The sequence below is a fragment of the Phoca vitulina genome, unplaced genomic scaffold (assembly GCF_004348235.1).
Source record: "Phoca vitulina isolate PV1807 unplaced genomic scaffold, GSC_HSeal_1.0 scaffold3, whole genome shotgun sequence".
NCBI lineage: Eukaryota > Metazoa > Chordata > Mammalia > Carnivora > Phocidae > Phoca > Phoca vitulina.
The window spans coordinates 67171504-67315682 of NW_022589706.1; the positions used below are offsets into that span (position 1 = coordinate 67171504).

At 40.1% G+C, this 144179-nt stretch overlaps 1 protein-coding gene and 1 pseudogene across 2 annotated transcripts; one reads left to right on the forward strand and one right to left on the reverse strand.

Annotated features, from left to right (window-relative positions):
• Window positions 1–4698: 4698 nt before the first annotated feature.
• On the reverse strand, window positions 4699–73394 carry GPRIN3 (GPRIN family member 3). 2 transcript variants are annotated; one of them, XM_032400815.1, is made up of 3 exons: window positions 73188–73394; window positions 25389–25740; window positions 4699–15908 (listed from the first exon to the last, which is right to left on the reverse strand). In XM_032400815.1, exon 3 carries the CDS (start codon window positions 15792–15794, stop codon window positions 13443–13445), a length of 2352 nt encoding a protein of 783 aa, XP_032256706.1. In that variant the 5' UTR covers window positions 15795–15908; window positions 25389–25740; window positions 73188–73394; the 3' UTR covers window positions 4699–13442. The 2 variants fall into 2 exon arrangements, with proteins under 2 accessions (XP_032256706.1, XP_032256705.1); XM_032400814.1 differs by lacking the exon at window positions 25389–25740.
• On the forward strand, window positions 32284–33261 carry LOC116630145 (annotated as a pseudogene).
• Window positions 73395–144179: the final 70785 nt, after the last annotated feature.

Below are 144179 nucleotides of genomic sequence, written 5' to 3' on the forward strand. Positions count from 1 at the left end.
ACACCAGACAGGTTGGGGTTACGTATATCACTCTTAGGCCTGAGGAGTCCAGGAAAGGCGGAGTAGCCAGAATTCAGCCTACCGAAAAGGTCTGTCTGGTAGGGGTTCTGACTTTGTTGAACGCGATGCAGACAACACAAAGTACCCGAAGAGGGGTATCCGGGAAATAAATGTCCCAACCTTACTCCTCCCTGCCACCCATCTCCAGCCTGCACCTCTGACAGGCTGAAAGCAATGGGTATAGCAGCATGGCAAGGGGGCCTGTGGGACCCGTCTATACCAGTCAGCCTGAAGTGCACAGCAAGATGCGAAGGGTTAGGCGGGTGGACAAGAGCGAACGGAAGATCTCCAGCACATCTACCTACGTACATTTATGTTTGTTTCAACATTAAAGTGACTTACGTACTTACCCATTAAAACTCCCATCTAACATTTCAGGAAAACTGTTTCCTCAGGATAAAAGGGTTCGTGTATCCTAGTTTGGGTAGCATAGAAAGAAACAAATTCTTGACTGCGAAGTTGATCTTTGGCAATTTGGAATCCCTAATTGAGTGCTGCGTTCGTTTTCTCTTGCTGTGTAACAAATGACCGGAAAATCAGCAAATCCGAGCGGTACATATTTGTTATCTCACAGTTTCTGTGCTCAGATGTATGGGTGTAGCATTTCTGGATTCTCCGGGATCCACCCGTGGGGCTTGCCTGACAGGAATCAAGGTGTTGGTGGCGGGCTATGGTTTTCACCTGAGCGGGAGCTTCTCTATCCAAGCTCACGGGCTGTAGGCACAATGTATTTCCTTGTTGCTGTAGAGCCAAGTAGCCGTCTCTCTTCTGGCTACCAGCTGGAGACTTCTCTCAGCTCCTCGAGGGTGTCCACAGTTCCTTGCCATGTCGCCTCCATTTGTAGTTTGCAACACGGAATGCTTGTTTTCTTACAGGCCTGCTGGAGTGTGTCTCTCCGATTCCCGGGACCAGCTGGAGAAAACTCTCCTTTTAAAGGGCTCACTTGATTCCGTTACATGCAGATAATCTATTTTAAGGTGAACTGATTTGGGACCTGAACTACATTTATAAAATCATTTCACAGCAGTGATTGATTGAATCACTGGGGGGGAAGGTGCGTGTACATCAGGGGCCAAGAATTTTGAGGACCATCATGGAATGTTGCCTACCACCGTGGGCCTGAATAAATCAAAGTGCAATCACCTGGGACCTTCCTGCCACAAGCTCTGCAAGGTCTAAAATGTATGGGATTTTGGGGTCTCCAAACTAGCAAGAGCTGCAAATGCAGATGCTTTCAGGGGCCAGAAAGGTAGCACGGCTCTGTCACATGAATTTCCAGTATTTTCTGTTCACACAGAGCTTCCTGTCAGGTGGCAAGGTCATTATTATTGACATTGTTTATTTCAGTTTTGGGGACTCCACCTAGATTCAGCAGATACAGGTCATTCAAATTGTAAATGCAGTCTCAACTGAAATTTAAAATGCCCAGTCTCATGTAAGCATCCTTATTTTGTTTATAATTTAAAGTTCTCTTTTTTTTTTTATCAGCCCTACAGATCCACATGAAGAAGGGGGCTGTGACTGGGATTCTTGTTTCTTTCCACCCCTTAGAGATTCTAATCTGCCAAATAATCTGGTTGAAGACCAGGGAGAGAGAGAGAGAAACAGAGTGGATCTGGAAAGGTCATAATTTCCTCAGTGTTGCACACCCTGGCGGGTGTTTACATCTAACCTCTCTCATGAGCTGTCTGAAGATTCTTTAGAGAAACCTCCCCCTCCAGTCTCTCCTTTTCCTTTAAATGTTTGTGTGCAGGCTCAGGCGCACACACACTCCTTCCCTCCCTCCCTCACCTGCGCACATCACTGGAGATCTGCAACTTGCAGATCTCTTAGTGCAGGTGAAGTACTATCTTCCAGCTCTGGGACAGAAAGCTCCTAACTCAGCCCCCAGGCATTTGGAAGGTTTCCTCCAACAGCATTCAGCTGTGGGGAATAGAGATTTGTTAGTGCAGTTGAGCATACTTTCATACATTTATGATGCTTGCTTATAGAGTTTGACAAATCTCTCTGTTGTATTGTTCATTTTTCTGTAACTGATTTGGAGATTTTTCTAGATTCTAGTATTTTTCTAGATTCTAGTATTTTGTTAGGTACATGACTTCTCTTAATTTGCTTATGGAATCTTAGTTATCTAAGTGTTAAATTTTAGTGTAAATTTACCAGTTGTTTCCTTTTTCCCTCCTTTTTTTTTGAATTGGTAATATTTTTTTATTAGCATTAACTTTATATTTTAAAAATCATATCTGGTATGACAAAGTTAAACAATCAGAAATCTTTTCCTAATTCTTAAAGATCTGACAACTCTAAATGCTTGAATGTATTATCCTCATGCTTTAAACAAAAAGGGAAATGCGTTAAAGTCACAATGTAGGTATTTCATAGTAGTACTTAGAAGCATTCTTGGTATTTATCTAGATTTGTAAAAAAAAGTTTACTAACTAGAAGAAAATGGCAAAAATGCCAGCCTTTTTACAGTTGGGTGATACAGTTCAAGCAATGAAGAAAGCAAAACTGGCAGGAGTGGGGGAAGGAACTCACATTTGTTTTGCCTATGTTATTCGATCCACGCAATTTTGCAAAGTATGTACTGCTATCCTCAATTTACAGATGAATGCCCTGAGCCTCAAAAAGACTAAATGACTTGGCCAAGGAATTTAGCTTTAAAGCTGAAATTTGAAACCAGATTTCCTTGGTTCTAAGCCTGGGTATTTACCACTATATCCCTTTGAACATCCCATTTACATGTCTCAAGTATCTAATCTGAAAAAAAAAATTGCCTGGAAAACAGTGTGCATTTATATACAATGCTTCCCAAGAGTGAAGACATATGTGAAAGTGCCCAGCAGAATGTTCGGCACATAGCTATTATTCTCTGTATTGACTTCGGGCAAAAAGAACATAAATAACAGGCAAATACTTTCCAGCCCTTCAAGAAATCTTACCTTGCTTCTAAACACCTGTAATATCTTTGACAATGACATTCTGCTTAGTTTTTCTTTTCTTTTTTTTTAATGGCAGGCCAAGTTTCCTGTGTGGTTTGATTGAGAGGTGTCAAGTGGGACTACAAAAAAGATGTAGGGAAATAATCATCCCTGAGAGGCTAATACTCCCACCAGAAATCTTCCGAGCACTTTCAGCTTCCATCCTGACAATCTGAATTTCCACTACGTTAGTCCTCTATGATATATTTAGAAAAACTGGCTGTGGAACATTAAGATCATTCTAAGGGTCTAAAGATGTTTAGGACTCTGTACATTAGCTGACTGATAGTTGAGGAAAATTAAACAATGTTGGTATTCATGAGTTCATGAGGAATGTGGTAGACCGAATGTGATCCTATGTGGTTCACAAAGGCAGATTCTTTACAGGAAACTAGAGGAAACAGTCCAGTGAAGCCAGATTATGCTAAGAAGGCTGCTCTTGTGTTCACTGCTCAGCATTAAAGATGTGGACGGTGAGAACAGTTGGCTGGAAATGGCACCTAATGAGACAAACACCCGGTTGGTGGGACAGAAACAGCTCCAGGCAGAAGACAAACCCTCTTGGCCCCCCTGAGGACCTTTGTGTGATCTAACTTTTCCACAAGCAGTATTTATATCTTTGGAGATGCATGAGGTTTAATTTTGCCAAGAATGAATATGTACATACACCAGAGTTAGACCATGGCAGCCCTATTTTAGGCCAAAATGGTGTGTATTTATACCCACAGAGTAGTTGGAAGTTTTGAAACAATCATTGTTTGAAGTTCATAGAAATTCTCCTAAATCATTTTTTGAGAGTTGAGGTTCATAAATCTTCTACCTCTCCCACTCTACAGTTCCTTGATGAAGACAGATTCAAGGAGGCACAAAGGGATCTAAGTACAGTGTTAGTTTTATAACGGTTAAGCTAGATTGGAGGACATGGCTGAGCTTTCTATGTTCTTCTAGGAACTTAGACCGCAGGAACCCAACTTATTTACCCAGGAGTACGCAGAAAGGCTGGAACTACCCAGCACATACCTGGATGGCTCTGGGCAAGAGGCAGCTAAGCCTCCATGTGCGACAATATCAGCTTGGATACAGGGACTCCATACTGCCACAGGAGCAGATGCGTCCTGTACCCCCACGCCCTCTCGTATTTCCACGAAGGTCGAGCTCTCATCACTTTCACCAAGCAAGAGCAAAAGTAGCTGCACACGCACGCCCGCACTCACGCACGCCTGCGCGCTAAGTCAAGAGCGGGAAAAATCACTGCTTCTGATGACCCGCAGGTGTTGGTTCTATGGGGCTTCCATTTTAATTAAAGGGGGGAAAAAAGCCTTTCACTGTAAATACTTTCAGCCCCAGTGCAGCTTTCTAGCGGCCGTGTGTCACGTTGAAAATCCATTGATTCTAGGGGATCCTGGGTGGCTCAGTCGGTTAAGCCTCTGCCTTTGGCTGTGGTCGTGATCCCGCGATCCTGGGATCGAGCCGCACCCTCGGCTTCCCGCTCAGCGGGGAGTCTGCTTCTCCCTCTCCCTCTGCTGTTCCCCCTGCTTGTTCTCTCTCTCACGTGAATAAATAAAATCTTTTTTTTTTTAAAGAAGAAAATCCACATCTAGAGCTAAAAGAACATTTTTGACAGCAGCGGCAAGAGCAACAACAAAAAACAAAGGCAGAAATTTTAATCTATATTATGTTTATTAGGGAAAATGAAATGCAAAAAATCATACTTAAATTTTTTTGAGGGTAAAACGAAGTCATCCGTTGAATTTCCTTCCCTCCTTCATTCAAAAATCAAATTGAAAATGAGAGCGGAAGTGTATATAATTAAAAAATTTTGATATATATCCTTATATAAATCTTAACATTCCATATTTTTTCTAGGAAATGAAATTTTATTCGTAGGTCGATTTCTGGAGGATGGGGGCTTTCTTGAATAAACCATTTTATGACTTTCATATACAGACATCATGAAAAGACATACATTTAGATTCTAATATTGATACATTCATAAATGGAATTCATTTTGAATATTACTGTTTCTTCAGCGATTTAACATTACACTATACTTTGTCTTTCTCAGCTGAACATTTACACACAAATGATTTTCACATTGACAGCTATAGTTTTTCTGGGTGGCATTTAAATTAATACACACCTTCCAAAATACTCACATGAATCTATCTTGTAAGCAATAGTAAATATTGACAAACATCAAGATTTCAGGTATCCTGCTCTTATAAACAAGTATGTTTTTAGCAGTTAAAAAACAGTCAGCTATGGTTATAATTGTAGTATTATTATTGGTTAACCTTTTATTTTTATCTAAGATATAAAGATGGCACATTCATTCTCTAAAACATAAATTTGTATTAAATATTATTAATTTTCTACTGAGAAGTGGTTATATTTGCACTTTGCCACACACAATTCTCTATTAACGGGAACTCTCGTATTTCCATTTCTATCTTCAACCTAATACTCAGCCAACATAATTTTTAGTGTCAGGGAATCAGGGTCAAATTTTATTAGATTTTAGGAACCAGATCAGACTTTTTGATCTCTAATAGAGTATTTCCTTTTGGAAAAAATGAAACTCAAACAACACCAGTTCGCCAATTGGAATTGTGATAAATGGACAAATGTTGTCCAGCGTCGACGTGTGCTGGCTAATGTCTCTCACCTCGTTATCTAGTCCACACAGTATTACCTGTTATCAATAATAGGAACTTATTTGAGTCCACTTAAGGAACTGATTGTTCACATTCTATTATCCTACCAACATCATCTGTAGTTTTTTTAAAAAAAATTTATTCTGACTTCTCTTTAGTGTTGCTAATCATTGTTTTGCCGATCTCAAGAGAATGCCTACAATCATTTTCCACTTCTAGTGATTATACACTGTTTTGAAATCTAGGGGTATTTCCCTAAAAAAAAAAGATAGGGCTTTCCTCAGCCTGTGCAAATAAATACACTAATAAATGTACAAATGGAGCCTACAAAACATAATTGACATTCCCCAGGGTTTGTCATTACCAGATATAAAATTAGCTGCTTAAACAATAGAATTAAACCTTTGAAGCTGCTCAGGTGCCAGTCTGTGCCTGAGTAAGACACCGACAAGATTTTCATAGTGAGGCTGGCCTTTCCCAAGTACCAAATCTGCTACCGGGGAGTATTTGATTCAATATTAATATATGTAAAACAGAACAGTCATGGAAAGATGCAGTTTTCAATTGTTTTAATTTGTGATTTATTTAAATATTAACAGTATGAATAAAATGCATTTGTGTGTGTGTGTATATATATATGTGTGTGTGTGGAAGGGGTAAGCTATTTACAGTTATGCCATGTATACATTTTTATGTGTAGAAAATGAAAATACTCATTGATTAGCCCTTTTGAGGCTTTTGAACAACTGTTTCTTTTTCCTGCTTTCCTACGACTCTTTGAGGATTTAGATAATTCATACAAGGTATGTACACAATCACACCCATAGTATGTACATCCTAGTCACACACTTAACACGGAGAGGATGTGTGAGGAATGTAAATCATCCTGGTGGTCAAAGAACTGACCTTACCTATGACGAATGGCATGATTAATTAACCTGGCATATTTAGTAACATGCCAGTGTACTGCCAACGTATTCAGCCTTTTAGATAATTATGTTATCGACTCTCAGAGATGATTAAAAAACAAAAAAAAAACCAGCCCTTTCTGACCTTCAAAAATGAAAGGACAAATTCTGTTACTGAATACATATGCACACTTCCGTTGGCTTTATTCATTTTTATACATGTGCCTACCTGATGGCGGAACTGGGTTTTGAAATGGGACACAGCATGTGATTTTTTTCTACACATAAAAAGAGAAAACCAACCACTCACAGACTGTACACACTTACAAAATGTATTGACACACCACAACCAGCTACAGTATTATGCACAACATATTGTTCACACGTTAGTACAGCAGAGATAAATACATTTAGAAATTTAGTAATTATTAGTATATTTCTTTCTTGAGTTTTCAGGTCCTGTTGACCTTTCTCAGCCTCAGGAAAAGCTATCTCCAGATGTCCTTAAAACAAAAATTAGTCTCTCCTCTCCTCTAGGGATGGAGGAGCATAACTATAATACTGCAATCTTCTGATTTACCAACGTCGTTTTAAGATGTGATTGAAAAACATTATGAAAAATAATTCACTCAAAGATGTGTCCTAAAATAAATGCTAAGGAATCTCAACTAAAATCATGAAGAGATCCCGATAAACATGGGTGTGTCCCTTCTACCCACTCAACATAGTTTGCTCTATACATAGTCTTTACATGATATTAAAGCAATGATATGAATCAGAAAAAAATTGTTTTCTGCTTAAAAGTTTTGTTAAAGAATAGACACTTTAATTTTTTAAATTAACAGAGAGTAATGCTAGCTGCAATGTTAAAAAACAAGCTATAATTTTCACCCCGCAAATAAATGGATAACATCTCCACATCGTAAGAGATCAATAAGGAAGTTAGCATTTCTCTCCCATTTATTTCTCCTTAACACACTTAAATCACTAGGGCATTTCTCGTCATAATTATCACCATGCTGGTTGGTCATCAGAATCTTTTTCTGAAGTGTAAAATATGTGACTTATTCCTATTGTTTTGCAGCCAATTGATTCTGAGCTTGAACTGAAAAAAAAGACTCGAAGGATTAGTACTTAGAAATGCCCATCTGGAACATCATTTTCTGTAAGGCATTATTTGAGGCCCCTTTTGAAACGTGTACTCATGTTTTAGTTATTTTACATTTGGAACCCATTTTTTCATAGCTAAGGCTGGTAATCCTCTGGGCAGAGTTAACTGAATTGCTTTTCTACACGCAAGTGCCCAGGAAGAGTAATTACTCTATGTCTAACCCCTCCATTTCAAAAAAGTTTCGGGTTGGAGCTGTCTTGAATTCTAAGCTTGCAAGACTTTTTGACTCCTTTTTTTGTCTTGGTTAGAATTAAGACAGAGATGTCAACCATACCCCTGCTAATGCTCACCGGTGCTGTACCTCTTTATGGAGCTCCTAAATAAGCTTTCCTAGCAAGAAAGCAGAAATTATGCCTTTGCTTATTTGTGGGTTACAGTCAGTCTTCATGGAGCAAACCATATTATAGAATGGTGTGCCCATATAGATGCACTTGCTGGTATAACTGCCTCTTTTTGGCACATTATTGCTTGGCTTTAATTTCATTTTCAACAGTCTTTATTCTCATGATGAGTATCTGAGATTATCTGGGTCTTAAAAAAAATACCGAACTTGTGAATAACATCTTGTTGCACCATTCTGGCCTCCAAGGTCATTTCACCAAGGCCCATGGTGATTTAAATGTTCTTTAGAATTATCATCACCTTGATTTAACTGATAGTCGACAGTAATTTCTCAGGATTTTTTGTTGTTTCTATCTACAGGTATATACAGATGTATTGGATTTACTTTGAGAGAGGTTATTTGGTTGTGGCAAGTGAGTAGTTTAGCTGGTGAATGTTCACAGTTAAGAGTAGCTGTAATGACCTCTGGCAGATGTCACTGATTACTTGTGAGAGAATTTTTCCACCTCAATCCATCTTCATTTATGTCCTTGGTCATCACAAATCAAGTTCATCTGATTTCTGTAGCCAAGGAGAATTTTTTTTTTTTCCCCAAGAGTAGAATAAAGTTCATGGAAATGTTTCAGTATTTACAAGACTATTTTTTCCCCTTTTGCAAAAATGTCTAAAATTTTGTAGACATCCTTAAGCCCATGTGTCTGCACAGATGACAGTTATAATTACTCAGCCAGTTGCAGAATTTCATGAAGAAGGATATAGTTATAAGAATGGACAGGAGCTTCAGCATATCACCTGTTACTTGCCAGGTGGCAGCAGCTGACCCACATTTGGAGAGATTCAACCAAAAGGGCCACACATGGCATCAAAGAACATTGCTAACAGAAAACACAATGCTCAGATATCAATATAAAATAGCAAACACTGAAGCAGACATGGACAAGACTTCTGGTTCACCGTGTAGACAAAACAGGGGTGGGGACAAGACGGTCAGCTCATTTATCCAAGATACTGCTGAGTTCACCGTGTTATTATCACAAAGGGAAATTCACAGGCCTCATTTCTCAAATACCATTTAGGACAAAGCAAGAGAGAGTAAACAGCATCATCTCCATGGCGATTGTAGACGATGAGTAAATCAGACAGGTCGAGGCCTTCACACGGCTGCAAGGGCCCAATTTTCAGTAAAAACACATATACATATACGCAAACCTTATCCTAAGATATTGTTTTCCTTTATATTGATTCTTAAAAAGTAGACAAGGGATGTGGTGAATTACATGGTACTAGAAATTGACAAATTTTTTAACACTTGCACAATATGTAGGAGGAATAGAAGACAATTTCTCACATTTTGGCAGCAAAACAGTAACAGAGTGGATACAGCAAAGGCCAAACAATTTACATTAACAGCATACTCATATATATCCTCTGTAAACACATCTTAAAGTCACATTATATCATATTCTTCATGTGGTATATACAGGTACTCCCAGAATGATGGGAACTCCTAGAAATGAGAGGAATAACATTGGAATAAGCTAGGAACAATAAAACCTTAATACTCTCAGATGCAACCAAAAGTCATTTTCTTCTTCTGTTTTCTACTTTAAAATGGCAAGCTCCTATCAAGGATTTGGTTCCAAAATTCAAACTCTAGTGTATAGTTACACATGCATATTCACTACAGTTTATTTAAGTTTTGATACGTAAGCAATAACGTGAAGGATACTGGTATCCAAAATAACAATTATCAGACAATTCTAAAGATTAAGAAATCATCAAAAATCGAATTATATTCAATATAGCTGAACTTGTCAAGGTAGGAAAACATACCAATATTTATATTTTATAAATACTTCATTTTTGGATGCAAACAAAAAGGTTTCTTTGACCTAACAAAATGTTCATCTTATGCCATTGGTCCAAAACGCAAACATAAATGAGGGTTTTACTCTATGTAAAGCAGCTGGTCTGTGGCATAAAGCCAATAATCCAGAAAGAGCACTGAAGATAAACATATGACAGCTGAAGCAATGACATTTTTCTTGTGGTCATTAAAATAGGAAAAAAAAAAATCAGTATTTAAATTCTAGTATTCACTGGGTACGCCGTAAAGCGTCTTGACATTTTAAATGTCTCATTATCTTCCAGACACTGTGTTCTAATCCATCTCTCTTATACTACTGGCTTAAGAAATATTTTATATTTATTTATCCAATAAGATATTTCCTCCATATATTCCAATGGCTAAAAAGCATTTAGGAGGAGGAAAACATCTAAAAGAAATTAAGGACAAAACCAACTTTCAAACCGGTGTGTGTCATCCAGGTAAGTGAAGGTAGAGCCAAACGAGCTCAAAGAATCTGCCACGAAAACTGTTTTGCACTTTCATTTGTTGAATGAACCTAAGGAGTCACGACCGATGTACTGAATGTCAATGCTGTGTCACAGACTGAAGGGAAGGAAAATCTTCAAATGAAGGTTTTATGCGGTGAGTACTTAGGGTATCATAAAGCAAAAGCATGGCTTGTCTTCAATAGGCTCCTTATTTAGCCGTTTGATGGTCTAGTTCACTACCGTTTTGAAAAGCTGTTCCTTCCTGAAGAGTCAATAAACAACCAAACAAGACAGGTTTTGTACTATTTTGTGACAATCTCTGGAGTGTGGGAGAAGTAAAGGTGAAGAGTTAAACAGTGAAAGCTTAAGAAGGAAAAGCTAGTTCCAGTACCAAAGCAAACGAGTAAAAAGTTCTCCATCAAACAGGAAGACTTAACTTTGAGAGACACAACCGCAACACTAAATTTAGTTTTAAGTAATTCAATGCAATTTTCTTAATTTGTTTCATGTGCGACAAATGCCGACCGCTCTCTTAGGCCTCTGCCTCATTTTTAACTTGAACTATTTATAATTTGTAAATTTTATAATTTATAAATCTGGAATTACAAATTTATAATTTAACTTTAGCTATTTATAATTCACGTGGTTACGCCAAACTCATGAAAATAAATATTACCAGATGCTAAAGTCTTCTTTTTCTCCTAATTTAATGCAGGAACAGCCTGTTCTAGCCACTTCCCAGCACAGGATTACCTGGGGCCCACCCATCTGGAGCGGGTACTGTTGAGAGCTGCTACCGTGTACACAGCGTGTTCTCTGTGGGTACATGGCACGCATGCAACGTGGGAGGGAGGGAGGGAGGCAGGCAGGAAGGGGTTAGGGGTGAGATCACAGCCTGGCGGAGGCGTCTCCAACAAAAGCCACGTGAACTCACCTACAGATGGGTATTCAAGGCCAAAAGAGAGAGTTTTAGACTAAATCTCTCACCATTCATAGTAATTTGATTGCTCATTTGATGGCAATTTCAACTTCAGGTAGTGCTCTTAAAAGAGGCCAATTGGTAAGAAACGGATAAAGTCACCTCATTAAAAAATTTCATTAAAAGTTCCAAGCGTAACAACCGTAATTTTACCATCCTTAGGCCCTGGGAGCGCTGTGACTGGAGGCTATTTAGGCAGTCTTCACACACACTCCAATTGCTTTGAAAGAAACCAATGGCTATATACTAATTTGGGTTGTGCCCAGTTTAGCATATGGTGTTAAAGTTCAGGTATGATTTTTCCCTATATGTGCAGAATCTGCAAAAGAGAATTAAAAAAAAAGGCCAAAACAGAGATTGTGAGCTTCCTGCACAAATGGCATTTGTGAGTCTCCAGAGAGAGAGAACGCATGGCCAGACACTCTTTTCTGGCTCATCAAGGGGAATAAGCTCAGACAAGGTAACCAGCGAGCACCTCTCCCACGTTGAACAGTCTGATTTTCTAAATGCAAGGTGGAGACCAGTGATCTCCTTACAATGAATCTAGGAGGGGAAACCTTTCCAGGGCCCTATCTCATTTCCCTCTTCCACACTCCCCTAGCTCTCAAGCCACTGCTGGTCATCCCAGCCCAGTGCCCTGCAAGACACTCGCGGGTATGAAGGACACGCTCCTCCTCTGGAGACAGGTGCGTGCTGGGCTCAAACAGGTGTCTATGTTCTCAAAAACTATAGCCCACCCGAAGCTCAAACCACGTTTTAGTAAAGGCCTATTTTATCGGATTTGAAGGATGAGATACGATGGTATTTCTCTTAAAATCAGTAAGTTCGCACAGGTTGCCTTTTTACTACAGATGAGAAACTTAGCAATTAGATGATATTCATCTACATAACAAAAACCGTGAGGACGCTTCTGTTCTATTTGGTGTTGACTATATTTTCTATTAGAAGCTACTGAACAAGTAACTACTGAACAAGCAAGTCAAAAGAAAAATAGAAACTGCATCCTGTCTACAGGAGTGGAAATTAAATATATTGCTTTTCCTTACTTCTTTTTTTCAACACAGAAAAGAGAGTGTTTGGTAAATTGGCTATTTATAATTCCTTACCGAAACCTTAACACTCTCAGTGGAGTGTTTTTGGAGAACACCTGCACAACACACAACACAGCATTATTAATAATTCGATGACTCCTTCCAAGAATTCAGTTGATGTACTTCCTCTAAAGAAATATGAATTTAATCTAGTCAGAATCATAGAGATGCCCCTTGCCTTCAGTGCAGGGAAATCTGTATATATAAATTCATGTTTTATATGGGCAGTATTCATACTCAAAAGCTTGGTTAATTTTCCTAACATAACTTTCTTACATTTATTAACAGTATAACAAGGTTTACAAAAACAGCTATCTGCAGGCTTTTTTCAAATATTAATTCATGTTTGGTATTTAATGCATTTACATGCTTTTACTTAATGTCATCTGGCCTAAGAGTGAGTCAAAATTTTCTTCACATTTTTTACATTTTGGTTCTTATCATCTATTTAAATTTTGTGTGGTCGTGGCATTCTTACTGCAATACGACTAGAAAGTCTAACAGTGTTTTTGCTAGTAGTGTTTTTGCTATTTTTAATATTAAGCAGGGATTTTAATGGAAATACCACAGTGTGATAAACTGAGGCAGTAATACAAAACGACACATGTTTAATGGATAATGCTAGTTCCAGAAGCAACATCACAATACAAAAAACCCAGTGAATATTATTTCCTCTTAATCAAGGTCATGAACCTTCAGGGAAGCTTTCTTCTCTTCTCTTGTCCTTTCTTTCGAATTGAAATATTTTTATTTAGGGAGCCCCAATCAAAGGACCCAACAACGCTTCATGGCAACTTCCTATAGTTAATACTTGCTTTCTCTTCCTGGTCTCTCGGAAAAAACACTAAGAAAGCTCTGACATACACAGACACTCGGGAATACCGTGACTGCACACGAGGGCCCCCAAACACATTCCCTTTCAGTCTAACACAGAAGAAGGGGCAGGACGAACACAGCAGTTGGGGCGTCGAAAGTTCTGCAGCATCGACTGCAAGACCCTGTGCTGCCTTCCTTTGAGCTTTTTATTTGAAGAAGTATCTGAGGAAATGGATCTCCGGGTCTGGCTGCTTTGAGCTTTGATTAATTTCTCGTGTTCCCTGATTTGTCTTTGTAGATGGTTCTGGATTGCGATGCCCAGGGACTCCGGGTCCAGGGAGGCACCGTACACCTCCCAGGTCATGCCCTGCTCATCCCACACGACGTCCCTGACGCGCTTGGACTGTTTCAGCTGCAGCTTGGAGTCGGCGCCGAGCTGCTTTTTCTTCTCTCCCGGGGTGAGTCCCACCTGCGCGGCCGCCGCTGTCACATTCAGCTTCTGCTCCTTGAGGAACTCGCTGACGCGGCTGGCCCGGCGCGGGCTGGCTTTGACCAAGCGAGAAGGGGTCCTCTTGCCGGAACCTGGACTGGAGTCGCCCATGGCGTCAGACGGCAGGCTCAGGCTGGTGGCCGTCTTGGTCTGTCTGTTTTCTTCCCAGGTACCCTCCTGGTTCTTCCTGACTGGGGATGGCGTAGGACTGGCAGCTGATCCAGCGCCTGCACTTTCTTGAGATTTAGGATTGAGCAGCAGGGACTTGGCCTCTACCCTTGCCCTGGGATCGAGGCTATCGGTGCCCCGACATTCTTGCTGTTGTACTATGTGCGGAGATGCAGGCTCTCTTGCATCTCCTTTATCAGTGGGATCCGAGCTCCCAGACTGGCTGGCTTTGCTGGCAGGGCCACAAGAGTCAGAGAGTTTGCAATCTGGGTTTGTTCGGGGACCATCTGTGGTTTTCACTGCAGACTCAGATGGCTTGGTTTCAGATTCCCCCAATTCATGATCTGTTTCAGTTTGACTTCCTGCGCCGCTAGCAATCTGGTCAGCAGGGCTAGCTTTCCTGGAGCTAGAATTCACACCCGAAAGCTGTTTGGAGGTGGGCTCCGCCCTTGTCGGGGTCATGCCTGCTGACCCCCCATCTTCCTTACACATATCCTGAGCCTTACCGGATGCCACCGTGACAGAGGAGATTTGAAGGACCTCACCCGGTAGGCTCACCAATTTACGCTCCCCTCGGCAAGCGGGGGACACAGCCGCAGCTGCCTGGATGTGCACCTCTGGCATGATGCCAGGGCACCGGCCCGACTCCTGCGGGGCTAGGAGGTCGTCAGACAGCTCCAGTGTGTGGCTCCCACGGCCACTGCCATGGCAAATGACACGCAGCTGCTCCTGTGGTTCCACACGCTCAGGAACGGGGACTTCCTTTAAGAAAGCAGTGAGGATGCTGGGGCTGGTGGAGACGGACCTGCTCTCCACACGTGCCACGGCCTGCACCTCAGCATCTTGCCGAGCCCTGCTGGGGACTGCCCGGACCTCACCTGCAGCTTGGCTGGTCATCGTACTTGCTTCTTTGAACCTTGACACCTGGTGCTGTGAGGGCAGCAGCACCTTTCCCAGATCTGGAGGAAATGTGGACCCTTGGCTAGTGAGGTGGGATGCTTGGGGTGTCACCCAAGTCACGGCCTGGCCGCCCGAGGTCGTGGCCGAGGGCTGTTTGTGCCCAGAACATCCGTCTTCTCTCGCTGGAGATTCGCAGGCCCTTGTCTGGGAGTCATGAACGGCTCCTGGCCTTTCCCCTTCAGGTCTGCCTGTAGGAGGGGAGGTGTGGCTGAACACGTTGGCTGCTGTACTTCCAGCTTGCACCAGTCCCTGGGCTGTTTCTTGAGAAGGAAAATCACAGGGCACTTGAGCTTTGCTGTTGCCCCGGGTGCTGCCCACAGGACAACTTGACTTTTCAGGTTGCTCCCCATCTGAGGTTCTCTGTGTTTTCAGCAGCGTATCCTCAGGTCCTGCTGAGGGGCTGGCATTGAGCTGGTCACCCGGGATGGCCTGGTGGCTGTGTTGACTGGCTGGCATTGTAAATGCTTCGTCTAGAACATCCTTTCCTACTGCAGAACACGGAGCTGGTGCTGTGGGCTTGCTGCTTCCTGGCGGCTGGGTATTGCCAGGAGAGTTGCATGGAGGAGACGCTTTTCCCACCTCGTTGACGACACCAGGAGAAGACATGTCCGGCTGGGTGGTCTCATGCTCGAAGGCCTGCGTCAAGGCCTCAGCAGCTGCCCTGGGGCTGAGGACTGGCGCTTCAGGAGGGCCAGAAAGGCCATTGGTGTTCTTACAGAGGAGCGCTGGTCGAGGCCGAGGTGAGGCAGGCTGCACTTCTCCTAGATCCTCTTCTTTTCCAGAAGCTGTGATCAAGGAAGTTTTAGCCGATCTCAAAGGGTCAGGTACAGTCCCCATGGAATTTTTCTTCAGGAAAACCTCAGAGCTCTCTCCGGAGCAGTGCTCCTCTGGGAACCAGTCTTAGCTCAGAGTGAAGACTCAGTCAGGGAATGATTCCTCTGACGGATCAATCTGCGAATGAGGGAAACGGTATCATTAATACGATACAGCATTTAAGGACTGAAATACACCAACCGGTCATTTGTACAAGATCTTACAAGCACACTAAACCTTTTTCTCCTATATCTGTGGATATAAAAATAGATCTTCGGAAGAAAGATTTTGAAAAAATATTTTAATTGTACAAGTATTATTTTGGTGCATTAGTATCTGCTTGCATCCCATTACTGTCTAGCAAATAGGTTTTTAATGCATTTACCTAAGCACATGATAACTATCCAAAAGTCATTTGTGTAGTTTGATTTACCCGCTACCAGAAAATCCTATAAAGCTACTGTAATCAAATCAGTAAGTATTGAAATAGGCCTGAACAGATATGTGAAATAGAGTATCTAGAAATAGATCCACATATAAATGAAGATTTAATATATGACAAGAGAGGCATTTCAATTTAGTGGCAAAATGATGGATTATTTAATATAAGGAGCTGGCAAACTGTTAATGCATCTGGAAGAAAAGAAAACTAGATCTTTATCTTATACCAACTCCAAAAATAAATCCGAGATGGATTTAGATGGATAAAAGGTTAAAATGTAAAATAAACAATTAAATAAATAAAAACCCTGTAAGAAAATCTTGGAAACATAATCTAGGGGCAGAGAGAGTAGGCTTCTTTTGGCAAGGGAGAAAATACAGAAACTATAAGAAAAACCATAAACATAAGTGATTGAATAAAACCCAAGAGTTCTGGGGGCACCTGGGTGGCTCAGTGGGTTAAGCGTCTGCCTTCGGCTCAGGTCATGATCCCAGGGTCCTGGGATCGAGCCCCGCATCGGGTTCCCTGCTCAGCCAGGAGCCTGCTTCTCCCTCCCCCACTCCCCCTGCTTGTGATCCCTCTCTCACTGTGTCTCTCTCTGTCAAATAAATAAAATCTTTAAAAATATATATATATATAATATAGCAGAAGCTCTTAAAAATTTACAGGAGACGGGGCGCCTGGGTGGCTCAGTAGGTTAAGCGTCTGACTCTTGATTTTGGCTCAGGTCATGATCTCAGGGTCATGAGATTGAGCCTCGTGTGGGGCTCCACACTGGGCATGGAGTCTGCTTAAGATTCTCTCTCTCCCTCACCCTCTGCCCCTCACCTCCCAAGCCCCCCACCCCTACTCGCACACTGGCTTGCGTGTGTGCTCTCTCTCTCTTAAAAAAAAATTTACAGGGGCACCTGGGTGGCTCAGTCGTTAAGCGTCTGCCTTCGGCTCAGGTCATGATCCCAGGGTCCTGGGATCGAGCCCTGCATCGGGCTCCCTGCTCGGTGGGAAGCCTGCTTCTCCCTCTCCCACTCCCCCTGCTTGTGTTCCCTCTCTTGCTGTGTCTCTCTCTGTCAAATAAATAAAATCTTTAAAAAAAAAAAAAATTTACAGGGAGACAAAATAGTTCATTGGAAAAATGGACACAGAATATAAAAATGCAGCTTGCAAGATAGGAAACCCACTCAGCAAGCTCATGGAAAGATGATCAAATTCATTTGTAGTCAAAGGAATGCAAATAAAGTAACAATGAGATTTTACTTTACATCAATAGCACTTGCAAAAACTTTTTATAAAAAAAAGAGTTATAACATTATGGCCTGGGGAGACCTAGTGAAAAGCAGTAGTTTTATTAAGTGTAGGTGCAAACTGTGTACTGTTACAGCTTTCTTAGGGAAGCAGTTTAGTTTTTAAAACGAAAAATACACATGTCCTTGACTCAGTGATCCCAAATCTATCCACAGAAATCAAATACCAGCATATCTAGACAGAGATACAAGTATGCTTATTGAAGTACTATTTGTAGGGGCAAAAAACTGGAAACAAGTGCTCTCCATGAATGGGGGGAATACTGGAACTGATCACGACATAACTCTACTGTAGAGTGTTATGGGACCATTAAAAGAAAGCAGCTATTTAGGCTGTGAGTTTTCACTTGGGAGGGGTCTGCCCCAGGTATGGCTGAGCAAGAAGGGCAAGGTAAGGGAAAGAGTACGTATGCTTTCATTTTTGTAAAACAATGACCTAAAATACTACACTAAAACACACACTGACCTAAACACACAATGACCTAAAACACACACTGTGTGTGTGTGTGTGTTTGTGCGCACAGACATTTTTGTATATGAATATATAAATTCTAAAAATATTTAGAATGAGACATAGTAGGTCTTAATGGAGGGAGTGTGATGAGTTGAACACACAAAAAGAGAGATGGAGGTACTGAAAGACTGAATTTTTTAAAGTATATCTGAATTTTAAAATGTATATCCAACTTATTTTCTCCTCCAAGTCAGCTCTTCCTTGTAACTTCATTATGCAATTAACCGGTTGAATATTTTCCCATCCTTGGTCTTGACTGCTTTCTGCTCACTCAAACCCTTTCCTCAGGTTTATATTCCATTTCTTCCTTATTGGAGTTTTCTGTTGCAATCACTTGCTGGGCCCCAAACCCATCTTCTCCTCTCCTCCTTTCTCATCTGCCTTTAGTATGCCTTTCCTCCCACTCTCTGCCCTCCTCATCCTCAAAAAGCCTACCACCCATTCTCCAAGACTCCACTTAAATCTCATTTTCTTTCTAAAGGCCTCTAAAGCTTTCAAGTCATAAAGGCTCTTTCTCTTTTTAAGATCATACAGCTATGGTTATCTGGTTATCTGGGTCCTTCTTATGCACTGTTTTTGTACCTGTGTTACTTGTATGAATGTCGTTATTTCTCCAAAAGGACTTCAAGTTCCAGGAGGGAAGAGGACAGGCTTATTGATTCTTTTCTGTTCACTCCACAGGAGACAGTGCAAAGTCTTGTGCATAAAAAGGTGTTAATTGATCCCATTTCCCTCCAAAATGGCCATTATTATCGCCCTGCCAAACTTCCAAATAATAGGAAATTTTAACCCATGACATGGAATATTAACCAAAACACAATTTAAGAGTGCTGTTTTTGAAAGAAAATGGTTGTATCTTATTTATGAAACTTTATCTGTAATTCGGTGTTAGACAATTAAAAGCAAGGACAGTGGACACCTGCTACCAAAGCAGGAAGGTTTCACGAAGCCAGGAGTACGGAACATCTCCCGTGTTCTATCGCAGGGGGGCCAAGAAACCTGGTTTGCCAAAGACGACTGTGAAACATAAACAGCTCAAAGTTCAGCAACAGAAGTTGGAAACTGAGAAAAAGATGATGGATTTCAGAAAACTCTCAGAATTCACTGCACTGACTTCCATTTTCCACAGATAGTAGCTGCTTATACTAGTTTAACTTTAAAAGGGTGTTTTCTTTTGTTTATTTGTTAATAGAGGTATAATTATCCATTAACTCAAGAATCAAAAAGAAAAACCAGATTCCTTGGCTAATACCTGTAATTCGAAATCTCTTGATTTATGGGTAGGTAAGAAATCAACACTTCTCTCAAACAAATCTGCTAAAGTAATTGTCACAGCATCTTCATGCACCCAGAAGAAGCCCCACCTCCCCTCTTTTCACCTCCTCTCTCCAAACAAAAGCAGAAATCTGTAGTCTCCAATAGGTCAGACAAATAGGACATTTAAAAGTGTAATTACTTGGTGGTTTAGAGTAAGGAGTATATATCTTTTAACATCAAGCTGAGCCCACTAAGGTAAGATTTAATAACCTGTAAAAATGAAATTACAAACAGGTAGCCCACAGGCTGAATGAATCCCTGCTGCAGGTGTGTGTGTGTGTGTGTGTGAGAGAGAGAGAGAGAGAGAGAGAGACAGAGGAGAGAGTGAGCAAATGCACATGTGCTAGAGGGTGGGAGGCAGGGTGTGTGTACTGCGTGGTTTCCCCCTTCTCTTCCCTCCCTTTCTCCCCGCCCCCCAGTCTCTTTCCCCTTCCCCTTTCTTTTTCAAGTTGAAGAGATCCTTCATAAAAAGCCAGATTTCTCTTTTTGTTAATCTTTACAAACTCAGAAGGTATGCAGTACTAGACAGCAACCACTAGGTGGTGATGATGAGGGCTGGCCACCTTGATGAGCATGGACTTTCCAGGTGATGCGTTCCCCACCTACCTTGCTTTCCTAGTTAGTATTACTTACCTGGGCTTGTGAGGGCAGCTACATTTGAGAACTTTGCTCTAAGTGCACTGACAGAGTAGACTTCCCAACCTAATTTTTAGTCCTCTGAGGGCAGGTTGGCATTGTGTTTAAGAACATGGACCATGGAACCAGAATTCCTGGATTAGAGTATCAGTTCTACTAGCTAGCTCTAGCTCTGTGTGTTTGGGCAAGTAACTTAACCTCTCAGGGAATCCCTTTAATCTGTAAATTGAGGGTAATAATAATAGTACTGCCTCACTGGGATGTTGTGAGGAATAGATTTATTTATTTTTAAAAGATTTTATTTATTTATTTGAGAGAGAGAGAAGAGAGCATAAGCTGGGGGGAGGGGCAGAGGGAGAAGCAGACTCCCCACTGAGCAAGGAGCCTGACGCAGGACTCGATCCCAGGACCCTGGGATCGTGACCTGAGCCAAAGGCAGGCGCTTAACGGACTGAGCCACCCAGGCACCCCACAGAATAGACTTAGCATTTAGAACAAACAGCATCTTGGCACATATTAAACACCTTATGAGCATTAGCTTCTTTTGAAAACCTTGATATTTAGGCTTTGATCTGTGTTAACAAAAAAATTATTCTGACATTTGTGAAAATGGTAAGGAAGATTTTATTCAGGATTACTGGGATAGGTGTCAAGACTATTGCATAAGGAGAGAAAGATCAAGTTCAACTCCAAATACAATTGCAAGAATAAGTGGGAATTTATAACTAAGGAGCATGTCAGTGGATGCAAAATTACTAAGAGGAGACATCAAAGGCAGGGGGATTCTTGCTGAATGCAGGCCAGATGATCAGCAGTCAACTAGGGGATAGTGGGAAGGTGAGAAATTTGATCTGTTATTGAGGATATCAGATATTAAGGGTAGGAAGATTCTCTCTAAACTGGCTTAGCAGGATTCTTGCTAAAACTGGACTTTGCAAGAACAGGCATGGAAGCCCAAGACCTAGGCCTCGTCAAGAAGAAGACTCAGAGAGGCACCTGGGTGTCTCAGTCGGTTAAGCGTCTGCCTTTGGCTCAGGTCATGATCTCGGGGTCCTGGGATCCAGCATCACATCGTCAGGTTCCCTGCTCAGTTTCTCCTTCTCCCTCTGCCCCCCACTCATGCTTGCTCACTCTCTCTCTAGTGCGCGCTCTCTCTCAAATAAATAAATAAAATCTTAAAAAAAAAAAAAGAAGAGGGCTCAGAGGAGACTGATTAAAGTCAGTCCAAGGGGGAGTCCTTGTCATCTTTGTCATTTGCAATGATGAATATGAATTTTCTTATGAGCCTCTCTGTAGCAAAATGAATTCTTTCTGAATTGGCCATCAACTGCACAGGGGCTAACGGCACCTCTGAATCTGCCTTGAAGTTTGATGGGTACTAGACTCTTAACAGCATGTCCCTTTGGTCCTTCTGCCCTTAAAATCATGAGCAAGGATTTAAGGCCTTTTTGCAGCATGCAGCAAGCCTGCAAGGTGCACATTCCACCTTTTACAGGGAAGGAAACTGAGGCCCGAAGTTAAGTAACCTACTCAAGGCTGAAGACCTATAATTTCTTTTTTTTTTAAAGATTTTATTTATTCATTTGAGAGAGAGAGAGAGCACGAGCAGGGGGGAGAGGCAGAGGGAGAGGGAGAAGCAGGCTCCCCGCCGAGCAGGGAGCCCGATGCGGGGCTCGATCTCAGAACCCTGAGATCATGACCTGAGCCGAAGGCAGACGCCCAACCATCTGATCCACCCAGGTGCCCCAAGACCTAGAATTTCTATTGAACTGAATTTTAATGCATGCAAATGCCTGGGCTCCTTCTGTGCCGCTTCCTTATCATCTGTAACTCTGGAAAGAAAATGGAAAGAAAGCGGGGGGGAAATATATATATATATATATAATATCCAGAGGAGAGAGAGACTTTTTTGCAAGAGGTTTACAACTCAGGGGCAGCCTGGATGGCATTAACACAGACTACAATGACATTCATAACTGGCCACTTTATGAACAGCCCACCTTGTTGAAGGCTGCCACGGCCACCATTCATCCTGAAAATAGTGGGTGCCACTACTGTGCCACGCTGCCTATTTTCATAACAGACACCCACGCTTAATAAGACAAGCAGCAGGGAATCTCAGCCCTTTGTGCTCTGCTCCAAAACTGTTCTGGTGGAAAGAGCATTAGACAGAGAGAATGGAGAGAGCCTGGCAGTCTTGGACCAGCAGGATGCTGATAGGCTGCAGGTCCCCGCGATAATCCCGTGGGCAGCAATTACCCTTGCCTACTTCAGAACCGCCGCATTGCTAGAACAAGGACTTCAGGATGTCATCGCATCTCTTTAGTGACATTTTAGGCAAGTGTTACAGGGACCTTGGTGCCACCTCTGTCTCCAGACAGCTTTCAGCCTTCAGGTGAATATGCAAAGACCCCTGAAGAACAGGGAGGCAAGAGGTAAGAGACTATTAAACCTTAAGAAAAGGATAAAGAAAAAAAAAATGTCATCTGGCATCCTATTCAACCTGATTATTTTTCTCCCTTTTATCGAGAATCTTCGCCTAGATATTTGCATTCTGAGCCTAGCAGATCCTGCCAGTGCACAATTTTAAGGAGAGGTGATTCAATCCCAAGAAACACCCACAAGCTAGGAAAAGCAGCTCATTCTTTCTTTAAAAATTCCTACCTTCACACTAACAGCTGCCTCAAATGCACTTCAAAGATACTCGCTGAAACACTGGTTCCTCCCTCCGACCTGCGTCTAAAGCAAATCAGAATGGCTGAAGAGAGAAGGCGGCTTTGCTAGTGCTCACGGCGCCAGGTAGACGTTCAACCCTAATGGTCCCTGTAATCCAGGCGCAGAAAAACAAACTGCATCCCTGTCCCTATTCGCTTCTTTTGTTCAACGCCATTCTAGAAAAACAAACGCACAGCTTATTATTATCTTATTGAATTCCATTGTAAGCAGGGCCGAATGAAACCCAAGAAGGAAAAGAGGGCTTTAGGAAGCATGAAGACCCCAAATCTATCCCCCGCCTTTTTCAAACACAAAACCAGAATGGGCGGCTTTTAAATTCACAACAGACAGAATCACAGGGCTCAGCAGGCGCTTACTGATTTCCTTTCTGTATTCCAGACACTGTTCTGTGGGTGAACGTGTTTGATCCTCAGAATAACTCTCTGAGGATGGACCTACTAGGAGTTCCACTTTGCAGGTCTGGAAACTGAGCCAAGACCAACATGCGCTAAGTGTGAGAAACCAGATTTAAATCCAGACCCTCTGACTCCAGAGTCCACACTAGGGGGGAAATCGGGCACTTTTCATGGAGGCAAGCGCCATGAGCCCGGGGGAAAGCATCATCAGACAAGGGAAAACAATAGAAAAACTCAAGAAACGTAGCCTTGAAACTGATGAAGAAGCGGAAGGCAAGCTGAGGGCAAAGCACTAGCTGATACCCTGCAACCCGACCCCAGGTGGGATCTTTGTGACATTCCTCAGGCCCTCCGGGCTGCCCTAAAGCTAAGGTTAGGAAAAACAAATGGTTAACTTCTAGAGATTACAGTCCTGCAAAACAGGAGTCTCCCTCAGTTTACAAATGTCTTAGTGATTCACAAGAAAAAAGCATTCTTATCAATGACCTACCTTCCAGAAGGAAATGTAGATAAAGTTAAATGTCCTTATAATCTGCAGCCCATTGACATATACTTGAGACAGGCAGAAGCTCCCAGTGGTCTTAAGGTTAATACGCTTTGCTAGAGGGAAAAACAACCTTAACTTGACAATGGCAAGGCCTCCAGGATCTTGTAGGTCCTCTTTAGCATATGAAAGTTCTTTTGAAAACCTCCTCAACTGCCAAGTATATAATTGGCCACCTCTCCCAACCCCCGTGCAGCAGCTCTTTCTGCCCACAGGTCCTGTTCCCGTGCTTTCATAAAACCACCTTTTTGCACCAAAGACGTCTCAAGAATTCTTTCTTGGTCGTCGGCTCCAGAACTCACCCCATCAAACTTCACCTACAGTCAAAACTACATCACTTTCACCCCTGAGAGCTTTTTCTGTATCCTTGCTTAATAAAACTCTATTGCTTTACTCACTCTCCTTTGTCCGTGAGATTCATTCGTGGACTACATGAGACATGAACCTCAATCTCCCGCTTCAAAACCCTCTTACTAATTCAAATGAACATAAGTAATTTGGACATTTTAAGGGCCACAGACTTTTCTGAGAAGCTGATGAAAATTAGGGACCCCTTCTCTAGAAACACAGACGTGAGCGCACAGACACACAAGTTTGCAGATAATTTTAGGGGGTTCATTCATGCCTGGAAACCTCCCCCAGACTGTCCATTAATAGCCTTTTTTCTAAGGAAAAGATTTCACAAAACTCAATTTACCTGCCTCGCATTACTGTTATAGCATTTAAAGGAAATAAGTTAAATAGCATAGTTTTGGGAAGATAACAGATACATAATCATGAATTATTAGTATTTTAAAAAATTATTATTTTGGCATCATTTACCTAAGAAGGCAGGAACTGTGCAATATATTTTATAAAGAGTCTGTTTTAAATGGTCCAGCCGAAATGTTTACTTTTTATATTCTCCCAAACCCCTGTCTAAAGACTATCATTGGAAGAGGAAACCTTTAGCTAATTCAAAAATTAACCCAATAATGAGGTTTTTCTTTTTAGATCATGTGTAAGACATGAAGTTTTGGGTTCTTAAGCAAAAGCAAGACTCGGGTCTTAGTAACCTTGAAAAATTAACCCCTTAATAGCTCCATTTTCCTACATGTGGAGATAACTCATAGCTAAATATCAAAGTTGCTGTTTAAAAATGCCTAAAATAATATTTTTTTAAAAAAAATTGAACTCTTCTGGGGGAAAATGATTAAAATACTCGTTTTGTTATTGTCTCCCTTCTTTAATCAAGCTGGCTCTTCTCATTTCCTTGGTTTGCCTGATAGATATCCAACTCTGAATGTTTTCCTCTTCTTTTGCAACTCAGCTTTGAAGGACTTCAATTGCGAGCTTATTTTAATTGCAAAGAATGCAACAGGATCTCGAGGCTAACTGATGGTTAAGCAACACGCTATTAGCAATAAACTAAGCAGCTCTGCATTTGCATTTTAAAATCCTGTGTGAGATATGATCAAAGCTGCCCTGCATCCCAATTTTCTCAGGATATATTTAGCGCCACTCAGCCTTACAAACAAGTATTCTTGTCCTTGCTTCGTTCCTCCCTGACCTTGCCTTTTTCCTTGGCTGCGGCACTCCCCCCCTTTGCCCCCCCAACACACACACCATGGCGATCTCATTAAAACCAGGCCTCCACTCCACCTGCTTTCCCTCTGGCAAAGGCAGCTCCGGTGTGTGCCCAGTGGGAACCTAGGCGGAGACCCTTGTTACCCAGCTGCGGGCTGAAGACTTACTAGTGATTTCTGCTTTTAGCTCCCGTCAGACAGGGGCCAGGAGTCTCTCCTCCCACACTTGGGTCTTTAATCATGTTGAAGGATGAGAACGTGCCTGGTGGAGGTACTTGCGGTGAAGGAACTAGAAATGGAAAAAGCTGTGCACGGAGCTGGTCAGTCGGGGCTCTCGTGTTCCTCAAGAACAAGGAAACCAGGGAGAAGGCAAAATGTGAAGTAGACAAGATTCCTCGGGGCCTCGCGTCTGGACCTTCTGCAGAGCTGCTTTTTTGGTGTTTGTAAGGAGGACCCGAGTGCTGGGCTCTTGAGAATAAACAGTTTCTTTGCTGAGGTCAGAATCTTCTTTGCGTTTGGTCTGTGAGTTGTGATTAAAAAAAAGAATCAACAACCTGTCACTCTCCTGCTTTATAGTCTGTAAAACACTGTGTTAGGCATCATGAGGTACTTCCAAGTTTTGATTTTTGCCCTTAAGGGAGATTTCAATCCATTTGACGAGACAAGACAAATTCAGTCAGAAGTTATAAATGAGCAAGATAGTATATAATTAAGTGACTAATGCTGGGGTAATAAACTCTACAGTAGTTCAAATCAGGGGAAAGGCCAACACTTTTTCTTCAATTGACATTTCCTGGTACAATGTTTTCGTAGGCTAGAAAAAACTGCCTTTCCTAGTCTAACGAAAAATGGACATTTGAAATTAAGAGAAAGGTGAAGCAAGTAATAGTAAAAAAGAATGGTCTTTGATTAAAAAGAACACAATCCCTGGGCACCTGGGTGGCTCAGTTGGTTAAGCGACTGCCTTCCGCTCGGGTCATGATCTCGGACTCCGGGATCGAGTCCCGCATCAGGCTCCCTGCTCAGCGAGGAGCCTGCTTCTCCCTCTGACCCTCCCCCCTCTCATGTACTCTCACTCTCTCTCTCTCTCTCTCTCTCTCATTCTCGCTCTCTCAAATAAATAAATAAATCTTAAAAAAAAACAAACCATAATCCCTTAAGTCACACTGAAACAATTAGGAAGTACTGCTAAATCCAGTCATTCTTTTAATAAGCCGAGTGCCTTCTTTGTGTCAGATATTCAGGATACAAATGTAAATAAGATATATTCATGTTTTTGAGGAGCCCAAGGTTCCTGCAAACCATTAACTTCAATACAATATAAATGTTGTAACAGAAACAAACAAAACACAAATGTACTATGGAAGCACATCATTTTATTTGGCAGAGACCTTAGGTTAGAGAGAGTGAAGAATTCCTAAGGTTGAAAAGATGTATTTAACGTGATGGAGAGGAAGTCGATGTTTATCTAGGTCAGAGTTGCTTACCCCTGCACCACTGACATTTTGGACCAGAACTTTGTGCAGAGGGAAAAGGGGGGGGGGGGGCTGTCCTGTGCACTGTGTTTCGCTGTGTCTCTGGCCTCTACGCACAAGGTGCCAGCACCACTGCCCTCCCATTTGTGACAATCAAACATGTCTCCGGACATTGCCAAAGGGCTCCTGGGAGGCAAAACTCACCAGGTGAGAACCACGGATTGAGCATGTGAGCATATTCACCGTTGATAATAAAGAACATCCTTAGAATGAAGACCTGTGAGTTGAAGTAAGAAATTGTGAACTTCAGCTACGTAGGAATTAATGATGTACTCTTCTGCTCTCCTGTCAGAGACAGTGTTCTTTATAGTCTACTTGTGAGAATGCAAATTAGTACAACTTCTATAGAGAACAATTTGCTAATACTTGTCAAAAATACAAGGTCACATACACATTGACTCAGCAACTCCACATTAGGTGCTAACCTTATGGGTAAAATAAATAAATATACTTATTGATATATGTACAGGGTTATTCACTGCATGAAATAAAAGATTAGAAGCAATCTAAAAGTCCACTAATAGGGAGAGGGTCAGTTATAAAAATTATGGTACTTTCATATAATGGTATACTAAGCACCCATATTTAAGAAGGGAAAACTCTTTATGTATTGATATAGAACGATCTCCAAAATATATTAAGTTAAACAACAAACACGCAGTGATAATTTAAAAAATCTTAAGATACAAAGCAGTATGTTTAATATGCATTTGTATTAAGAGGGGGCAAAGAATATCTTTTGCTTGTGTGTACATCAAATATCTCTGCAAGGGTAAGTAAGAAATTGCTATCAGAGGAGGGGAACTGGGTGCCTGAATTTTAAACTATATAAATGTATTGCCTACTCAAAAATAATAAAAAAAAATTAAAAGCTGGTGCTTCTCAACTAGGCAAAACTGAACATTCACCCGTGCTGAAGCTTTTCTATCAGGGATGATGGATTTATGCTGGTCTACCCTTCCACACTCTTTCCATCTGCTCTTTGCTATGCAAGCAGGTTAGTCTGGCCATGAAACTAGTTAAAGGAAACCATAATTCCCTTATCTATCCTGGCTATCTACAAGCTCCACACTAGGCAATGTAATTATTTTTCAAAGTCAACAGCTGACAAATGCTTTTTAAAGTGATGCCTGTTGGGCCACCAAAAAAAAAAAAAAAAGTTTACTTAAGTTTCTTTTCCCAGACTCTCTGACTCCTGTTTATCAGTTGATTTCTTTTTCACCCTCTTTCCTATTGCTGGTAGCTCTAGCAGCTGGTTCTCAAATTATATACATCCCTCAAACAATAAATTCAAGAATGACCGAAAGCCAAATTCTATGAAATTGGGTCAAAACATTGATGAAAATGATTATTTTGTCTATATGATGAGAATTGACTAAATGTAAAGATATAAAGTTTAGAATACATATTTTAATTGCCAGTTATCAAGTCCACCTCTTCAAACGCTACCAGGCTTCCCTGAATGGATCGCATCTCACATGAGGCCACCTTACTTGCTCTTGATCATCAGTTCCAAAAACCTGCCCTCCACTTGCTGCTAATGTTATCTTTCTAAAACAAACATACAGATATGACACTTCTCGGTGCAAAACAATTTAAGGGTTCTCCATTAACTGTAAAATAAGATACACTCTCCTTAGCCCAGTTTAAAAAACTGTCCTTCATTCTCTGATTCATTTCCCTTTCATGACTGGTGTCCTCTCTCATTATCACTTGGCAGACCTCGTATGTTACTTTTCTTCCAACAGGTTTCAAAGAAGACTTATCTTCATTTTTACAGAGGAGAAAACTGAGGCTCCAAAAAATTCAGCTCACCCAAGTTGTGTGTTTAATAAGTGGAAGAGTTGGAATCCGAGACCAAGTGAGTCCGATTCCCAAATTCTACTGCCTCCAAGAGCATGGGAATGGGAGGTAAAAATGAACTCACCATATATGCGGATAAAAGAGAAGACAGCAAGTGAGTAAATTTGAAAAGCACTTTTGAAAGATAACTTCCCCGAAGACCTTCTCTGATAACATCAACCAAAAGCAACTATCCAGTCTCTCATCTCCTATAGCAGCTTGTTTATTGTTTTAGTGACCTCAGCGCACTGAGGACATTTTGCCTCATTCTCAGTTCTCCAGGCAGGAGGCACAGCCCGCACAAAGGCAAAAGCTTGTGGGGCAGAGTGAAGAGTTCAGCCTGACAACTGGAGCTGTGTAGGAGGGGAGGTTAGAGAAGGAAGGTGCAGGGATCACACAGGGCTTCTTGAGGTCTTTGTGCATGCGTCTGTCACTCTCTCAGGCAGGTCCTTCTAGACTAGGCTACTGCTAAATTGCAAGTCTTCTGACTTCCCACTCTGTCACTTCGAAAGTTCTACTATGATTACTGGTTTTGTTTTGTTTTTTTCCATAGCACTAATCACTTTTTAAAATGCTGAAACATTTACCCTACTTATTGTGAGTATCATATATTGACTGTTTTCTGGACATGCAGGCTGGAATGCAGGCTCTAAGAGGGCAGCATTTTTATCTACTTTTGCTCATTTTTATAGCCCAAATGCCTAGTGAAGTGAACGACCCATAATAAGCTCTCACAAACACGTGTTGAATGAATGGATGTTGCCTTTTGCATTTCAGCCTACCTTTATCATATGCCATAGTTTCTATGATTTTCATTTAGTTTCTACTGGCATTTGAAGATAGATTTTTCCTTGAGGACATACATATACAGCCAAGGTAACCGTATATTCCAGAAGTTTTGGGGGGAGGAGTGTAGTTAAAAATACTGAGTTATATTACCACCGTAAGTATTCTTGTACATGCCTCAATTTTCATTTAAGAAGATGTGGTCTTAACAAAAAAGGACACACACGGTATGTATATATCTTTTGTTCTTTTTTCCTGTTGGCTAATTTAGACAACAAATTCTATTCCTCCAAAGATATCTACTGTGTATGGAGATGGGCATCTTCTTATTCCAACTCTAGATGGGGTATGCCTTATTTGGGTGCTTGTATGTAACTGATTACAATGTCTCTTTTTGCTTAAAATACTGAGGAGAACATGTAATATATAAATGAATTTATAGAAAAATACCAAGCATTAAACACAATTGTTTCAGATGTCTTTCCAACCTAGAAAATACTTACATTTGCTCTTCAGATTTTTAAAAACATTTCTTAAAACTTTGTGATGAATTCACTAAGGTAATAGGTTAGGAACATATCCTAACACTAAAATCCCAGATTACTATGATTTGGTACAAGTTTAAATGTTAAAATGTTGTTTGATTTCCAATAACATTTCAGCTGATGCTTATTTACTATACTATCATTGGACCAACCTTCCTTCCTTCCCTTTTTCCCTCTTCTTCTCCCCCCCACTTTTTTTTTTTAGTTGGTATAAATCTAATATAATTTATTTGCCAATATTTTATAATAAATCATAAAGCAAGAAAATAAATTAATATGCTGCTTTTCATCACTTACATTGTAACCATCTTACATACTTTGTAGCCAAAATTATAAGACATGAAAATTTTTAAGAAGCTTCCTTGGTGAAGCTGACAAGTCTACAGTGTTAAGAACCACCATATTATATCATAACCTCGTCAGGTAAATTAACACAAAACACCATATTTGCCTATTTAATTGGCAAAGATTAAGAATATTGTTCAATGTTTGCAAGGGTGGGGTGAGAATGGCATTCTCAGTCATGTTATAGGTGCACAAATTGATGAAGAACACTGCAAATATCTATACTCTTTGAACCAATAATTCTACCAAGAAGTGAGCCTAAAAAAGCAAACAAAATAACTGGAAAGGGTTTATGACCAATGGGTTTCATTGTAGGGTTATAAGTAGAAGCTCTCTACATAACCTCCACCTAGTTGATGAGCTTTCTACTTCCAGGATAAGATTTACTGATGGAGCTCATGACTCATGGAACCTTGGCAGCTGGTGAGCCTGCCTGGTTCTGCTCCTGTTAACTCATGCTGTATGAAAACTGAGAGTCAGTGCCTCTTCTTGAACTTGTTCATACCATTTGTCTTTATTCTGGTCACCACATAATTTGACTATATTCCATTAAAAAAGGGTGAAACTAGAGTGCAAAAGTGTTTTTGTTTCTTTGAAACTAAGTTGAATGGTTTGATAAAAACCTGACAAAGGTGGGTCGCTAAAAAAATGTAGCTATTGAGTTAGGAGTAAGACAGCTGTAAAAGAGGAAAGTAATTATGAACACTTAACATTCTTATTCTTAATTAGGGATATTTTGCTTCACTGTAAAAACTGAAGTAGAAAAATACTGAGGGTCCATTATGAATTTATGTAAGAAAGAGGATACAAAACTCCAACCAGTGGTTCCATCCTCAAAGAAAATATCTGCCCTGTGTCCAAAGGCTAGGGAATGATGCAAATTCAAATGTTTTAAGTTGGAAGAAAAATCTTAAGAATATATGTATTGTTTTTATAATTCCTCATTTTTCTCTGATTGTTGATCAATTGTATCAACAAATTATGATGCTATAGGTATAGGCTGCAAGAAATATATATCTAATATGCAGAAAATATTTATGTAGAATAAATATTAGAAGGAAATATACTAAAATATATGGGTCTGATTTATGGTGAGATTATGGGTGATTTTTAAAACTTTATTCTTTTGTAATTTTAAAACCTTGTAAATGTGGTCTTATTCAACGGTGTAAAATGTAGCAAAAAATGTAAAGAAAAGTAAGAACGGAGAAACAAGATTCCTACCAAATCGGACCCCAAAGCCCCAAGGTTTCACATTTTATAATCTGTGTTAAATCTCTGAGTTTCCCCTTGCTAAGAATATTCACAGTGCAAAAAGTGGGAAGGCTGAAGCTGCACTTCTAGATCTTGTTTTATCTCAATGTTCTCTCTCAGTTTTCAGATATTACACCTGCTCTTTGCCTAACCCAGTTCTGCATGAGTTCCAAATACATAATTAGACTCCACAAGGTATGTGGGAAGAGATCTGGGGTTGTTAATAAGCTTGCTCTGCTGAGGCAGTCCTGTATGTTCCTGCTTTAGAGTGAGTACTTAACCAGCTTTAGAAGGTCAACAATCACCCTGACCTACAGGCACGTGATGGCTCTGCTTCAAGAACATTAACATGCCTTTTCTGGGAGTTGCTTATCACTGCTTCTCATTGGTCCTTGACATTCTTTCCTATCTGGGCCCCAGTCAGTCTCTGTTATCTGGTTTAAGCCTTTTAGATGCCACGGTTATTTCTTTTCTACTTCTGGCTTTGAGAAGTATTATCTTCTCTGTTTTTTAATGTCTGTAAGTGCTCCATGCTTTGACCTTGAATGACTGGGAATCTCTGAGCTGTACAGGGGGAAGGAATTCAGAGAAACAAAGAGAAATGTACAGATGTGGGGAGAATATACCATTCATTCAGGGAGGGTGGGGGCTGTCCTGGAAGTGTAAACACTGAGTACCCCGAGCAGGGGTATCACTGAAAATAGTTATCAGCTAGTACACACCTGGATGTGCCTGACTTGTCAGTTTGGATGCTCTTCGTGAAACAACTGATACTGGTATGGAGTCACATACAAGTGGCTGTGGGGAGCCAAGAGCTGAGATGTTAGGTTGGCTGAGACCGGAAAGTCTTAACGGCATTGTTAACAGATTTGGGCTTTTTGGTAGGCAGTAGGAAGTTACTACATGATTTCCAACAGGCCACTGAAGCAATTAGGAAGTTTATAAAGGAAGCCGATTTTAATTTGTACCAACCAGCAGGGAAGAGTCCACAGGTAGGGAGGTCAATTATGAGGCTACTGCTACTAAGAGGTAAGGAGGAATCTATCGATGTTGTTAGAATAAATATAAAGAAAAAAGAGGGCGTCTTCTTCCTGCCTTGTCTTCGGCGTTTTTGTTCTCAGAACTGCCGACAGCAAGATGTCTTCAGGAAATGCCAAAATTGGGCATCCTGCCCCCAACTTCAAAGCCACGGCTGTTATGCCAGATGGCCAGTTCAAAGACCTCAGCCTATCTGACTACAAGGGAAAATACATTGTGTTCTTCTTTTACCCTCTTGACTTCACCTTTGTGTACCCCATGGAGATCACTGCTTTCAGTGACAGGGCAGAAGAATTTAAGAAACTCAACTGTCAAGTGATTGGTGCTTCTGTGGATTCTTATTTCTGTCACCTGGCATGGATTAACACACCCAAGAACCAAGGAGGATTGGGACCCATGAACATTCCCTTGGTATCAGACCCCAAGTGTACCATTGCTCAGGACTATGGAGTCTTAAAGGCTGATGAAGGCATCTCGTTCAGGGGCCTCTTTATCATTGATGATAAAGGTATCCTTAGGCAGATCACGATGATGTATCCTGTCGGCCGTTCTGTGGATGAGACTCTGACTGGTTCAGGCCTTCCAGTTTACTGACAAGCATGGGGAAGTGTGCCCAGCTGGCTGGAAGCCTGGCAGTGATACCATCAAGCCTGATGTCCAGAAGAGCAAATAATATTTCTCTAAGCAGAAGTGAGCGCTGGGTCATTTTAGGGCTGGGTGGCAGTGGGTGGCCATGAAAACAAAATCTCTTTTGTACTACTGTCATGCTTAGAACATAAGACTTTAGACTCTCTGCAGATGTGGTATGGGGACAGGACAGGCCTTTCCTGCAGGGGTTGGGGAGGCCAGCCTTTCTTCCTCTGGAGAGACTGGCCTGAGCTGTTACGGGGCAGGCCAACTGTTATGTACAGTAGTAGGGCATCACTTTTTGTCTTTTGTTGTTTCTATTAAACTTGAACTGAGAAGAAAAAAGAAAAAGAAAAAAGGGATATGAAAACTATGGCTGAGGTGGCATTGGAGTGTCTAGTGATGGGTGGCATATAGGAAGCCAGGCTAGGAAAAAAAATCAAGGATGATCCCAAGATTTCAAATCAGTGATTAGGAGAATGTTGGGGGAGGCCACCAAGATGACTCAAAACAGGAAACAAAGCTAGAGTAGATTCCTAATGGGTGGCTGTGTGGAGGATGGGGGAATGGCATGCAAGGGGACTTCAGCCACTCTTACCACTGCCGTCTCTCTCTCTGTCTCCAAGTCACTCCCAATAAACATATAATCCAATAAAAATAGTGCACTTAATATGCAGCCTCCATTTCCAATTACGTTGGTCCTGCAATTCCCTTTTATATAAAAATTCTGGAGCCATTACTAAGGTGCATGAGCAGTGAACAATGGAAATTGTAGGCTTACAGCCAAAGTGTGCTGGAGCTGGCCCACAAAACTGGTTGTGTTCATCTCTTTCCTACTCTGTTATCATGAACATCATCATATAGGTAGCCTGAAATTGGCCATGGAGGGAATATTTACACCACAGAAATTGGCAAACTGCAAATCTGAATGTTTTTCTCCCAGAGAGCCTGTTGTTGAATATTTCATACCTCTCTTGAGCAATCGGCTATGAAATTTTTTTAAAAAGTAAAATTTTATAAAAGCTCTTGAATGATTATAAGGCAACAATTAAAAATATCAGTTGGAAGGAGAAAGAGCCGCACATATGATTTTGAGGTATGCTCGATATACATGGCTATCAGGGTTCATGAAAGGTGGGACGGTGGGATTTACTCCCACCCAGAGGGATCTCTGAACATTTCTAAGTTAATCATTGGTTCCCTGAGGGGAAAACTTCTGATTTTTCAAACAATATTTAATACTCTGGCACAAATTATGTTTTTCAAAGATGACCACTGTGGGTGGTTCCTGCTCTCATGCTCCCAACTGACTACGGTCCCACTGGATTTCCTCTACAAATTTGGTTAACAATTCAATTGAGCAATAATGAATTTTTTTCAGCGGGCTAGCATGCTGAATGTGTGAAGCAGTTATTAGAGAGCAAATCACCTCAATACTGTATACCACTAAACTTTTTCAGGGCGCCTTTCCGGAACTAGGTCTGTGTTAAAATGTCCACCCCACCCCTATACAATCTCATCTTCTTGGTGTCTCCTCCCTCTTCCAAAAGGCTACTGTAGTTTGTTTACTCTTCTTATAATGAATGATTTCTAAGGCTTAATTCCTCAGCTATGAAATTTATTACAGAAATTGTTCATTAGAGGGCACCTGGGTGGCTCAGTCATTAAGCGTCTGCCTTCGGCTCAGGTCACGATCCCAGAGTCCTGGGATCGAGCCCCAATGGGGCTCCCTGCTCAGCGGGGAGCCTGCTTCTCCCTCTCCCACTCCCCCTGCTTGTGTTCCCTCTCTCACTGTGTCTCTCTCTGTCAAATAAATAAAATCTTAAAAAAAAAAAAAAAATTGTTCATTAGAGCAGGCAGGATATAAGAGGTGATTATGCCTGAATGACATTTTGGTTGGATTAAGGTTAAGATACCCATTATTTAGAACCATATTCTATTCAGGGCAAAATGCAGTTCTTCAAGCCTACTCAAGTATTAGAAAAAACAATAGATTGTACAATAGGGATTCCCATTTATTCTCAAGGAAACTATTAGGTGCTACAAAAGAATCCAGTCTCTTGCTATGTGGTTTGATACATAAGTGGTGCTCAAAAATGTTTCTGGAAAGAAAGGAATATTTTTCTGTAGCAGTAGGGTTCCACCGCATGAAGCTTTAAACAAATATTTGAGGAACTACGGGAATACTTTTGCTTAAAATAGTTTTAGAACTGTCAGATAACATTTAATCAATAGCATGGAAATCTTGAGCATTTGTTCATTCTCTTGTAATCTTGAGTATCTTTATTTCTCATTTGGGGAGAAAGTACTTCACAAGATTTGTTGATTATCATTTTAAAATTACCAAAATAGAACAGATAGTGACATTAAAAAGTTAAAGGAAGTGAAGAAAGGGAGGTGATAAATTTATCCACCATAAAAAGGACAAAATAGTGGGAGAAATACAGAGAAAAGGGCTTCTCCTTATCTGGTGGTGACGGTATAGCTTGCTCCCCAGGGACGAAGAAGGTGGATTAACACTGATGACTTCTGAGATCTATGTAAAATCTGGTGACTAGATAAGTCTCCCTGTGATTTGCTTTTATGCTAAGGAAACAAAGGTCAGTTAACTAGAATCAAATAACTTACCCAAATTGCCAGACAAATGTAGTATCTCGCTGGCTTTAGAAATACAAATGGTTTATGTTTTCTTATTCTTGCAAACACTTTGTTTTGCCTGTATGTATTTCACCATATTTGGCATTTTTAGATGTTTGCTTACCATGGCATCCCTCCTACAAATCTCATGCATAATGATACACAGGAGAAATAAAAACTAATCACATATATTGCTAAGGGCCAAGTGAATGAAACAAAACAAGAAGGTGGAACTAGGTGCAGCTAAAAAAGATGTGTGCGTTGCAGAAGTGGCAACTGAGGGAGAAGGCAAACATTACAGAGGCTGCAATGCTCAGGGATAGGTACAGTGGTCAGGTTGTGAATCAAGAGGATTTGATTAATATTATGAATACAATATGTCAGACTAAGGAAAGTTGAACTATTGTCTTGAAGAGTGTACACTCCATCATACAGGTTAGTGATGTGTTACTGATGTAGAAACGTATTTTATTGAGCACTTACTTTGCTCCAGGTTTTCTTATGTCCTAAAGGCTTCATAAGCATTATCTCGTTTAAAACCCACAATAATCTTGTGAGGTAGTACTCATTTAACTCACTTTTTTTAAATTAGTATTTTTTTTTAAGATTTTATTTATTTATTTGAGAGAGAGCAAGAGCGAGAGAGAGAGAGAGAGAGACCATGAGCGGGTGAGAGGTAGAGGAAGAAGCGGACTCCCCACTGAGCAGGGAGCCTGATGTGGGGCTTGATCTCGGGACTCCAGGATCATGACCTGAGCTGAAGGCAGACGCTTAAGTGACTGAGCCACCCAGGCGCCCTACATTTAACTCACATTTTATAGTTGATGAAGCTCAGGAAATTTAATTAACTTACCCAAAGTCAATAGCTAATAAGCAATCCCACTGACTTCAGAGTTCAAATTCTTTCAGCTCACAGAAATGCTAGGACAAGGAATGAAGTGCATAGGATAGGAATGGCAGCACAAAGACCAGTTGGCAGTACATGGGAAATATGGGATAATTAGGGGGAGAGGAGTATAGAAGATGGATAAGTGGTTAAAACAATAGCCTGGACAAGCAGCGAGAACAGAAGTAGAAAGAGAAAAACATGGATGCAGCACATCTTCTGAGGGAAGAATTACCAGGACTTGGACTCTTACTGGTTAGGGAGGATGATGGAGAAAACAAGGACCTGGAGCCTGGGCCTGAATATTGGTGGAAAGGCTGTAAAAATTGTTTCTAATAGAAGACTTCAGGAAGTGGATGGAAGGGGGAAGGCAGTAGTCACAAAATGGCAATTGCTGGTGCTGGGTGTTGAGATAGGTTATACTGTAGCACACCACATACAAATTCCTAGTCCCATAAGGAATCTTCTTTCAGTTTTATGGTCAGTCATACCATTATGGTGGTCATAATAATGATAGCACTTACAATTTTAAGATTTATAAAAATGAAATATTTTTTTCACATTTCAGTTATTTTGGGGGTATTCAACTCAAACTTCCATTTCTGCTGATTTTGTCTGGTACTTTTTCATGTCATGTTTCTAATTATTTTAAAATAATTGTGGTTAATGGGAATTTTGCTTCAGTGGAATATTTAGGATATCACAAATTTTTTTCTGTAAATATATCAGTTATACCAGTGGATTTCAAGCTTTTTGGATACAATCCAATATATAAAAAGTTGTATCACAACCCAGTACACACATTCATATCCAAATGTTTAGTCCACTAAGATAAAATGTTACTAAAAACAATACTTATCTTCTAATATTTTATCTTCCATTCCATTTAAAAATGCTGACTGAAATCTACCAAACTGATAACCATAGTGAGCCACAGATAGAAAAACAGGGAGATTAACTTAGACTCCGTATAAGAGCTAACCATGTTTAGCTTGAGTCTCTGGTGCCTAGCACAAAATCTAACAAACAGAGCTTTAGAAATGATGAAAACAAGAAAGAGGGAGGGAATCACAATTTTTTGGTAGGTCATTTATTTTTCTTAGTTTTTTAAAAAAGATTTTATTTATTTAATTGACAGAGAGAGAGTGAGAACAAGCGGTGGGGGGGAGGCAGCAGAGGGAGAGAGAGAAGCAGGCTCCCTGCTGAGCAGGGAGCCCAACGTGGGGCTCGATCCCAGGACCCTGGGATCATGACTGAGCCAAAGGCAGACGCTTAACTGACTGAGCCACCCAGGCGCCCCTATTTTTCTTACTTGCAAAAAGATTTGGTAAATCCATTACATGGCAATTTTACTCAGTTTATTTCATCTGCAAATTTAGTAAATTTGTTCCCAAGTCCTAAACTCAAGTTAGTGGATAATCCCAATTATAGCATTAGTCCAACAGTCACTACAAATTGAGATTTAAATCTCCAGAAGGTCATGGACCTTGGATGGGAGCTATAGATGTGGCCACAGGAGCTGCAGCCTCTTTGGCAAGTGCCATGTCCTGGAGACTTCTACATTTCCCAGTAAGAGACCAGGCAAACTGTGTGCATGCGTGTGTGTGTGCACCCCCACATGGGGCTACAGGGGTGGGGGTGGAAGGCAACTAATCTAAGAGTAAAACAGTGCTTGTCTAAGAAGAGAGCTTGAATACAAGCTAGGGTTGGCCCTCTGATTTGAGTAATTGAACAGAAGCTGGATATCTAATTTTAAATTTTTACCAATGATGTCTACATTTTACTATTCAAGATATTATAATCAATAACAAAATAATAACAACCTGCCTAGAGCCAGCAGCCACTTAATGCTAGAGGGAATTAGCACATTCTTTGACCTTTGGTTGTATTTGAGTATCTTGGAATCAGTAGAAAAAAAGGAGTCAAAACAGAGATAAAAGGCTAAAGGATAACTTTCCTCTTCCTTCCTCAGAACAGATTCCCTGACAGTTGGATAAGATTTGCTCTGGCAGTTTTCTGCCCTGGCCAACATGATAATAATTGCATCCATTTTTGGAGGAGGAATGGAATGCAACCCTCCTTCCTCCTCACTCCCTTCCTACCAGCTCCGTGAGGAACTGCAGAAAAAATTATTGTGCAACCCCTTCCTTGGTTGTTATTTATACCTTCCTTCATGAAACAGACCTTTGTTTGCCTCCTTGTCCACGTCATCAGTAATGACGAACTGTAACACCGTCACTGTAATGCAATCTGGGATCCTAATCAGACTGGTTAATATTTGCAGATACATTTCACAAAGAAACAGGAAAAACAAAACCCCAATCTGTCTAACTGATCTTAGCAGTGGACCGGTTTTATGTAGAGCTCTCAGTTCCATAATGAATAATGTCTATAATTAACCTAGGCCAGGCAGGCAATTTCAAGGGAAAGTTCTGTGAGCCTTACCTGTCTCAGGAGAATTGAATTCCAGGAAATTCTTGCTTAAATTAGTAGAACAGGGATAAACAGTGTGATCTGTCTTGACACCTAGAACTATCTTGTCCTTGGGCCACATAAAAAATAACATAGAGTATTTTTTTGATACTAAATAATGAATTTTGAACACGCCCATCATTCTTTCACAAATATTTACTGGTCACCTATTATGCACCAGGTATGATCATGTACAATTATATTCTATACAACTTTTACTCTTATTTATTCTGCGAATTGTCTATACCCTGATCTTTAGGTCCCTTTTGGAATATTTATTTTAATTCGATTATTGTAGCTTTTGCTAATGGTATTCTAATGCATATTTAATGGAATCTTTCTTAATTATAGATCCCCTTCATTAATTACGGTTGTACTAGCCACTTCTATTTTTACCTAGAATTTGGATTTCCTTTTCCTTATTATTTATATATGCAAAGAGATTAGATGAAAAGGATGCCATCAGCAGTTAGTGTCTTTTTAAAAATTTCTTACAACAGAAATAGGTATATCTGAAATGGTATCCTGTTTATAGGAATTTATAAAAATGGAAGGATGGGCCATAATGGCCCATGAGGAGAGGGATAGAAGTGAGGTAGAAGGATAAGGAGAAATTAATTATTATTTAATTAACTAAACAAAGAGGGTCCTTCATAGGGCAGTGCTCATAAATTGAGTTGAGAAATATGATTAATTCAACCATCAGCAATATGAGGGGAAGGTACAGAGATTTCCCATGTACCCCTGCCCCACACATGCACAGCCTCCCCCACCATCAACATTCCCCACCAGAGTGGCACATCTGTTACAACTGATGAACCTAAATTGACACATCATAATTACCCAATGACAATAGTTTACATTAGGGTTCATTCTTGGTGTTGTACATTCTGTAGGTTTGGTCAAATGTATAGTGACATAGATCCATCATCATGATATCATACAGGGTATTTTCACTGCCCTAGAAATCTGTGCTGCACCTGTTCATCCCTTTCTTCACCTCTCCCTGCCCCACCAACTCCTGGAAAATAACTGATCTTTTTACTGTCTTCCAATATTTTGTTTTCCCCAAAATGTCAGATAGTCAGAATCCTACAGTATGTACCCTTTTCAAATTGGCTTCTTTCACTTAGTAATATGGATTTAAAATTCTTCTGACTTTTCATGGGATTTCATTTCTTCTGAGCACTTAATAATACTTTACTGTCTGTCTATACTCCATTTACCCACTGAAAGACATCTTGGCTTCTTCCAAGTTTTGGTAATTATGAATAAAACTTCTATAAACATCCATGTGCAGGTTTTTGTGTGGATATAAATTTTCAACTCCTTTGGGTAAATATCAAACAGTGCAACTGCTGGATTGTATGGTAAAAATCTGCAAAATTGTCTTTCAAAGCAGCTGTGCCATTTTGCATTCCCAGTAGCAATGAATAAGTTCCCATTGCTCTCCATATTCTTGTCAGTATTTAGTGTTGTCATTGTTTTGGATTTTAGCCATTCTAATTAGTATACGGTGGTATCTCATTTTTGTTTAAATTTGCATTTTCCTGATGACATACAATGTGAAGCATTTTCTCGTAAGCTGGTTTGCTATCTGTATGTCTTCTTCAGCGAAGTGTCTGTTAAGCTCTTTGGCCCATTTTTTTCTGATTGTTTTCTTAGTGTTGAGTTTTAAGAGTTCTTTGTGTATTTTGAATAACAGTATTTTATCAGATATATCTTTGCAAATATTTGCAATAATGTCTCTTGTTAACCAAATATCAGTCTGTGTCTTGTCTTCTAATTCCTTTGACGTTATCTTTTGCATAGCAGAAGTTTTTAATTTTAATGAGGTTCAGCTTATCAATTCTTTCATGGATGATGCCTTTGGTGTTGTATCTAAAATGTCATTGTTATACCCAAGGTCATCTAGGGATTTTGTATTCTACATTTAACACTTAGGTCTATGACCTATTTTGAGTTAATTTTTATAAAGGGTGTAAGGTCTGTGTATACATTCATTTTCCTTTCTTTTGTTTTTTTTTTTTAATTTTTGCATGTGGATGTCCAGTTGTTCCAGCACCATTTGTTGAAAAGACTATCTTTGCTCCATTGTATTGCCTTTGCTCTTTTGTCAAAGATCAGCTGACTATATTTGTGGGCCTATTGCTAGACTCTGACAACAACAATTTTTCATTGATCTACTTGTCTATTCTTTCCCCAATATCAGACTGTCTTGATTACTGTAGCTTTATAGTAAGTCTTGAATTTGGGTAGAGTTAGTCCTCCAACTTTGTTCTCCTTCAAAACTATGTTGGCTATTCTAGGTCTTTTGCCTCTCCATATAAACTTTAGAATGAGTTTGTCAATACCAAAATAACTTGCTGGGATTTTGATTGGGATTGCATTGAATCTATAGATCAAATTGAGAACTGACGTCTTGACAATGTTGACACTTCCTATCCATGAAAATGGAATACCTCTCCATTTATTTAGTTCTTTGATTTTGTTCACCAAGTTATTAGTTTTCTACATATAGATCTTGTATATATTTTGTTAGTTTTATACCTAAGCATTTCACTTATTTGGGGTGCTAGTGTAAATGGCAGTTAATTTTTTTTAAAGATTTTATTTATTTATTTGACAGAGAGAGAGAGGGAGAGACTGAGAGAACAAGTGGGAGGAGGGGCAGAGGGAGAAGCAGACTCCCCACTGAGTAGGGAGCCCAACTCGGTACTCGGTCCCAGGACCCTGGGATCATGACCTGAGCCAAAGGCAGACACTTAACCAACTGAGCCACCCAGGCACCCAATGGCAGTTAATTTCTTTTAAAAGCTAGACATCTTTCTTATGTTCCTCTATAGAAATCACAGTAATCTGTTACTCATGAGAAATATATTCTCCCTTCACCCACCCTAAAGTCTTTAAGGATAAAAGCAAAGAAACATAAATGCATTAAAAGATAATGTGAGTGTACTGCAAAGTGTAAAGAAATGAGGAAAAAAGTTACAAATTATTGTCAGGCATACTGACATAGTGCAGTGTTTTCTAGCCTCTTCCCTATTACTCCCATGATGGCAATTCAAAGGCAAAGGTATCATTTCTCCTACCCTCATCTGTGCAGTGGGCATGTTGGCTGGGTTAGCTCTGCCTGCTGAAAATCCAGCAGAAGATGGGCTCCTGCAGCTCTAGATGGAGCCCATAATTAATATTCCCATGGTGGGGGTGCCTGGGTGGCTCAGTTGGTTAAACATCAACTCTTGACTCTGGCTCACGGTCTTGGGGTCATGGGATCGAGCATGGATTCTCTCTTTTCCTCTCTCTGCCCCTCCTGCCCGCCCCCCACCGGACCTGTGCACATGCACTTTCTCTCTCTCTCTCTCAAAAAAAAATTCCCATGGTGGGGGATAGGGAGAATATTTTTATGAAATGATAGCTCCATAAGGAAATGTGTCAAATATGCTTGTTTAGATGGACCTAAATATAAAAATTTTCCATTGTAACAATTTTTAATGTCTTTTTTTTTTTTTTCTGTTCAACAATTCATTCTGATACATAAGTTTCTCACGTATCTTGGGAGGGGCCTTCAGCTCAAAGAAAATTTCTTCTCCTAGAACCATTTAATTTAGTGGGGGTATTGTGGCCTCAGAAGAGTCCCTTCTCCAACACAGTGGCTTCTGAGGCCAAAGCTGGGTTCTAAGAATGGTTCAGGAATTTTAGATCCCAGCCCAAATGGTGACCAGGGTGGCCAGTGTTCCCTTTATTTGTGAGCTAAACCCCTGGGAAAGTGGCAGATTCTGCCCTTGTGGGCCCTCTGTCTGGGTGAGGGGCAAGATGATCCTGGGGGAGGCATGCGAGACCTGCAAGAGCAGAACACTCATCACCACAGGTCAGTCTGCAGTTTACAAACTGGACAGGCCAGAGGAGGGGCCAGGACCCCCAGAGAAAGCAGTAGTGAACTCTTTTCTGCTTCAGAATTGCTTGTGCTTTGCTCGTGCTGACCCAGATGTCATTCCATGTGGCTGCCTACCTATTATCACTCCCCTAATCAGATCTACTGCTTAGCTTTGCCCCCTTTATCATGAAACCTTGTAGAGTCAGTCAACAATACTGACTCTCAGATTACTTGTCTGCAGGAGACTGTCATGTCTGCCCTGTCCATTGACTCCCAAGCCACCTGCTGTGGGCATCTTAGTCATTCCAAATTCCTTTTTTCCATCGTCTGTCCTTGGGTGTCTGAGGCCCCAGGATATATCATCATATCACCAGTTGTCCATTATTTGACTCATAAAACCCAACCTTCATCACTGGATTCCACCCAGTGTCACACTGTGATCATTGGTAACCTTGAGGTAGATGGATCCAAAAGACTCTGCTTTTAGCTTAATTGACTTCTTAGCCATATTCAACACATGCCCCTTTCTTCTTTGAAACACATGCTTTTCATGGCCTCCATGACCCACAGTCTATTTGTTTTTTTTTTTTTTCTTTCTGTCGTGTCCATCTTGGGTCACATTTTGTCCTCAACTCTGAATGCCAGAGTTCAGCAGATTTATTCCTTGGCCTTTTATACTACCATCTTTCCTCCCTGGGTTATCATACCTAATCCCACAGCTTTATAATCCACCTTATCAGTTACCTATTGCTGCAATATTGTTATGTAACAAACTATCCTGGAACTCAGTGTCAGACAGCAGGGAGTATTTTCAGAGTGAGAAAATTGAGGCTCTATGAGAAAAATTAACTTCTAAGAGACATAAGTGGCATGAGCCTCTAAACCTGATTACTGCATTTTCCACTGTCTTAAGAGAACTTACAAAGAAACCATCATAGCCACCTCACTTCTATCAACAGCCATTGCCGAGCAATCACAAGTGCCTTTAATGTCTCTTGTTAATCTTCTTTATTTGATTCTTAAATGAGAACTTTCATCCATTTGCCACAACTATAATATATTCAATTTTCCTTCTCTCTTCAAACCATTGTAAATGGCTAGTCCCTATGGAATTATTCATTATATCTCATTTTCAAGTTTGGTATAATAAAATGTTACTCATTTGGAATAAAGGAGGTATCCATTAGGATTCCTTGGTAGCACAAAGCAGTAAATGATCCTGGCTAACTTACAGAGAAGAGAACTTTGTTGGAGTAACAATAACAAACACCTATCTCATTTACTCTGATTAGCCACTCTTCTAAGCACTGGGCTCATTAATTCCTAGAAAACCCAAATCCAAGCTGTGTGGCTCCAGAGTCTTAGACACTAGAGCCTATCCAAGATTATGGGGAAGTAATAGAATTAAAAGGAAGGCTACAAAGGTAGGTTCAGAAGACGGTAGAAACCAGGGTATATCTCTCATCAGGGATAAAGAACTTTAATTACCCCCCCAAACACCTGTATCAGTTAAAGCCTCCAGATTCAAAGTCCTCGGAGAGAGACCCAATTAGTCCTTATATAGGAGAGGGCAGGGCACCTTAACTGATAGTTCTACTAAGGCTGCATGAAAAGGGGAAAAATCAATTCCCCAAGAGGAAATGGGAGTGTTGTTATAAAAGCATCGGGACTTGGCAGAAGTGGGCAGCAAAAAGTGCCCATACATGGAGCGTGAAGGAAAAGAAGATTTTTATTCATATTAACAAAAAGTTCATGGTGGCATTTGTGTGAGAGATCCCTCAATTCCTTTAAGAACATATCCTCAGTAGACAACCTTACTTGGAAGAGAGATCTGTACTCCTTTCTGGCTACTACCCCCATTCCAAGCCCACTCTGTAGAGTCCATGTTCTCCCCCTTGAGCTGGATCACAGAATGGTTGAATATCTATCATCACTGAAACACTCTTCCCTAACCCCATGCAGCTATTAATTCCTATATAATTCCTATATAGCTCTGCTTCCTTCACAGTCCAGCTTCTTGAAAAGCAGTCTACAGTCCTTATATCCCCCTTCCTGCACAGTTACTCCCCCATCTACTATCATCTTGATTCTTCCTTCATCATTCCTGCATTCTATCAACACTGCCCTTGCTAAAGTCACTGAAGACTGGACTTTGCCAAAAAAATCAACACCTTCTCTCCTTATCTCGACTTCTCTGCACACAGCATTTGACATTTGGAGCACTCTGTCCTTCTGGAAGCTCTCTTATCTGTGATATGCTCACTTGGTTTTCCTCTTTTCTCTATAGAAGTCCTTCTTAATGCCACTCTTTGGTTCTTTTTTCCTCCGTTCATTTCCTAAATGTTGGCATTTCCTAGACTTTCTGCTCTTCTCACTTCATACATTCAACCTGGGGGACACAATTACTTACATATTCATTAATCTCAAATTCATCTCCAGCCAGAACTGGTGACCTAACAAAATTTCCAAAAGAGCAGCTCTTCACTTAGAAATGTTACTGATACCTCAAATTAGGTATGTCCAAAAACTCATCCACTCTTAACCTCTAAGCATATTCCTTCTTCTTATCTCAGCCAATGTTACCTCTGTCTTCTCACTTGAGCCAGAAACTTCAAAACCAGTCTTGCCTCTCTCTTTTCCTTTCTCACATCTCACTAACCACCAAGTCTTACAGATCCTTCTTTTTAAATATCTCCTCTATCTACCACCTCTTCTTTAGTCTCCCTATGCTGGTATAATGTAGGCACTTATCATTTCTTGCCAGAATTGTTTTAAGAACTTCCTATATAATCTCTCTGCCTCCAATCTGTACCTTCTTCAGTTTTCCACACTGCTGCCAGAGAGATTTTTCTAAAATGCAAATATGATCATGTAGCTTCCAGAATTAAAATCCTTCAATGACACCCACACATTCCATGAGGAAATTCAAATTCCTGCACTTAGCACACAGGTTCTTTGTGATGAGACTCCTGTTACCTCTGAAGATTCATAACTTGGTAGGATCCTGAGTGTTTCAATCCAACCATTAAGAAGGATCTATGGTTGCCCAAACATGTCAAAGTCTCTCCACCTTCATCCATACTGCTTCCTGTTTCTTGCATGCCCTCTATACTGGGTTGACCACTGTCTCCTAAAATTTAGGTCCACCTGGAACCTGTGAATGTGACCTGACCTATAAACAGGGTCTTTGTAGATATAAGGCAGTGAAGAGGAGGTCATCCTGGGTTAGGGTGGGTGACTGGTGTCCTAAGAAGAAGGAAATTTGGACACAGACACACACACAGGGGAGGAGGTCCCGCGAAGACACAAGCAGAGGTGCATCTACAAACCAAGGAACACTGAGGATCACTGAAAACCATCAGAAGCGAGGAGAGGGACGTGGAACAATTTCTCCCTCAGAGTCACTGGAAAAAGCCAACCCTGCTGACACCTTGATCTCAGACTTCTAGCTTACAGACCAGTGAGAGAATAGATTCCTATTGTTTTAAGCCACATAGTTTGTGGTATTTTATTATGGCGGCTCTAGGAGACTAATATACCCTCCCTACTCTTTCTCCCTTGCTAACCTCAATTCAGCTTAGCATCTCTCTGGCAAGCCTTCCTTGTGCTTTCTCACCCTCAAGCCTTGGATGCCTTTCTTCTGTTTTCCCATCGCATCTATGGTATCTCTGCTATAATGCCTCGCTATGCTGTCATTGTTAGGTTTTTGTTCTTTGTGTTTTCTTTGTTGGGTGATAAGCTCCAGGAGAGTTGAGAGGCTGCCTACCTGGCAGCCCCAGGATCCTGCAGGGTACTGGCAAGAAAAAAAGGTGTGCAGTTAACATTTAGTGAATGTTAACATGCCTCAAAAGAAGTGTGATTTTATTTCCTTCAAATGGAGTATTACAAATCATCAAGTAGAGAGGATATAAGTAAATGGGAAAAATAAGATCTCACATTAGGCCAACAAGGTGCAATGCATTGATAATGAAATTACTTTAACTTGAAAGAAGAGCTGTTTGTATTACTGAAGTTAATTTTATTCACGAGTCAGACGAGAATTGTGTTCTTGCTATCTCAAATTATGAATTATTTGCTCTGCATTTTTACTAGAAGTTTTGACTAGCAGTTTATAAAAATAAATATCATATGAATATCTAAGTAACAGAACTATCCTTCATCAAAAATGAAATAAATGGAAGTCAGGAAGCTTGACATCAGCCTGACCACCGGGCAGTTGCGATCTCTCACTTGCTTCAGTGGTGTGCATTCCTTATTGGGTAAACCCGCAGGTTTACAGGCTCTCATTAGGATCCATCCAAAGTGTGGAGGATGTTAGCCTGAGACTCACTTGTCAGAAGTGTCGGCACTTCATTCACTAAAAATGACCTCTTCGTGGCCTGAAGTGGCTTTGTGGGCTCTCGCCGCTTTGTTGTTATGGGAATTATAAATCAGTTTCAGCATTTATGTGAAAGACCTCACAAATATGTGGAAGTTTGCCTAATAAAGATATGAAAAGCTGGACTCACTTACTTTTAGGAATTTCATTAATCTCATTATTTGCCATACATACAATTATATTTCCCTCAGATGGTAATGCAGGCCATTTTTTTCTAAAAGTGATAAGAACGTCAGCCACATCTATTCTGGCCTCAGAAGACCACCTGTGATTAAAATTAACAAAGGTTGCCAAGGGCTTTAGTATTTTGATTGTAGAAGATCTTGCTTAATTGAAGGCTATGAGATGAGATTAAAGCAGGGCTTTCACAATAATTACTTTTCTTATTCACTCAACTGTTATGCAGCTAAACAAAGGGCCTGAAGTACCATCCAACAGGTTACATATTTTGGTTATGTCAACTTGTTGAACACAGACGAGTGCTGGTCCTGTGGTAGGTATCAGAGAGCCACAAAGATGAGCAAGACTCAATCCCTGCCTTCAGGGGCTGGCATCTGCTGGGGACTGGGGACAAAGGAATTTCAGTGCCAGATTTCAACAGTCACATAGGAGGAGAATGACCCCGTCCATCTTGTACAGTCAGGGAAGGCTTCCTGGGGAACCTGGGGAGATCTGAGACAATACTGAGAAGGAAAAAGCAACCGAAACAGTGTAAATAATCCCTCAGATCACGGGACACATAAATGGGCTTTGGGAACAGCTTAATGAAGAGTGGGGAGGAAGGAGAAATAAGTCAGGCATCAGGCCTGAAAGCTGGAAATAATGATATTTAGGTGTATTTTATATATGTGACACTTAAACATGTATACTAACTCATTAATTCACTCATCAAACATTTATTGCGTAGTCGCTATGTCCCAGGCACCGAGGATATAACGGTGAATATAGCAGTCTTCCCCTTCAGGAACTTCTCATCTGGTGGGGGGGGGGGGGGGCAGAAACGTAAAGGCTTGGTTGGAAACCAGCTGGTGAGCCCCTTGAAAGAGGGAGGTGCAGGGTGTTTCGCGAGCACAGTGTTAGTGCATCTGACGGAGGAGCCACCAGGGCCTCTGGGTGTAAAGGACAGCAAAGCCGCCTTGCGGGTCCAGCCGGAGTCTGCCACTGGGAAGGCAGGGCATTTCAGGTGCACAGGAACAACAGTGTGTGAGCAGATGGACGGAAGCGAGAGACAGCCTGTTGGGAGGAGTGGCTGCGGGGTGGGGGGGGTTGGAACAATAAGTAAGTGAGCATTGCTGGAGCTCCAGATGCAAGGCTGATGGCATAAAGCAGCCATCTGTCAAGAGATGGAGCGAGGGGCAGCTACCAAGAGACTGTGCTGGACGGGCACGTCTTTACCCGGGTCACGGGCAGTCGCTCAGGGCTTGATGGGGCAGGTGTGTAAGGACCTGAGGAAGAGGGACCTGTGGGAAGGCTACTGCAGGAGGAACTGTGAGAACTGGGGCAGTGATCGCAGGAATAGAGAGGGAGGGACGGATCTAGAAATATGGAAGAGGTCAAATCACCTGTGCACTGTGACTGACTGAATGGGAAAGAGGAGACACAGGCAACATCCAAGGCTTCAAGATGAGGCAGGAAGGTAACAGGATGCTACAGTCAGCGCTGCGATAGAGGTATGCACAGAGTACCACCCCACAGAAGTCTGTGAGGGAAGGGACCCAGCCTACCTTGAGGAGAGCTCTGGAAAGCTTTGCTGAGCGAAATGATCCCTGAGCTGAGATCTGAAGGATGCAGAGTCATCCAAGCAAAGGAGAGGGTTGATGAAAGGAGGCTGTCCAAGGCAAAGGAAGCAGCATGAGCAGAGGGAGGAGACCGAAAACAATACATAAGAGAATGATCAGCAGTTCCGAATTCCTATATCCCGTACCTTCTGGAAACATTTCTCTGTGTGAGAGGCTATATTGACATGGTGGTTAAGAGTGTGCTTGTAGGATCAGATGGTTTGGATTCACACCTAGCTTGCCACTTACCAGCTGTGTGGCCTTGGGGAAATGCCTTAACTCCTCAGTGCCTAAGGCTTGTAACACTTGCAACCCAGAGATGAAAATAGCATCTACTTCACAGGGTTGTTGTAAGCTCTCAGAAGAAGGCGAGGCGCTCAGTGTCAGCAGGCAGCAACAGTACCGGTGAGAGAGGTGGTGGAATGCCTTGGGTTTTCTTACTAATACGAACTTACTACCAGGTCTACCTTGCAAGTCACCTGTCCCTGCTGTATCCTCCGCTTCTCACCCCATCCACTCCACAGCCCTGGGATAACCCAAGGATCATGGTCCATAACTTGAAATGTTAATTTTGAAAACAATGTGTTGGAAACCTCAGGCTGCATTTGCAAAACGCTCAATTCTCTACTCTGTCATACAATTCACTTCTTTTTATTTTTCTCAGATCTTACTAACTCCTTTCCCCATAGATACTCCTAAAACAAATTGCTCAGGATTCTCCTGTGTGCAAACCGAAACTGACACTGATGGGAAAGAGGCAGATGAAGTACCTCAGTGTATCCAAGAAGAACAATGGAGGACTGGGTGTTCGGACAGGAATCATCACAGACAAGCCGCTTGTTAGAATTTTTGCCTAAAATTTTTGCCTAAATTTTGCCACTCTTTGCCTAAATCTGCAACTCTGCTGTCCCAACTGCTTGATTTATCTTCAGTGGAAAAAGAAGTAATACACTAGTTTTTCATTTAAACTAAGCATTTTCTAGCTTGACTTCATCAGTTGCTCATAGTCTCCCTCTCTCCCTTTTTCCTTTGCAGAACGTATTTTTTTCCTTAACTTTTAGACATTTTCCTTTTTCTAGAGGTGGCTCAACCACACTCATTTTTCTCTCAGATAGAAGGAATATGTTCTCCTCATGCATACAGGCATAAAAATCAAGAGAACGCGATGCTTGAGTTGCCGTATTCTCTGAATGTGTTAACAAGAGTGGTAAGAGGAAGCAGAAGTTAGGCGGAACACTAATTTGCAAAATATAAAAATGTTCACTTCAGAAGCCCAACTTGCTTCAACGAAACTATGGTTTTTGCTAATCTTCTTGTTAAAGTTGTACAGATGATAGTATCAGGTGGGTGATGCGCATTATTATTAGTATTTTTTAACAATTTATTTATTTTAGAGAGAGAGAGAGCATGTGCGAGCAAGCAGAGGGAAGGGCAAATGGGGAGAGAGAATCCTGAAGCAGACTCCCTGCTGAGCCTGGAGCCCGACTTGGGGCTCGATCCCAGGACCCTGAGATCAGGACCTGAGCTGAAATCAAGAGTCAGACGCTTAACTGACTGACCCACCCAGGTGCCCCGGATCATGCTCATTATAACCACTGTATAATAAGAATCCCCCAAATCATGTACTCAACTTTTTGATCTCTTATTCTCTGTCTGGGGCTTGCTTCAGAACAGCTTTGCTATTTCCCTTTCAGCCAAATTCACCTTCAGTGATGCTTTCCTATATTCTGTTTATATCACATCAGATATACTTCGTTTTCGTCTGAGAATCCACCTCACATTCAGAAAGCTTACTTTAGAAATACTATAGTTCTTTTGTCTTTTTTGTGTTTTTAGAATGTGACTCCAATTTCAATTTATTTCCATCTCCTATGTACATCTCTTCTTATACATTAATTTCCTGTCTTTCTTGTATTTTTTGTCATTGGTTCCAGAAGCTTCTTAACTTTCAGGATGATTTGAAAATAAAAATCTCAAAGAAGAAAAGTCACACCAAGTACTGACAGGAAAACTGTGCTTTCTCTTATTATATTACACATAATAAATAACCTTAGATACAATAAAGACACTTAAAAAAATCCCAACTGTTAACTTTACAAGGATTTGCAAGATGGTACCACACGAATACTTACAAAGCAAGTTATTTTTAAAATCTCCTACTCCAGCCTCAAATTCTTAAGGAATACTGAACCCAATGGAAAATTGAACTGAATTCAATAAACATTTATTGAGGATTCCCATGTCCTGGGTATTGTGCTAAGCTTTGTGGGGGCTATGCAAATATATATAAAAATATGTAAAAGCTGGCTGATGTGCTTCAAAATTGAACATTTTAGGGACAATATCCCCCTAAAAATGACATGTGCTAGACATGGGAGAGGAAAGGGCTGTGGGAACGCAGAAGAGCAAACATTCAGTTAACACTAGGGTGAACTTAAAAGGATTTTTGGAGGTGCTGGTAAAGACTTTAAAATATATACATATACCTTTATTTCCCTAAGCCTTTGAAATTTGGGGTTTATATGTCATTAGAAGTTACATTACTGTAGTTACTACATCCAAACTGACCAAACTGGACTGTGTACTGTTTCCTAGCCCAGGGTAAAGATTTGAGTTAGGTTTTAAAAACCGAGCATTTGGGACAGAGGGAGAGAGCCCAAGCAAAAGATTCAGAGACAGGAAATCAAAGACTAACCGTGGTCCATTGTGCCTGGAGCTTAAGGTTGTATGAAGGAGAAGAGCTGGGTAGGGGTGTAAATGGGGTTCGGGTTGAGATACTCATTGGGAAACATGGCTCTAGGCCCAAGTCTATGATGAATAGACTTCAATGCCAGGTTAAGAAATTGAATTTTATTTCAGAAATTATTTCAAAGTTCTATACCTTGAAATGAGTGAAAAAATGAATGATTCCATTAACTAGAATGTGGAATGAAAGAGGAAAAATAAATGTGTGTGTTTAGAAGTGTTTTTGAATCTTAGGAAAATCGTAATACAGCGTGAAGTTAGGAAAGATTTGATCGGCTGATTCCTGATAATTTGATTTTTAGTAATTACTTCAAATATAGAAGAAAGTTTGCTCCAGTTTCTGTGTTGGACCAGCAAACACGTCAATTGATGGGGGTGGGAGGAAGTTTTATCAGTTTCCTTGGGAGTTCACATACTTTTTATTATTGATTTGAACATGTGGAATGACGTGCTGTCAAATTTCAGAGCCTTACGGGTCCTTAAAGGTCACGGTATCCTGCTCCTTGCCTTGGATAGGTTTCCCCAGAGGAACTGCAGTGGCCCCTGAGCCTCTTCTGCTTTCTCACCGTGTGTCCCTAACCGCACACATTTTCAAGGTGGCTGATTCGAGGTGAGACACGGGTGTGATCCTGAAAGGGAGGATTTTTTTTTCTCTCTTTAAAAAGCAAACTGGTTCTTATATGAATCAAAGCAGAGATGCTCAGCCTCTTAGATAAAAAAATTTAAAAATAATCAACACAACACAAATAGATTTGATAACGGTTCTACGCTGTTTTGAGCACTTATTCCTAAGATAATGTAAAAGTGTGTATATCAAACCAATTCTCTTTTCCCCCCTTCCTTAAAGATTTTCTGTGTCAACTAGGTTTTCAGTGCCACCTTCAGGACTGAAATTTAGCATTAATTCCATACAAATGATATATTCCTCATTAGGGCAGAAGGAAGCAGATGAGCAAGTTCTTCTTACCCTGTGTAACTTGCTATTATTCAACATTGGCCTGGATAGAATTTTGTTTTTCCATGCAGGGCACCCTAATGAGAGTTACTGAGAAACAATATGCTCTTGTCAGAACAGTATGAAGCGCTTCTAAAACTGGGATGGAGCTGCATTTTACCCTTTAAAGGTCAGGAGACATTATTATGCAGCAGATTTAGCCTATGATTTACCTTTTAGAAAGGCAACATCCCACACATACAGAACCCACAAGGTTTGGGTTACATTTTAAAAAATTCCTAAAGGATACTGAAAATGAGAATTAATTTCCAATAACAGTATAAATAATAGCTCTAATTTTTAAGCCTGCTATTTATAAGATATTAGACTAAGTACTGTCTCTTATTTACTCTCCACAACACACCAGCAAGGAAGGTATTATTTTCTCAATTTTAAAATGAGGAAACTCAATTTTCTTTCTCATCCCTCTTGAACTCCGGCTCTGTTTTCACCACTGATCCCCTCTCCCCTGACACTGTCCTTTGAGACTTTCCCTTCCACTTTTGGACAGTCCTTTTGTAGCCTTAGATCAAACTTATTCCTTTTCTGATCCCTAAATCCGGGTGTTAGCAGGAATTTTCCTCTTCTGTCTTCTTTCCTGTCCTTGGAAATCTCTTTCACACTTGGGATATCTAATGGTGCTGATCTAATAGCTGTAATTCCTGCATTACCCTCTCCCCATGATCCCCCTCCATTTTATTTATTTATTTATTTTTAAAGGTTATTTATTTTTAAAGATTTAAAGATTTTATTTATTTATTTGACAGAGAGAGAGAGAGAGGGGAGGGGAGCACAAGCAGAGGGAGAAGGAGAAGCAGGCTCCCCACTGAGCAGGGAGCCCAACTCTGGGCTTGATCCCAGGACCCCGGGATCATGACCTAAGCTGAAGGCAGACACTCAACTGACTGAGCCACCCAAGCACCACCCCCGCCCCGCCCCCCGTCCTCCTCCATTTTAATACCCGCAGGCCAGATATCTGACATGCATGTCATGCCAGTATCCCAAACCACATCCCACCCAGGATCCGAAATCATTCCGCCAAAATGAACTTTTCCTCCTGACATCTCTATTTCTGTTAATGGCACCAACATTCTCCCAGTCAGATCTGGCTTAGAATCCTGGAGCCATGTTGACAGCTTGACTCCCTCGACCCTGATGTTTATGCAGTCCCAGTTCTGTCCCATCTCTGCTACAAGTATCTGCAACCTTCTTTCCAACAGCTGGACTCAACATACCTCTCACATTATATAGCTTTTAAAAATATGCAAAACCTTATGTGATTTGTCCCACACTTTAGAAGCGGAGCTAGGACTTGATCCCGGGGGCTTCTGACTCCTGTTTTCCAGGTGGAATATTGTAATAACTGCTTCTTCAAGTCCTGCTCGAGCTGGTACAGGTGCCTCAGGCACGGTCTCTCTCCTTGGCTCCAACACAGCTCATACCGTCACTCATAGTCACTGTCTCATAATCGCTGACAAATGACCTCGCTGAAAAACACAGATCTAATCACCTCATGCTCAGCTCAAAATCCTTCAGTGCCTTTCTCTACTGAAAAGTGTTCCAGTTACTTAACTGGCACTGTAGACGCCCTCCGGTCTGATTTCAACAGTTTTGGAACACTGTTTCCCACAGCCCCCCTATACTCCGGCCAAATGGAACTACTCTCAGCATCTCAAACAGGCTTGAAGCATTTTCCTGCATTCCCTCTGCTCAGGCTATGGCTACCTGAAATGGATTCTCTGCCTTTGAAAATGCTGTCTTTTCTTTCTTTCATTAATTAATTCCAAAACATCGATGTATGAACAGTGTATCAGGGACTATGCCAGACATGGGGGGAAACTGGTAGATAAGACAGAAAGGATCCATTACTCAGGGACCTTAGAATCTACTGGGTTCTTAAAGTTCAGGACAAATGCCATACACTCTTTGCAAAATAAGTCCTTCCTGATACCTGTGGTAGGAAGTGATGGCTTCTCCTCCCAACAGCCATAATACAGCGAGAAAACCTATTACAGGATTTATCATAATCTGACTGAATGAAGTTATTGGTCGTATCTCTCATGCTAGGTTGTAAGCTCCATTTTTGATGGAGACTCTAAGTAGCTTGATATTTAGCCTTCATAGCACATAGCACAGCACTCCGCATATAATAAGACCTCAATAAATGATATTGGAATTAACAGTTTCTCTCAGAGTCTGTGAATACGAGACTGGGGGGAGAGAGAAACACACTGCATTCACACACAGTCAGCAGAGGACACAAGCAAGCTCACAGTCCTCTAGCACACCCCCACCAGACGGTTAACGTAACATTATTTTAGGCAACAGAATTTGTCAGCTGATATCCACAGCCCCATGATACTTGCCTTCCTCCATTTAAAGAGAGTTTTGAGACCGAAACTAACCCAAGATTTCTGGACATCAGAGCACAGATCTGTTCAGTCTGCACATTTTTCTGTGTCAATAAGCAGGAAATAGGATTAGCATCTTCCCCATATGGTCTGTTTTTCTGACTCCAGAACCGGGAGGATGTTAAACTCTGGACCATGATTTTAGGCTGAATTTGTTTTGTAAGAATTAAAAATAATCACATACAGTTACATTTACTCTTTTTGGTGTACAGTTCTAGGAGTTTTCCAAATGCATGGTTGTATGACCACTACCACAATCAAGATACAGAACAGTCCCATTACCCCCTAGAGAAACACCCCTTGACTATTCCTTTGTTGTCAACCCTCCTCCACTCTTAACGACTCATCTGTCCTCCACTCCTATGGTTTTACCATTTCCAGAATGTCATATAAATATAAAAGTACATCATTGTTTCGGTCTAACTTCTTTATTTAGCATGACATATTTGCAATTCATCTGTGTTGCTGTGTGTATCCATAGTTTGTTCCTTTTTATTGCTGAGTAGTATTCCATCGCATGAAATCTGCCGCTGTTGGCTCATTCACTCCCTAACCGAGGGACATGTGGGTTTATTTTCTGGTTTGGGTGATTACGAATAAAGCCACTATAGATATATTTTTGAGTTACCAACGGTTTTCACATCACTTAGGTAAACAGGAGTGAAATTGCCGGGTCCCATGGGAAGTGAATGTTTAATTTTACAAGAAATGGCCAAAATACTTTCCATCGTATGAGTGAGAGTTCTAGTTGCTTCGCATCCTTGGCAATGCTTGGTATTCTCATGGCTTTTGTTGTCGTCGTCGCTGTTTTGGTCTTTTGTTTTTGTCATTCTAGTTCTGTAGCGTGAGACAGAATTTTAAAACTTCATCTTTTCAGACCCGTCATATCGCCGCTTCCACATTAAGGCCACCCTCAATACTTCTTCCTCCCCTTTCACTTGGACTTTACGCTATGCCTCCCACGAGATGACGGATTCCTTTGTGGGTAAAGAACAAGGCTTAGCCATCTCTGTCTTAGGATGTGCTGCCACACCACCCAAATGCAGGGACTTGCAGCGGCAGCAAATAACACATGCTCCTGAAATAAACGCTTCTCTGTGATCAGATTAGGTCAACACATATGTATCCAAACCTAATCTCATTTGCCCAAGTTTATCACTTATCTGATGTCATAGCAATTTTAACACAACTGTGCACTTTCCTCCCTTTTCATGGAAATTGGGTATTTCCATTTTCATTTGTTTTTGTGTATACCTGTCTAAATTATAGATGTCTGTTTTCTTGCTTTATCAAGGGGCAAATTGGAAAATATGGTTCGGATGGTGAAATACTTGAGTAACAGATTTGTGCCAACATGAAAAACAAGATTTTTCTTACCAGTTCTTAAGTAAGAGATTATGATCTATTTATTTTACAAATTATGTCGCTTAACTTGCATTTTTAAAAATGAGCTATAATTGACATATATCATTACAATCGTTTCAGACGTACAACATAATGATTTGATACCTGTATATATTGTGGGATGAGCACAACAGTGTCTAGTTAACATGCATCACCATACTGCTGCAATTTTTTTTTCTTGTGATGAAAACTTTTAAGGTCCACTCTCTTGGTAACTTTCAAATATGGAACACAGTATTATTCACTACAGTCACCACGCTGTATAGTGTATCCCTAGGACCAATTTATTTCATAACTGGAAGTTTGTGCCTTTTGACCCCCTTCACCCAGTTCACTCCCACCCCCACCTCTGGCAACCACAGTCTGTTCTCTGTATCTATGAGATCATTTTGGTCATTTTTTGTTCTTTTATTAGATTCCACTTCTAAGTGAGATCATAGAATATTTGTCTTTGTCAGACTTATTTCACTTAACATAATGCCCTCAAGGTCCATCCGTGTGTTGTTGCAAATGACCAGATTTCTTTTTTAAGGGCTGAATAATATTCCTCTGTGTGTGTGTGTGTGTGTGTGTGTGTGTGTGTGTGTGTGTGTAATCACATTTTCTTTATCCATTCATCCATCAATGACACTTAAGTTGCTTAATGTGACTACTGCAAATAATACTGTAGTGAGCACGGCCGCGCAGATATCTTTTCAAGTTAGTGTTTCATTTCCTTCAGATAAATACCCAGAGTTAGAACTGCTGGATCCTATGGTACTTCTATTTTTAATTTAATTTTTTGAGGAACCTCCATACTGTTTCTCACAGTGCCTGCACCAATTTACATTCCCACCAATGCTGCACAAGGGTGTCCTTTTCTCTATGTCCTCTCCAATGTTTGTTATTTCTTGTCTTTTTTGATAATAGCCATTCTCACAGGTGTGAGGTGATCTCACTGTGGGTTTGAATTTGTATTCTCCTGATTACTGGTGATGTTGAGCACCTGTCAGCCATCTGTATGTCTTCTTTGGAAAAATGTCTATTCAGATCCTCTGCCTGGGTTGACTGTTTTTTTGTTTTTGTTTTTTGCCACTTGCTTGCACTTCAATGTACTTTTTAGGTGAGAGAGAAAAAGTTGGAATTACAGGGGGGAACCTGTCTGTAAACATTATTTATCTAGTGAGTTGGGGAAAAAGGGGGGGGTTGCAAGTCACTGATAAAGACTCAAAGCATCTCAAAATGGATGTGTCTTGGAAGTGTCATAGGCCAACCCGTCAATCATTACAGGAATCCTGACTATAGCATTTGGTTGAACTCTTTCACCATTGATAAGCTCACCACTTCATATGGCACCACTGCATACATCCTTACACCCAAGAGTTTCAAAACAAAACAAATTAAGTAAAAAAAAACACTGGGAAGGCAGCTTCTGTTTTTCTGTACCATTATATTACATTAGCCTTCTGTAGCACCTATGGAAACCTAAAAATGGAGTTTGGAATCTATTGTGGCAGAAAAGATGTTCATCCTTGCATCTTCCAGCCATGAACAGAGTTAATTTCATTAACTTTTACATTGCAAGATGATATATAGGAGATGAGCTCAGTAGCTTAAATGACATGAATCTTGGGACTTTTTTTTTTTTATAAATAACTCTTTCTGAAACTTTAGTTTGTGAATGGAAGTAAACCAACAACTTATAGTTGTACATAGAAGAAAATTTGTGTAAGTCTATAGAAGAAAATGTCTTAAATATAATCTACAAGCAGACCGGACTTTGAGTCTTGCAGCAGAAAGGACTCCTGCAGAACTCAAAAACAAGGGACTTTCTAACCTTAGACATTTCTCTTTCTATTGGCTAGTTTCTGGGGTGGTTTTGTACTAAGTGTCCACCTAGCTCAGATGGAAATCCATTCCCAGAATTCCCCTCCCTAACTAGTTCTTCAATATAGTTGGCTACAAGGGAAAACGATGTGAGATCTGGAGGCAGACGTTGGACAGCGGCATTATTACGCTTGGAAGGGCGGTGTGGTGCAACAGAAGCTGCGCATGGATCCGCCGGCTCACCGTGGTGACGTCCAGCGGTACCCAGGCTGCAGGTCCTAGCCTCCCACCACAGCCTCTCCCTCAGCCTCTGCCCCCCGGCTCCACGAACAGCTCTGCAGTGAAGAGGGCCAGCTCCTTCTACGGTTCGCCCAGGTCACTGAGTTTGCAGGAGATAGGAGTCCAACACCGATTCCCGTCTGTTTTGCAGGTTCTCGTTTGTCCTTGCTGGGCTCCACGTCATATCCAGCTTTTCTTTACCACTGCCAGCTCTGTGAACCTATGATGACCTCAGGCCCAATACCAGATGCTTCCCACAGACTTTTTTTAATAAGCTCCCATGATTGTGTAAGGTCTAAAACTTATAATAAATCCATTATTCCATATCCACCACCGTGGTTCTGCTTTCCTAACTGATATGGCTTCCGTTAGATTGTTCCTATTCAGAACAGGTACTTGGTTACAAATATTCTTTTTGTGCGTGGCTTTTTTTTTAAGAAAAATTATGATAGTATCAAAAGCAATAGTACTGATTTATTCAGCCTAAGCATGTCATTTGATTTTACCTTCGTTTTGAGAAAGAGACTTGGAATATGCTGTTTGCTCAATTCCACTCAAAACTACTGGGCTGGAGAATTGGGAGTCTGATCCATGAGGAGAGAACAGAGAAAAACTAACAAACTAATTTGAATTTTGTTGCAGTTACTAGAGTTAAAAAACCACCTGGCTAACTAGCTGCTTCTTCAAAATACATTTTAATGTGACATTTGGAAAGTTTTATCTACTCACGATAAAACATGAACATTCAAAATTTGAAAAACAATTCCAAGTAATCACTTTTCATCACAATGTATGTGCACTGAGAGTAAATACAGTCACCAGTGCTTTAACTTCTTTAATATTTCTTAACAGTAAGATTTTTATGGTCTTTAAAGGCAGAGAAGCATCTTTTCATCTTTACATCCTTACGTATTAGCACATAGATAAGACCTTATTAAACATCGACTGATCTAAGAGCAAATTTCAGCTTCCTGTTTTTTACAAAAAAGAAAAGAGCAGCGGTGCATGAGCAAACAGCCACAACCAACTGCATCCTCTGATGCTTTTCTCACTATTATATAGAAACTTCGGCAGGAAACCACAGCTATATCCTTTTCACCAGTATAGAAAAATCTTATGAATTGCTGGCAAGCATAAAACAGCTCTACTGACATTACATAGGTAGTGGAGACAATTTATACTCACCACATCCAGGTGTTTTACAACATTTCCACAACGTTTCTCAAGGACAAATTCCCAGGAAAAAGTAGTCATAATAATACTTAGACCTTATCCACTTGTTTAGGGGTAAATTATATAGAAAAACAACAAATGTCATTGAAACGCAGCTCCTCCCTCAATGTAACGGATTAAAAAAAAAAAAAAAAAACGACAAATGCTAAAGTATTTTCATTTCACTCAAACGTGTAAGAATTTCTAATTGACCAAAGATGCATTATTCTGTACTCAAAAATCTTGACAGTACTATTTTTTCCCTTTGTATTCAAAATAGCCCAAGAATTAGACCTTTCTATCTATCTATCGATAATGTACAAACCGCTTTAGTCCATTCTCATGTATAATTCCATTCAGGAGTTGCACCGCACATTTTAAATTTGTAATATGAGCTTTGACAATGTGTTTTATCAATGAAGGGACTTTCCAATGAAGATCTCTTAGTCGTTTAGGAAGTACAAAGAAAAGATTATGGCAGAAGTCCAGGGCTCCAACGACTGTAACTTCAATGGGAATCACAGACATGCAGACTCATTTAATACAGAAGTCCGAGAAGACAGACCTCTAGCTTTCTTGCATGTCTACAACACCTACTACAGAAAGTCTCCACAGGCTGTTTGTTCCATGAATACATGTGTAAATAAATGAATGCGTAAGTTCTTGGTGGTGATGGAGAGCGGGGGATAAGAAGGGCATCTCCAAGTTCCAGAAAAGGCTGAAGAGACCCCAAATGCAGAAAACAGGCCCAAGATAGAAGGAAAAAAAAATGAAAGACCGTTTCTAAAAACTCGAACATTAAAACTAGAATTGTTCTTAAGAATTTCTGGACTAAGCATTTCATTTCTAGAGAAAACCTGAGGTGCCTTGGGCAATGACATGACTTCAAGTACCTCTTTCCCAGATTGTGACATTTGCGTGCCACTTTCATGATTTTTGCCTTATGGTGCTTCTTACCTACACTATTTTTTACTTAACCTTTTTCCTTCAACTGACTTTAACTGGTGCACCAGTTGAAAATATTAGCCTGGTATAGTTAATGAATTCCTAATTCTTAATTCTTAATGAATTAAGAAATGGTAAAACCACGTGTTTGATGTGCTAGTAATATATTTTTCATGTAGCATATAATATACCTAGTATATGCATATGGTATATTTTAGTATATGGTATGTTTTCAAAATACAGCATATTTTAAAAATATACTTTTAAATGTATTCTTAATATATTTATACTAAAACAAATTCATAACTATTAAAATAAAAACTAAATCTATATACTATCTAAGATCATCTTACAGGTCACTGATCAAAATCGCCTGCATTTTGAAAACTGGTGCACTTTACCATGCCATCCCCTGGAACAAAGCATTTGGATTTTGCAACCACACAAAGTGGTAACAACATTCCAGGTTGATGACAAGAGTCCAGTAATAAGACCAGTGTCTGTAGGTGACTTCTGCCTACTTTTTTTAAACTAGGAAAAAAAGAAATCAATTGCTTATTAAGGAACTAAAAATAAATTAAGGCAGAAGTCATGGCTTTAAAAACAATTAGTGGATTTTCGTCTTCAAAATGGACAGAGATGATGTATTCATCCTCCTGTCAAGTATCATTAATTATTAGAAATATAGTTTTAAGAAGAAACTTGTCTCAAATGAGCTTTCTGTACATAGACTGCCTTTTTTTCAGCCTTTAATTTGCAACTAGAACACTTAGCTGCAAGCTATAATGAGGAATTGCTCAACTTTCATAAGTAAATGAGTATCTATGATTAAAACATCAATCACGGAAACACTAGTTCTATAAATAGTGTCTCAGTCCAAAGTCCATAGGTCGGGCTAAACACAGGCACATGCTTCGTTGTTCTTGTTCTGTGTGTGTGTGCGCACGTGTGTGTGCACGTGACTCCCTCATTTGTATTTGGTTCTTCTCTTGAGAAACAAAGAAACGTTGTTTGCTGAACATATGTGTCACCTGGATATTTTGATAAAAATTTTTGTTTTTCAACCTAACCGCCTATACAATGATTTATAAAGTTTGACCCTAAAATGTTTGTCCTTGAACTCACTCTGTTTGCTTAAAGAATGACTTATCTCTGATTTAGAAGCTTTCAGTTTGGTTTTTCAGCAACACAAAATGCAATCCGAGTTAGGAGAAATCCATCTACAAAATCCAACCTATTCCTCTTCTTTTGACCCAGTGGTAATAATAATTAATAATGTTAATACCATTGCAGTGTGGCCCGGTAGTGAAGCCTGTGACCTTTGAAGTTGGACGACTGAATGTGCACACAGCTCAGTCGGTTACTATCTGAGGGACCTTGGGCAAGTTTCTAATCTGTTTCCTCATCTCTGAAATGGGGGAAGTAATCGTACAAACCTCATAGATTGGTCTAGATGAGAAATGGGTTTAGCAGGATGTCATTAACAAAAAAGCCCAAAGAATGCAGTTTTGAAAGAGCTGGAATTCATAAATTACACAGATCTGTAGTCTCTCCATCTCCCGTTTCCTTACAGTGGAGCACAGATGGATGAAGAGAAATGTACTAGGGTTCTCTCATGCCCTGGAACCAAGATGGCAAAAGTGCCGTGGGTGGTTCCCTTAGGCTCGTGCTCCCCCTTTACCCCCCTTTCTTCCTCGTCCCCATGTGTTTGGCTGGTTTTTTGTTCTTTTCCATTTATCATCATTAGTTCTGAAATCTAGGTGCCGCCCTGTTCTCTTATTTCCCCTATGCCACAAGAAAGGTCCCTTCTCAGTAGGGGTGAATACACAAAGGTGAAATCACTCACCAGGCATTCCTGAGACATGAATTACCACTTGACCTTCCAGGGTCTTAACACGCTGAAGAGGAAGACCAGGGAAGAGGGATAAGCACACCTTAGAAAAAAAGGATAGTACGAGGACATGGGGTATTTCACGGAGCAACTATGAAAACACCCAAGTGTTTTCAGTACCCCAAAATGGGCACATTACCCAATAATGATCTGATTCAAGATTATTTTCCAAGGGTGGAGGTGATCCTCGAGAGTCTAAGCAATAATCCAAAACAGTGGCCTTTAACTTGTCTTAAAATACCCTAGCGTATTACAAACCATTTATGAGCAATGGCAAAGTACCACTGACAGCAAGTGATTTATTAAAAGACTAGTTTACAGCAGTTTTCTCTAATGTCAGCTACGCTAATCTCAATGATAAAGTAATTTCTATAATAATGTTACTCTCATTTATCTCACTTGCATTTGTAGATGTTTTCTCGAATAGAAGAAAAAGGGAGGGAATGAAGTTATATTGAGGTTCTGGTATACTCTTGGGCAGGAAATTTCCTATAGCATATAAACTAGCTGCCAGCAGAAACTTAGGAGTTTTCTTCATCTTACACCTGCCCCATCTTGGTCACATTTGCTACCCTCTGTTTCTTAGTTGTTTTTAGCTGAATGAAGTTGAAAGTACGTATGTCTACATTTTTACTTTTGATGACATTAAGGAAGTATAGTGTGGGAAAAGGCTTCCTCTCATTTTCAAGCTGGCCTGGCTGGGAAGAAAGGAACCCAGGTGTGGTGAGCAGGTGGCGAAGCTGCAGAGAGGAACGGAAAGTAAGTGAATTGCTAGGGCCTAGAGGAAGGAAGCGAGAGGTTCAGGGGGTGTCTGTTTGGGACAGAAAAAGAAGCCTGCTTGTGAGGCTGGTTGGGGAATTCCCAAGCAATTCCCAGGAAAAGAGCCCACTCTAACTTTGCTGAGCCATATTTATTAATATGTTTATGTAGGCCAGGAGTCTGGGAATTATTTGAGAGTTCAGGCTATGTTTTATTCATTTTTGAACCCCCAGCACATAGTGCAGGGCCTAACATATATATCAAGTACTCAATACAAATGGATTAAGTGATCCAAGCATCCGTCTTCCTTAAATCAGAGCTTCAGCCAGTCCCCTTTCACATTCTATACTTCATCTCCTAAATAAATTCCTATTTCCAGGTTGAGGAATGCTTTTATTTCATTTGCAAAGCAGAAGTAACAGATACATCCCCAATCCATCAAGCTCACAGCATGAACTTTTATCATCCCTCCCCAAGAGTTAGACTCACTACTCAAAAGCCACAAACCCCAGAGGGATGTTCTTTAAAAACTCATCATTACAATTTTGAGCATCCAAATAACCACCAGGGGAACAGGAGAAGAATTCTTCATACGAGCAGGAATGTTTCAGTGTAACTAAATCTATGTTACTTAAAATCACTAAGGAAAAATGAGCTTTATCCCTAAAGAATTTTAACACCTGTGGTCTTTTATATATATTATCAATACATTTTGGGTGATAGGAAGCCTAATACTTACAGACGTGGACCTCATCCTACAAGTAAATGCACTCTGTCCAAAGCAAGCGTGGAGTCGAGGTAGCATGTGTCCTCTGTTGGCTTCCCCTGCTACTATTCTCAGCACTGTCTTCTTGGAGTGAAGCTGCCGAAGCGCCGGCACTTGGGGATTAATAATTAGATGTGAGGATGTTTTTAGAAGCGAGGTAGGAGGCACGATGAGGGGGTGGTACGCAGCGAAGTGTGCACGAGGAAGGAAAGTGGCAGTCGTTGAGAAAGAATGAGATTTCAGAGAGCTATTAATTAAGAGCTTTCTCTACTTTAGAGCTCTGCCTGAGTTTTTCATCTTATTGTCTCAAAGGGCATTTGTCTCTATTTACAACACGAACAGATCAACTCTGCCACAGTCAGCTCCTTGTGAGCCGTACCAGCAGGGCAGGTCCACACGAGCCAGTGGCCAGACTGGGCAGCGATCTGGGCGATGGCTTGACAGCCCAGCCAACTGTCATCGTTAGGTGAGCATTTCTCAGCTGTACACAGAGCCACAAACCAGGAGACGAGCTGATCCTACTTCTACAGTTTGTTCTCAACTGCCAAGCCGACTAAATAGAAATGCACCGTTACTTGAAAGACTGACAGATGCTTTGGGCTTCCAGGAGGCTCTGCAAGTTTGGTATATACCTAAAGAGTTGTACATAACATAATATATGGTGCATTTCAAAATACACTGGGGCGCCTGGGTGGCTCAGTGGGTTAAGATTCTGCCTTCGGCTCAGGTCATGACCCCAGGGTCCCGGGATGGAGCCTCCTTCTCCCTCTGCCTACTGCTCTCCCTGCTTGTGCTCGCTCGCTCGCGCTCACACTTTCTCTATCTCTCTCTAACAAATAATTAAATAAAATCTTTAGGGGTGCCTGGGTGGCTCAGTTGGTCAAGCAACTGCCTTGGGCTCAGGTCATGATCCTGGGGTCCTGGGATCGAGCCCCACATCGGGCTCCCTGCTCAGTGAGGAGCCCGCTTCTCCCTCTGCCTCTTCCACTCCCCCTGCTTGTGCGCTCTCTCTCTGTATCAAATAAATAAATAAAATCTTCAAAAAAGTAAGTAAAAAATAAAAATATGTAAAGCAATCTGATGTAAAATTGTAGTTACTGGTTAAGTTAAAAGTTAAAGAATAAGTAAATTGTTATTTAGACGGTTCATTTTGTTTGCTTGTTGCCAAATGTGGGACAGTAAAAACCAAATAAGCAAACAAACAAAAAAACAAAATTCACTATTCTCTTACTAACAGATGGGGTCAACTCAGTTTGTATTCATTAACCTTCCACAGAATCTACGTATTTTGATGACGGAAGCTTTTTAGACTCTCATTATAGTTTACGGGAGTTAACTACATTCATGCAGTCATCTCTCTACTTTGTAGAGTCCCATCAATTTCCTGAGCCAGTCACAGCACTGGAGGGCTCGATGATCCTGGGCAAACACCTAGTGCAGACTTCACAAACTCAATTCCTATTAAATGAAGTTGTTGAGTACAAGTGACTTATATGAAGCCTCAGTGTTGAGAGACAGTAGGGAGTGGTGGGGACTGGTGTGAAATAAAGAGAGAGCTCATACTGTTATTTAGCTCCTACCCAGAGAATAAGCATCAGTATTTCATTTTGTATAATATATCTCTTGATTTTTAAATATTGGCTTGATTAAAAAGAAATACCTGCAAGCCAAATAAAACATGATCTTCCTGCTGGGCCCACAAACTGCCAGTTTTTAATTTCTGATCTGGTCCATACATCTTCAAACCCAAGGACTGGACAGGTTAAGTGAAGTGCCTCAGGTCTCTCAGCTGCTCACAGCCAGGGATTCTTCTGCTCTGAGAATCTATATGTATAGACGTGAACTCATCCCCATGTGAAAGGAGACTGCATAGGCATTTTCACTCACTTAATGAGAGCTCAGCCCCTGACCCTGACATTGACAGATTCCTGTTCTCGGACTGCTTTCAGAACATGTTCAACATGGAAACAAGACCGAACCTCCACACCCATTTGTCATAAACAATTTTGACTCATTCAAGGATGCAAGGGGAAATGCACATCCATTTATTAACCTTAGCACTGCTTAAAATTCTCATTAGCATTAAAATTCTAGTCACTTCATTTTTACCTGCGTTTTTCAACGAGAACTCATTTATAGGATTCAAAGAAAGGCATGCTTAGGAAACAATATAACTAAGTATAAATTAAAAATTCATGCTTTGTGTAAGAAAATAGTTAGAGACAGGGCATAAGAATCACGGAGGGGTTGCTGCAATCATTGATCTTTAAACCATGTTTTGAGGGCAGTGAGAAACTAATTTAGGATGAAGGCCTGAGCATTCCAAAATAATGTAATGGCAAAGGCAATGACCAAAGTTCAACAAAGTGGAATCCACAATGAATCAAGTATCTCTTGCGTTTTTGAACAACAGTTTTAAAAAAGTGTATCAGGAGAAAGCAAACTCACGAATCAGAGTAAAAAAGAAGGAAAACAACTAAAAATTTCTCTATTATATTCAGCAGCCCTGTCCTACATGGCCAGAATTCAGAATAAAAATCTGGAACTGATGCAAAATTCTGAATCCTGATGATATCTGCCATATTGTACTTATTAAGGCAGATGCATTGGCACAGACTATTACATTTTAGACAAACTGTCAACAAGAATTGAAACAAAAAAGATGCTCTGATTACTAAGAAAATACAGGGAACACAAATGCTTAATTCCCTCAAGCATTTAATTTATCCAAAGTTGTACATTATAAAGGAAGAGAAGAGTCTCCCATAGACCTAATATGGTTGTTTTAATTTTAGGTTATTTAGAAATCAATATCCTGAAAAAACAATCAAGAGTTGATCCCCAATAAAACATCTTGATTATTCCCCACTAAACCAGATCTCCCACTTTGCTGGATCATTTGCAATTCAGGCTTAAAAAAGGATCCTCTGCAACTCCTTTTCTCCAGAAAATCAGTAGATGCAAATGTGATTTTTTTTTTTTAAAGATATTATTTATTTATTTATTTGACAGAGAGATAGCACAAGTAGGCAGAGTGGCAGGCAGAGGGAGAGGGAGAAGCAGGCTCTCCGCTGAGCAGGGAGCCCGATACGGGCTCGATCCCAGGACCCTGGGATCATAACCTAAGCCGAAGGCAGCTGCTTAACCAACTGAGCCACCCAGGTGCCCCGCAAATTCATGCTTTGTGTAAGCTTTTTTAAGGAGCTCTGGGAGCTCTCTGTCCAGCTGTTACTGAATTAGCAAGAGCACCGAGGTCCCTGGAAGTGCCTGTGACTTTGGGAATTTTTACTCTCTAGCCTTGAGCTTTTTTCAGGGTTTGCTTGGGTCTGCAAGTGTCACAAGCTGTAACTACTGACTAAAGCAATCTTTCTAGGACTGGCTTGAGTAGCCACTGGATCTAAGACCCAAGAATTAACATTTTTAAATTGAATCTGGTGTGTAAGGCCAAGAAAGTGCCTTGCCTCTGATCACACAGCTGATGCCCACCATTTTTCTGCCACATCAGACCCCTGGGACAGAAATCACTGCGCTGTCACTTAGAAAGGCTCACTGCATTGACTCTCAATTTGGGAGGAAGGGCTGCAGGAATAATCAGATTCCCTTCCCCCCACCATTCTGGAACATTCAAATCCTCTCTTCAGACCCTGTTCCTTCTCCCCTTAGCAGAAAAGCAGTAGAGAATTAGAAAGAAGAGGTCTAGATTTTAGCCCCAGCTCTATCAATGATTAGGACAAATTATTCACTCATCTGGGACTCACCTGTGATCTTTTTATTTCCCTGTAAGTAAAGGCAGGACTAAACAGTGGTGTTCAAGCCTGGCTATTGGAATCACTTTAGGACCATCATAAAATAGAGATTGCTAAGCCCTACCACCAGATTCGGATTCAGATTCCATGGGTCATAGCATTTAACCTTCCAGCTAAGGGTCAGTTAATATTGCCTGGTAATAATAATTCAGCCCCCCCCCCAATTATGCTGCTAGTTTTAAAATAAAGCCGACAATCTAATTACAGACATGAAAAATTAGAAAGCTGTTACTGTGTTGCCAACTCCAATAAGCCCAGATAAAAAGCTGTGAAAATTTTTCTCACTGGCATTCAAGACAGTAAGTAATCTAAATGGTACGCGCATTTACATTTTCCCCCATGAAATTCAATAAATGTCTTTTCAATTCAAATGAAGCCTCTAAATGTTTTTATTATTCTGGACTTGACTCTTATGCAAAAAAGTTAGGCTTATCACTGATCTAAACATTCTGATGTGGAGAAGGAAGATGAAAGAGGAGTCCAGGACATCTTTACAAAAAAGTGAAATCTCCATAATTGACTCAACTCCAAATCAACTAATTTAGGCACCTGAGTCTCTATTTTAACTGATGCTCTTCTTCTGGTTAAAGGCATAACTTTATTCAAAAGGGTATCAATATCATAACATTGTTTGATTCCATAGGAAAGACAGCAAGAGCTGAAAGAAGCCCACCAAACACCTTAAAAAACATCAGTAAAGACTTTCTCATCTGATTTTATCTCCTTGAAACAGCTATCAGGTTGCAGCAAAACACACTGATGTTAACTTCTCAAAATGCATACAATCATTTTTAAATATTTAACTAAAATGATGAACAAGTCATAGAGCAACAAAAAATAAAATCTGCCAGGTTCTGCCCTTCCTCTTGGGGTGATGAGTACCTGGTCGTCTGTTTCATCTTCATGAAGCTGTCGGTTCCTAGCATGGGGCTTTATACCCATCAGGCACGCAGGAAAGGAGACTTATAGGAGAATAGAAAGGTTTGCCCGATTCGAGACAGTCACTTGATCACCCTTGTCCCTCTGAGCCGATGATGGTACTCATGTTCTGAGAAATGAAATGCTCATGCTACAGTGTGGTGTATCATGTGATTTCAATTGTTTATTAAATTCCATCGAAACAAGGCCTAGCCAGTAAATTATTGCAAAAGAGATTTTTTTTTTAAAGGCAGGAAATGACAGATTTATGATGTGATGGCCATTCTGTCTAGATTTCCTTAAAGCAGTAGTATTAGGAAAAGAAATCTTAGATACAAAATAAATAGCAACTCTGGAGTCAGATTTTAGTCTAAACAGAGATTCTGCTGCAATTGTCTCCCCCCAACTCGATACTCATTTTTTCTTTTTTAAATGATTCTTAAATAAAGCTCATATTACCCCACCTCATTTTTTACTTCCTCCTTCTATACCACCATCCCTTCCTCATGGCCCATCCAGATCCATTCATCTTTCATAAACTAGCTCACGTTCTACCTCTTCCTTGAAGCCTTTCTAGATGAATGCAGTCCACAAGGTCTTCTCACCTGACTTCACTGCCATGAATTACTGGTAAGTCATAAAGTCTTGCCTTTCTCAAGACAGTTTGGCTATTCAGAATATTGTATAAATGCTTGTGTATCAGATCTTCCAGTTGACTCTTGGGGTCTTGCAAACTGGAAGCATCTCTTCTTCATCACTTAGAGCAGTAGCTTTTGGACTTTTTGGAACATGATGCATAATCAGATATACATTCTACATCATAGTCCGATGTGTATATATACCCATAAATAAATATATATTTAATTTAAAAGTTCCGTGAACTATAGTTATCCTTCTATTCTGCTTTACTCTATTTTATTTTTTTGAAAATAAAAATGCCATCAGACCCAGTACACTGACCTCACAATGGGTTGTGACCAGTTCTAGAAGGGCGCTGATTACTATGGGACCACTCTATGTATTTCCCTCACTTAAAACATAATTTAAAATTGTATGAGACCTTTTGGCTCTCTTTACCACATGTTTCTCAGTTACTTTTTTTTTTAGTTCAGTTTTTCAGACCACGATACTTGCACCTTTTGGAGACATCTGGGACAATTAAATCCTTGGCATAAACAGTATTTTCCATCTTTTTGCCCTGAGCACTGTTATCATAAAAATAAGATCCTCTGCATTTCTATAAAACTCCAATCTCCATTCTCTCACTCCCTTTTATTTTCACAATAAGCAAAGTAGGTAGTAGACATTTCGTGGATGAAGAAAGTGAGGCACAGAGAATTATGACTTCTTTAAGGGCTCGTCTCCCTTTTAATCAGGTTATTACAAATTAATAAATGGGTTTCTAGATATTTGAAGGGTATAAAGTTGGGTGATGTGAACAACATAGCGCCTCCATATAAATGCGTGTACCTAACTTACCCAGGTCAAACGGTTTACTGACCAGATGAGTTAGAGGCTCTACCAGACTTCAGTTTGAGGGTCAATCAGCTTCCTTTCAGCCTCATCTCTCCATCTTTGTCTACTAGCAGTTTTTCACCCACCTAGAGCTACTTGTTATTCCTGGGCCTCTTCATCCTTTGGTCCCTGTACCAGGATTGCTCCTCTCTCTCCTCTTTACCAGACTAGTTCCTCTTGTCCTTCAGGTTTCCAGGCGCTGTCCTTGTCCTCTCTATGTCCACAACCTGGCTTCCAAAGCACCCTGTGCAGGCCTTGTCAGAGCACTTAACTAGCTGGTACTCCCTGCCTCCCAAGTTTTACCAGCAGGGGCTGTGTCTTGCTCACTCTTCTGTTCCACAGTCTAGGACCATGGTGAGTTCTGGATAAACAAATGTTGAATGCATGAATGAATCAATGAATGAGCAAGCGCATCCAGGGCAGAAACTGTTACCACCGAAGGAACTCAAGTGTGAGCTGGGGCTGGAATTGTGTGTCCTGAATCTCGGAGGCCACTCTTTTAGGATTTGGGATTCCATGACTGATATTTTCATGCTTCCTCATCCGCTGTAGATTTTCTGACTGGAAATTCATACAGTGAAGGAGAGCTGTGTCTAATATATTCTTTTAAGTATATCGGAGGCACAATCAAGAAAATGTCGCAGACTCAAATAATTAAGGCAAGTGTGTTGAGGCAGTTAAAAAACACCCAAATTTCAAAACAGCTTGTTGGACCCCACCCCGACCTCCAATTGAGATGGATCTGATTCAGGTCATGCTTCAGGCCTCCACTTCCCACGCGAAGCTCTGCACTTCTGATTTTGCCCTCATCATTTTCATAAAAGTCTAGTTAGTAATTAGGTGAAGCCTCATCACAACACAACATACTCTCATGGATCACCATGAGTTCCCCTGCTCTGTTTCCAAAATAAATCCCAGAGATATAACATCTAGACCTGCAATGGCAATTACTATTTTTTTTTCCTGTTTATGAATCAACAACCCATTTCCTCCCCCCCACCAACACATAAAAACTTGAAAAGTGCTCTTTGTGATTCTATTTAAAGAACATTCTCTAATACAAACTCCTGTCGTTCGCAGAGAGCCACAGAGCAGATTTTCTTCTTTATGCTGTGACTCATGTGTCTTTATTCCCAGACTCAGGGCAGGCCAGTGGTGAACACAATGGAAAAGAAAGAATAGTTTATAACTGGAAAATAAGCACATTCGAGAGAAGTACACTCAAAGCATTATCAAAGTAAAATATGCAGCCGCACCAACAAGAGCAAACAAAAGCCCACGCAAGAGATGTGTAAATATTTCATGAAGCTAAGCCTTAATCAACTCTCTCTCCAAATCTTGCTGGTGTTGTAAACACTTCTGTTTCTTTCAGTCCCATCATGACCCAGATTCCTCACAAAAATAAAATGAAAATATGGACCGATGGTTCTTTAACAAACGTGTTGTGAAAAATATTCAGATGAGCCGTGTCCAGGTATTGCTTTAACTGGAAGAAGATACCTTAATAAAAGGGAGTTGCTTCTTGGTGACTCTGAGCTTCTTTCTCCCCTCCTCCTCTAAACCCTTGCCTTTTCCCCACTGCCTCTCCTGGTTTCTGGACATTCACATCATCTTAACCTTGAACTGCCTACACTTCAAGCAGAGATTTCTCCCAATGCTTCTTCAGGAGGCCCTTTAAATCCAACAGCGATTTGCTGCCTTCCCACCACCCAAAATTCACTTCCCATTGCCCAAGTGCCCCCCCTTCCCCTGCACCCCCCCCATCCATTGTCCATTGTTGCGTCTGAAATTTTGGGTATATCTTTTAGATCTGCCTGGATAGGATGAAAATCTGTTTTGTGTATTGGCTGGCACTGTTCGGATCTTTTCTAAAATCCATCTCCAAAGAACCATTTATAGCCTCTAGTCTCTACCCTGATTTAATGTGGTTCCAAAGTTCACCTCTAGATACTGAACTGGTCTCTACAATGATTTCCCTTTATCAACCTCTGCCTGCTCTCCTTCTCTCTCCACCTATTTCAAGAAAAACTATATATGTAAATGTGTGCGTGTATACACACACACACACGCAACTATAGTGTTTTGACCCTAAAGAGAATAAGCATGGGAAAATGAGAAAAATGCAAGTATAGTATTACCAGACAGACACACAGACAGACAGACACACACACATCTATTTGGATATTCACAGTGTGCAGACCCGATTGCTTATAAACCCTCCGCCCAAGAACGAGAACAGGCATCTTCTCCCATTTACCTTCAAAGCCAGAGCCTAAGGGAGCAATGACCTTGCAGAGAAATTCATCACCTGCGAGAAAGACGGCCCCTCCCGGAGCGCAGGATGGGATGGGGACAAGAGCAACAGGCAAACGATCACCGGGCAAAATGTGGGACCGAACCCATCCCCCGTCAGTACGGAGCACACCGCAAAGCTCCGGTCCCAACGGGTTGGACGCTGGGCAGAGGTGGCGCGGGGGGAGGGGGGGCGTCTCCTCCCGCGGCTGCCGGTCGCCTACCTGCTGTCGCCCGGTTCTCCCCGGCGCGGCGGGGCCACTGCCTGCGCTGTGGCGGGGTTTTCCCGTCGCATATCCCAAGCAGCGGCTCTCGGCGCCACACGGATGGCTCCGGCGGCTCTGGAGCGGCGGTCCTTTTCAGACCCGTTCCGGGAGCGAGCTGGGTGCTTGCAGGAACTGAAATTACTATGCAAAGAGCAGAGGCGGTGCGCAGGAGCCGGGCGGAGACCGCGGGGGCCGCCCCCACCGCGGGTCTGCAGCCGCCGCCGCCGCCGCCGCCGCCCCGCACGGAGCCAAATTGGAGGTGGGAGTTCACGTGCCCGACCGCTCATCCGTCAGGCCCGGAATGCGCCCACCTGTCCACGTAGGGCAGCGGCGCCCGGCCAGAGCCTCGGAGGAAGGGGCTGCAGCTTCCCAGGCGGCGGCCGCGGCGGCGGCGGCGGCAGCAGGACGCCGAGCTCCGCCCCCGCCGCACCCCAGCCCAGCCTTCCAGGTCCCCCGGGAAGGCTTTGCAGCGGCGACTTGCTGCGCGCCAGGGGCGTAGCTGGGTAGGGGCCGAAAGGTTACGGTTCTGCTGCAAGGTGACCAGAGGCAGATGGAAAGTTAAGAAAGAGATTACGGTAGAGAACTGGGGCCGAGAGCTACTCAGCAGGAACGCTGGCCCTTGCTCCTTCCCACAGGTCACCAGACTCCATGGCTGTGTCTAGACTCTAGCAGACGGTTTCTAATAAAGCCACGTGCAGTGAAGATCTGAAAGCAAGGAACCCCCCGACGTTTAGTATGTGTTGCAAAATGTACAGTGTCCTGCGTATTTGGAGATGGCACTGCGGACAGTTTTCTTGTCCATCCTCCCCCCCCCCCATCCATGGGCGTGGATGGCTTTGCAAATTGTCCCTGCTGAGTGGCTTCAGTAATACTAAATGGATGTGTAATACGGTTAGCAGCTGTAGATGGTGCAAATGATACAATGAAAAGAACTATTATTAACTGAATATTGTTGGCAGGCACTTTGCAAAATGCCTTATACGTGGCCTTCTCTAATTCCCACAACAACTCAGTGAGGGGGTTGCTATTCTCCACTGCAAAAAAAAAAAAAAACGGGCTTCCATGATTTAGACACTTTGCTTGAGGACACACCGTAGTAACCTGCACGACTGGGATTCAAACCATTCCAAAACATATCCTCTCAACCAGTGCACAGGACTCACCCAAGGATCTTGTTGAAATGTGGATTCTGATTCAGTAGGTCTTGTGTGGGCATGCGGATCTGCATTTCTAAGAGGCTCACGGTGCTGTCTACGCTGCTGGCCAAGGGACCACTTTCTAAACTGCCAGGCCAGGGTTTTCAAATAAATTATTTCATGCCAGCTCTAGTTGATTGAGAGCAACTTTCTGAAGGTGGGTTAAGAAGGACTCTAAGTCTGTGCCTTGGCTCTTGGTCAAACAATGCAGTAATCAGTTCATCATGTTCAATTTGGTTGTGGAGAGAATGTTGTGACAAGTGTGCTGAGTGACCATCCCTGCAGTAGGCCCCTTCCCAAACAAGGGCAGTTATGTTTTTATGGTGGTTATCCTTTATGTTTTTTCATTTAAGGTATTGGTGCACCAAGGACAGGTGTCTTTCTTCTGGTTCTCACCCTCGCTAAGAAAAGCTTGGTCAAAGTTTTACACCTAACATTTGTGTAACACAAAACACTTTACAAAGTGCTCGCATAAACGATTTTATCTGTCTTCATAACAACACTGTAAGGCAGGAATAATTTGATGTTACAGGGGAGAAAACTGAGGTAGAGTGATTTTCCTGAGATTAACAATTAATATGCAGGCAGTAGGGGCTAGACTGTGACGGATTTCTAGTTCAGGAGTTGTTTTTACTAAACCACTGTCTTAGTTCCTACTGCTGCTGTAACAAATTATCACAAATGTAGTGGCTTAATATAGCACAAATGTATCATCTTACAGTTCTGGAGGTCTAAAGCCTGAAAGATAGGTCTTATAGGGCTAAAATCAAAGGATCAGCGGGGCTATGCATTCCTTCTGGAGGCACTGAGGGGATACTCTTTTCCTTCCTTATCGTTCCCAGCTTCTAGAGGCAGCCTACATTCCTTGGCTTGTGCCCACATCACTCAGATCTTGATTTCTATTGTCTTACCTCCTTTTATTCTGGTCCGTCTGCACCCCTTTAAGAAAGACCATTGTGATTACTTTCGGTCAACCCAGATAATTCAGAATAATCTCTCCATCACAAGATCCTTCACTTAATCACATCTGCAAAGGCACTTTTGTCATGTATAGTAACATATTCATAGGTCCCAGGGATTAGGATGTAGATATTTTTTGAGGATCATTATTATGCCTACCAAAAACTCACTTAGTACTTATCCTATAGTTTCTACTATGCCTTACTCATCCCTCTCTTCTCTTGATTTCTCAGACTGCTGGGACGTTCTTTCAATGGAAAAATTCACTTGAAAGTCATTCAAGGGACCATAACAAATGTGCAGTGGCAAGAAACACCCCAAGAACATGAAAAGGCCATGAAGATCCATAAGAATATGGTCATGAAAAGGACATATAGGTTTAGGGCATGCTTACTGGTCTGAATGACACTGAGGTAATCCTTAGGGGAAGTCCTAACCACTATTAAAGGCTCTCTTTAGCAATACAGAATTTTTCAAAATTCTGCTTCTCAAAGAGTACACTGTTCCAGGATAAATAAGGCAAGTCAAAACTGATGCAAAATTGAATATGACATCAAATTTCAAACTGAGTGATAGTTTTCAAAGTGATGAAAAACATTAAACCAGTATGTCAAACAAAATGAGTAAAAATTATTGAACACCTTTTATGCTCAATGCATTTATAGAAGCACTCTGATATAGAAAAGTTTATCATTTTATTGGGACACAGAATTTATGAAAAGTGGAATAATAAAGGATTTCAACAGAAGAAATAAAAGGAGAAGCAACACGAGATGGTACATGATTAATTACCAAGTGAATTAGATAAATTTGGAAGCTAGGTTTATCCAGGAGAGTGGATATAAAACTGGAAAGGTAGGTTGGAAGGTTGTGTTGCTCAGGATCTTAAGTGTCAAACAAAGGAGCTTAGACTTCCCCTGCAATAATAACAATGATAATAACATCTTATGCTCGCATAGTGCCCAGTAATTTACCAAGCACTTTTTACATATTTTCAGTCATCTGACTTCCTCCCCTAAGCTCCGCCCTCCTACCCCCCCCCACACGTGCATATGCGCATATGTGCACAAACACACACGGAAGGAAATGCAAGCGTCTTATCAAAGAGATGTTCTTGACCATTCTATGTAAAAGTGCAGCTCCCCTCCCCACTTACCTGCCATCATTTCACCCTTCTTACCTGCCCCTCCCCCCCTTTATGTTTTTCCACTGGGCTTACTACTGCATCCTGATAGAGTATATATTTGTTTATTGATATCTACTATCTATGAGCGCAGGGACTTCGTCTCTAGTTTACTTCTATATCCTTATCGCCTAAAATAGTTTCCAACACTTATTAAGTGCTCAGGAAATATTTGTTGAATGGATCATTATCTTCAATTTACAAATCAGGAACCCAAATCCCAGATGTTTAAATGACCTTCATGATATCCAACAGCTAAAAGTGCCTTTCCTAAGATTGAAGCCCAACCTCTAGCCCAATGCTTATCTGATAGTATATTTCCTTTTTGAGTGAAAGCTGTTAGTAGTGTTTAACCAGGGGCAGCAATATATTCTAAAAAGATAAGAATTTGAGACTAGAATCTTCTCTAAATGTCACATCTTTCCAAAAAACTTCATCAGTTTAGCTGGATTGGCAAGAAGCACTGGCAGGACAGAGTTACCAACAGTAGACTCTGGAGGGCTGCCATCATTGCTATGTTAGTTGGCACTGCGTAATACTGTAAGCTGTTTTCTAATTGTTCTCTTTTAATTCATGTGTACATGCCTTGACACCCTGGATTATAGACATTTTGGTCTCAGGGACCATAATCTATTTCTTTTATATCCTGCATTCTGCCCAGTACTGGACTCTAAATAGACTTACCACTGCATGGCTACAAGAAGGCTGCCATCCCTACAAAAATTCTATCGTTACGAAATACATTCAGAACAATGCAGGGGATCTGAATATGCCACTACAGAATATGCCCCTCTGGCAATAAGGATTATTTTGAGCTGGAGGCCAATGGGAATCAACAGATGCAGAAAAAAAGCCTTCCTGGACCTTTCCTGATCTGACAAAAAGCAATCTTCTGAGAAATGAGGATTGCCATAAACCCCCTTTCCTGGGGAAGTTTTATGGCCGTGAAGAAGTTGGAGAGCCCACCCCAAGATGGGTCTGCGGACAAATCTTACTAAAATAACCCTGGTCTTTCATTAGGTTTCCCTCATATATTTACCTTCCCACAGTTTGCTGTCCCTAAAAGCCTATACTCCCTTTTCCTTTGTCTTGTCACTTCTCTATAAACTTATTCTTTGTTAAGATAAGCCCAGCAGTTTGAGTTATGCACCACTGAGTTTCTACCCCATCTGTGCATGGTGCACATGCAAGTAAACTCTGTTTCCTTTTCCCTTGTTAATTTGTCTTTGTCTGTCTATTTGTAGGGCCTCAGCTGGAGAAGCTAGGAGGGTAGAGGGAAAAGATTTTTTTTCCTCCTCTACAACAGAAAGAAAAGAATTCCTGTGGGAAAGGGAACATCTATTTTTTTTTCATGCAAGAAAAATTATTTTCCAGAACCCACTCTCCTAGTCCCAAGTATTTGGCCAGAATTCGGTCACCAAATCACCCAGGGGGCTCTGAAAATGAGCACCTAGGGAGGAGGAATGGGCTTGCCTTGATTTTTTTTTTAGGCTAGACCATCCTGGTGCCCCAATCAAAACTGACGTTCTGTCAGTAAAAGAGAAGGAAGGTCAGCTCTGGGATCATCCCTTAGCAGTGTCTTTCACAGAGAATCAGTATAGAAACACTAAATCATATTCAGGTCCGTTTTGATGTTAACTGACTGCATTTGGATTTTTGGAAGACCATAGCAAGCCATATAAGTCAGGTTCCTACTTATTTTCCTCCCTCCCCTCTTTCTTTCCTCTCTTCCTCCCCCCTTCCCTCCCTCCCTTCCCAACCACCTCTTCCTGTTCCCTCTCTTCTGATAGTAAATAGCCTTCTGCAGCATCATTTTTTGCATACTTAGTATTCCATCGTAAATTTAGTCACTATCCTCTTGCCAAATGTTTAGATTGTCTCTATCTCGAGTACCTTAAACTAGTCTTGTTCAGTTGATTGGATAAGAGAAACTCAAATCCCTGCTTGTCCTACTGGCATCATCTCTTACTGCTCCCTAACCTCACATTTTCTATTCTTGTAATAGTTTCTAGAACACACTAGTATATTGTTCTACAACACAAATGACTTTGCTTTTATTTGTGCCCCCATGCTCCCCCTGAAATGCCCTTTCCTCATAGCCCCGTATCAAATTCCTATTCACCTGTCAAAATTCAGTTTAGCTTTCACCTCCTTCAGGAACACTTGCCAAAACCACCCATTCTCATATTTAATTATTTCCTCCCCTGTGATATGCTTGTATCAAGTACCAATCTTTGTTATAGTTAACAAAACATGGTACTCTAATTTGTGTTTTTGTCTTCTGTCTCCTTAATAAACTCAGAGTTCCATGAGTACCAAGTCTTTGTATTATACGATTTTATTTTATTTTTTTAAGTTTATTTATTTATTTATTTTAGTAATCGCTACCTCCCAATGTGGGGCTCGAACCCATGACCCCGAGATCAGGAGTTGCATGCTCCTCTGACTGAGCCAGCCAGGCGCCCCTGTGTTACACTATTTTCTATTATCAAACTTAGCACATCGCCTGTTGATTGTTCACATTTGTGGAATTTAAGGCAAGCAATTTTTTAAAGAACTGACTCTGCTCCAGCTGTTGTGCCAGGCATTTTAAAATCAATTACTTTAATTAAAGTGAGAGAAGACAGAGTAATCATTTCAGAACAAAAGATTTCTAGCTAACTCTTAAGATGAGGAGGAGTCCTAAACGGCTTTAGGCTCTGTTGTCACGGGTATGCAATGTGGAAGCATTTGGTTTTTACCTTTGGCCATTTCAGTCATATACACTTGCAGATAACCCTCACCTTCTACTTAAAAACTGCATGACATGGGGCGCCTTGGTGGCTCCGTCGTGAAGCGTCTGCCTTCGGCTCAGGTCATGATCTCAGGGTCCTGGGATGGAGCCCCGCCCCTGCTCCGCGGGAAGCCTGCTTCTCCCTCTCCCACTTGCCCTGCTTGTGTTCCCTCTCTCGCTGTCTCTCTCTCTGTCAAATAAATAAAATCTTTAAAAAAAACACAAAACTGCATGACATACATGTGAAAGTCTATTTCATACAGGACTGTTTTTCAAATGATTATTTCTGCTAGGTACTTTTAGGCTACAAGGAACAGAAATCGTGCTCAGTTCACCTCAGCTGCTGAGAACTTGTTTAAAGGGAAATAAGGGTGCACAGGGAACTGTCTAGGGAAGACACCTGCTGTTTCCATCCTCTTGGCATCCATTCACCCCTTGCTGATGATTGCATCTCAATTTTCCATTGAAGAGCCGCATACTCTCAGTCCATGTGATTAGGTGAGGCAGACCCTGACCCCGGGGTAAATACTGTGACTTAGGATGGACTGATAGGAAAACCACCTGTCCCTGGCCACAGTTAATTGGTTCATGGATGGGTGCAAGACCCAAACTATTGCTGGAACTCTTGGGAAAGATGGGGTCCCCTGGCTAGTAAAGTGTAAAACTGCAGCTGTTAATAGGCACCATTTGCAGACAGATTGTATGAGGGAGACACGAAGACAAAGGAAAGGAAAGCAGAGCTGGGGGGTGGAGAGGAAGTGAAGCAGTTCTTTTTCTGGTGATATAATATAAACCATTACATTCAGTCATCCTTGAATTCAAGTTCCGCCATTGAATTTTACATTGGTTAATTATTTTCCAAATTGGGTTTGTCTCCCACAACTGAAGAGTCCTTATAGGCTCTTATAATAGCTGCAAGGGAAAACTTTATATATTGCTCAGGATACAGCAGCAGACCCATGATCCACAGTGATGCTTACGGCCCAGTGAGAAATTCTCTGGTGACTTGGTCGGTCACACTATCCCTTTAGAAGCAGCCATCTGCTCTTGCTTCTCTTTCTGAAGCCTCTGAACAGTCTTCTGAATACTTTTTTTCTGCCTCTCTGCTCACACCATTATTACCTGAACCTTCTTTTTCTCTGCACACATTACATTCAAACTTTCCAGGAAAGAGAATCTGATTGACTGCTTGATACATTCTATCAAGTGCTTCATATAGTCCCTTAACTGTATTTTAAATGTATCGAGTGCTTAAATGTACCGAGTGCTTTCTTGCAAGTTGTTCCCTCTGGCATGATTTGCCACCCCATACCTACCCCCTTCATTCCTTCATTTGGCTCATACCTCTTTAACTTTCAAGTCTCAGGTAAAGCCATTTCTCTGGAAGGCTATTTGAGTCCCTGGGATTGAGTTAAGTACTTCTACTTTGTGTTCATAAAGCACCTACCCGTTCATCGCCGGGGATTTCATTGCTTATTTACTTGTCTGCCTCTTTACTACCACTCTTAGACTGTAATTTCTTTGGGGATAGGAATTTGTTCTTGGTTTATGTTTAGCACCTGGCACAGTCCCTAGCGCACAGTAGATACAAAAAAACAATATTGCCAAGTTCTGAATAAAATATTTGCCAATGAGATTATGGTCTATCCTAAGTCTCTATTAAAAATTTCATTGACCAAAATAGCAATGGGTCTCCAGAGTTGGTTCTCTCAATTTATCTAGGGTGTAACATCAGGGAAAGGAATATAACTAATGCAAACAAAGCAGTAGAGTGCCAAAAGTTCATACACACATTTAACTTATGTCGATATAAATGCACAGTATTGGGGAGAGGTAGTGAGAGAAATACAGAAATAACAATGCATATAGTATGCATTTGGCATGACATTTCACCATTTTGCATTTGACCTGGAAGCCAAAAACCTGCTGTTCCCTCAGGGGGGCCCTCATAATGGGGTCTTCTTAGCAAGCTGGGGAGGATTCTGGTAGTTAAAGGTACTTTTTCCCATACAGTATGACGCCTAAACACAAATTAACCATTTCACTTGGTATTAGATCAAAGGCTCACAAATCTAATGCTGAAAGAAAGGCTCCAAAGGAGGAGTTAGTACTTTCTTCTAATAAAAACAAACAAACAAACAAACATAATAAATAGACAAATAAGCTAGTGTCGAATATATCTTTTGACTGCAGAGGTTTGGATGTCCATGTTACCTCAGGTTTTCCCCTACATGTCCTCAAACTTTTCAGTCCCCAAGCCAGTTCTGACCAAGACAGGCTGTAGACTCACATCCTGCAGCTGGTGGGCATATGGAAATAACCTCATTGAGTTTCCACTTTCTCACTAAAGCTTCATTTGTTGCTACTCCAACATGCTTGTCTGAGACCCTGACCCTCCTTAGCTCTTGCCAGCCCTTTTTCTCCAATGGCAGTGGGCTGCCCCTTTAGGTGGCAACTTTTTTTAGGTGCAACTTTTTCTGGTAACTGGGTGGAGTCCAACTCTAAATTGGATGGGCCTCCTGGGAAGAGACTGCAACTAGCATGTGGCTTCAAATATAACCACTATCTAGAGACTGACTGCCCTGCCTCATTCACTTCTAAGTCTGCTCTACCTTCCTCCCACCTTAAAGATGTTAGCTCTCTGGAATGAAATTTGCCCATTCTTTTAAACACTATTACTTTTTTTCTGAGTCAGGCCCATAAATCAAGTTAGTTTCCCTAGTCCAAATTTTTCCCCTTCCCTATCCACTGAGATCACCAACATTCTCCATAAAAACACAAAAATTATCTTATAGTACTCTTCAGCCATTGAATGGATACATATAATGTGGTATATCTATACCATGTAATATTACTTGTCAATAAAAAACTTACATGTGTTCTAATTAAAAAACAGGCAAAGGATCTGAACAGACATTCCTCCAAAGAAATACAAATGGTCAACAAGCACATGAAAAGTTATTCAATATCATTAGCCACAAAGGAAATGCAAACCAAAACCACAATGAGATACTACCTCATACCCATTAGGATGTCTATAGTTATACAACAGAAAACAAATCCTTGCAAGTATGTGAAGAGAATGGAATGTTCATAGTTGCCAAAGGGAATTAAAGACGGTGCAGCTCCTTTGGAAAGCAGTTTGGTATGTCCCCAAAAGGTTAAACATGGAGTTATTATATAACCGAGCAATTACACCCTAGGTATATATCCAAGAGAAACTAAAACATACGTCCACACAAAGACTTGTACACAAATGTTCATAACAGCATTATTCATAGCAGCTAAAAAGTAGGAAAAACCCAAATACCCATCAACTGTCTACATATATCCATAAAATAGAATTTTATTTGGAAATAAAAAAGTATTGATATAGGCTACAGCACGGATAAGCTCTGAAAACATGTAAAGTGAAAGAAGTCAGTCACAAAAGATCACAGATTATAAGATCCCATTGATAGAAAATGTCCAGAATACACAAATCTATAGAGATGGAAAGTAGATTAGTGGTTGCCTAGGGCTGTCTATAGGGCAGGGGAAAGGAGAAAATGGGGAGTGACTGCAAATGGGTATGGGATTTCTTTTTGGGATGATGAAAATGTTCTAAAAATTAGATGGGGGTGATGGTTGTGTGACACTCTGAAGATACTAAAAACATTGTACAATTTAAAAGGGTGAATTTTATGCTACGTGAATTATATCTAAATAAAGCCATTTAGAATATCATTTTAACAGCTAGTTTAGCTCAATGGAATACTTTTTAAAAATCCCTAATTTCTTTTATTCTAAGGATGAGCTCACGAGCAACCTTTTCATCTCTAACTGTTTCCTTAGTGTATTACCCTGATCAATGATACATATCCTGCCAAATATGTCAACCTATGCAAATAAATTCATACCTTGGTTTGCATATCCATGTCTTGTGACTTTAGTCCAAATAATTTCCCCAGAGTTTGATCACACTTGGGGTGAACAGATAGAATTGATTTTAGCAAACTGCAAAGCTAAACACCTGGCCTGTGTTAGCCTCATACAGGTACTATAGCCCCAAGAGACCCTGCCTAAAATAGCCAACCAGTCAGCCAGCTGCCTCTTGCTCTTTCTTTTTGACAGCTCTAACCTACAACATATTGGATGGAATATTACTTTTCAATGCAGAACCTTAAAGATTCCTGATGGAAATGTGCAGTATTGCATCACAAAAGAAAAATAAGGGAGCCTGGGTGGCTCAGTTGGTTAAGCGACTGCCTTCGGCTCAGGTCATGATCCTGGAGTCCCTGGATCGAGTCCCGCATCGGGCTCCCTGCTCGGCGGGGAGTCTGCTTCTCCCTCTGACCCTCCCCCCTCTCATGTGCTCTCTCTCATTCTCTCTTTCTCAAATAAATAAATAAAATCTTTAAAAAAAAAAAAAAAGAAAAAGAAAATAGAAATAAATTAAAAATAAGATATAGTTACTGATTTTGTTTTCTGTAATGATATGAAGCCCTTGCAAGAATAAACAGTGACAGTGACTTGGCATTTAGCATCACCACTACATCAGTCATTAATAAGGACTGAATTAATGAATGAATAAACTCACATTATAATCACATTGTGGACTGATGAATGTAATCAGTTTTTCCAGACTGGTTAAATTGATCTAGTTATAAAATTGCACAACTCAAGGAATATAACTTGTATTCTCTATAAATGATGCCTTCTGGATTTGTGCAGAATGGAAAATCTGATTTATCTAACAGCTCTTCTAGAATGGTAGTGGAACCTGGAACCTCAAAGGAAAAACGGGTCTTCATATCCTATCTTTCCTCTTACCTCACCCAAAGTTAATAGGATTGTACCATGTATCTCACTTCACTTCCTGAAACCTGAAGTCCCTATAGTACTCATTATCGACAAGTCGATTGGGTTGATGCTTATCCAAGATCCCAGAGAAATTTAGGCTATATTTGGCTCTTATGAACTTATACTCATATTCATTGATAACTATGTTAACATTGTAATACCCAGTTGACTTAATTTTCTATGGCTGATATTCACCATGATGTGATAGCTTAGACATTACTGATTTTTAGCTGAGGATCTAAATAGAATCCATTTTATGGATTCACATCTAGTTTGGTTGCCATATCTTAAACCTGCTCTTTCGGCATGGGGGAAGATAGGACCAAACACCTAATCAGTCCATAAAGTGCAAATAACATGGTGGAACAGAACTTCTAAAAGTCATGATTCCCTTTCCTGGGAGACATGGTCATTGACCATGGTAAACATGAAGATACACACACACACAAACACACACACGCACATACACAGAATTATTTTGTATATATATCTTATATGTGTATTCTTATATATATATATGCATATATGTATGAATATATGTGTGTATGTATCACAGAAAATATATATATGTACATAGGGGATCCATAAAGCCTAGATTTATAGATAATATGTTTTATTTTTTATAGATTGAAAGTATCTCTGATAAGATTACATTCTTCTAAATGTTACCAGATTTTTTGGAAACTTTTTATACATATGAAAGATGAATGCAAAAAAGGACTTCTCTGGTTAAGAAAAATATTTGATTTTCCTAATCACCAAATGGTTCATTGTTACTATTTGTAATTTCCAGGATGACTTATCTCCCTAATGATTCATTTACTATAAGGAATCTCTCTATTTCTTTCTATATAAGACAGTTCTAAAAGTTATGTCAGAAAGCATATTAGTATGAGGGGTGCCTGGGTGTTTCAGTCGGGTTAAGCATCTGTCTTCAGCTCAGGTCATGATCTCAGGGTTTTGGGATCGAGCCCTGCATCAGGCTCTCTGCTGAGTGGGGAGCCTGCTTCTCCCTCTTCCTCTGCTTGTCACTCTGTCTCCTTGTGCTCACGCTCTCTCTCTCTGTCAAATAAATAAATAAAATCTTTAAAAAAAGCATATTAGTATGAAGTGGACCTTTTTTCCAAAAAGCAATAAAGCTACCATTAGGCCTGATATCTCTGATCATGAATTCAACAACAAAATGATTCAGAGTTAAAAACTAGCAAATACTAAAATCTCTACAATCACTTAAAATAAGATTATGTTCTAAATTCTATAAAATGACATAAATAGGATGTGGGGTACATGCACCCTGACGTTTATAGCAACATTATCAACAATAGCCAAACTACGGATGGGTACATCCATTATTCAAGGGATCTCAAAATACAACCGTGTACATATATAGCAACATATTAAGACTATATTATATTACTGTATCATAGTGACTTATTTAAAACAAATAATCCAGCTCTAATAGCCTTTGCACGGATTATACATGATTCAAGGAATAATTTTATTTGCATTCTTATAATTCAGAAGGAGCTGGGAGGAAAAATGTTTTGCCAAATTCTTACTAAAACTGCGTAGGGAAGTTTGAGTGGATATATTTTTTTTCTCTTGATAAGTTTTCCTGAAGCAAGAAGTCTTCAAAACCATGGAACAGTCCTGACAAGCAGATATTTGTTAAGATTCTACCATATGCCAGACACTGACTAAAGCAACCAGGACACACAGGTGAATAACACACAGCCCCGCCCAGGAGGACTTCAGAGCTTCGTGGCGGGGACAGGTGTATAAGCGGTTGTTTCCCACACAGGCAGGAGCTACGCAGGAGGCAGGATGGAACACGGGGCAGCTGGTGTTTTGAGAAAAGAGAAGATCCTTGAAATGAGACTTCAATTCAAGATGGAGAGGAGGTAGTGGGATGAAGAAGTGGAAGGCAGGAGAGAGATTTAAGAGACAGGGTATCCTGGCCCGTGCTCAGAAGATAGAGCCACTGTGGTGTTTACACATATTTGAAGTCCTTATTAAGAAACATAGTTCATTCAATAAAATGCGTACTCAGTGTTTTATTATGCATTGAGCAATGTTCTGGATGCTCCAAATACAGCAATGAACAAAACAGACAGAAGTCTCTGACTTTAGGAGCTTACACCCTAGTGGGGGAAACAGATAAAAATTGAATAAACAAATATACATTATAATGTCAGGTAGTGATGAATGTCATAAAGGGGGGAAAAAAACAGAGTAAGAGACTAGAATGACAGGGTGCTCTTTTAGATGGGTGGAGGTGGTCAGGGAAATCCTCCCGAGAGGTGGTTTGGAGCAGAGTGAAGTTAGGGGGCAAGCTGTGTGCATACCTAGTGACCAGCTAGATAGCTTTTCAGATACAAAGGCTCTGAGGCAGGACCTTGGCTGGGTATATTTAAAGATCAGCAAGAAGGTCAAAATGGCTGGAACACACTAAATGAGGCAAAGAAAAATAGGAAATGAGTTGGTGGGAGTGGCTAGAGGCCCTCTTATATAGAGCCTTTATCTTTACCAAATCTGTTTTTTCTACCTCCCAGTTACAGAGCTGTACTGTAGTCCCCAGAATTCCTTGCAGTTAGAGATATGTAGCCATATGAAAGAGGTCTGACTCCCAGCATGTGGTGGAAGTGCTATGTTCCCCCTCCGGACTTACTCACATAAATGTTCTGCCTGCTTTTCTCTCTTCTATTGATTTCATGGAGGACTACAAGGCCCTGGGAAGTCCTGGGCCTCTGACTAACCACACAGAAGACTGACCGCTGATTAGAAACATTTACTTTGGATTTTTTTTTTTTAACGTAAGCACAAAATTCAGTTAACTATGCTAAGCCACCAAGATTTGGGAGTTTGTTACAGCAGCCGTTGACTCTCACTAAAGCTTTGTGGCTGGTGGAGTTTGAGAAAAAGGCATCTACTGAATTTGATATATGAGTTCATTTTCTTTTCTTCATTCTTTGTCTTATATCCACCACCCCTCAAATTAGGAAAACTTTAAAGAAGCAAAGTGGCCATAGGAGATTAGTCTGATGGGGTTGTTTTTTGTTTTTGTTTTTGTTTTTTAAAGATTTTATCTCTCTATGAGAGAGAGAGAGACAGAGAGAGAGAGAGAGAGAGAGAGAGAGCACAAGCAGGGGGAGGGGCAGAGGGAGAGGGAGAAGCAGACTCCCTGCTGAGCAGGGAGCCCAACACTGGGCTCCATCCCAGGACTCTGAGATCATGACCTGAGCCGAAGGCAGACGCTTAACCGACTGAGCCACCCAGGTTCCCTGAGAGCAGAAGTTTTATATTCCTAGCACCTAGAATAGTGCCGGAAGCAGAGAATATGCTCAATTAAAAAAGAGTGAAACAGTGAGTGTCTCAGTAGTACTGTGATACTTCAGAAAGATAGGAGAGTTTGAAAACTAGAAGAATGTTCCTACAGGGAGAAAAAAAAATACCTAAAATGCTGTTGGGAACTATAAAAATAACTATGTCTTAGCCACATGTTTATACCTGAAAGATGCAGAAGAATTATTATATAAATTTTAAGGTAAATTAATTATTGAGCCAAATTCTCTAATACAGAGTCCTTTCCTCATATACACTTTTGTTATTTATAAATGAGGTGGTCTAAACTTCAGTTCTGTTTAATAAATAACTAGGTTTTTCTTTTTCTACACTTCTGATCACTCCCACTATTCCTCTTGGAACTGGGCAGGGAAAGGGAAAAGGGAAAGAATTAGGGAATCATTTAGGGGTTGTTGGGGGAAGAAGGCTGCACCTGATGATTCCTACAAGCCTTGAAGTTCATGTCCACATCCCTCAGCGACACTATGACAAAGAAAGGTGACTATCTCCCCTCTCTTAAAAAACAAAAGCCTTTGGGGGTGCCTGGGTCCTTGGATTAAGCCCCACATCGAGCTTCTTGTTCAGTAGGGAGTTGGCTTCTCCCTCTCCTTCTCCTTCTCCCTCTGCCCCTCTGCTCTGCTTGTGCTCATGCTCTCGCTCTCTCTCAAATAAATAAATAAAATCTTTTAAAAAAATAAAATAAAACTTCTGCTCTCATGGAGCTTGGGGAAAAAACGAAATTTGATTACCATATAGCTTAGCTTGGTGTTACTTGTATTAGTTTCTACAGTTACTGTGTTAAGAAATTACCACAAATTTAGCTTAAAACCACACACATTTAGAAGACTGGAACTGCCGAAGTGTCCTCTGTCCTTGAAGAGCGTATTCTTGGAGCTGATACCTCTGTTGACCTTGAAGAGACTGGGCATGTCCTAAGCATTGGTGATGGTATTGCCCGTGTACACGGGCTGAGAAATGTTCAGGCAAAAGAAATGGTAGAGTTTTCTTCAGGTTTAAAGAAAACACACACACACACACACACACACACACACACACACATTTAATCTTACAGTTCTGGGGATTAGAAGTCAAAAACGAGGGACGCCTGGGTGGCTCAGTCGGTTAAATGTCTGCCTCATTAAAGGAGAGGCAGCCCAATGGGCAAAAAGCCCCCAAAAGGGCATTGTGGAAAACAGAGAAAATTATGCAAAGGGGTAAGAATAAAATACTGATTTTCTATTGTGCTTTTAGTGATTTTAAAGTGTACTGCCTAACAACAAAATAATAAGAGAAGGAAAATCCATGTAGCATGGAGTAGTACTTTAGGTTTCATCTTTTATCTAAAATATAATAAAATAAAATAAAATATTATATATATATATGTATATAACATATAATATATATATACCACTAATATAAAAATGAGTACAGCACAACCTTGCTTGGTAATGCTAAGAAAGACCCATCTTATTCTGGACTCACTGAGTACATTACTAATCACACAAGTTAAGATGGATGAGATCAAAGGGTTTAAAATGTTTCTCTTTTTGGAGCCTCCCCAGATTCTGGCTGGAAGGGTTAGTCTCCTCATCCTCTGTGTTGTCATTGGACGAAGACATAAAACCGATGATATTCTACTGAGATATTTCCCGATATTCTACTGACCTGATGACAGAGAAATCTAAGATTTTACAGGGCTTCCTGAAGTGGAAAGACACCTCTTTGATGTTTAATTTTAGAACTTTATGAACCCCTGTAAGCAATGGGACATGTGGGACACATTGTAGCCATTAAAACTATCAGGTGCATCGAGAAAAATGAGCTCCTCCCAAGCTGAGCTGACCACCACACAAAGAGGTGAAAAGACAACAAAAGTTACCTCAGGGTGGGAGTGGTCTGTTGGGGTGACAAGGGTGAAGCTATTCGTTTTTGTGGAGTTTTGCTTTTTTTTTTTTTTTGGTATTTTTTTCTCTGATTGTAGCAAAACAGATTAATTTTGTAACTTATAAGATATTTTAATACTACTCCCCGCCAAAGACCACAAATATTCATAGATGAGCCTGGTAATGGGTATTTAAAAATTCTGAAGTCTAGAAATATTTCAGTTAACCAAAATTTGATCAAAATAATAGAGTATACATGCATCACACAGAGATACTTACAGACGTATGCATATGTTTGCCCGCATCTCTCTCTCTCTAGATATTGATCATCTACCTATGTATTGTTCTATAGCAAATGGCCAGAGAAGTTGTTGCCAAAAATGTATAGTTTTAAAAATATAATTACAATAATAACGACATTTGTAAAGGATAGGGTGAATAGTAACAATATTTTCTTTTATATGTTGCTTCCTAGCTGAGTCCTGGGAAACAGAAATAATACATTTTTTACTTACAGATTACAATGTATATACTCGTCACCTTTCTGTCCATGGTGGCCCATTATAGCCTTTGAGATTAAATGTGCCACTCCTACTAGGGTAAAGATGAGAGTTTAATTCGTCACTATCATAGGAAAAAGATACTGGATTCAGAATACTATTTTTACATAAATTTTATATATACACCAACTCAATCAATAGTCTCACCCAAAATGTAAAGCCTAATTCCTTTTGGGTAATATCTCAATGTTACAAGATTATTGAACAACCCTGGACAAGATTTAACTTCTAAGTTAATATGAAGAGTAGGTCAGTTTTTACTGCTGTAAGAATCAACATGATTATGTAATATTTTACAAAAGTTAAGAAACAGTAACAAATCTCTGATCTTTTGAGTCTCTGTCTATACCTTGTTCTAACCTAGAAACTATTCCTCTGACAGCTCATGTTTAAATCTTATTAGGTATACACTTAAAATTATGCCAAAACTCCACCCCTGCCAACCACACTATCACCCTCATCACCTCCTACATTCCTTCTATCTTACTTAGTATTTCTAAAACCTTTTTAATCTTATTGTTTCCTTCTCCCACTCTACCCCATAGTTAGTACTTATTTTTGCTCCACTTTCTGGATTTGAATATTATTCTGATTAAGAAGTGTCAAGATTCAATCTCCAGATTTTCCTTGGCTCAAACATCTCCTTAAGCCCACTCAAATGCTTATCTCACCAGGGTCCCCGAATGCCCTGCTGAGTTTGAGAGTCGAGTAATGTGGATTTCACTATTTTTATTATTGAAAATGTTGACTATGGGCTAAGTAAAAAGCACAACTAAAAACAAGTCTCACTTTGGCCTTCTCCAATTCTTCTTTGTTCTGGAGGCTCTACCAATGGGATGGGAGCAAATCAGCTCCACTGCCCAAGCAGGGGCCGTCTCTCCAAGGTTAGGCCTCATTTTCAAACCTCCAGTTTAGATGTAATATGGTGAGAGGACAGGGACTGTAAAGTGGAGCAGGATCAGAGGAGAAGAGGAACCTGTAAAGAACACCTGGCTCTGTTGAGAGGCAGGTGAAAGCAATCTCGGTCCTTAACTTACCTGTTAAGTTACCTGCTGTTGACTTCCCTGTTCCCTGACCTGTTAGGCAAATTCTGGGCTTCTCAGACTCATCATCCGTAAAGGGAGTATCATGAGATCCATCTGGTACGTTTGTCATGAGACTGGGTGTCATGTATTGAAACACGTAGCCTAGTACCTAACGCATAAGTGGAATTCATGGGATGGCAGTTTGTGTTGTTAGTTTTTACTTCGGAGAGATCCTGGCTTATCAATGAATTGAGAAAGAGTTAAATTTTTCGGAGACACTGTGGCAGACACACCCTTATCCTGGAGTATTGAGTGAATGTGAGAGGGAGTTTCAAGGACTTGGCTCTGACAAGATGTGTTTTCCAGCACACGGTTGGAAAACCATCAGCATCACACCCACTCAGTGCTTTTCTCACTAATGTCCCCAAATGCCCTGCCACATCGGAGAGGCTACTAATATGGGTTTCACGGTTCTTTCTATTGAAAACGTAGAGTTCATGGGTCTTAGTTTGGGCTGCTACAATAAATACCAGAGATGAGATGTCTTAAACAACAAACATTTGTTTCTCACAGTCCTGGAGGCTGGGAAATCCAAGATCAAGGTGCTGGCAGATTCAAGGTCTGATGGGGGCCTGTTTCCTGGTTCCCAGACAGCTATCTTCCTGCTGTATCCTTCCATGGTGGAGAAGGCAAGAAGGCTCTGTGGAGTCCCTTGTATAAAGGCATTAATCCCATTTGCAAAATGCCCTCATGACACAATTGCTTTCCAAAGGCACCATCTCTTAAGACCATTACATTGGGGATTAAAATTTCAGCATACGAATTTTAGGGGAAACAAACTTTCAGTCCATTGCAGATAGGTTAAGTAAAAAGTACAACTAAAAGCAACGGTTTCTTTCTCTTGATCCATTAAGCACTACTTGCTCCTCCCCTAGGACATGATTTCTTTTTTAGCTAAAGAGTGACATATTACAGCCATGTGAATGGCACCTGATAACCTCTATTTTCAGTCAGAGTATCTAGGATGTAATTATGACATTCAACCCCAAATTAAGGCAGAATATGGCTCTGTTCCTTGATGTACAACAGGAAGGGAGAAGTGAGAGGTAGGTTAGTGTGTTTTCTTTGAAAGGCCAATTAATTATATGGCCATAATTAACTCAAGGAACTTAGGAATGTCTTGAGGATCTTCCTTTTGAAATAGTTTTACTCACTTCATTTGGAGAAAGTTACGTACACAAGACTTATCTGTGAGAGACAAAGAGATGAAAGAGCCATCGAGTCCCCAGTAGTTGGCCTTATTTTCCCAGGTCCTACTACAGAGAGCTTGTTGGCTTCGGATGACGGTGGGGGTGAGGGAGCAACACCACTGGGTTCTGCTTTTCCTCTGACAATGCATATGACTTCAGACAATTCAAAATCTATCTGGGTCTCATATTTTGCATCTAGAAAATATGGGAGTTAGACTGGATGACTGCATTCCTTCTGGCCCTAACATTATATCAACATTCTTATCTGAATTATTGTTCTGACCCTTCACATCCTCCAGGGATTCTGGGTGCAGGAAATGAAAACTGGACAGGAAGTTAGGAGTCCTGCTCTCTTACTGGCTAGTGGGGTGATAATGGCCACCACTTTCTGGGCCTCAGCCTTCTTTTCTGAAATGGGGTTTAGTGGAGAACAAAGCAGGCATCTTTTTTTGCCCACAGAACAGGGCTGAGGGGCGTGAGGAAGAGAGCATAGAGCAGATGATGTCAAGATTCTTTCCACCTCTTAAATTCTCTGAGTTATCTTGGACATTTTGTCTGCCATTACTCAAGCAAAGCTAAAATGAGAGGATTTTATGGAATCTAAATTCCTGGTTTTTGTTCTATTAGGTTTTTTTTTTTTTTAAGACTGACTAGTAAGAACACAATTCCTAAAAGTATTTTAAAAATCCAATCTCCTAATAATATAGATTTCTTATAAGCCCAGGGATCAAAGTGATTTATAGAAAAACAGGATTTAGCCATAGAACTATTTTCTTTTTCAACTGTATTGAGTGCATGAGTTTACTGAGCAACACTTACTTAACATTACTTCAAATTCTTGCCCTTATTTGTTAAGAACAACAAAGGGCAGAAAAACCCACATTGTGTTACTGTATATTATGAACCTTACAGATTTCTGAGAATTACAGAGAAAAATTCATCTTAATGATTAAAGAAGGGCAGTGCTTTGTTCTTTACCATGGGGTAATTTGTATGAACGCAATTAACTGTCCTTCCCAACTCAGAAAATCCTGCAGGTTAGAAAGGACATGCCATTATTTTCTGCTCAGTAGCTGGAGATTGGTAAACCAGAAATCAGATGATTTTATGTTCACATTTCAATTAAGCAGCAAGGAAGATAAACAAATAAAACTAAATATAGCTTTATAGAAAAAAAAAAAACCACTTTCCAGTTGTCTTCCTTAAAATTTCCCAAGCTCAGACTACTGTAAGAAATATAAACTCGAATGCTTTCTTCCAAATTGTGTATCAAGAGGTCACTAGCCCCCATTTTATAGATTATCTGGGATCAGCTCAATTGAGTCATTAGTGGATAAAGACATTGTATCTATATGTGAGTAAATAAACAAAAGAATACATGGATAAAATCTCTAGGCTATGACTTTTTAAAATATGGTATTTACTCATTATGAATTCCTATGATTCCTCAGCGTATAGCAAGCACTGATCTAATGAATTCTTCTTGTTATTACCATTGTTAATTTCTCTGTTGTTTTGTTCTTGGCCCATTTACATCAAAGTCCAAAGAGCTAGAAGTGTCTTTAAGTAGGGTCTTGATATTTTTTAAAAGTTAAATGAATAATTCAAAATTCTTAGGATTTTTCAAATATAGCATAATTTTTTCATAAAACATAACCTCTCATTTTAAGAGTATAATCCTAGCACACTGCAAAAAAGAAAGAAAATAAAATCATGATTTACCTAAGAGGGAAAGCTGGCTTGGATGCTCTAGCAACAAAAGCTATTTTCCTTGAATGAACAAAATATTGCTTAAGATTTCCACTTCATAAACTTGGTGTCTTTTTCTCCAGTACTTTCTTCAGAGATTTATGACTAAATCACTCCCTGATGAATTCTCTTCAGAAGACATCTGAAGCCAGGTAAACTGCGAGTGGATAAACATCCTGCCAGAAGCAGCTAGGGCTTCTCATTCTGTCAAATCAGCACAAATGGGTCGTAAACTGGAAACCTGCCCATCTCGCCCTTGCAGCACAAAACCATTATGAGCAGAGCCTTGAATGATGGACCTTGAGAGGGCCTTCAAGACATCCCGAAGGCAAGAATATCATTGAAAAAAAAATAAAAAGGGCATGAGCTCATTTAGAATATTCTGAGAAGGTTCTGTAAATATAAAACAGTGTGTGTGGAAATCCATATGCAGCTGGGCTAGGGGGTCTTGAGGGGGGAGGCACTGAAGACTTGTATAATAATTCCAATTATTATTCCTTGATCTCTCTGCCCCTCCCCAGAATTCTCAGTGGGACCCTGACTCTCTCCTTCCTTTCCACCCTCACTTAAGGGTTCTGGGGACTTCATGTTCTTCCCCAGTGGCCGCTGTAACTTAGCTGCTAAAGAAGCCCAGATCATTCTTGGCCCATCATTGTTACTGCTCCCGTGGTTCTCATTCAACATTCTCGTTGCCTTCCCTTCTGGTCACTACTTTCCCTTGCCGTCAGAACCTCTGCCATTAGTACTAACAATGATGGAGACAAGTTTCTCCATCATGGATTACTGCTTTCTAGGTCCCCAAGGCTCAACCTTACTAATGTTGAAATAGGAAGTTTGACCATGATTGCCAGAGCCCAAGGGTAGCACAGCAAATGTACTCTTTGCCAGTGATTGCTCAGTGACACAAAATGAGGCACATATTTTATCAGCCTAGTATCTCTGCCTTCTCTTATGCTATGTTTCTCTCCTTCTATCCTCCCTCTTTGTGTGGGTGTGCTAACATAATTAGCCTGAAGATCCGGCCCTCAGTTTCCTCCCCTAATGCCCAGGAGAGCCTGCTAATAGAACTTTTGGTGGTATGGTCTGATTCCCGAGACTCTCCAAGGCAAATAGAGTGATCAGAATCTGTATTCATTTTCTCTTGCTGCTGTAACAAATTACCACAAATGTAGTGACTTGAGACAACACAAATTTATTACCTTATAGCTCATAGGTCAGGAGTCTGGCATGGATCTTACCAGACAAGAATCATGATACCAGCAGGCTATATTTCTTTTGGAGGCTCTAGGGGAGAACACCTTTTCTATTCAGACTGTTGGCCTAACACAGTTCCTTGTAGTTGAAAGGACTGAGTTTCTCCTTTTCCTGCTGCCTGCTGGGGCTCATTTCTAGCTTCTAGAGGACACCACATTCTTTGGCTTATAGCCTATTTCCTCCATCTTCCAAGCTTATAACAGAGGTGACTACTCCTCATGCTTAGAATCTTTCTTCATTCTTCTTCCATTCCATTTCTTGACCTCTGCCTCTCTCTTCTGCTTTTAAGGACTTATGTGATTAGACTGGGCCATCTAATCTGAAGGTCTTTATCCTTAATAACATCTGCAAAGATCTTTCTTTTGTGTAAAATAACATATTCTCAGGTTCTAGGGATTTGAATGTGCACATCTTTGGGGGGAGGTCATTATTCTGCCTACTGCAAGATCTGCTCAGTGATTCTTGTCATCTTGGTGTTTCCAAAACCTTGACTATCTAATAGAAAGTTATAGACTCAGATTATGCTCTGTATTAGAAATCTTTTGATTGAATTAAGAGATAGAGATGGGGGGAAGATATTCATTAGATTATTAAATGGAAAAATCCAAATGGCTTCAGATACAGATGGATCCAGGAATTTGCCTTTCTTTATCATGTGATATGTCATTCCTCTGCTAGTTACAAATTTAAGCCGGTTGTTTCATTGTCCCTAAGCTTTTGCCCTGTCATTCTAGCAACCTAGTGGAAAGGAAAGTTCTCTTTCTCAAGAGTTCCAACAAAAGTTTGGGAGATAATCTTCATTCACTCTGTTTGGTCATATGACCAATCCAACATTGGAACCAGTTGTGCTGTAGTCAGGATAATGCAGGGGTTTGATTGGCTAAGCATGGAGTCAGGCCCACCTTAATCACATGGCAGAGAGTGGATGGAGGTGCTAATGCTCAAAGCGGGTGTGAAGGCCGGGCAGGCAAAAACAACAGAGGTCTACCATTTTTTCTCAGAATTTGGGGGAAATACTACATAGAGATTAAAATCTAAAGATTAAAATAGAAGTTGCAGGAGAAAGAAAAAATAGAAGTAAGTGGTCTTTATATGATGAATATTATAAAATATTCATGTGAATAAATCAAAGTGACTTAACTTTCATGTAAATATTACATGTTTATGTGCACCCTTCCATATATTATCTGTATGATTTTGTATAGATTACTTAATCTTTCTCATATGTAAAATAAAGTAATAGTTCCTCCCCCCCCCCCCACCTTTCAGAGTTGTTGCAGGGACTAGAGAGAAGGCATATGAAGAACCCACCACAGTGTTTGACATCTCGTTGATGTCCAGTGAATGGCAGATATCGCTATCGTCATCATCATTTTAATAAATCTCAACCTTTCTCACTGTCAGAAGAACAGTTTAAGTTACAGCACTTCTACATTTAAGTCTTCCTTGAGGGCAAGTAAGCTACTTGTAATGCTTTGCTTTAAATGTCAGACTTTAAATGAAATTTTGATCAATTTGTTCTGAAGCCGTTAGACCTTCTTATTGATTCAGCTCTGAGGAAAACCCCAATAGTTTTAAATGTATTGATGCTGGTTGAAGTTAATTTTAATTTAACATAAACCAAGGGCAAAGTGAGGTCAGACTAGCCATGTTGCCAACATGAAATTTGCACCCTTCTAAGATTTCTTTCACTGTTGCTCTCCATTAAATCAAGGTTCATTTTTTTAGCCAGGATGGATAGGATCTTGAGCCTGTATGACTCTCTTCTCAATCCCCTCTTTCTTACAGAGGGACATCTCCTACTGTTAAATAGGATTGTCTGTAAGTTTTTTAATGGCATGGGGTGTTTCTTATTCACTGTTTTATCTGTCCAGTAGCTCTGTGCTGAGCTAAAATTAGCGGCCCACTAAGAATTTCTAGGATACTTGTTTAGAAGTAAGGATGTGGAATACACATGTATGTGTTTGTATGTGGCTTGGTTACAAAGTTGGGGTAAGTATAAGTGAACTGGGGTGGGAGAAAAATGAAGGAAATGTTAGAGAATGATAATAAAAAGGAAAATGATTTTAAACTAACAATAAGAAATCAACTTGGGGTCCATGGCCAGTTTCAGGGGGTGCCGTGAACCTTCTGACATTCTCTGCAAAATTTCAAGCATATGTTTGTATATGTGTTTTCTGGCAGAGGATTTTCATAAGCATATAAGCTATCCAGGAGGGGTGTTTTTTATCCAGTGTTACTGGGCAGGGTGCAAGGATCTTATGTCATAGAGTCATCTTGGCAAATGCACTTCAAATGATTTATATTGCTATTCAGATTTTCTTTAAAGGCTGAAGGACAAAGGAATCCCTCCTGCACATCAACAACCCTCCTCCCCTCAAAGGATTCCTAAAGTGATAGATTAATCCAATGTTCCCTAAGGCCTGTTGGGATGTCCTAGCCCATGCTATTATCAAGAAATGTGACATGGTCAAGAGTTTGCACTTTGCCAATCAAATCCTTAGCTCAAGGTTCTAAATCTGAGAGTTCATATCACTTCTGTTGTCTGGGACTAGCCTTGTTAATGAGGAGCCAGGAGAAGCATGCTACCTAAATAAACATGATGTGTGGGCAACTGGTGAACACAGGTGTTGAAAAGATGGAAACTGGGCCTGGCCTCTCTGAGCCAGAACCCAATGGGGTTAGAGAGTGAGAGAATTAACCTGATCCTACAGGCTGCACCTGGGGGGGGGGGGAAGAGTTTGCTGGTGAGGGATATTCCACATGTAAATAAGGAGGGGTGGGTAAGTAAGAAGAAACATTCCAAGAGGCAGGTAATAATAACAGCTAACATTCAGTGCAAGCATATTATGTGTTGTACATAGTCGTAAACATTTTATATCTTCTCATTTAATCCTTCTAAAGCTTTGTCAGGTAGGTTCTATAATACCCCTATATTTTGCAGCCAGGAAACTGAGGCCAGAGAGATTGACTTGCTAAAGGTCTCACAGCTAGTAAGCAGCAGAGTAGAGTTTGAATGCAGGCAGAGGGGCTCCATTGTCTGCTCTCATCACCACTACACAATATACCTCCTTATTCACCTTGTCCTATTCTAGCTCTTTCCTCTGGCCAGCAAGAACTGGGCAAACACCAAAAGCTTCAGTCCCTCTTGAGCCCCATGTCAATGAAAACAGCACTGAAAATATAGGGGGAACTTCTTTCTCTCTTGTACTTGAAATCTTAAAAAGTCTGCTGCTCCCTCAACCCGTCTCCCCACTAGGTCCCATTGGAAGAGCTGAGTTTACCTGGGTTCCCCGGTGAGCATAGGGCGGCAGCCTCCCTCCACTCGCAGTCCTCTTGTAGATGGTGTCTCTGCTGTTTCCTCTTCTGCCTTTGTTGTTTGCTTCTCCTGGACTGGAGCCCTGTCCTGGACTCCCTCCCCATTAGCTGGGGCCCTAAAACTCTCACCTTCTCTTCACTTAGCTTTTTAAAGCTTCCCTCCCCTGGGAAGTGATAACTGCTGACAGTATTACTTGTCTAGCCCTGAAACAAAACCACCCAAGACCTCACTGCACTGCTGGATAGAAGTCTCGGCAAATGTTCTGGGGTAGGTGGTCTGGGCTCAAGTCCCAGCTGTGTACTGTTAGGCAAAGTAATTATGTTCCTGAATCCTCAGTTTCCGCGTTGGTAAAACGAGGCTAGTAAAATACCCCCTCATCGACATTGCCACGAAGACCAAATAAGATGATGCAGGTACAGTTCCTGGCATAAACTGAGCACTCAAAGAAATGTTAGCTACTATTTACGTCCTTCCACGAGACCAGGCCGTAAGTTCAGCTTTGTGGCTTGTGATGTTGATTCTTCCCTAAAAGGGTTTAGCTTCTCTGTTCCTCTTTGTTCAGACCCTGCTCTCTGTCAGTACGGGGCCCTCCTTTGCCGTGTGCTTTGTGTCTGGGCTTCCGCAAGTTAGGGCAATCGTGGTTCTGAAAGCTGGGGGCCTTGGTCAAGATAGGACCAATGGTGGTCAAGATAGCTCAGGGTTTACAAGAGGTTCACATGGATTAGGGGAGGAAGAAAGAATGGGTAGGAAGTGCTGTGGATTCAAAGGCTCTAAAATCATAGGGTTTCTCTCCAGTGAGCCTTTAATGGGTCACATTGAAGGCATGATTTAATTGATGCTCCAGTAGAGAGTGGAGCTGAGGGTCTTCATACATTTCCTGGCCTTTCCATGTCGTTTTCAGGACCAGGTGAGGGATTGGGCTTGCAGGGGGATCTTGCAGTATACGAGTATTAGTTTTCTATTACTGCTGTAACAAATTGCCACAAATTTATGGCTGATAACAGCACACATTCATTATTTTACATGGTTTGGGAGGTCAGAAGTCTAAAATAAGTCTGCAGGGCTACGTTGCTTTAGGAGGATCTCTGTGAAAATCCATCTCTTTGCCGTTTCCTGCTGTGTTCTTTGGCTTGTGGCTTCTTCAACGTAGCATTTTCAAATCTCTGTCTCTCTGTCTCTCTCTCTCTGACCTGTTTCCATGGTCACATTTCTGAGTCTCCTGCCTCCCTCTTTCACTTGTGATCACATCATACTACCTGATAATCCAGGATAATTTCCCCATCTCAAGATTCTTAATTACCACTGCAAAGTCCCTTTTACCATGTTAAGTAACATAGTCACAGGTCCTGGGGACTAGGATGTGGGCTCTTTGGGAAGGCATTCTTCCCTGCTTTGTGGAGCAGGACAAGCTCATGCAGGGGAACAGCAGGCTCTGACAGATAGCCTGGCATCGTAAGTTTTTTTCCAGTGAGAATCTTCATTGTTGCCATGGCGCGTGTAGAACCATGGTCCTACTAACTGTGCTTAAATTATAACTCTACTATTAGATAAGGAGACTTCATGTTATGCAAAAGCTTGCAAAATATAGGATTTAGGATGTTTAAAATATGTGCCCATCCTAAAATGCCAACAACTCTTTTTGGCTATAAAATGAAATGTTGATATTTTATATAAAACACACTCACACGCAACACACATTTTTTTTTTAACAAATAGAAGAAAACCCATCCCAAATATAGGCTCAGAAATTTACTTCAAAGATAAAAATATTAAATTCCCAGAGAAAAATTAAATTGCCAGAGAAAGCAAGAGAAATCACAGAAAAAGGATAATTCCTACATGGAAATTGTCACTAGTCCCTGAGATCCATGGTGTGTGTTTAAGACACCCAGGAGGAGGGGTGTAGGTCCTATTACAACGTCAGTTTTTAGGACATTTTCCCCCTTAAAATGGCCCATCAGTGCCCTGAATGGATTGGTAGATATGGGAGAAAATTTTGGTAGAGAGGGTAGATAAAGGTGTGAAACTATTTTTTTAAAAACTTTCATGAATATCATGGTCATCTATGAACATAAAGGACAACTTCTATTCTACCCAGACCCCCGTTGGGGATTGTATTAGTTTGCTGGGACTGCCATAACAAAGTACTATAGATTGGATGGCTTAAGCAACAAAAATTTATTTTCTCACAGTTCTGGAGGCTAGAAGTCCAAGACCAAGGTGTAGGTAGGGTTAGTTTTTTCTGAGGCCTCTCTCCTTGGCTCACAGACCAGCTGACTTCTCACTGTGTCCTCACATGGTCTTCCCTCTGCCTATGTTTTCTTGTCAATCTCCTCTTTTTATAGGAACACCAGCCACATTGGATTAGGGCCCACTCCTACCTCCTCATTTTTAACTTAATTACCTCTTTAAAAACCCCATCTCCAACTAGAGTGACCTTCTGAGGTACCGGTGGTTAGGACTTCAACATATGAATTTTGGAGGAATACAAGTCAGCCTGTTACAGGGACTGGCTGAATTTATTCTTTTACATTATTTTTTGCTGGGGTAATTTGTTCCAGCTGTGTCCGTCACTCTTCCCAGTAAGAGAAGGGTAAACTTAGAAGTAAGGCGCCTTGCCAGTCACCAGGTGGTGTTCTCAACTGGGAGCAGTCACCAGTCACATCACATTCAAACCAAGACCAGATAAACCCATTCTGGGTCCACGTCTCTGTCAAAATCATTCAAAACCTTGGGGATTTAGGGTTACCACAGAAAGTTATTTAAAGCCATCCAAGCTGTTATCTGTTCCTTATTTTAGCATTTCATATTAACTCAAAATCCTTTTAGGACAGAGGGTTAAATTCTTTGGCTTTTCTCTGTTTCGGTCATTTTCTTCTCATATGTCTTGGGGTTTATATTTAAAGTCACCGCTTAGAAATGCAGAAATGTAATTTTCTTTTCTGTGACTGAACTCAACTTGCCGATGAGCTCCCCAATCTGGTCCGGAACTGGGCAGACTTTAAGTTGCCCTTTCTTGTTTTCTTAGCCACTCTCAGTTCGAATTTTCCTCGTTTCCAGGCTCAGGCAGTGTTGCTGCTCCCTTTCCTGCCCCCAGGATGGGATCTAGGTCCCCCGGGAAGGCCACTGGTTCCTGTTCTGACATCCTGTCTCCCTCCGCGTCGCCTGAGGTATTGGACTTATAATACAGTGCATGAAGCTTAAATGTCAGGGCTTCTCATTCGCAGAGCTTCTTCTGAGCCCTTGGAAGGGGATGCAGTGAGGGGTTCGCATGGTCATTGATTCCATAACATTTGCAGAAGTAAAATATTTTAATGGCAAGTAAGACCACTGTTGCTTGCCACTTGATTTCCACACCACCAAACTTTCCCTCATATAAAGTGGCTTTGGGGTGGTGGTAGGAATTTTGTGGATCTGACGAAGGGAAAGTCGAGATGAGGATACATTTAGTTTGTATTTAGAGTGATATATTCATGTGGTTTACCATCACTTCCATGAATAGTTAAATTGTCTGCTGGTCAACGTTGGGTAGAAATGGCCTCTAGAAATAGTCCTATCATCTGCTGCACCGAGTCAAAATCGCACAGGGCTGAGGTGGTATCAGGATATATATAGCGCCTGCAATGCCTGGCACTAGAAGTGTATGGGGCGTGGAGGAGAAAGAGACTTGGGAAGAAGCCTATGGAAGATTCTTCCAGTTACCAGAGTGGTAAAATTTTAAGCAGAGAATTTAATTCTCATTGACAACTTGACATAGAAATCTTCCAGGTCAGAAATACACTCAGTAATGCAGCAAATACAATGATAATTATGACATATAAATATTGATTTATGATGGAAATCATGCAAAATAGAACTTAGAATTCCTGTGTCTGTAAGGTACAGGCACAAACAGGAGGTACAACTGTGTGTTTGGCCACATGATTCATGCTTTCCAACCATCAGTTATAAAAAAAGTCAGTTGGGGCGCCTGGGTGGCTCAGTTGGTTCGCTGTCTGCCTTCAGCTCAGGTCATGATCCCGGGGTCCTGGGATCGAGTCCCCAGTTGGGCTCCCTGTTCCATGGGGAGCCTGCTTCTCCCTCTCCCTCTGTCTGCTGCTCCCCCTGCTTCTGCTCTGTGTCAAATTAGTAAATAAAAATTTAAAAAGTCAATCAATTATCCTTGATGAAGCCTGAATTATCTGCCTTTTCATTTCCTCTATAGAAAATATTGTAAAATAATTATCATATGAAGAAGTGACCAAAGAGTATGCACCACATAATTTATCTGGAATGTCTTACTGAGATATTAACAAATAATTTAAAAGTTGTTATTATCTTGATTTTTATGGTACTCGTATTTGTTAGCTTTCACACAGTTGTTTTCTTTTCCCAAATATTAAAAAAAAATATTCACTTTCATTCTTAGCATTATATTTATCATCTTGTATTGTTTTCTCTCAAGGGCCCCCCAAATCCTACAAGCTTCAGGGTTCCCTGTAAACCTTATCTGGCTGTCTTTATGTCCCTTGAGTGGTGAACATTGTATGCAGTATGCCAACCTGATAGGGACCCAGGACAGAAATTCTGCCTTCTCCTTGCCCAGACCTCAGCTCTCTCCAGACCAGTGTTCCCTGAGCATGCCCATTTCAGCACACCTCCTCCGTTTTTGAATTCCAAGAGCACCTGATGCCCCACTGACATGCAGGGGCATTTAGGATGTGGGAAGTAGAGGAGCCCTGCATGCTACTGCAATCTTTCCTTCCTTCCTTCCTTCCTTCCTTCCTTCCTCCTTCCCTCCCTCCCTCTTTTTCTCTTTTTCTCTCTCTCTCCCTCTTTCCCTCCCTCCTTCTTTTCCTTCCTTTCCTTCTTTCTTTCTTTTTCTTTCTTTCTTTCTTTCTTTCTTTCCTTTCTCTTTCTTTTCTTTTCCTTTCTTTCTTTCTTTCTTTCTTTCTTTCTTTCTTTCTTTCTTTCTTCCTTCCTTCCTTCCTTCCTTCCTTCCTTCCTTCCTTCCTTCCTTTCTTTCTTTCTCCTTGGGAAAGCCACTGTTTTTGGAGGGTGGCCATGGGCTGAGCCCTGCCAGTGAGGGCTGGGGTCCTGGGAAGGGCGTGTAAGCAGAGGGGATCCAGCTGCAGGGCTCCCTCCCTGGCGCCAGGGGACATCAGCTGGTGGTTTCCTGCATCAGCTTGCATATCCCCATGGTGCAATAGATAAGAGCACAGATGGGACCAAATCACGTAGGCTCAAATACCAGAGCCATCAGTTACAAACTCTGTAAATTTGGAGAAGTTATTTAACCTCTCTGAGCATCAGCTTCCTTATCCTTACAAAAGGTTTTTATGAGGATGAGGGACTTAACATATCTAAAGTACTTGGAATACAAAATGCGTATGTTGCCACTATTATAATCTCCCCACTGTAGAGTATGCGCTTGTGCTGCATCTGCATCTTTCCTGGTCTGTGGTTTATATTAAAAACACTATGCTCTAGTCTCCCAAGCTTTTGTTCCTTGATATTTAAAGAGAAGATTTGGGATTTATAACACCCCCCAAAAAAGGCCCAGGGGTGCCTGGCTGGCTCAGTGGGTAGAGCATGCGACTCAAGCCCCACATTAGGCATGGAGCCTACACTAAAAAAAAAAAAAAAAAGAAAAGGCTCAGGTGTTACAATGAAAAGTCCAGAGATGGACTTAAGCACCTATTTTGGAAGTCCAGAAATGGACATAAATTTTTTGTTTATGCTTGTGTCCCAGCTATAAAGACATTAAACTTCTCTGAGGCAATGGGTATTTCTGGCTAATAAGAAGATAGTGAACAAAGATTTTTTTTTTTTTAAAGTACAAATATTAAAGTAATAACATTTTTCAAAATGTTACATAAATAACAATAAAAGAGAACCAACACTTGATTTCCTTTAAGGGTGCCAGGTGTCAGGTCATGAAATTTATATATATTGCTTAATCTTTACACTATTCTATTATATGGAAAATTTTATTTCTGGGGTTTATAGAATTTCAAGTTACTTGCCCAAACTATTAAGTATAAAAAGGGGTAGGCCATGATTCAAGCTGACATTTTGCTTCCAAAAAACATACTCTTCCACTCATTGTTCTTGAAACCCCACCCCCTGTTCCCTAAAATTTAATTATCTGAAGGGAAAACATCTGATTAGAAAAGAACACCTTTATGTAAAGAAGAGGTTTCCATCCTCAGCCAGAGGCTTGCCACTTGTGGGGAGCATCTTTGAGAAATCTAGGGTACAGATGCTATCTGCAAGCTTGACATCTATTATGAAAGTATATCTCAGTATGATCGTGTACTCAATTCTAATTAAGTCTCTTTTTCCAGTAAATTCTGCCAATACATTGATTCTATTTAAAAAATTCAAGCTGTCCTTGTGGGAAACCCTCATTCCATCTCTCTCAATTATTTGTCACTTTGACTCTAAGCATCATCTTTATTCTTACAACAAATTCCTCAAAAAAAACTGTCCATCCCATTCCCAGAATGAATTATACTGATCATGTCTAAGATGGTGACAATAAAATTTTGCTCTTACTTCAAAATAGGTATAGAGAGATCAAATATGTGAACCCATTACTCTGGCTAACATTTAAAATTAGCACCATACAATATGCCATAAGTGTTTTCAAGCTTGATCCCAAATGAAATCATGAGGAAGACAAAATTTGTTTTATGTAACCTACTGTTTCCTTTCTTGGCACCTGCTATCTTGCCTTTATATCCCATTCACAACACTGTATCTACCATTCTCATTCCTTCTTTACTTCTCTCTCTCAAGATCTGAGTTCAGGGAAGGGTCTGGTACACTCATTTCATGCGAACATTACCAGACTACAGTCTTTCCCCTGTACCGTCCTTCTCAGTTTCCCATATGTACATTCGGGAATATGCTTGTTTCCTTCCCAACTTCCATTCTTCCCTTAGGGTTATTTCTCTTCTGGTTTTCAATTCAATTTATAAGTGAGTTAGGAACTGTTTAAATTACTTCCATTTTGCCACATGGAAGGATTTAAAAATAGATAATCCTGCCCACAATGACATTATCATGTAACAATGTTCTGTAAGTTCTGATTAATGTAATAGGATTGAACCAGAAATAAATTGGACATACATTTTGGAAAAGTGAAGGCAACACCATTATCTGCATATGTGAAGATATACCTAGAAAATGTATGTGACTAAACTAAAAAAAACATTGTAATTCTTAAAAGTTCGGTAAAATGGCATAAATGAAAAACATTTAACAATAACTGTGTGTTGTTCCAGCAATTCTCATTTAGAAAATATAATGAAAGAAGAGCTCACTAATGGTATTAGCAAAATACACAAAATAAGTTAGAAATAACCTTATCAAGAACTGCAGGGATTACATGAACTATTTTTTTTTTTTTTACAGATAGACAATATGCCTTTGGAATATTTGGAGACACATTCCTTGCCCCAATATGACGGAACTGAACATCATGATGATATTGTCTTTCAAATAAATATGCAAAAATAATTCTAATGAAAATTCAAACGAGATTGAAAAATCAACAGCTTTACAAATGTTTCCAAGGTTTTTGTTTTATTTTGTTTTGATTGAAGTATAGTTGACACATGTATTTCCAAGTTTTTTCTAGAAAAATAGACAAAAAGAACTAAATTTATTGCGAATGAAACTTAATTGGATTATTAAAAAGTTTAAATAAAATATTGTATACAAAGATGTTGGAATTGATTAGAATTTCAATAAATTGCAGTTTTCTACACGGGCTTATATGTTCTAGAATTCCCACAGGTCTCACCGGTGTGTTAAAATGAGGTCTTAACTTCCGAATTAGAGCGATGTAGTCTCTATCTTTGATACAGAAGGACTTCTTCAGTTCCCTGTCAAAGTCATCCGGATTTATTTCTGTGATGTCAGGTTGTGTCACTTGTATCCAGGAGGAAGTGGCTCATGTTCTTCGTGAGTCACATCACCACAACCTCTGTTGCCTGTGTTCTCTGTGAGAATGTCCCAAGGTTGTTCCTCTGAGCCCATGGGCTGCCTGCCCCTCCGTGGTCCATGGCAAAGTTGGGGAGAAATGTTCACCTGGACTTAGAGCAGTAACGTTTGTGCCCATGACTCCAAGTGGCCTTTATAAACACATCTTCTAAACTTTCTGTCCTTAATCCCTCTCATCATCAGGACTGAAATCCTGACCTCAATCCAGAAAGAGGTAGATCTAAGCCATCCCCTGTTGTACCCATCCCTGTTCTCCTCATCTTTCTTCTCAGGCTTTCAAATTTCTCTATTCTATTTCAGCCCCCAATAAGAGCCCTGTGCATCATCGAATCATATGAATAGACTAGACTACCAGGTCATCAAACAGCCAGATGCTGAGTACAAGTTCATGCTCAGCAGAGACACTCTACTCTACAAGAATCCTCCTAACTCTATTATAAGTCATTCACTAACAGTGATTTATTATGGTGTATTAGGTGCCAAGCATAGTACATAGTTAAGAAGTCACTCAGTTCTGCATGGAGCACTGGTTGTTATGCACAAACAATGAATCATGGAACACTATATCTAAAACTAATGATGTAATGTATGGGGATTAACATAACAATAAAAAAATTATAAAAAGAAAAGTCACTCAAAGAAACTTATTGTCTAGAAGTCATAACTCTTATTCACTGCAGTATCATGAGAGGGCTTACCAAGTGCATTTCTAAAATACATAAACTGCATTTTCCTACTCTACCAAAGCTAAATATGCTACAAAAGAACAATTGAATTTAGTCTGTCATGACTTGTTCTCAGTTAACTGATACTGGCTCTTAGGATTCTTTATCCTATTTTTTTTTTTTTAATGTTCTTAAGATCCATTTGCTGGTATTTCTGAGAATCCAATCAAACTCCAGAATATAGGGAAAAAAATCCAAAGAACATTAACCTACTGCCAGTATTTCAGCCACTCTCTGTAGATCTGCCATACGATTCACTGCCCTCCACATTCAGTTAGGACATTTCCATATACTATTCTAAGACAGAATGCCTGAACTCTGAAAATAATAATGTGCTTTCTTACAGTAGCTCTACCCATGTTATAGATAGGCATGACATAATCATAAAATAAACATTTCTTAACATAAACTCTTAACTGGCAGCTGTGTTAGGTTCGAGGAAAAATGGCAAACAAAACAATCTTGTTCAAAGATGCTCACGGTTTAGTGAAGAAGACAGGTTTATAAACTAATGGTAACGATAATGCCAATGCTAATGAGAATGACTATGATATGATAATGATAGAAGTATAATGGGGAGAAGGATTTTTTTAAAATGTGGTGCTGGGTTAGTGGCTATCTAATTGACCATCTCACAACATATTAAAAAAAATCAATTTCAGATGGATTGTAGATTTAAATGTGAAAATTAAAGCAATAACTTCTAGAAAATAGCATAGGAGAATATTTTCATTACGTTTGGGTAGAAAAAGATTTTATAAACCAGACATCAAAAGCATTATTAGCAAAAAAGGAAAAGATTGATAAATTGGACTTCAGTAAAATTAAGAACTTCTGTTCACTAAAAGATACCAGTAAGGGAGCAAGCTACAGAGTAAGAGAAAAATTTGTAATACATATATCTGGCAAAGAATTTTATTCAGAAGACTTATATATCAATAAGAAAAATACTCCAAAAAACAAAATTATAAAGGGGCAAAACACTTGACTAGGCACTTCACAAAAAGAAGATATCCAAATGACCAATACACATTTGCAAAGGTAATCAGCATTTGAGAGAGAGAGAAATGCAAATTAAAATAACAGTCACCATGGAAATGCAAATTAAAATAACAGTAAGATACCTATACAAGAAAACTGAAACAAAAAACTGAAAATACCAAGTGTCAGTGAAGATACGGTTTGGAAAACTGGCAGTTACTAAAGTTGATCAAACAATGCCCAAAGACCCTGCAATTCTATTTCTAGACAGGAGAAATGTATACAGGTTTCCCAAAAGACTTGTAAAAGAATGTTAATATTAATACTCTTTATAACCACCACCACCACCAGCAGTAAAAACAAAACAAAAACAGAAACAACTAGAAATGAGCCAATTGTCCATCAATAGTGGAATAAAGAATACAACGGGGGAAAGGATAGTCTCTTCAACAAATGGTGCTTGGAAAACTGGATGTCCACATGGAAAAGAATGAAATCAGACCTTTCTTCTACCATATACAAAAATCAACTCAAGGGGCACCTTGGTGGCTCAGTTGGTTAAGTGACTGCCTTTGGCTCGGGTCATGATCCCGGAGTCCTGGGATCGAGTCCCACATTGGGCTCCCGGCTCAGCAGGGAGCCTGCTTCTCCCTCTGACCCTCTCCCCTCTCATGCTGTTTCTCTCTCTCTCTCTCTCAAATAAATAAATAAATGAATGAAATCTTTAAAAAAATAAAAAAAAAATCAACTCAAAATGAATTAAAAACTTACATGTAAGACCTGTAAATGTAAGAAATTGTAAACTTACTAGAAGAAAACATAGGGGAAAAGCTTCATGAAATTGGTGTTGGCAACGATTTCCTGGATATGACTCCAAAAGCGCAAGCAACAAAAGTAAAATTTAGAACTAAAAACTTCTGCACAGCAAAAGAAACAATCAACAAAATGAAGAGATGACATACAGAATGAGAGAAAATAGTTGTAAACTACCTATCTGATGACAAGGGGTTAATACCCACAATATATAAGGAAATTCCACAACTTAATAGCAAAAAACAAATAACCCAATTAAAAAGTGAACAAAGGACCCAAATAGACGTTTTTCCACAGAAGACTTACAAATGGATAACAGGTATATGAAAAGGTGCTCAGTGTCAGTAACCATGAGGAAATGCAAATCAAAACCCCAATGAGCTATCACCTCATGCTTGTTAGGATGACCATCATTAAAAACAAACAAACCCAAAATGGTTAGTGTTGGCAAAGATGTAGAGAAATTAAAACTCTTGTGCATTGTTGTTGAGAATGGAAAATGGCCACTATGAAAAACAGTAGGAAGTTTCCTCAAAAAATTAAGAAATAGAACTGCCATCCATATGATCCAGAAATCCCACTTCTGGGTATTTATCCAATGCTTATTGCACTGCCATGTTTATTGCACCCTATTCACAATAGCCAAGATGTGGAAGCAACCTAAGAGTCCATCAATAGATGAATGGATAAAGAAAATGTGGTATATACACATAAGGAATATTACTTGTTCTTAAAAAAAAGGAAATCCTGTCAGATGTGACAACATGGATGAATCTTGAGGACATTATGATAAATGATACTGGTCACGGAAAGAAATACTGCATGATTCCATTTATGTGAGATATCTGAAGAAGTCAGACTCATAGAAACAAAAAGTAAATGGTGGGTGCCAGGGACTGGGGTTTGAGGGAAGTGGGGAGTTGCTGTTCAATGTGTATAAATTTAAGTTGTGCAAGATGAAAAAGTTCTAGAGATCTGCTGTACAACACTGTGCTTAAGGTTAACAATAATGGACTGTATGCTTAAAAATCTGTTGAGACCATAGATCTCATGTTATGTGTTTTGTTTTTTACCACACACACACACACAAAACTCCATTAGAATAAATGATGAAGTTGAGGGTGTATTCAGATAACAGAATATTATACATTGCTCTATAGTAATGAAAATGAATGGATAATTGCTACATGGTATGTATCAAGATGGACAGATCACACAAGTACAATGTTGAGTGAATGAAGCCAGACACAAAATTGCATATTGTGTCATACTCTTTGTACAGGTAAAATTAAACAAAACCAACCTATGCTGATGGAAGTCAGAATTGTGGTGACCTTGAGGGGATGGGTAATGACTAAGGGGCCACAAAGGAGGTTTTTCAGAGTGCTGGTCAAGTTCTGCTTCTGACTTTTTATCTGAGTGGATATGCAGGTGTGTTTCACTATGAGAAAATTCATCAAGCTGTACACATATTGTGTAATTGTATACACTTATTGTGAATTGTATACTTCATGCCTGTTATGCCTCAATATAAAGTGTACTTAGTAATAATAATAGCCATCATTTATTGAACATATTAGGTATCGGACACTTTACATGTGTTAGCTCATTTAACCTTCCCAACTCTCTTCTGCAATAGGTATTGTATTATCTTTGTTTCCTAAGTGTAAGAATCTGGGACACTAAGCAGTTAGGTAACTTGCCCAGGGTCACACAGCTTACACAGTAAGTGGTAACTAGGAATTCCATCGCAAGCAGTTTGGTTTTCCAGCTGACTTCCTAGTGACCGTGCACAACATAGCACATCAGAGGAGTGAGCCAAGGGCTGTGCTTTCGGTGATTAAGTTTCTCTGGGCAGACAAATTCATGGACATCTTCCAGGGACGGCTGATACTTCAGCAGCCTTGAAGGGAGACGAGGTGTCATCCAGGCACAAAAGAAATATCTCAGGTAAGACAAATAGCATGTGCAAAGGTAAGAAGTGCTGAACTTGAAAATGCCCGCAGTTTGGTGTGCTGTAGTGAGTGAAGGATCCCTAAGAACCTGTGCAGAGGCAAAGAAATTTGGCTTTTATTCCTGCTGAGGGTGAAACTATTTTAAGAAAGATAATTACATGATTAAATTTACATTTTAGAAATAACATCCCGTTGGCAGTCTGGAAGATAGACCTGAGGGGAGAAATCAGAGTCAGTACGACCAGTAGATACTAGTAATCATGAGGGTAGAAGAGGCTGGGACAATGGATATTTCAAATAGTACATGCTTGGATATCACCACTAAATATCTGTTTGGAAGGAAAAATGTTCCTTTCTCCTCAGAATTATAAAGAAAAATTTCTTCCTTCAAATTTATACAATAACTATTTATTTGAGTACCTTCTCTGTGTGAGGCATTGCGTAGAACATTCTTACAGGTGGGCCACCCTCAGGCCTGCCTGCAGATGGAGTGGGACAGAAACTGTGTCATTTTGGTCAATAAAATGCTGCAAGAGGCGTAGGCACTTGTTTTTAAAAAAGAGAATTAGCTTTCAGATGGTGAAACCCGAGTTAACAGGCAGATAATTTCATTAAAATTGCTATTAAAAACACGTATGACTTTTGCAATAACAATAATAATTTAAATAATTTTAATAGTTACGGCTAACCAAGATCTATCCCATCTCTTTGTCCTCTTAGTCAGGACAAAGAGGTTGGATAGCCTGGGAACATAAAGAAAACAACTATATTTATACCTAGAAGGGTGAAACATCCAGGTTGGAAAGTATGTGTAGAACTGGGTCTAAGAATCGGTCTCAGCACTACCATTGAATCAGTATCCGGGGTTCATTCTTCAAGTATAACAATACTAGACTGCGGGCACTGGCTATTCTAACTCCCTCTCTCTGATGAAGGAATCAAGTTCAGGGGTGAAGGAGTGAAGCGATGGGAAAGAACAGTTCCTTTTTTCTAGTCAAGGCTGGGCTGTCAACTCAGATATGTGGAGGCCCCCCATAGATACAGTGGGGATGGTAGCTTCTTCTTCTCTCGCCCCACCCCCTTCTCAGGCCCTATGCTCTCTTGGCTGTAGGCAACAGATTTTCTCTATTTACACCAGCTCCTTTTTAGATTTGGTGGTGGGCAGCTTGGATCCTTGACCTGACTGCTATTAAGATATGCTCTTGCCCTGTCTGTCCTACAGGTAAGGATAATATGCCACAGTTTGGTCTGGCTGTCTGCCGTTGGTATCCAGGAAACTTGCCAACTTCTCTCGAAGCCATATGCTCAGGCAATATTCTTTTAGATCATATCTCATGAGAGAGTGTGGAATTCTGCAGCGGATATGTTCAGCCCTCTTTATTTTTAGGGGGATAGCAGAAAGCCAGGTTGAATTTCTTGCCACCGCAGTTGCAGAATGAAATGGGTGCAGTTTTAGAGGAAAGCAATCCATTACTGTATGTGCAAAATGTCTTTTTTGGGTCTCCCCTCAATTATGGAAAAATCAGAAAAGTCAGCTTAAGTATTGTCTGAGAAGGATGAACCAGAGAGAGTTGGGGTGCTCATTATCCACTCTAGCTTTTTTTGTGTGTTGCCAAAAGAGAATGCAAAAGCCAGAATCAAAGACCTGTAACCATGAGAGACAAGACTTGCGATGATTCAAGGAGGAGAAGCAAGAGCTTAATGGGCAACGAGGACTGTAATCACAGCTGTGAAGAGAATTAGGACAAGGATTGAAGTATGAAAGGCACGGGGGCAGGTTAGGAAACTGAGTCATTGACGAAATGTGATGCTTTAATGTGATGCCCTGCTTAAAGCATCAGGTCAAGCTGAACCCAAGCGCTATTGAGCATATATTCTTTATGTTCATACATTCTGTCTCTCCGTCTCTCTCTTTTAATGGAACATCAGAAAACTTTCATCAGAGATCCAATTCTAGTCAAGGATCCAGCTGTTTTCTGGGTGAGGTACCTTCACCTGATTCCTACTATTTTCCTGTAATGATGAACTGGGTTGGTCACCCTAAAGAATCATTAACTCTTTTCTTTTTTACTCAAAATGATTACTGAGTCAAAGTGATCTGTAGGCCACTTGAATCTGAATCATCTGGGGATATTGTTAAAGAGCAAACTCCTGGTTTCACTCCACCCCCCGATCAGTATTTCTTAAGAGTAGATTCTAGGAATCTATATTTTAAACAAACACTCTTAGTGATCCTTAAGAATTCTAAATTAGTAGAGAACTCTTAATTGTCCTCTCTCAGTACTTCTTTTCTTCTGGGCCTTGACCTCGTCTCTTTTTGCCTCTAGAGCTAAAGATACAGCACCAATAGGAAAAACAAAACAAAACTAATATGATCTTCTTCAAAATGTCACACTGTGTTACTTTCCTGCTTTAAAATGTCCAGTGGCTTCCCAGTGAACCGGGAATAAAATATCTCTATGGCTGCATGCCCTTCCTTTCTGATCTCATCCCCTACGACTTCATCTCTCCTGGCTTGCTATCCTCTGGTTGTGCTGGCATAAGATATGGTCCTTGTACCTGCCAAGATTATTTCTGTCTGGGAGACTTTGCAGTTACTCTCTCTCTCTCTCTGCATGCAAAACATTTCCCATCTCTTTGTACCCCTGAGTTCATCTTATCATTCAGATCTCTGGCTCTTACTTTACCTTCTCAAGAAGCTCTCTTGACTTCCCTTTCTAATATGTGCATGCTCCCCACCTGTCCTTCTTTAGTACCCCAGCCTATTCCACTTAAAACTCACTTTCTGGCATTTGTCACCATTTGAAACTAGCCAATCAATTAATCAATCTTTCTATTCTTCCTCATTTTTACTTATCTGCCTCCCTCCCCTCCATCCCAATTGAATGGAAGAAGAATCTTAATTTGTGTTATTCTTTGCTGTATTTTCAGTGCCTGAAACTGTGGTTGGCAGGCACATAGTGAGTGTTCAATAATTAGGGAATGTTGAATTAAAAACCTCAAAAATGCACGATGTGAAGAATTTTAAAGCCCCCAGGTCAACTCTTCAAATCCACAGTATCCCCAATTTTTCTGATTTTATAGTTGCTCCTTCTACTCAAGTAACTATTCCAGCACTGTGATATTTGTCCTAATTGTGTGTAAGGAGAACAAAGAACAGAGACCTAGATAATATAATTTATAATTCTTACACAAATGGAAACATACTCTTCAGTATTAAAGCTAAATAGCAAATCATTTCAGTTTCATTCTCTACATATAAATTTAAAATATTGACCTTTAATGGATGAATTAATTAAATCATTCAACAAGTATTTATTGGTAACCAATTCAGGCCTATACCAGGCACTTGGAATACATCAGTAAGCACAAGAGTGATTCCTGCCCTTATGGAGCTTACTCACATTGTTCTGTGTTCTCTAGGTCATTTGGTGCCATCAGGAGAATCTGCAAGTTCTGGAGAGTTTGTCCTCCATCCCAATTATCTTCTTTATTTGTAAAATAATAGTGGTATGCTTAGACACCTCAATTCTTCTTAAATATGCAAATAAGTGGTTCTGAAACACACATTCCTAATCATCTCCAAAAATACACATTATAAATTGGGTATATAGCGATACCATTTTCAACAGGAAGTCCTCTGTATAACAATAAAGCTAAGTAGATGAATTCCGAGGGAAGGGCAGACAACAGAGGTTATTCAAAGAGGAAACCACAAACATCTCTTTCTGTTAAAAGCCATGAGATTCAGTTACTAGGTCATTATTCTATTTTCTTTGATAATATCAACCTGCTCAACAGTAACGTAAGGAAAGAAATTACTTGAGCAAAACTCATAATTTAACTTGTACTCCATGGAGAGGTATTTGTGTATATAAAACGATCTTTTGAACATTTGTCTTAATTCTATATTGTTCATAAAATCTGAGGAATTGGTAAAAAAAAATGAGACCATTCAAGATAATTTTGTCAATATATCCAAATAGAGATAAAACCAGTCGTTTAAAACAAACCAAAGCACACATCTTTTATACACCAGAAAGACAGGCTAAAGCTATCTTTCTCTCTCTATTTAGAAGAAAGGCCTACTTTCCTCTTGTCAACCTGGGTGCTCTCAGGAGACTCATAAATATTAAGTCTTCATTCCATTACAGAGAATACCATGAAAATGTGAACAGGGCTAAGGTATAGAACAGTGGGAAATAGTAGTGCTGCTTTTTTTAGGCACCAGTGGCTGGGTGGTTTTGCAACGGTTGTGCTATTTTCTAAACAACCTAAAAGCTGAGAAGAGGGGTGGACAGGTCTGGCATCATTCTTTTCACTAGTATAAATTATAGCCTGACATTTATTGTGTGAGGGGTCTGTGCAGATCATGTTGCATTTAGGAAACTGCTTTTCTTCCTAAATATGGACCTGGACTGTACTCTCTATAAGAATGAATGCTTATCTTTGGAAGGTCTGTGTCTGATTAAACTGATGCTCCTAGAAGTCCAGGGAGAACCTTGATTCCTCACTTTATATTATACTCAAGTGTGCCAAAGCCCTCAGGCCTGTCTAAAAAGAATCTCCTCTTCTCAGCCCAGAGGTTAGTCTGGACTAAATAATCATAGTGCTGGGAAATGTGTTGTTGGGCGATATTTATTTTCCATGAGTTGTCTGATGGTAGGAGCATATTTTAAAGAAAACCCAACCTTGGGGTAGGGACTGAATTTCATCACCATAGATGGGAGACTTGCATGTTATCTGACATTCTTTCTAATGTTGTGAACTTGAGGATAATAATGGAACGTGACTAGGTATTCTAAAAGACCAAATGTAAAAGGCCAACTTTCTTTGATGCCTATCTCTTGGGTTACTAAAGAAAAAATAAATTCACATGCATAGTTTAGAAAGTTTTCCTTTTCTATATTCAAATTAGTAAGTTCTGATACACAATAAAATTCTGATGGTAATGTGGAGAACAAAGAGGTGTGTCAGTAACTAAAAAAGAGGCACATCTCATATTTACCTCTTTACTCATGTCCAGCCAGAAAGTCCATATGATAGCACAAACTTCAAAGTAGGCCCATCAGTGAATGATCTGTGGCCCCAAAGAGCTAAAAGAGGTAACCAGAGCATATGATATGGATGAGAAGTTGGTTGGCAGAAAGATGGTTCAGGAACAAATGGTTCAGAACAGACCTCTTCTTTCTTCAATTAAAGTAGAAGAGGGTAATGGTGGAAGAGAGAGACTGATCACAGTCCAATGGAGGGAAAAAAAAAACCCTCAAAATAACATCTTTTAAGTCTAATACATTTTTTACCTTTTCCAAAATCTGCGACTTTTTAAGAATTTGGTATCTTATCATCATTTATACTTTTAGTCAAGACTAGCAAGAAGTATTCAATCACATTAAGAGTGTTGAGCTAGGAAAAGGATCAATATTGATGCTCTGTAACAAAAGAGACAAGTAAGGTAGTACTTACTGTCACTCTGAATGAAGTATGGCTGTGGAGTAGTCAATAAAAGAAAAGAATAGCAAAATAACAATTGATAGGGTGTTTTAACTCAATAACCTCTAGTCTATTTGAAGGAATATTTATTATTGGTACAGTGAGCAAATTAGTAATATCGTGCATGGCTAGTTCATTCTGAATTTTCTTAGAGTCTATTAAGGGTTTAAGTGATTTGATAACACACTGATTTAACCTGGAATAGATCTCCCTGCTCCCAAGACAGCAGACACAATACTGAAGAGATGGAAAAAAAAAGTGTAGTTAAAAAAGCAAGTCCTCGAGCCAGACTGCTGGGTTTGAATTCCAACTCTGCCTAATCTCTCTAAGCTTAGTGTTCTTGTCTATAAAATGGGAATACAATTTGTATCTATTACAAGATTGCGAGGAATAAATGAGATACTTTATGTACTGCACCTGGTATATTGCAACTACAGTTTAGCGCTTATGGATATTGCCATGGAAGACATTTATTTGCCCAGGTAACTCTATCCAAGGAAAGAAAAGTGAAAAGTGAGGTCCTGGGGCCAAACCAAACTGAACCTCATTGCTTCATTAAAATTCTCCCACATACTGTTCTTCCACTAATCTGCTAAGCTCATGTCTGCAAGGGCCAAGCTGAATGCAATCCTAAGTGTGTCTATCAGTTTGCTAGGGCCGCCGTAACCAAAGACCACAGACTGGGTGATTCAGACAACAGAAATGAATTTTCTCACAGCTCTGGAGGCTAGAGGTCCAAGATCAAGGTGTCGGCAGAGTTGGTTTCTTCTAAGGCCCCTCTCCTGGGCTTGCTGGTGGCTGCTTTCTCACTATGACCTCAGATGGTCTTTCCTCTGTGCACTCCCCTCCCTGGTGTCTCTTTGTCTCCTTAGAAAAACACCAGGCTTGTGTTGCATTAGCACCCCACCCTAATGAACTCAATTAACTTGATCACCTCTTTAAAGACCTTATCACCAGATAAGGTTACATTCTGAGGTACTGCGGGTTGGGACTTCAAAATATGAATTTAGGGGGACACAATTCAGTCCATAACATGCATTTGTTTATTACAAATTAATCAACGCATGACGTTTATATTTTGGACATTTCATAATTTTTATTTAGAAAGTACTTCGAAGTCATACATTTATATTTAAAAAAATAGAAGCACATGGAGTAAAATGTTCAAGTTCCTTTCACTATTTGCCCTTTCACTCCTCTTAATCAGGGCACCCCCCGTGGCCATAGTTTGGTATGTTTCTCTAGCGAACTGTCATAGTTTTACACGTGTGTGTAAAATATTGTAAGATATATATATGTCCTTATGTCGTGACTATACTATATAATTATATTACTTTTATAATTGAATTTTGTTCTCCTTTTTTTAAGTTAATAGAATTAACCTAAATAAATTGTTCTTTGATGTGCTTTTTTCACCACTTGATTTTTCTTTTTTTTTTTTAAAGATTTTATTTATTTATTTGACAGAGAGAGCGAAAGAGGGAACACAAGCAGGGGGAGTGGTAGAGGGAGAAGCAGGCTCTCCGCCGAGCAGGGAGCCCGATGCGGGGCTCCATCCCAGGACCCTGGGATCATGACCTGAGCCGAAGGCAGACACTTAACGACTGAGCCGCCCAGGCGCCCCACCACTTGATTTTTCTTGACAACCTTTTCCATTTCAGTACGCATGTACATGGCTTATTATTTTTATATGTAACATATAGTTTTATATATAATTTAATATATATATAAACTGTATTTGCACTATATAGTTTCACCCACCATTTCCCTATTGATGGGTATTTTGGCTACTTCCAATTTTTCTGTGTTTCAAACAATAATGTACATATAGCTTTGCATTTAGGTGGGAAAACTGTTCTTGAACTACACAAGATATGTGCAGTTTTAGTTTTGAAAGATTCTGCTAAATTAACACCCAGTTTTTGAGCCTCAGGATTGATACAGGAAAGTGTTTCTCTCACTCTGACCAGCAGTGCCTGTGATGAGCAGTTTAAATTCTTTTAATCTAATGCTGGGTTTTTTTTTTTTTTTTTTTTGGGAGCATTTTCTCATATTGTTTTTGGCCCTCTGTATTTCTTTTTCCATGAATTGCTTCTTCATATGTTTATGTTCTTACTTTGTCATCTTTTTCTTTCAGAGTTGAAACTCTTTGTATTTTGAATATTAATCCTTTTTAAAGGATCCATGTAAAAGATATATGCTGCAAATATTTTCTCCCAGTTCTTATTTGTATTTTAATTGTGTTGGTGGAATTGTTTGCTTTTATGGCTTTGGGTATTATGTCTTATTCAGGAAGGCCTAGCCAACTCAATATTCTAAATCAGCTCTTGTATTTTATTCTGGTATTTTAAGCAGAGGAGTGAGGTGCTCAATAAAAAGTTCAGTTTAAATCTTGGCTCTGCCATTTATTAGCTGTGTGACATTGGAAAAGCCACTCAAACTATTCAGATTATTAATAATATTATAATATCTCACACTAACCTTTATTTAGATTTAATTACAAATTTCACTGATTCATTTGTTCACCATTTGTTTTTAAGATATACTTAATATTTGTTGAATTAATTGTAAAATATTTGACTTATGAATCATGTTAAACATACAAAAATATGGACGAAAATAAAGATAAACTTGGATGACTGTATGTCAGTTTTATCAAATCTTATTTTGTCATATTTTCTATGACATATTTCTATGACATTTTATGACATGTTGTCATATTGTCATAAACAAAAAAGTTGAAGCCTTCTGTGTACCCGGCCCTGATCCTAACACTTTACCTCCCTCACTATTGTCCCTTCCATGACACGATGTGCATTATTCCCATGCAATTTCAAATATTTTGAATACACACACTCACAGGTAAATATGATGTTTGTGTGTTTTTACACTCAAAGCAGGTAGTATCATACCATACATACAATTTTGCAGCTTGTTTTTGTTTGAGATTTGTTTATCTTGATACAAGTAGCTCTGATTTGTTTTTATGCTTACTATATAGTATTCATTGATTATACCAAAATTTATGAATATACCACAATTTATTTATTCTCCTATTAATTGATGTTTAGTTTTCCAATTTCATTTTATTTTTATTTTTTATTTTCTACTACTTAAATCATCCTATGATGTCTTTTGGGAATATGTATTGGTTTTTCTAAAGTAAATATCTATTTCTGGGTTTTAGGGTATGCACACTTTCAACTTCAGTTGTTATTAATAGGTATTAAATAGATATGGCCAGATTGCTCTCCAAAGTGGTAAACCAGTCCCACTCAAATTATGAGTGTATGAACCTTCCATTTATTTATATCCTCATATTTTCCAAATTTATTTTTATAAGTTTTAAGGTTTGATTTTCACATTTAAGTCTTTAATTTTCATGGGAATGATTTTATCTTTACAAGAAGTGAGACAGGGATCCTATTCCCATATTGCTAATCGGTACTCCCAGCACTAAGCAGTCCATTTCGGCTTCACTGATTGTTACTGCTTTAGTTGTATGCTAGGTTTTCCTAAAGGCCTCTCCCTGTTTCTGGGCTCGCTGCTAGGTCCTATAGCACTGTCTTTCCCTGACCTAGACCACACTGTCTTAATTACTCCGGCTTGTTAGGTCTTGCTTTCTGAGAAGGCAAACCTTCCTATTTTGTTTATCTACCTAATTGTCTTGGCCTTTTACTTTTTTATACACATTTTGGGATCAGCCTGATTTACTTTTTGACCAGAGGTGTTGGGGCCATTCAAATGATAAACTGGAGCATTTTTTGAAGAATAAGGTATTTTAACATATTTTTTTTTTATTGCTATTTCCTCTTCTCCGTCTCTCTGTGCTTCTGCACAGAAGCACTTGGTCGAAGGATGTTGGAATTCACAGATTTATACTCCATGCCTTATCCCCTACTCTTCTTTCATACTTTTGATTATTTACCTTTTATTTCTTTACTTATTTGCATGGCATTCTGGGGCAATATCCAGGATTGATTTTTCAGCTGCATTTCATTTTCTATTCATCCCGCTTATTGATTGCTTTAGTAATTTCTTTCTCTTAGCAGCCTCATTCTTAATGGATGAGTTATCCTTTTGAATCTTTTAGAAGTTACTAGTTGTGCTTATTTTCAAGTGCTCCTTGGTTGCTTGGGGCATTTGCTTCTTTTGTTTATAGATTTTATTGGCTTTTCTTTAAGTTGTTGATTTTCCTCAAATGGTTGCTTAAAATTCATTGTCTATTATATCTATAGTTGACATTTTAGATTGCTGCTGACAGCAGGAGAATATTTCAGTGTTCAAATGAAAGTTTATTTTGTCTTGGCAGCGAATACAGATTCAGATGATGCGAACTCAGTCCCTATGTATATGTGTGCGCGTGTGCGTGTGTGCGCACGCGCGCCCGCAGTAGCAAAAATGTGGCCAGGTTGGCTTTCTTTTAGGGAATGCTTATTGTGTTTCTTCTTCTTCTTCTCCTTCTAAAAGATTTTATTTATTTATTTTAGATAGAGCCCGCAAGAGAGCTGTGGGTGGGGCAGAGAGAGAGAGGGAGAGAGAATCGCAAGCTCAGCACAGAGCCCATTGCAGGGCTCCACCTCGTGACACTGAGATCATGACCTGAGCGGAAACCAAGAGTCAGAGGCTTAACCTACTGACCCACCCAGGCGCTCCAGTTGTACGTCTTCTGTGTGCATTGGCTTTGTGTCCTTTATGGCTGCAATAGGTCACCTGGAGCTCTGTCCTGCTTCTCTATCCCGGGGATCCCATTTTGGAAGGGCTTCACCTGTGGAAGGCGGTTGCTCAGAGTTGAGCACAGGAGACTGGTATAGCCAACAAGGCATAGCTCACTTTTTCTAGGCCCCATTCCCCCTGAACTTAGTATTACTTCATGATTCAGCTCTGTTGCATTTTTCCATCAGTTTATTCTCATAAAAACGCTTTTCTGTTCTGGCGTGCTGATGACACATTTCCTGGCTTGACAGGATTGCTGAGGATTTGTTTTTATGTTATTTCAATGGGATTTTTTGAAGTAAGAAAGATAAAGCCAGGCATCTTGAACCAGAAATGTTGAGTCAAGAATTTAGAATGGAGCAATACATCTTTTATATTGTGTTGTATGCTATGATTAGAAGCAAACAAGATAAGTTCTCTGTACTAAAAAACCATGTCACATACTTGATTATATTTTCCATAGGACTCAGAACAGTAAGTATTTTTACGGTTGAATGATTAAAAACACTTTTTCTCAAAATCAGATTCATTCTTCTGAAGTATCTAAGTAAATGTTCCAAAAATTTCCACTTATTATTTTAAGTTTACTAATAGTGCTATATTTTTGCCCCACATTCCAGATATCATGTCTTTATTTCCCAGACTAAACTAAGAAAACATTTTCAGTTTTTTAATTTTAATGCAGTATTTTTGCTAGCCTCTTCTTTCTAGCTTCTAATGCCCATGTGTTAGACCAAATGTTATGGACTGAATGTATCCCATCCAAATTCATATGATGAAGCCCTAATCCCCAATGTGATGGTATTAGGAGGTAGAGTCTTCAGGAAGTAATTAGTTTAGATAAGGTCATGAGTGTAGAGGCATAATGGGATTAGTGTCTTTATAAGAGGAAGAAAAGATAACAGAACTTCCTCTTTCCACTTGAGTACACCGCAAGAAGGCAGCTGCCAATAAGCCAAAGAGAAGAGGCCTCAGAATGAAACCAACCTTGCTAGCACCTTGCCCTGGGACTTCCCAGCCTCTGGAACTGTGAGAAATATATTTCTGTTGTTTTAGCTGCACAGTTTATGGTATATTGTTATGGCAGCCTGAGCTGTCTAAGACACCAATAACACTGAGAGTTTCTGGAATAGGATGCCCAGAGTGGCACCTCAAGTAGAAGGCTTCGAATGGAGACTTGGGTGTGATTAATTCCATTTTCAGACTATCTTCAGCATATTCTCTTCTGTTTCATTTATAGTTTTGTGCTCCTATAGGATTGTGCTTCTAGAATTTCTCATTTCTCTTGTATTTAGACTTATGAGTACCTCAAGGGTGCTAATATTTTTATCCCTAAAACCGTAAATAGAACGATTTCTGAGAAATAGCTGTTGTTCAATAATGTTCTCTAAATGAATGAAACATATTTCTCTGCTACAGCAAGTATAAATGGCTCAAACAAAAGGAAAGGTGTTTTTTTTTTTTTAAATCATTTTCAATCCAAACAAAATTTAAGCAGATCTAGTAGCTTAGTATTCACATAAAAAGAATCTCTATTATTGAAAACTAAAGGTCTTGCCTCTGAGCTTGTGGTTAGCTAATTAACTTGACCTAATCACATTATTGAATTGTGTATTTAGAACAGAGATCTGCCTCAGAGACTATTTCAACATGTCACTTTAGAGTTTGATGTGTATACTGAGCTTTGAGAAAATACATAGATTCTTTCATTGCATTTCGAATCAAAATAATACCAAACAATTAAAATGTATGGTTGTGGGGGATGGAAAACTGAGAGAGTCTCTCTTTATTATATATTTTCTTCCTAAGTATAAATCACTATAATTGCTTTTGAAATAAGCACAAATATGACTCAGCAGTCTTATCAGTTATCGTTCTAACCCCAAAGATTTACTGTGTGGCCCTCTGAGAATCACAAGTAGCTAAGGAACTTACTTAGGAAATGATGACAACAAAATAACCTTTTGTGTCCCAGTCACCTGGGCCTGGCTGTGGTTATTACTAGAAAGCTGTGGTGACTACTGCGGCCTGCACTGCTGTGGGATAATGAGAGTACTTCACTTGTGTTCATCGTTGTTTCTATGGGATAAATCACCTGAATTACTAAGATTTAATTTTGTTTGAAACGCGCTAATCAAATAATGGATGCAGTGGCTTAGCTGACTTGGGTAGGAGTGACATCACAATTATTTCATGGTGGCTATTAAAAGCAGTATTCAGAGGGATGTCTCTATTAGGGAAATGATTCTCTCCTGACAGCACTTAAAAATAACAGAATTAGTAAATAAACAGGGGGACTTTTGTTTGATCTCCAGGATATGATTCATGAATCAACATTGTTGTAAGTGTAAACTTTGTGGATGGCTTTTTACATATTTTATTTCTATCACCCATCAATAAGGCACTGTGCACCTTTGTGCACCACACAATTGTTTATATGTTCAATTGCAAGCACATCTTAGTGAAGATTTGAGTCCCTTCCCAACTAAATGGGAACTGAAACATGTAGAGAAAGCTCAGTGATGATTTCTGTTTATTTTTTAAAAAGATTTTATTTATTTATTTGAGAGTGAGAGAGCACGAGCACAATCAGGGGGAGGCAGAGGGAGAAGCAGACTTGCAACTTGATCCCAGGACCCTGGGGATCATGACCTGAGCCGAAGGCAGCTGCTTAACCGATGGAACCACCCAGGCACCCGATTTGTGTTTATAATGTAATGGAGCAAAATGTGCTACCCCAAAATGTGTCTCTGTGGCTTATGAATTATTTTAAGCTGATTATTTTTAAGAAACAGAAGGCTCAGGAAGTTTTCCTTTTTGCCTCCCTGCTAACTGCCTAAAAGAATTTGGATAGAGGACTTGCTCCAGGAAGGGAGCTATTACCATAGATAACTATTGTATAATATGAACTAGGTATGGTAGACAAGGAGTAACCTAGCAAGGCCTGTTTGATCAGAGTTCTCTATGTCCTAATGTTTCTGAATGGCCTAGCAAACATTTATTTACCAAGCATTTACTCTTTTTCACCTTCCTGTGAATTGCTTTCCTTGCCTCTGAAGTCCTAGACCTCAACCCTCTTCTTCTTTAGGATGACATATGTACCTGTCTTTGGAATCTCTCCTGTTTATGTGGATTTTTCATATGTACATAATTAAATTTGATTTTCTCTTGTTAGTTTGTCTCATTCCAATTTAATTCTTAGATCAATCAGAAGAATCATGAAAGGTAGAGGAAAAAAATTTTTCTGCCAACAACAGCTAGTCTTAAATGTCAAAACTTCCAAGTAACATTATACCTATTTCTATAGTTTATTTTCCAGCAAGCACTGCATGGTTATGTAAGCTGTACTTCATCCAAGAATTAAAATGTGGATGTAGACTAAGAATGTATCCTAAATTCATCATATTTCTACAATGGAGCTCCATTTCAAGATAATGAAGACATTCATCATTTTTATTCTGTTACTCTGGTTTGTGTTAGAGGAAATTTCATCATTTCTCAGAACATCTTGATTTAATTTTTTTGTGAAGTGACAGGTTTACTTTCAAGATCCTCCAGATATGCTCTCTTAAAATTGGTAAATTAAAATTTCTTATCATTCTTTCCTGAGACTTTATCTTTTGGTGAGCTCTTGAAATTGGCAAGTCAGTAAACCAAGCTCTCTTCTCTCCAAGCAAAGAATCCTTGCAATGTATATAGAATCTGCAGACACAGATTCTAATTCCAGCCCCAGTTAATACTTGCTAAGCCATGTTTGTAAGTCATTAAACTACAGTGTAGCTTCATTTATTAAATGGATTACTTCCTGACCTCAATGTGTCCTGTCTAAAATAAACCTGAAGTACTTTGTGCTTTGTAAGTACCTCATGACATGTTTAGCCATATAACAGTACAGTGCAAAAGAACTCCATTAAAATTGTATTACTAGAAACAAATAATCAAATTTTTATAAGTGTAGGAGTAGAAGAGTACTAAAAAAATGGTATTGACTTATACTAAATGCTAATGGTTTAAAAACAAGTGTAATAAAAGTTAAAAAACAAAAAACACTACAGTTCCATTTGCACTTTTTAATAAAATAACCCAGGTATGCTCAGAGACTTTATCTACATACCTAGTTTTACAGAAGCATAAATTCATAAGATTGGAAGGGACTTCTGAAACTATTTAATCTAATTTCTATCTCATTCTCATTGGATACTTGCTTAACAAGGGATTATTTGGCTTCAACTGAAATACCTCGAATGATACACATGCTTCACTAACTACATTTAGTTGCTTGGAAATTCTTCCAAAGTCTGTTTCCTTATAAATTCTATTCATTGATACTTGTTGTGCATGCTGAGGAAACCAGAAAATAAAACAAAACGAAAACCTGTTGGTTCTTCACCCTCTCAGGAGCTTCCCAGGTATAATTGGACACACCACCCTGTATGCAGCGGGCAGGGAGAAACCAAAGAAAGAGGGAAGCCACTCCAGGTTGGTAGGTGGCAGGTTTAATAAGCAAAAGAACTTACATACGAGGCTTGTCTTGGACAGCAGCAAGATGAATGGATCCCCATGCTTGTCCACCAAATCTTAAAAATTTATAAAGAGACCTTAATTGGATTCAGTTATGTGTACTGTGCAGGTGTTCTCAACACCACATCACTGTTTCAAGGCTCTGTTTGTGGAGCAGCCTCTGGGAGCAGGAAAGGTAAGCAGAACCCACATCCCAAGGACAGGAAAGGGGGTAAGGAGCTTCTGAGTGCCCAGGTCCAGCTCATGCGTGAACTGGTGGTCATGTCTTCCCCAACACAAACCAAATCAAACTCAAACCCAACCCAACCCAACCCAAACAAAACAAAGCAAAACAAAACAAAACAAAAAACAAAACAACTGTATGTTTCATATTAACAGTCTTCAGACATTTGGGATAATTATCATAGTCCCAAACATCTTATTCCTCAAAAGATTTTTCTTTTCTTTGTGACATCCCATGGCATCATTCTGTCTTAGCACTAACTGCGAACTATGATCTATTTGTACACATCCTTCTGAAAGTCTGGTGTTAGATTAACTCAGACTCCAGAAATGGTTGGAGCAATCTGGATTTGAACAGAAATAGCCAATATCTTCCAGCTTCCATTACATTGTGAACTAATAAGACTTTGCCTGCCAACACAGGATAAAAGGGCTATTCTTTCTTTTTTCTCTCTCATATCCCCCCAAAGGATAGATGTCTTCATTCATTTATTCATTTATTCAAGAAATACCTTTTGAGCACATACTAATTTTCAAATATTTTCCTGTGTGTTGGAGATCAATAATGGATAAGATGGAGGTGACATTTGCTATATGGAATTTACAATTTAGAAGAAGAGAGAAAAAAATGTTACAGTTTGGGGCTTGCTAAGTAAAATTTTGGGGCTAAAGGAAGGAATATAAATTACATTAGGTGGTCCACAAATTCTCTCTGGGGAGATGAGAAGTAAAAGTCATTTTTTAAAAAAGATTTTATTTATTTATTCGACAGAGAGAGAGATGGTGAGAGCAGGAACACAAGCAGGGGGAGTGAGAGAGGGAGAAGCAGGCTTCCCACAGTGCAGGGAGCCCAATGCGGGGCTTGATCTCAGGACCCTGGGATCATGACCTGAGCTGAAGGCAGATGCTTGATGACTGAGCCACCCAGGCCCCCCAGTAAAAGTCATTAACCATGTATTTGAGTGCCTCCTATTGCTTTCAACTCCACTGATCCATGTTTGTTGTAATTTTGCCCCCACTAGGATGGCTGTCCACACTAGCTTCCCACCTCCTTCGGACCACATTGGAAGAGCTGCTGCCTTGCTCAGGTGATCTTCAGTGTGAGGTGAGCCCATACTCCAGTGGGGCTTCTTACCCTGGAGAAAAGAACTTTCTTTACATTCTATATTGGTTGCCTAGAGTTGCCAATTACCACAAACTGAGATGGCTTAAAACAACAGAAATTGTCTCACAATTCTGGAGGCTAGAAGTTCAAAAATCAAAGTGTCAGTAGGGCCATGCTTTTTCTGAGGTTCTAGGGAAAACTCCATCCTTGACTTCTACCTTCTGGTGGTTGCCAGGAAACCTCAATCTATAGATGCATCCCTCCTATCTCTGTCTCTGTGGTCACATGGTGTTCTCTCTGTGTCTGTGTCCAAATTGTCCTCTTCTTAAAAAGACACTGGTCATTGGGTTAGAACCCATCCTAATCCAATATGATCTCAACTTGGTTATGTCTTCAAAGACTCAATTTCCAAATAAGGTCACCATCATAGGTATGGATGGTTAGGACTTAAACATATCTTTGAGGGGGACACAATTCAACCCACAGAAAACACCAATGTTCCCAGATGCACTGAATCTTTGTAGAGCTTCTTGCTGACCACTTATGTGTCTCCTTTGTTCAGCTAACTTCTCTTTCACAAGCAGAGAAAACATCCTCCCCATTATGTCTAGGTCTTTTAGAAGCCTTACCAAAATAAGTAGGCAAACAAATAAACAAACAAACAGAAGACTTACTTGGGCTACCAGTGATATAATTATTTCTTTCCTTTTTTTTTAAACCATATATTTTTTTTCTTTCCAGCAAGCAAACAGCCCCAAGAACCAGACATAGGGAGTGATGAAGGTCAGCCTCATGAGCACCCCAAATCATTTTCTCCTGTAAACTTTCATTGTACTTTTGATGATTTCTCTTTTAGTAATTCCTGTATTTCTCTTGCACTGGTCTCTCTCACACGGCATTCATAGACCAAGCACATTGTTCTATGTCTATTCTTTAGTAGTGAAGGGGGTTGAATTTTTATTGCACTGGCCTCCTGAATCCCATGCAAAGTTTGAATTCTTTAGAAATTAAGGAGGTTGGGGAGACTGGGTGGCTCAGTCGGTTAAGCTCTGACTCTTGGTTTCAGCTCAGGTCATGATCTCAGGGTTGTGAGATGGAACCCCATGTTGGAGCTTGGGATTCTCTCTCTCTCCCTCTGTCCCACCCCTCTCTCCCCCAACTCATACACACATACACACACACTCTCTCTCTCTCAAAAAATAAATAAATAAAAAATAAAAAAGTAAAAAATAGACATTAAGGAGGTTTGTTTTCCAAGAGAAGTTAGTGGAGATCTGAAGAAATTGGTGTCAGTTCTGGCCCAGTAAAGATACTTTGTCATACCAACAACACCAAGAAACTCTCCTCTCCCCACAAGGATGAAGACTTGAGAGTGATCCAAAAGATGGGACACATCAAGACTCTGCACTGGGGCATCTGTCCTCCCTGCTGAACTTGGTAACAGAGCGGAGAACTTAGCTGATAAGCCTGCACAACTTTCAAAAGGACATATGCCAAGAGAAACAGCGGGGTGAAATATTGAGTTAGGGGCTCAACTAGGTATTGAACTAAGTGAAGAAGAAGGAAAATTGATTTCTTAATCAAAATCACATTTTTAGAACCCTTTAAATTATGATACAAATATATGTGTTTATGGGCATGCATATAAGTTTCTGTGTGTGTGTGGGTGTGTCTATGTGAAATTTGTGGTAGAGGCCAGTTTTCTGATCAATGGAAAGATAAATTGTAGAGAGACCAGTAATAAATCAAGAGGTTCAACTCTAGCCCTTTTTATATTTTTGCTTACTAAGAAAATTTCCTGTTACTATTTTACATTATGAGCTATAAGATGCACTTTTTAGTGTCTCTAAAATCAGGTGTGTCTTAAAAATGATAGTATCTTCCAGCTATGGTTGTTGTCCAGGGAGCAGTTAGGACAAGGTTGTCATTGCCTTTAAATACAAGAATATGGAAATAGCTTTACATATTATCATGCCCACTTCATTTGAATTATGTGCATTATTGGTAACACACAGTTTGCTTTTAATTGCTGTTTAACATCTTTTCAAAAATAATATAATATGCTTTAGCTTTTCAATGAAAATTTATTGCATATACAGAAAAGTAAAAACAACTCGAAAAGATTTTTGTCTAAATACTGCTGAAAGGACCCTTTCAAAATGTGTGAAACAAAATTTCTACATGGTAAGAAACCTAGGTGTCAGTTTGCTTGGGAGCATTTTTTGTTAGTGGTACATAACATAATGGTGCATCTTCAGTAAATGACATATTAGAGTCAAGAAATTGCGGTAATTTATTCCCTCAAGTACAGTGAAACACGAGCTATTCAAAATCCCGTTTTCCATAACTTCCTGACTTCCAGACTAATTCTACACTTAACGTCTCTATAACTTGGAAAAAAAATCTCTCCTGTAGCTGCTAAATAGTGACAGAGAACCCAGGGAAAAATGACTCTATTTGAGAAAAATCTAAAGTGACTTTATGAACCCATTACTAGTACTCTGGTCCACACCATCATCATCTCCCACTGGAACTGTTGCAACAGCCTCCTTCCTCAGTGGCCTCCCTGCAGACCCGCCCGCAGCTTACCATTACGTTTAGAAGAAAATCTAGATTCTTTAGTGGTGCCTCCAAGGCTCCACCTTCTTGCACTGCACTGGCTTTGCCACCTTGCCTTTCTGCTGTTCGGCCTTGCCAGGTGTCTTCCCAATTTATTGCCTGCAGAATGGCTCTTCTCACATCCTGCAGTACCCTCCTCCCAGTTCTTCTGACTTACGGCTTCTTTTTTTTTTAAAAAAAGGAGAGAGAGAGATTGAGAGCGCAAGAATGCGCACATGAGCTGGAGGGGTAGAGGGAGAGAGAATCTCAAGCAGATTCCTCACTGAGCATGGAGCCCGATGTGGGGCTCGATCCCATAACCATGAGATCACGGCCTGAGCAGAAACCAGGAGTCTGACGCTGTATTGACTGCGCCATCCAGGTGCCCCTGACTTACTGCTTCTTGGCCTCAGCTCAAACGTCACTGTCTCAGAGACCTTCCTTATCTAGTTAATATAAAATAGCCCTTTAGTTGTTAACATATCGCAATTTATTTTGTTTTTATAGCATGTATCTGAAGTGATCTTATTTGTTCACTTCTTAGTCTCCTGCCTTTCTCTCTCTAACATATAACCACATCAGAGGTGGGGACAGTAGGGACTTGTCTGTCTGATCCCGGCTATTTCCTAACACTATCATTACTATCTGTTGAATGAGAGAATAAATAAACTGTAATTGGACAGTCTTGTATGAAAGAAAAAGTGCTTTAATGGGCTGGGAACATCTATAAAAGCCTGTTTACATAAAAATATAAATATATAAATACATAGAAGTCTGTTTATGTAAAAATTGGAAGCCATTTCAGGAGAAATTGGAAGCTTAAGAAATGAAAAATGAAGAGCATAAAGAGAGAGAAGAAGCAAAGAGTGCCCGAAGTCAGCCATGATGGCAGTGACTTAGGCACAGATGAGAGGAGGCTGTGTTGGTGCTGTGTAAGCAACACAGGTAGTGGAGAGGAGAGACAGATGGCAGAGCAGCTTGGGAGTCTTGGGATGGGAAGAGCCCACCTGTTCCACTGCAAAGCCCTTGTGGGAGTTAATGTGTTCCACTCCAGGCTGCCAAACAGCTGAGCCCAGTGGTCTCTGGTGGGGAGGTGGCATTCGCTATGTAAAGTAATGTGGTATTAATAAAGTTTTACATTTCTGGGGTGTCTGGGTGGCTCAGTTGGTTAAGCGTCTGCCTTCGGTTCAGGTCATGATCCCAGGGTCCTGGGATCGAGCCCCGCATTGGGCTCCCTGGTCCGCGGGAAGCCTGCTTCTCCCTCTCCCTCTCCCCCTGCTTGTGTTCCCTCTCTTGCTGTGTCTCTCTCTGTCAAATAAATAAAATCTTTAAAAAAAAATAAAGTTTTACATTTCTAAAGTACTCCTAGAGGATCAGGGCAAGTAATGTGAATGGAAGAAGCAGGCTGGGTGAGGCAAGCTCATGCCTCACCTAAAAACACCAGCTGCTGCTTACCTCCAGCCACTGCTGCTTCATGGGAATGTGGGTCCAGAATTAGGAGATACTCTGATTTTCCTAGTGGGCTAGCTGTCTGGATTTTTATATAAAATTTCCCTACATTTCAATGCTGGCAACAAAATCATGTGCAAAAACACATAATGGATCAAACAAAAACAGATCTGTAGTCCAAATCTAACTCACTGATAGCAGTTGGTAACCTTCAGTTGATAAGTACTTTCTTGGTATTATCTTTTTAGAAATATCCAAGAACCTTATAAAATAAATCAGTGGAAATTTAAAATTTTTGATTATGGAATGAGCACATTCTTCTTTTTAAAATAGTTTGAAAGTACAGAAAAGCATAAACATTTGGAAACAAGAAAGACTGTTGTGTTCCTACACTTAGATAACATTCTGGTAAATTTTTTCTATAGTTAAGACCAATGATCATTGATAAAATGCACATATACATTCATATGCAGGCACACATACCTACATATGGATAGGTAGCTAAGTAGCTTTATGTCCTATCTCTCTTAAAATCAGATTATAATATTAAAGAATCTCCCTGTTATTTAAATTTCTCATGAATATTATTTTAAAGGCTATACACTACTCCATTGTAACTATAAATGATTTACTTAAAGTTTTCTTTATTTTGGATGTTGACATTGCTTCCATTTTTTAAATGACAAATAATATGAGCATCTTTATGCCTAAATATTGGCTTGTATTTCACATTATTTCATTGGATGTGATTGCTAGGAGTAGAATTATTAAGTGAAATGTTGATGAATGAAATCAAATTATTTTAAAAATTTGGCACAAAATCCATTTCCAGGAACAGTTTTGAGAATACATAACATATTCCTTTCCATCGTTAAAAACTACAGAAAGAAACACGATTTCCACTTGATGTAAGTTTATTTGTTTATTTAATTACTAGTAAGAGTAATTATATTTTATGTGACAGTTGGCTAGCTACTAGATATATATTTTTTTAGTTATCTCACTTCCTTCTTTGGTCATTCTTTTAAATTTGGAGGTCTACTAAATATATTAATCTTATTTTTCTTATGTAGGAAATAGGAGATGATTTTCCTGTTGATGTTTTATTTCTGGTATGTTTGGGTAACAGAAGTAGTTAGTGGCTTGACAGTGACCTTTGGTGAAAACAGGGCTGCTCAGGGGCTGCAGGTCATGTGATGCCCTGGGGATGCTGAGGGGTCTCTTAGTGTGGCAATTATGGTAAGAACCCCAGGGAGCACTGCAGATTAGGGGGGCTCCAGGTGGTTTTGGTTAGTGGTCTGAGCATGTGATTAGAGCATTACACTCACTTGAGTATGACTAGCAAGCTGGAGACTGAGGAAAGCAACTGAGAAAGACAATGTGGAATGATGGAGACAGTATAGGTATTTCTTCATCATCCTCAATGTTGCAAATAAGTAGGCTGAAGCCAGCCTGAGTTTTGTGCTTTGGTAGGTACACATTTTTCCCCCCTTGGTTAGGTGGTTTGGTGGTGAACTTTCTTTCTTTACCCTTGTAATTATAATTGCCATAATGTATCTATTTTAAAATTACTTTTTCATGAAAATTATTTTTTCACTTTTTTAACCTTCCATCGTACCTTCTTATGCTTTTGTTTGATTCAGCAAAATTTCTATTTATTATCATTACATTTCCATTTGTTCATATTTATTCTTCAAAGTAACACTCAGACTTTGTAGGTTGGCTCTCCACATCTCTAGTTTTCCCTCTTAGCATCTTATTTTCTCTATTAAGTTGGTTCTTAGCATCATTTATTCAATTATCCACATTTAACATTGTTTTCTGATCGCCACCAGTGCAGATTTTAAATTTCCTGTTGTATTTGGGGATTTTAAAAAATTATTTTCTCATTTTAATTTAGTTCCTTTTCACCATTGTCTTCATTTTAAGTCTTTTTCTCCCTTTGGATTCCTTCTTCCTTCCATAAAAGCTCCTGCCTTCTCATATGGTCCTGAATGCATTAAACATATGTTATCTAAAAGCTATTGGATCTCATTGTAGCTTTGGCTTTGTGCTTCTGTCCTACTAGTGTATGTAACTGTGCCAAGGAGTACACAATACTGGTGTTGAAGACAGGGCGTGAGGGCTTTTCGCCACAAGACCTCATTTCTGCTCATGGGAAACATGTTTTTCTCTCTTTTCCATTTCCTGCTTTTAGAAGAATCTTGTCAGTTTCTGTGCCAGTTCAGGTCCTTTGGGAAGCAGATGCCAAGATGTAGGTAGGAATACAAAGATTTATTGGACATAGTGCCTGTGCAAGGTTAAGAGGAGAGGCGGTAGGAGCGATTGCTTCAGATGACAAGCCAGGTCTGAATGCTGTGAAGGGAGAGGTTCCGATGAAGGTGTCTGTCCTGATGTGTCTCTGCCAGTCTGGCGGAGGTTGCTGTGAGAGGACTGGGTAGAAACTGCCCAGCCCAAGAGCCCCCAGGATGCATGCCATTGGCTGGCAGTCACCTTGGGAGAGGGTGGCCTCTGCAGTGGACCCTGAAGGCACGCAAGCAGGAGAGAAACTTGCAGGGGGCTCTCTTGGAGGAAGAGCTGAGAAAACGCCACCATGGCTGCTGCAGAGGGGGAACAAGAAAATCAATACTTTTCCCTTAGACATTCCAGTCTGAACCCAAGCTATCAATCATAGTTACTAAAGATATTTTTCTAAGTCCCTTCTGGAGGCGTCATTTTTTTCCCACATAAAGTGGCAAGAGTAACGGTCTGTAGGTTTGACAGGGCTCAGCAGGCTCTATCATGTTGGTAATCCATCATCTTCCCTGAGGGCTACCCATTCTTGCATAAGCATGTCTGTTGCATAGTATGGTCCTTTCACTTGACCTGGGTCACCTGTTTCAGATAATCCTTGAATCCTTTCTACTCTTGTTTTGTACACCTGCTTGCTCCCCATTTTAATTTCCTCTCCTTCCAAGGCCTGTGTCAACCTGAAACAGAGCTGATTATTGATTTTGTGTTGTCTTCCTCTGAAAAGTTTAACAATTTTGAATCACATCAGCTTACTCCCAGTTTAATGCCCTCCAATGACATTCCACTGCACTTAAAATAACCCTCTAACTTCTTACCATGATCTACTAGATCCTATGTGATCTGCTTCTGCCAACCTTCCGACCTCATCTCCTTTACTGATTGCCCTTGCTCACCATATTCTAAACACACTGACTTCCTTACAGTCCCTTGAATACCAGAAACTCTACCTGCTCAGATTCTTCCCTCTGTTTATAATACTTTTCCTCCATAGCTTTGCACCATGAAGCTTCAGCTCAAGTACTGATATTTCAGAAAACTTTCTTGACTGCCCTGATTAGAATACACCCACCACAGTTGATCTCTGGTCTCTTACCATGCCTTGCCCCACACCTAGACAGTGCTGCCATGAATCTGTTTTATCCTACATCTTACTGCTATTTTGTGTCTCCATTTTCTTAGACTTGGTATGGACATTCAAGATATTCACATACTAGTTAGAGCAGATGAGACCTAATCCATGCTACAGCAAGGTGGGATACCTCGAGGTTCTAGAGAATGCAAAATAATGTTAGCCATTCTCGATGCACCAAAGCCTTCCCCATCTGACTCCAAGTCTTTACCCTGCTTTTTTATTGTCTGAAATTATATTATTTACATGTTGTCTTATTTAATATTTATCTTTCCCAACTAGACATAAAGTTCCAGGATGTCAAGAGCTTTGTTAGATTCATAAATTACTATATGGCTGACCCTAGAATAGGGTCTAGAATAGTGTCTGGCACATAGTAAGCTTTTAAATAAATATGTGTTCAGTAAAAGAGTGAGTGAATAAATGAATGGAAGTCTTTCTGTGAAGGATCTATATTTTATATTCAGAGCATAGCTTCTCTAATCTTAACTATGTGCGTGATGACTGTATTAGTCAGAGTTCTCCAGAGCAACAGAACCAATAGAATATATATATAGATAAATAGGTCTAAGAGATTTATTTTGAGAATTGACTCATGTGGTTACAGATACTAAGTCCCGCATTCTGCTGTCTGCAAGCTGGCCAAGGAGGAAAGCCAGGGTTGTGATTCAGCCCAAGTCCAAAGGCCTGAGAACTGGGAGGACTGGTGATATATGTCCTAGTCTGATACTGGAAGCCCGAGAATCAGGCGCACAGAGGTCTGAGGGCAGAAAAAGCCCTGGCTCAAGCGGGGAGAGCAAATTCACTCTTCCTGTTTTTTTGTTCTATTTAGGACCTTAGTGGATTGAATGATGCCCATTCACATTGGTGAGGGCAAACTTTACTCAGTCTATGGATTCAAATGCTGATATATTCCGATGACATCCTCACAGACACACCCAGAAATAATGTTTTACCAGCTATCTGGCCATGCCTTTGCCCAGTTGGGGTGACACAAAGTTACCCATCTCAGTGACCGTAATAACTTTGACAGATAGGACTGAGGGAGGATATTATAGAAGATCTTTTGAGATGAGAAATATCAGAGTAGTTGGGTGCCTGGGTGGCTCAGTCGGTTAAGCATCTGCCTTTGGCTCAGGTCATGATCCTGGAGTCCCAGGATCGAGTCCCCTGTCGGGCTCCCTGCTCAACGGGGAGTCTGCTTCTCCCTCTGCCCTTCACCCTACTTGTACTCACTCTCTCTCAAATAAATAAATAAATCTTAAAAAAAAAAAGAAATATCAGAGCACAAATTACCAAATGAGGAATATCATCAACATCATTTCATATTGGGGAATACAGGTTGGGCATTCTGTCAAGTAGCCAATATAGCTAGTCCCTCTGCAGCCAAAGCTGCTGCAGATATAAAAGCTGATCCTCCAGGGCTACTTATTTTCATTTCCCTTCTTGGCTCTGCTAGTCTGTCCTTCCTTTTCGTCTTCATTATCTGACCTTTGGAGGAACAAACTTCGTTCTCCTATTGGGACTCTGTTCTACCTTCTGTCTCCTGACTGAAAGTCAGTTGAACTGCAGATCATATTATACCATCTATTTTGCTACCCCAATACAAATTCAAATTTTTAAAACAACTTTCATGGGGTTTATTCTTTATTTCAATACTGAGAACTTCTCAAAATCAAAAGAATCAAAACGCAATTGATGTTGGATAAATTCTTTTTCTCAGCACCGCCACTCCTAACATGTGCCTCACATCTGCATTGACCAAGAAGCCACCCCAGTCATTTGTTTCTTATGAATTTCCCTCAAATGTTACAACCCTTGTGGGGAAGTTGGGGGCATTTTGTCTCATCACGTTAGAGTATTTTAAACCCTAATGGAAATACGTGGCTCAGCTGTAGCTACTCTGGGGTGATACATGAGGCACATGTATGGTTCATTTCTTGGAATTCCACATTCAGAGACCAAAGAATAAAAAAAGCCCAGAGACAATAGGTGGATTAGAAAAAAAGTGCTGATTATTCTCTCTTTAAAAGCTCTATCACTGCAGGTAAGTGTGTTGTAGGGAGCATGTTTACTGATCTATAGTGGCCCGCATTGCAGAGGTCTGACTTCTGATGCCCTCTTCATGTGTTGGCATGTCCAGATTACTTTCTGTATTGTGTGGGCAAAGCACTGCAAACTGAGGGGAAACCATAGTGCCACGTTGGCTGTAATCAAGAGTCTGGCTTTAAGAACACTGAAAACGTGATTTGCAATTTATACTCTGATACTGAGGGCTCTTCAACTTTTACAGAGTCAAAATAAGCTTTATTATTCTACAACTGCTCTGATTATCCTTCTCTTGTCTCCATTTTTTGCTCTTTAGCAAATTACCTCTGATTAATCTTGCAGATTTTTATATGAGCAGAATTTAGGCAGAAAAAATAAATTGTTTGCACTAATCAGTCATGAGTTGTTCTTACTAATTGATTAAGCCACCCTAAGTCCTTTTTTGGGATCACAAGAAGGTAAATATTATGAATTGATTGTTACATTGCTATTTAATAGGTGTCATGCAGTATTTTTTGCTGTATAAGTTGGTGTAAAAACGCAGTCGTTTGCCTCACAGATAAGAAAAAATAGCAAAATTTCTTTCACACAATAGGAAAACAAGGGGAGCCAGGTGGTTTCACAGGATAACAATGCCTTTTTTGATGCTGCTCCCAGCAATAATGCCAAACTTCTCAGATTATCAGTAACAATAGCAAGATGAGTGATGCTTCATGCTCCAAAGCCTCAGCGGCGGTGCCACCAGCCTTCCCACGGAGTCTCTGGCAAGTTATAAGGACAGCTGATAGACAGGCTCTTGGGTGACAGGGTGCTTAATCACTCAGGCATATAATAACTATATTAATTAGCATTACCTAGGCCTTCAAAAGGTAAAACATGCACACTATATTTAGCCAAACCTGAAATGCTTTTGGAACCATGAGGTTTCTCTCATAGTCAAACACCTTAACAAAAGGGCAGTTATGTGAATTAAGAGATTAAAGTATGTAAACTTCTTGGTACTGTGTCTGGGATATGGAAAGCAATGAATTAATGAGTTCACTCCACAATGTTTATTAGGAACTTACTATGTGCCTGTCATTGTTCTAGACCTGAGCTGTCTAATATGGTAGCCACTGGCAGCATGCGGCTATTGAGCTCTTGAAAAATGGCTAGTCAGAATTGAGGTATGCTGTAAGTATAAAATATATGTTAGATTACAAAGATTGGGAACAAATAAACAAAAGAGTGTAAAACATCACATTAATGTTCTTATATTGGTTAGATGTTGACATAATATTTTAGATATATTATGGTAAATTAACACATTATAAAAATTAATTGTATATGTTTCTTTTTTTCTTAAAAGATTTTATTTATTTACTTGAGAAAGAGAGAGAGACAGAGCACAAGTGGGGTGGAGAGGCAGAGAGAGACGGGGAGAGGGAGAGGGAGATGGAGAAGCTGACTCCCTGCTGAGCAGGGAGCCCAACATGGGGCTCAATCCCAGGACCCCAAGATCATGACCTGAGCCAAAGGCAGACAATTAACCGAATGAGCCACCCAGGTACCCCTATATATTTCTTTTTTTAAATATGGCTACTGAAACATGTATAATTACATATGTAGTTCACATTTGTGGCTCACATTACGTTTCTAGTGGACAATAAACAATCCAAAGTCTTCTCTATTTTAGAGCCTGCATATTAAGAAGAGATCGATAAAATAATATGACATGAACAAATACAGTCCACCCTCATTATTTGCAGTTCTATATTTGTGAATTTGCCCACTTGCTAAAATATATTTGTAACTCCCCAAATCAATACTTGTGGCACTTCTGCAGTCATTCACAGACATGTGCAGGGTGGCAAAAGATTTGTGTCACCTTATGTACACATGCCCAGCTAAAGTAAAAAACAGTCATGCTCTTCTTGGTTTCCTCTCATACTGTAAACAAATGTCCTTTTGTGGTCTATCTCATACTGTGTTTTTTAAATTTTTGCATGAGGTTTTCTTGGGTGGTTTTGCTGTTTCCAATGGCCCCCGTGGTAGTGCTGAAGTACTGTCTAGTTTTCCTAAACTCAAGAGAGCTAAGATGTATTGTACAGAGAAAATATGGGTATTCAACAAGCTTTGTTCAGGAGTGAGTTATATGTCCATTGGCTGAGAGTTCAACATTAATGAACCATTAATATATATTATATAAGGTGTTTTTAAGCAAAAACACACATAAAACATGGTTATATGTTGATTGGGTGGTGAAAATGTGTCTGGAGGCTTGTAGGAACCTGACCCTGCATTTCCTTTAGGAGCAGTGGTTCAGTATTCTCTAATTCAGCTTTCACGGTGACTTTATAGAACTTATCTGCCATAAATAACAAGAATTGGCTGCATATAATATAAAGTCAGGTAGTGATAAATGCTAGGTAGAGTGGAAGGATAGAGAGGGATGGATATGACAGGGGTAGAAGGATTGTTAATTTGCAAAGGACAATGAGGAAAATCTCTCCAAGCTTGCAAAATTTGAGAGTGGTAGCAGAAGGTGAACTTGGAAGCATCCGGAGCCAGATCATACATGCCTGCAGGCCATGGTAACGATTTTATTCCACATGGGACTGGAAGGCTTTGGAGGATTTTGAAGGGATGATAAATTCACATTACATTTTAAAGGGTCACTCAGGCTTCTGTGAGGAGTCTACATTATCAGGGGAAAAAGTAAAAACAGAGAGACAATTTAGACAGCAACTGTTAGAGTTCAACGGAAAGGTGGTAGTAGGTTGGAATGCAAATGGCACCACCCACCATGCTGCAACCGTTTCCCCCATTGTTGGTCATGTTCACCCAGAGTTCAAGGCATATATTCTCTCTTGGTTGTTTAGTTGGCCTTCTGTCTTGGTTTTGGTTTCCCCCAAAGCTGATCCTGTTAAGAACTTTTGTGCAGTTACTGCGCCAGAAGTGATCCTAGGAGGTAAGAATGAGGCACAAGGAAATGGACAGGTTAGAAAGCACAAGCATTACAGGATGTACCATTGAGCTTGTTACTGCTATGAGCAACTAGGGCTCAAGGTCTCTGGGGCCTCTGAGGCACCTGGGGAATTAGCTTCGGGATTGCAGCTCCTTACAATAGGAGGCTGGGGCAGCCTCTGTCCTAACTGAACTGAGGACTCTTCCAGGAGACAGTAACTCTCTATACTTCTAAGCTACCCTGAGCAGGCTGAGTAAGCTCCTGCGGCTTCAAGGAAAGCCCAGAGGCAGCAAATGGAAAGACAAAGATCCAGTGAGCACATGAGGCGGGATGCTGGCAGCAGGCACAAGGATTGGTCATCTCAGCTACAGCTGAAATGGTAGGTGGGCCAAAGGGATGAGGCACGAGGCACAAAAACTTTTGCTCTACCTCCCAATTCCTTGTTAGAAATCAAGCCTGCCTAGGAACCTCAGACTGCACAGCTTGCTCCTTGGAAACCCACTGAGTATTTCCATTCTCAGGAAACTGGGTTCTGCACCAGACAGACCCCCTGAGCACCTGATACCATCCTCACCCTGTTGCAGTGTGAGGATTGCTCCTGTGGAGAAACTAACTTAGGTTATTTGCCATTGTAATGGATCCTGAGTAGACATAATGGTTTTAATTGCAGTCCAGCTTGCTTGTGCACTGGACCTGCTGCTGGGTTCATTTAGGTGCCACCACCTGCTAGATGCTGACCTTATGAGAGACACATAACCTCTCTAGACTTCATTCTCCTTACTTACAGAAGGGGAATGAAAATAGGACCTCCCTTGTGAAGTTGTGGGAATTAAATGAAATGATACAAATAAAACCCAGAGCCTGGTACTTAGAAAGTGCTCATTGCATCTTGGCGGTGATTGTTATCCCAAATGCTTCTAGTTCTTTCTATCACCATTCTCCACTTAGCTTTCCTCTCCATTGGCCATGTCGTGAAGTCCAGAGGTGCTCACCAATTCTGGGTGTTCTGTTACCACTAGATATGCAAGTCTCTAGGGGCAGGACTCTGCTCCTGGTTTCTTTCTGACCAAGAATGTTAGCCTTCAAAGATCTTTACCTATGACCCTCTCTCACAAATAAATCTTGAAATAAATCTCATTTGCCACTCAGAATGTGGTCCATTTTATTTAATTATTTACAATTCACATAAAGAATTTTGTCAGATTCTCCGTGGTGATTTTGTTTATCAAGTTGGAGTGGTTGTTGTGATGGCCATTATTTTTTTACTGTTTTACATCTGTTTTAACAAGTAATCTGCCAATTTATTTTGCCTTTGATTTTTTCTTTAAAAGGAAATAAGAACAGCAGGAAAGGGGAATAGTTCTGAAGATAAACAGTGGAAACTGGATGTCTTTTATATTCTGGTTATTTCTTTAGAGGTTTTTCTATAATCCTAAAGGAGATTTTCTGAGTCCTTGAAGAGCCTTGCTCTGAAAATTATTTATCTAAGAAATAATGACAGAGCAAGTTAAACTTAGGTTGGGATAATTTAGAAGACTCAAGGCTATTTACTTCCACAGGAGAGCAATGGTATACTAGTTCCAATGAGAATCTGTGAGTATTTCTGGAAAAATCCTGCTGTCTATTCTAAAATTTAGAGTGTTTCAAGTTCTTACGAGATGATTTCACATGCTGAACTCTTTGAACTCCCTCTATGGTAAAGCGTGCCTAAAATTTGTGTGAAAGGGGTGGGACACAAAGATGCATAACATTAACACTTCTGCTCCTAAGGGACTTTCAAATTAGAACAGTCAAGACAAATACAATACAAGGTATTATGGGAAAGTAAAAAAAAATAGTAGAAATGTTTTATTTGTTTTTTTTTTTTTTTATTCATTTGGGACAGACAGATACAGAGAGAGAGAGCATGGGCAGGGGGAGGGGCAGAGGGAGAAGCAGATTCCCCCCTGGGCAGGGAGCCCGATATGGGACTCGATCCCAGGACCCTGGGATCATGACCTGAGCCGAAGGCAGAGGCTTAACCATCTGAGCCACCCAGGCGCCCGTTCTATTTCTTTATTAGTAGAAATGTTCATGGGAGAAGTTGCATTTGAACAGTTGCTGTGGATGGGTGAGATTTTTGTACCTGGAGTTATAAAGTAAAAGAAGACCATGGGCCTTATAGGGAGAAGAAATAGCTTGAGTAAAAGCAAATGCATTACAGTATATTGTGAGTTTAAAATATGGTAAATGGAACAACTGGACTGAAATATAAACTGCCTGGAGGTGTAATCTTGAAATTTCTTCAGTTCTATCTTCATGAAATTTTTATTTTTTGGAAAAAAAAGTGGTAAATTTCCTACAGTTCTAAAAAAATAAGTAGTACATACGTTTTATTCTTCAATGTAGATGTCAAAGACACTGCTATCACCTAATTTAATGTACATCCTCTATTTATATATTCCCTTCACCTTTGTATTTTGAGCATTGGACATAATTTTTTTTCATGTATTTAACCTTTCTGAATTTTAAAATAATATTTGTGGTGTATTTTTAGTAAGTGGAAAGTAGGAATTATTAATATTAAAGCAAAGTTGTGTAAGTGGCTACTAAAATGATAAACCACAGTAAAATTATTAATTATCTTACTCTCCAATTTTTCTACTCAGCTCATTTATTTGAGGCACATTCTCATTAGCAACACTATGGTATGAAAATCAGATCAAGCTGGATTAAATTCTGTCTCTGCTCTTCACTAGATGTGTAACTTCTGATATATCTCTCAACCTGAGCCTCAATGTATTGATGCATAAAGTGGGGATGACAAGTATAGGGTCATGGCAAAACTTAAGTAGAGCATATATTGACTATTTCTACTCAGCTCTAAGTCAAAAGCAAGTTTAAAACCATCAAAATGCCTCTGTTTTGATCCTTTGTCCAAATGCTTTATTGCCCCACTGAAAAAGAGATGCATTATGATTTGGGGAGACCAGAACAGATGTTCTTAGATGTTAACATAAGAGAGGTGAGTCTGGCTCACTGGGGAGTCCCGAAGTGTACCAGGTGGCACTGTTCTTGATTGCCTTGAACTCTTATCAATCACGCAGCTCAGAACTCCAGCTTTCTTCTTAATGCTGACTGAGTGGTAACTCTTGAAAAACAGGGAGATGTACCCTTACCTTACATCTTAGTCCTCTCTCTCTCTCTTTTAATATCATTTTCCCATCTCAAAATTCTTCTCACTATTGGGGTAACCAATGCCAGCTGCTTCCCAGTTTGGATAATATCTATTGTTCTACCTGTGGTAACTTTCCTGCTTATAACAAAGCAGGAAGCAGATGTGGAAGCAATAAATACAGCTCATTATCTAGATAAAAATTTGAGTTGGCAGCAATTCACCTTGGAGTTGCCAAGTCAAATGCAAGAGAGTGTATGTGATTTGATTAAATAAAATATGGAGTTTCCTTTAGCTGACCACATCTCCCTATTCGGGGGCAGTTAGGCCTCTAAGCAACTACATGAGGAAGCAGAAACATCAGAATGATCACAGGAGAGGTCCTTCTAGAATTTCTTCCCTGCTGTCCAAATGCCTACTTTTCAGGTCCACTTGAAGTTCCTTGGGCATCTCAAGTTAGCCAGTCCCAAAGAAAACTCTTTATCTTCTCCCCAAAGCCTGTTATTCCACTAGGCTTTCCTATCTGAGTGAACACCAACAATTATCCACCAACATATTGAAATCAGAATCTTTGGAGTCATTCTTGATCCCTCCACCATTTTCTTCTTCTAAATATAATCCATCACAGAATCTAGTCCATCTACTTTCAAAGTCATCTGTCTATTTCCTCAACAACAGCCCTGGTCCTAGTCATATCATCTTTCATCTGAATATTGAAGTTGCCTCTAACTAATCTCCTTGTGAGCCTTCTTGGTCATTTCTCCCTATATCCAATCCATTCACCACACTGTATTGAGAGTGGTCTTTTAAATTTCAATCTCATCAGGTTCTTTTCCTGTTAAAAACATTTTAATGGTTGGGGCGCCTGGGTGGCTCAGTTGGTTGGGCGGCTGCCTTCGGCTCAGGTCATGATCCTGGAGTCCCTGGATCGAGTACCGCATCGGGCTCCCTGCTCGGCGGGGAGCCTGCTTCTCCCTCTGACCCTCCCCCCTCTCATGTGCTTTCTCTCTCTCTCTCATTCTGTCTCAAATAAATAAATAAAATCCTTAAAAAAAAAAAAAATTTTAATGGTTTCCCATTGCATCTAGAATAAAATCCACCTCCTACTTATCCCTCCAGTTTCCTCCCCACACCCTCCCCACCACTCTCTCTGTCCCAACTATTTGTGCAGTGTCTTCTTCAGCTCCTTTATCCAACCAAACTCTTCTTTGCCTGAAAGCACCTCCCTACCCTGACTGGAAGGCTCCCCTCTGCCTTTATATAGATGGCTTGGATTCTTCTTAATATTTAGGTCTTGGGTTAAATATAATCTATCATGACTTAATTCACAGTAATCCCTCTCCCCTGTTATTATTTTTTTCAATGAACCATGGTTTGTTCCCCTCTTTCTTAATATCTACTTGTATTTTATATATATATAAAATATATAATTATATATGTATAGTATATATATATAGTGGTTTACTAATTTAATAT

Bases quoted from the DNA above. Each gene is read 5' to 3' on its own strand.
- GPRIN3 (XM_032400814.1), bottom strand. From the start codon at position 15,794: ATGGGGACTGTACCTGACCCTTTGAGATCGGCTAAAACTTCCTTGATC.